The sequence below is a fragment of the Nannobrachium achirus genome, assembly GCF_963921795.1.
Source record: "Nannobrachium achirus genome assembly, chromosome: 4".
Classification (NCBI taxonomy): domain Eukaryota; kingdom Metazoa; phylum Chordata; class Actinopteri; order Myctophiformes; family Myctophidae; genus Nannobrachium; species Nannobrachium achirus.
In genome coordinates this window covers 42,306,869-42,451,047 of record NC_137813.1, presented here as the reverse complement: position 1 = coordinate 42,451,047, position 144,179 = coordinate 42,306,869, and the positions used below count along the sequence as shown (strand labels likewise).

Here is a 144,179-nt window from a genome sequence, read left to right as displayed (position 1 = left end):
ATCCAGTAGGAGACACAAAGGAGATTCTATTCATGCATTCACGTCTCCATGAGGTGAGTAATCGATAGAAAAGAAGTCACTTTAAATACTTACTGTGGCCTAACACATTCATGTATCTCCTGGTTGTAAATGCTTTGGAGCTATATGATATAATCAACTATGTACACCTCTGAATGTTTGCAGCAATCCCTTTAGTTACAATGGTGACATAATAAGTTCCTTATTCACATATCCTCTGTTGGCCAACATCACCTCTTTTATGTTATTGGAAACTTGCAATATCGGGCTATAAATGGAAGCACAGACATAATCTGTTAATTGCATTATAATCCCTTTAACAGCACAATTAAAGAGTTAAGATAAATGTTTAGTCGGCACCTACAAATAATGGCGTCATCAACTTTATTTCATTTTAAGTATGTTTTGAACATAAAGTATGCCTAAGAGATCTACAGTGCACACTAAACAACACAAGTGGGAGTGCCTGCACATGGAAAATTAGCAACATACTATTAGAGGAAAATCTTTCAATATGATGTTCTAACCTTTAGAGGTTAGGGAAAAAAAGGTAAGGTGCAGTGAATTGAAAAGGAGAAATAATGAATTTAGCCTGGGTGAGGAGTGAAGTGAATCTTCCCTTAGCCTAACAAGCAGCTCGCATCCTCAGGGCAATTAGTCACTGTCATCTGAGGGCAAATGTAGAACCCTTTGCATGCTTGTTAAGTAAAAACTTACATAGAGGTCAGTGACATGTAAGAGAAATGCAGTGTAACCACTGAGCTATAGAAAATATTCAGAGGGAAGAAAAACACCATTTAGTCCGTCTCTAAGGCTAAGCACTTGATTAAAAACGGAACTGAATATTTACCACTACTTATCAACCAAATTCAAAAACCAGCTCCACATGTACAGTAGATGTGTTTACAGTGTTATATAAAATACAGTATAACGGTAGTATTTCTAGTCCAAACGTTGAACCTTGTTATTAACTACTCTTATCAGTTATCAGTCTTGACATTTTATTTCCCTGGCCAAATCACTCCCCTCTCTGGACCCAGACACAATCATTGTCTGTGAGGACATACATATTACATGTAGCACTGTTCACTTTAAAATAGTTATTCTATTTTTTATTTTATTTTGGTCAATTACATTGAAAACACACACACTGCTTAATACATCTAACAGTGATTATAAGTGTACACCTATAGCATTGTGTCTTTGATAGTTTTCTGTAAGACACAGTTTTCTCTATACATGTTCGCCACGGTAATACTCCACAAATCCTCTGCATGTGTGGAACTGCGACGTAAAGTGAATTTCACAGCCCCTTCAGCGCACGATTGTTTAATTTCACCATTTCTATGCATTAAAAATGTACATTTCTTTCAGGGGTGGATTTTTCCAATACATAGATGGAGGGATATATAGGTCAGAGACCCCGGTGCCTTATCAGTAATTCGCCATTGCCTGGTTATTAAGGACAGCTTAGGTGGAGAGGGCTGGAGTACCAGGAGGGGTTAAGGTGAATTGATTGCCTGTGGACATGTTAAACATGACCCTGCCAGGCCTCCACTCCACTCCTAAAATGCGCCAACCTGTGCACCTCACTCCAAGTAATCAGCTGTAGGAGCTTTAATAAAATTCAGAAAATGCCCTGAGAACTTCCCCCCGGGGACTGTTTTCAACCAACTTGGAAATAATCGAAACCCCCAGCCAGAGACATTTTGCACTGTGTTACCGTTAGGTAGAATAGCAAAAAAAAAAAAGAAGGCTCATGCTCTGAACCCTTAAGGCTAAGGGTGTCCTGAGCAAAAAAATACAAATAAATAAAGTTATTTTTTGGGGGGGCATGTTATGGAAGCACATAGGTTGTTGCCGCTCAGTGTTAAACAGATCGTAAAGTAATCACCAAAGTGTGTGTTTGTTTGTCTGCTGACGGACTGGGGGGTTCAGAGACACACCAGCTTGCAGCGGAGGGGCTAGTGGCAGGGTAATTACGGGGTAACTTGGGCTCAATCTGTCCGCGGACGCCCTCCCTCTTGGAAGGGGGTGTTTCCCTTGATTAGCCCGACGCAGGGTGAAGCCCCCTCTGCTAGCGGCAGATTGAAGTTCATCACGGGGGTCTCAGCTGCCAGTGTGTTGCAATGAATTGCTCGCTGTAAGAAGGTGTTGACAGCAGCAGCTGGACATCAGAGTGATGAAAAGAAAGGGAAATTCATGGAGAAGCCAGACAGAACGGTCCACTGGGGGCGAGAGCGGGGGAATCGGTCATCTGCCGGCGGAGGGTTGAACTGCACCTATTGTGGCCCGAGGGTGTGTGCGCGTGTGTACCACTCATATCGTTGGTGTCGGGTGGAAACCTTGTATGTCCAAAACCGTTGGTTTTGTATTTATCATTTTAAAAATGATTTAAAATAGTGAAAATAGCTGATCTAAAAGCACACAACGCCTCGAGGCATTGTGTGCTTGTAGATCCGCTATTTTCACTAGTTTTGTGCGACAGTCTTGTATGATGAAGCAGGGCTTTTTACACATTTGAAACTTGGAGATAAGAGATTTCTGCCCAACAGTGACGATATTTTGTTTATGTGTGCCATTCATGGTATACAAAGGCACGAGTGGATGCGAAAAGCTTGATTTATACCTAAAATAACCTATATATAAGCTTACAACACCTCGGATCAGCAATGCGTTATTTGCTTGTAGATCTGCCATTTTCAGCATGCGACACCTCTGCACGACGGAGCACAAATTGGGCATAAGAGTTAATGACAGTGAATTGCACAAGGTTTCAGTCACAGTGATTCATTGGATCACTGAAGCATCCAGCAATAACCTCCCTCACACTGATGTCAAAGGACAATGCAAACCATTTGCTAAATTATGATAGGCCTGCAGCTTGTTGATACAATTTACAACCATAATATAACTAAAACAATATAACTGGGCTACATAAATGATTTTGCTTTATTTTGCCATCGGTGGTCCCATACTAGCCACTATAAACGCATGTGTGTTGGACAAGTGCAGATCTATAATAGCTCACCATTGGTGACTAATGTTGGCGAAAATGAGGAATTTGTGTGTGTATTTTGATGAAGAGAGACAGTGCCCTGAGGTGAGGACAGACTATATTGGTGTGATTCTACCGTTCACTATATTAATGAACTGCCTAAAGGTGCAAATTAGGTTTTAATGGGTGTTACTTTAGTAGCTGGTTCTCCCTTCACTCAACAATACTCCAGCTCTGCCTTAACACAAAAAAGAACCAATTAGTTCATGGTCACTTTCAGTAATGCCCCAAAAAATACAAACCATTAGTAGCTTAATTTCTGCAGATAGTAACTCATCTTTCATTTAGTGCGTGCGTATATATATATATATATATGGGCGGCATAGCTCAGGGGTAGAGAAACCGTTATTAGAGCACGAAGGGTTCCCGAAGGGTTCCCAGTTCGAATCCGGGCTCCCCCTGAGTTAATGTCGAAGGGTCCTTGGGCAAGACTCTGAACCCCACATTGCTCCCGGTGAGCAGGTTGGTGCCTTGCATGGTTTCCTCCACCACTGGTGTATGAATGTGTGCGTGAATGGGTGAATGTAATGCACATTCTCTGTAAAGCGCTTTGGATAAAAGCGCTATATAAATGCACCATTTACCATTTATTTTACCATTTTGACTTTGTGTGCAAACCACTACATTTATGCACGCTTGCTTGTTTTCTAGCTTACATCGTCACAGCTCCAACTTGATTTCTAACACGTTTGCCTATAGATTATACTTTTAAGAGCAATTTAAGAGAGGCCATAATGCACTTAATGCACCATACAGTGTAGCCCATAGGCTTAAGTGGGTGGGTTTGTGAGTGCACCTTTCCTGCTAACATGGACTCTTAACATACTTGACACCAGCATTGCTTAATTAGCTGCCATCACCAGAGCCCTGGAGAAAGAGGGACAGGCTAATGATTAATGATCAAAATGCCAGGAAAGAACCTTTTGACAAAACACGACATGTCACACTGTGTCCTCTACCGATGTGAACTAAAGCCTCGTTTATACACGCAGAAAATAACAGACTTTCAAGCTTGGAAATCTGTAATTTTTCAGCCAGCGACACCGTAGCTCGACAGAGTGTAAATCACGCTTAAGGCAGTCATTTACCCTCCTTGAAGTCATAGATTATTAATGCTCACAAACCATGATTACGCTGGGATTTGTTTACCAAGCTCGACTGTTTTAAGCACAAATTGAACCTATTGATACTGTGTGCATTTTTTAAATAATGTGCGGCTTATTCCTCCTTCTGAGGAAACATGAAACAAATATTAACAACTTATCATGTATTTGTATCTACATAATAGTTTATGGTACAAAGTCCACGGGGAGAGCTGAAGAGTCATGTTTCTGTCTGTATGTAATGGGCAGATTGTATTGCATTTTTCATGGTTTAACTCCTCCACTGAAGCTCTGAGCACAGGGGAAAATCAATTGCTTTATTGATCTCTAACTAATTAGAGGAAGATAAATGGTTCTACTAAACAAATACTGGCTCTATAATGAGCCTGTAGAGTATAAGATGTATTAATTGAGTTTTGGATAATATGAGGCAATCTAACTATTAGAGTTTACATGGTGTTTAGTGTGAACATTATTTGCTGTTGCAAATAAGGGTCAATTGAAGACCACTGAATCATAATGACACTTTGCCTGCTGTGGCAAAGCTGATTCTTGAGCAATACTGTATGTAGCTATACTGTACTAGGAACAGTATGTGTGCATAGCAATGGTACTTCTGAAATCATATAGGCTTAGAAATATCTTATTGTGTGACTCATGTTGTGAGGTCACCAATGATCAAAGGCTAATTAGTTTCAGCTGACACAGGGTATGGCCTTTGGGTCAAAGTTCATGACCGATGTTATAGGCATGATGGCGGAGCGATTCAGGGAAGAGCCCAGGGAGCAACATCCTCATTAACCAGAAATGGTTGCTCTCGCCTCAACTTAAGTTTAGCCCGTTTACTATTTTAATCACACATGTTACAGTTTAAAAGACAGTTTGCCACTTTTACCCCATTTCCCCCCAGTTTTTCCCACATCTGAAATAATAACAACAGATCTTGAAATTCTCCAAAGAGAGCTTTCTTTTACAGATCTCTGGACTATACAAAATAAATCGTACAGTAATTCCTGTAGATCCTTCTTACAAGTAGATATAGAAAAATAGAGCTTGCAAATATTGGCTGGTTTAGAACCTATAAGCAGACTAATAACCAGGGGCGCCCTCTACAGGCAGCTTGAAGAACCATTTTTACACCCATTGCCCTCTGAAAGGCAGAGATCTCTGTCTCAAGCTGACAACATGCTCTCTCTCAATGCATCATTTGTCATAACAGATGTTCAAAACTATTTTCCCTGGAAGCCTAAAATTGGAAGAAGTAAATTAATATCCCCTCCCTCTCATTTTTAAGTCGCTCAGACTCAGTTCATAGCCTGTACTAAGTGCCCTTGTTGACTCAATTGGATTAGCACTAATATGTAAACACAGGAGGTAGAGCAGTAATCCTCTAATGAGAGGGGGAAGTGAAGTAAATAAGTTGAAATGTCATGTTTTGTGTTTAACAGAGGCATCTGTCAAACACAACGCATTTCAATAATAAAATATACATTATATTTTGATCAAAAGAGGTTTCGAGGTAACCATTTTGACCATCGTACGACAAACGTAATTACTCGTTTGTAACTTAGTTGGATAATAGGAATATAGCCTCGGGGGGATAAGACAAAGACTTGTTAATTATTAAAAGCTTACATCAGCCAGGCACTAGAGAGTTGCAATTATTAATGTTGTTGTTCTTGTTTGTGCTTAAACACTTCTGCTGCTGTTAATATGCTCATTAACCAAAATGAGTGATTTTATTACACTTGATTTGGTTTGGGGTTTGTTAAACGTATCAGCGCTCTGTTGTCGTTGCCTACTGAGCGGATAAACACTTGGCAGATGTGGACAGGTTGGAGCTTTTAAGCTGCAGCCCATCTTGTAAAAATGTAAGCTTTGTCCCAATTCAACAGCCTACTGAAAATATGTGTGTAATGTAATATATATATATATACATATATATATATATAATATATATATATATATATATATACACACACACACACACACACACACACACACACACACACACACACACACACACATGTATATATATGAGAGAGAGAGAGAGAGAGAGAGAGAGAGAAAGAGAGAGAGAGACTTTCAGTGTCCTATAATCAGTAGGTATAGCTGAATTTTATTTTATTCATTTTTATGAATTTTTGGTCACAATGGATAAACTGCAAGGTAGACTGTAATATTGTGCACGTGTAAAATGTGAGACTTCTCTTTAAAATGTATTTTGTCTTCAATACATTATAGCATATTTTCTCGCTCCCTTCTTTATAACATTTTCCTTGGAGCCCTGTAACATAATATACTTGAATTATTAATGTAATTACGTTATGACTCAAGATATCTCAGCTGATTGAATTACTGTTATGCAAGCATGGGGGAAAAAAACAATTGCTTTGAAAATTCCTCTCTATGAGGACTGTTATTAGTAACAGAATTACGAGATTATGACAATTTAACTGAAAACCTTAGATGTATGCAAAAGTCCCCGATTACAGAGCTATATAATAGGCCTAATTGATTTAACAATTTAACAACTAAAGGCGTATATACTTTGTCAGCCGACCCTCCAACAAATATTGGAAATAGCCAATCTACACGCTCACAAAGCATAGATGTGACTTATGTGAGCTGCTATTTTAGCCATTTCTTTTTTTGAAAATGCTTGAAAAACATTTCGCCCACAATGGGGATCGGACGCCAGGGTTAATGTGGTTAACAGCAACCCATATATTGATTTGACGTTTGGCCTCGGTTTATTTCTTTGCCGGTAAAAGTCTTAAAAACAAGTGTCTTCCAGCAGCTTTGCCAGCAGTGACTTCAGGTGCTGTTGCTGCTGCTTGTAAAGACACTCTAATTGGACCTGTCTGTGGTTCTCAGAGGCCAGGAGGAGATTATCTAGAAGCTGGATGTCACATGCAGTAATAAGTCCAGGCATATCTCTAAGGATGACTGCATTCTTCAAGAGGTGTCACTAATCACAATAATAATTTGTGTTACTATAGGCTGAACGTTTTTAATCACCTCACGTACAGTATATCATTTTCAGTTTTTCTTTTGTTTGGTTCATTAGGATTAGGACGGTAAATTGGAATCATCTTTTATTTCGTAGTGTTAGGGTCCGCATTATGTGCTTTTCGCCTCGGTAAAGAGAAAATCCTAACATTAAGACGTTGTGTGATAAATAAGCAACAAAAAGGTAAAGCAAACAAGCTCCTATATTTGCTCGTACCATATGCAGTTTCAGAGGGTGTTCCTCTTTCTAATGGGTCCCGTGGGGACGAAGGGTTAATTGATGCAGATGTTGATAGCTTTTACACACGATGCAGGGAGCATCTCCCCAGTGGCTCCTATTAGAGGCAGTTTTAATGAAGTGTTAAACAGAAGGCTTTCCTACAGTGTGTTCTGTCCTCGGGAAGACTCCAGAAACAAAACACTTCCCTGGAAAACAAGGTCCCCTATTGATCGCCATGCCAAATAACTGAATCCTTTCCCCCCCCGATCAATACTTATTTCTTAACTCATGGACCCTAATAGAGGACCAAGTGAGAGGAAGTCAATCAGAGAGCCATTATTTTGCTTAGGGCACATGAAAGGGTGTCAAGTGGAGAAAACCACTGTAAAATCCATTATTGTAGTTTCAATATTGCAGTTGTAATTCCACTGACATATACTGTATATATTTAAACTGACACTCATCATGTCTAAATAGTACACAAGAGATTGTCTAATAATCATATTGGATATGATGCTGTAAAAGGTCTTGGGAAACAGAGAAACACCAGGGCCAAAACTGGTGGTATAAGTAAAATGACATGTGACAACCACATGTCATTTTACATGTGAGGCAGCGAGTGCAACGGAAATGATCAAAACTATTGCTATCCATTTCATATATAAAATAACTGAACAAATTGGCCTAAAGCATAGTGTGCCAAGATAGTCACATCTAATCTCATTAAAATAAAATGATTCATTTTTTTTCTCTTCTTCTCCCTCTCTCCATTTCTTCTTTTAATTACAAACACTAATTTGGCAAAAAGCAATTTTGTAGCATCAGTGGAAGTTGGCTAAAATGATGGCAATGTGATGGGGCTTCACACACACGCAGTGTTACCAGTCCACAGTCGCTAAATTCTGCTCATTAAAATGACAAACCCAAACACGGTTAGTCAGGCGTGATCTTCAGCTGTGTATGACATCTGGCCCGGGTGCACCTCCGCCCCCAACCCCCTAGAGTATCGCATCTCACACACACACATATGCGCGTGCACACACACACACACACACACACACACACACACACACACACACGCACACACGCACACACACACACGCATGCACGTCGCACGCACAAAGAGAGTAATCCCAATCTAATCTGAAAACAATCAGCATTCCTTTCATTTCCAATTTAGTCACCTGCCACAGCGGCCTATTAGTGTCCACCATGATACAGTACTAGAGCTTTATAAATGAGGAGTCAGTGTTCAGGAGTTTCCTCTGTTCAGCTCCTCACTCTATCCGTCAGCCTCTCCTCCATCCTGATTATCAGGAGACACTAATTTCAAAGAGACATCTTAATAGTGATGTCAACGTATTAATTAGAAGTGTTAATGAGCTAAAAGCAACCCAAATTAAATTAATGCAGCAATAGACACAGAGAGCGAAATTAGCTTCAATTTCTGTAAATGATTCTGAAGTGTGCACAACATATCAGCCTGTCTGAACATTCCCATCCCCCAAAGCTAATCAAGAGCTACATTGCAATTAGCTGCTTAATTAAAGCAACACTCTGCTCGGAAAATCCGGCACAATTAAGTAATGGCTGTTACAGCATGACGACAGACTGTATTTTTCTTCTGGAAAAAAAAGAAAGAGAAAACAACATATTCTCTCCCTAATGGCCTGCAGAGGACTGAGCCAGCCAAGATGTGCCAAGATGGAGAGGTTCTATCTTGCACTTCAATGGGGATCTTTGCTCCAGCTGGAAGCCCTGAGAATCGATGACAGCTCGGCAGATCAAACCGGCCGTGCCCAGGGTCTCTGTGACATCTGAGTTGGCAGTGGCTGGGGCGACTGTGGCCTAATCACCAGCTCTGTGTTAGCAGTTCACTGGTTTCCAGTTGGACGGAGGGGTCCCAGACTATTGATGCTTTGTACATATTTCAGCAGTGGACCTGTTACTGACCCTACGAATGTGGATACGTCATTACTGCAGTTACAGATGGTGGTGATGGAATCTACAGTATATCAACGCCAAGAAACACAGACACATTTCCATACAACACTAAAATGTACCTTTTTAGGCCTAATAGCGACAACTACACTATGTAACGAACTATGTCCTACCTGGGATTCAAACCGTTTTTTTTGAGCAGTGCTAACCACTCCAATAGGTGACTTTGTGTATGTCCATCTGTTTTTCCAAGTGTTTTCCCATGGTATCAAATACTGATGTCGTAAGTTTTCCAAGTATTTTCCCATGGTATAAAATACTTATATGCTGTGACATCTTGCAGGTCTATCATCATCATCATCATCATCAGCACTGCTCACTTCACACAGGTGTGATTTTAACACTGATTAATTAGCCACACACATAAGAGGGACACATTAACACATCGGGTGCCCCTGAATTGAGCCCCATTTATCTCGCTGCCCAGGCCCGCACCCCGCCACAGTTTTAGCCATAAAACAAACATCAGAGATAAAGGCCGTTAAAGATGGGGAAATGCATTGGAGTATATGGAGAGAAACGGCCGCGCGATGCTCTCAGCGTCGACTCGAAGCGACTAGCGGCTAATGGGCTACATCCATGCGTAGCCCCAACCTAACGGTGAGATTTAAAGTTAATACTGTAAATACAGTAAACACGTCAAAACGTCGTGGGCCTCCAGCGACATCAAAGAGATTGGCGTGTAGACACCTCGTGGGCATCCCATGAGTTAATATAAAAGCCTAGTGTAAACTTAAACAATCAGTGCCAAGCATTTTCAGCGTAAAAACTGAATTTGGTCAGAATCTATTGAGAGGATAGCCCCATTTTAGAGGGGGTCCTCTAAAACTTGTGGGAGGAGAAAAGAGGCCAAACATGGAGGAACATTATGCTTACATTTTCCCAGGTAATACCTAGTCTATCTACCATCTATAGCTGGTACTTCTGTAGCTCTACAGTTTGACCAAAGGGTGGTGCTAGAGGAAAGGTCACCAAAATCAGGGTTCATCCTCCAGGGAGCATGAAGATCCACATTAAAATTCCATCCTTAGAGCCCTGTTGCTAGTGGGGCTAAAGCCAGAATGTATGCTTTGTTGCACAACAGTGTATATAGTAAGACGCCTAAGGGCGAGAAGCGAGGTTGCGCCATGTCTTGGCCATCTGGCCAAAGGGATTTGGTTCCCCTGGCATCACAGGGATATCCATATATGGTCATAAAAGGGATTTGGTTCCCCTGGCATCACAGGGATCTCCATATCTCCATATATGGGAATAAAAGGGATTTGGTTACCCTGGCATCACAGGGATCTCCATATATGGCAATACAAGGGATTTGACATCAGGGTTCTCCATATATGGGCATAAAAGTGATTTGGTTCCCTTGGCATCACAGGGATCTCCATATATGGGCATAAAAGGGATTTGGTTCCCCTGGCATCACAGGGATCTCCATATACTGTATGGCAATAAAAGGGATTTGGTTCCCATGACATCACAGTGATGACAGAGCGTGAGAGTCAATCAACAAAAAAGACAAGCGCTACCCGTCCGGCCGGCCGCCTGGACAAACACGGACAAGATGTGACGGTTCTGATAGTAAACTGCGACCTACGGACGCAATTAAGCATAAGAATGTCAAATAAGCAACCTCTAAGTTACAGCATTCCCCCAATTTTCATCAAACCTGGGACAGAAGTAAATGAGGGCTGCGCAAACAAAACAAAAACTAAAGGGATCCATTATTTGACATACAAAAAAAGGCCCAGCCTTGTGCTGAGAGAAACCCCTGCTATTCAGTTATTTACTGCTTTTATAAGTGCCTGAGTGAGCAGTGAGCTGTGATTAACAACTCTCTTGCAGGTGGAGCCCAGGGAGCGTGGTGTAAACGCTATCCTTCAAGCAGGTGTAGGCCACAGCAGAGCATATGCCGTTAGCAGGGACGTGCTAGCCATTGGGAAAAGTGGGACAACTCCCAAACGGCCGGTTCATTCCCGGCCGGTCCAGGCCGGCCATTACGAAAAAATAGAAATAGAATGCCGGCCTTCGTTCCATTTTGGGGGCTGTGCGGCCAACAAAGTAAATCGTCACTGTCGGGCAGAAAACTCGTATCTCCAAGTTTCAAATGTATACATTTTTTCGCAAAGCAAAGCCCTGCTTCATCATACAAGGCCGTTGCACAAAAGTAGTGAAAACAGCCGATCTACAAGCACACAACGCCTCGCACCGTTTAAATCATTTTTAAAATGATAAGTTCAAAACAAACGGTTTTGGACATATAAGGTTTCCACCCGACAACGACGAAATATAACTAAAAAAATAATAATTAGGGCCTCTCCAACTCTTTCCCGGGCTGAATCAGGGGCCCAGCACGTCCCTGTGCCGTTAGGTTGGATGGGCTGATCTGCAGAGACTCCTCTGTGATCATTTCCCTGGGCCTGCTTCTGCTGGGAACCAGTGTCACTCACAAACACCATCTGCCAGAAACACATTCACCTGCTAGGAACATTTAGCCAGCTTAACAGAAGGTCTAGGAGTGGTGCCTTCCTCCTCAGAACCTCCTCACACCTGTCAGGGCCAATCAAAGCAAACAGCACTTTGCACCGTTTTCAAGACCACAAGTTTCCTCTTTAGGAATCGACCATGTAAACATACAAAAAAAAGAAAGGAAAAAAAGAGGGAGAGAGAAAAAAACCTAAAGGCAGTGGGCACAGGAGATGGCCCGGGCCCCGCACTGCTCCAGGATACTTTTCTCTTTGCTGAAGAGGAGAAAAGACACCTGAAGTGCTCGACGCTAAATTAGCTTTTCAAAGACAATAATTAGACTTCTCCCCCTGAAGGTAAATTACCTGCTAACCAATTGAACTGTGTTCTAATTATAGGATCTTGCCTCTGAGCTATCGCCAAGGATCCTTGTTCCTGCTCTTGAAGATGTAAAACACATTTAGGAAAGAAAAAAAAAGAAAAGAAAAAACTATACCGATGTGATAAAGACCTGGAGTAGATTGAGCTGAAACAAGCTTTGTGCTAACATCCTATGTAAAACAGAGCTCAAAACCTGACAGATCACTTAGCTCGTCTCCAATAATAACCTTTAGGATTCTAATAAGGTAATAAGCACTGTATATAAGGTGACAACCATCACTCCCCTTTTCTGTGTGGATTTTAATAGAGGTTCAGTCAGGTTGGTGATTGTATCTACTTATCGGTGCTTTGCAGATTCTCAGTTCATGTCATGACACCGCAAATTGATTTGTAGGAGACAAGAATAGTTATGCTCACCGTATAATAAAAGTGGACATTGTCCATTGCGGCTTCAGGCCTTGTTGGAGTTCAATTTCTCATAGTTAACTACGACACGAGCGCTGCGTTCCCCGCAAGGTGGCAGTGTGACTGTCGACCGCCACACAGCCACAGCCAGGGCCACTCATTTGAATTCATCACCGCCACTGATTGCCTGCCACTAATTAATATGTAAATTTTACATTGTTTGTTTGCTGCTATGTCAAACTTTGACGCAAGGAGCAGCTTCCAGGTTAACAGAGATTTAGTGTAGATTGTGGGCTGGAGACCTGCCAAAATATCCCAGCCTGTAATCTAATACTTTATTTAAATAGATTGACTCACACCGTACAGTATGTCTCCACAGCTTAGAACCTAGGAGACAGGCTAATGATATTTTATTAAGCCAGGGTAATTGAGGATCCCATCAAAATATGTAATTAAACACTTAAGCATAATTATGCAACACAGTAGGAACCCGAATGAATTAATTAAAAGAAACGTCAATACATCAATTTATTTGGATTCCTTTGTCCCTTTCTACTTGTAATAATTAACATTTTAATTGCCTTAATTTGTGATGAGTAAAAAGAAATTCACACTTTATTCGGCGCAGGCAATAAAGCCGGGAATTGGAGCTTATAATAATGTGTTCATAGTGAAATGAAATGATGATGAATATTTGCATGACCACATACAGTGACTGGGGATGATATGTGTAAAAAGTGTGTCTGCGTGCGTGTGTGTGCGTACAAAACCCTTGTGTTCATTTATCCATTTGTAACTAAGGAGAGTGTACAGATTTCACCAAAATGAGTCCATTTGGTGACGTTTGCACACTCTGAGTTAAAGGAACACTGAGGATTTCACAGTGTGTTTGCCTGCTTGGATGTGTGAGTGTGTTCATCATTATCAGCGGGCTGCCGGGTTTTGATGCATACCTGGAGAGCAACTTAATATCCTCGGGCTAGCGCGACATGGCAGGCCATGAGAAAGATACACACACAAGACAGAGGAATATCTCTGGCCCCGGTGGAGCCATTTACCTTTCTCCAAGTAGGTTCAAGATATTAATTAAGATAAATCTACCTCAATTCACACATTCTGCCATCTGCCTATTTATCAGAATTATGTTAATCATTTCTGTAGGGCTGGGAGAATTATTACCCATTCCTCTATGTAATTCATATTAACATTTAGAGCTAAATGATTTTATATTTGGTTCCATGCAGTCTCTTTGCGCCGTGACATCCTTTCAGCATACAGTAGTAAAATAAAGGACACCTTCATAACGCACGTATCGTCATTGTCGGGTGGAAACCTTGTATGTCCAAAACTGTTTGTTTTGTATTTATCATTTTTAAAATGATTTAAACTAGTGAAAACAGCCGATCTACAAGCACACAACGCCTCGCGGTGCGAGGCGTTGTGTGCTTGTAGATCAGCTGTTTTCACTACTTTTGTGCGATGGCCTTGTATGATGAAGCAGGGCTTTACTTTGCAAAAAAATATACAAATTTGAAACTTGGAGATACGAGGTTTCTGCCCGACAGTGACGATATGACACCTGTAAGAGCACCCCCCCCAACACACACACACACACACACACACACACACACACACACACACACACACACACACACACACACACACACACACACACACACACACACACACACACACACACACACACACACACACACACACACACACACACACTGCCCACCTTCAGCCATCAATATGGAAATGCACTATACATTTCTAATCATATGCAACCTCACAACAGCGCAGAGTGAATATGATGCGCCTTACACATTTCAATTGCTTTAAATAAAACAATAAAAAGCGTGGCTGCATGACATTCCGCCGCACTTAAATGTCAGCGGGAAGACAGACGCCATCCGATATGAAGTGGCCCTGACAACAAGCCATTCTATCTCGGCGGCTGTGATTTGAAAACGAGACGAGGCTGTGTAAGCTGGCAAATAGATGAGGTGGTTAATTAAACTCTGAGGAGATAATTAAGATGATACGGCTGCTTGCATCACTCTGGTCAGTCTGCTATTATTTGGGGCAGACCTGACAGGTGGCAGAGGCCCGCGTCGGGTGACAGCTCACTCAGTAGATTACACCGTACCAAGGTGATGAGCAGGTCTTTCATATCCCCATGATGCAACCCCACGTGCACACACACACACACACACACCCAGGGGTGTCACACCAAATTCTGGGCCCCGGGTACAAGGATTCACTGCGGGCTCCCCATGAATGTCTTCATAGGGGGAGGGGGTTTAACCCATTTAGACTGGGAATGCATTATTACGCATTATTTTGTGCTTTAACTATTGAAAAATAGCAGATATACAAGCTCACAGTGCCGCGCTGCGAGCTTGTAGATCTGCCATTTTTATTTTTTATCTTGAACATTTGTAGTTGAATATTTCAAATCCTTCTAAGGTTTTTTTGAAAAGCCTATGTTTCTATGTCAGTGGTGCTTAAGCTTTTTCATATGAAGGACCCCCAAAATAATGTATTTGGGACAGACCCCCCCATCTCAAAATATTTAGTTCCAGGGACGCCCCAGAAGAAAAATTTGAGTTACAAATGTTCAAAAAAATACATATATTCAAAGATTTGCACACATTTTTACGACTTTTCAAAAATAGCAGATCTACAAGCTCGCAGCGCGGCACCGAGTGCCACGCTGTGAGCTTGTAGATCTGCTATTTTTCAATAGTTAAAGCATAAAATAATTAAGGCCCCTCCACCTTGGGCCTTAGTAACTCAGTCCCACTTCCCCCCCCTTGTGACGCCCCTGCACACACATCCCTACTCCTAGAAAGCCATCGTGCATGCTCAAATGGGCTGAGCACACATCGCTGTGTGTACACAGAGTTGGTTGACTACACGCTTAGCTTTGAGCTTGACTTTGCCCAGCTGTGTACAGTAGATGTTGCTGGCTTGATCACATGCCTGGGGCCGCGGTAGGGGGCCAATGGGGGCCATGATAGGGGCCAAAGGTAGAGTGCCAGGGCTAAAGCGGGGCAGATCATACTCTAGCACGAGCCAAGGACTAATGAGGGTGAGGATGGGGCTAGGCGACGGCCATGTGATTAAATTTAGATCTGGAGGGAGATCTTGACCTGCGGTGGCCCACGTCTAAGTGACATTTACCCAAGAGAAATACACTGCAGCTGAGCCTTATTAACCTTTTATAGATCTAAGCGCTGTTGCCTGTCTTAATTGGCAATTGTATTATTAAATAGACTGAATTCAGACTGATTTGATCAAACGAGATCTACAACACAAAGGGCTATTTTGGGGGTTCCACCTACTGACAATGTGTGCATCCCATCTGTGTAGAGGTTGGATTCCCTACAGCAAATTCCCCTGGAAGGTTTTCAATCAACAGAGGGCCTGCCAACAAGCAGTGTCTGTACAATGGCAATAGTTAAATGATTGCTTCAACAAGAAACAAGGACAAAGATTTGAGAGAACTTGATCTGCATACAGTAGTAACTAAATAAGTATCTTTGCTTTGGTCAACATTTGCAAAGTAAATGGCATTGTACCATGCACTAACAGTAACTTTCACTTTTCACATTCTTTTTTATTCCATTTTATTAATGCATTCCTCAGACGTTGGAGGGTGGGAGGAATGCGTGAGCATGACATGTAATGCAGTTCCTCAGCAAAGAGTCAACCCAGGGACAATTTAATGTGATTGGTAATCTTACTGATGAAACCATCTGATGAAACTATTTAACCCATTCAAAACGGGTACACAGTATAGTGTATTATTATTTTATGCTTTAACTATTGAAAAATAGCAGCTCTACAAGCTCACTGCAGCGCTGCGAGCTTGTAGATCTGCTATTTTTGAAAAATTGTGAACATTGGAATTTTGACCCGATTTTGACACGATTTCATACTGTAAGTGTCTTTTGAATCCTTCTAAGGTTTTTTGAAAAACCTATGTTTCCATGTCAGTGGTTCTCAAACCTTTTCATGTGAAGGACCCCCAAAATTATATGTATTTGGCCATGGACCCCCATCTCAAAATATTTAGTTCTCTGTCTTAAAAAAGACATATATTCAAAGATTTTCATACATTTTCACGACTTTTCAAAAATAGCAGATCTACAAGCTTGCAGCGCGGCACTCGGTGCGCTTGTATATCTGCTATTTCTCCATAGTTAAAGCATAAAATAATGATACACAATATAGTGTACCCGTATGCCTTCAAGTACAACGCCACAGTCCTAATAGGCCTACAGTACATACCAACTTCAATTTCTTAACCTTGGGAAAAAAGCCGGATACGTTTTAAAAGACCCATTTGTACATAAGGAGTAGGTCATTTTCGCTTATTGACCATTTTAACCCTGGTGTCCCATTTTGGGAATGTCAGTAATGTATAGGCTATAATTATTTTCATTTATTTTATTTATTTATTTGAAAAGTTTAACCTAAAATAGCAGACAAGCTCACAAAGTGCCGCAATGTGACACGTTGTGAGCTTGTAGATATAAAATATAGAAGGCTTGGATATAATTAGTTGTAAACATATACCAGATTGTTCAAGTTGTGATTTAGTAATCTGTGCAGTAAATACTGAGATTTAACAATTATCTCTGTTATAATTAGACCAATTTCATAAAATATAAATGGTTTAACACAACTGGCCCAATTTGGTGTGGGCATATGAAATTACTAATTACTAACTGCCATATAAAATGGCATGAAATTAGGTTTTGAATAGTTTAGACATGCTTAATTCACTGCTTTCACTGTAACAACAGACTGACACTTGCAAATGTGAATATTGAGATAAACCATTACTTTTCACAGCCGTATAATGATGGTTAAACAGTAACTTGAAATGCAAAGTTACCTTTTCAAAATGTAGTTTATAGAAGTAGCCTACAATATAGTAGTAGTAGTAAGTAAAGCTTCAAACTATGGTTATGCTGCACATCACTTTCTCTCTCTCTCTCTCTGTCTTGGTCAATTTCATTTTTGGAGCAGACAATCTATATGCTGTACCACATGTCTTGAGGGTACGGTGACCCTCAGCCATATGAAGCATGAATACCATAGCAAGGTTGATAACATGTTTAACAACCATACAATACTATGCACATCTTTTGACTGTTCAATTCAGCAGCTTAAGTGGACTCTTTCCACTTGAAGCTGGGGTGCTTTGCCATTTCAAATCAATGCTTCCCAGCCTTTGTGAAGTGAGACGTATAGCCTATGCAGCAAAGCCTTTCTGATATTCAAATAGGTTATGTCACAGCATGTGATAAATGTCGACTAAGAGCAATAGACTACATTATTGTATGAAGTAGGTTTGTTGAGGAAGGCCCAGGGGATCACACAGTTTTTCCTCTTTTGCGCTCTCTCTCTCTCTCTCTCTCTCTCTCTCCCCCTCTCTCTATGATACTTTATCCTAACTTCAGTTCAGTGAGGCAGCAGTGTAACAGCAATTAAAGTTTGTTTACAAACCGAGTGTGTAAACTAAAGAAGATGAAATGTCTGTGAGTGAAAGGACGCCTAGAAATTATTTTCCTTGCCGCTCCACAACGTGCTTCACATGCAACTGTAGAGTTCACAAAAGCATGGCGCTGATGGAGATATTCATTACTATTCATTCGGCTGGCGACTGTCACAGGCTTCTTATAGTCCGTAAAGATGACCGACAAGCACCAGGAACATTAGTTCTGTGCCACAAGTCCCATACATCAACTGCCTTGTGGCGAGTAAAGGGAGGGGGATCAACGTACTCTAAATGAGTAGACATAATCCCACTGAATGTGAAGTTAAGCCATTTCATAATTAGCAGATTTTCTAATGTATGCCAGCCTTTAATGACCTTTGCAAATGGGAATGGTTGTTTGAATTTGCACCCCTTCACATCATTTTATCCCTGCCATATCTGCCTGATAGAATGGAGTGCGCCAGTATTTGATGATATGCAGGGGCTTAATGAACGAGTGCATGCGCTTCCGAATGGAAACCGATGGGCTCGAGCCAATGAGATTGGGAAAGCGTTTTCCACACCTTGCATACAGTGTCATCATGGCCATATAAGTGGCGTTCCTCTGACCCATTAACAATGCATTTCAAGCCCTTTCCGTCAATTAGACATACTCCTCCTTCCGATTTCTCTCATCAAATGACCATTACCCTACTATGCCATATAAATATACTGGGTCACTCGACAACATTGTTGTCATAGTAACATTATAGAAAATAGCATCGTAGAGAAATCGCTATCGCCTTTAACTGGCCTGTCACATAAAAAGGTTTTAGGCATTGCTGTCCAAAATCTGTACATTTTATGTCCGTTGTCTCCTGAAAATGGGAGGTCATGGAAAACATATCTGAACTTCAATAAGATGGCGGTGGATCTAGTGTCCAATCCGGTCTGCTTCAAATAATAGTTTCCGACAGGTCGAAGGCTTGGCCAAAAATGTGTCAGATTGGCCTGTTATAGTGGTACCAGGAGGCCGATTTTTGCAAAACACTTTTTTTATATTATTGCCTCAAGTCATCAACGCATTGCATTAAACTTTGCACGCACATTCCCACTAGGCCACGGAAGAAATACGATGGTCATGTGATCCGACGGATCTGTCAGATTTGTTATATTACATCCTGATTGGCTAAGATTGGCATCTTAAGTTTGCAGGAGTGGCTCCTTTTGAACAAAATGCCTCAAATCATGCAACCAGTGCCCGATTAAAGTGAAAGTTCACACATCCCTGATTTAGTGCCACCATGAGGCAGATGTTTGCAAAATAACTTCATCCCTATTACCCCCTACATCACGCAAATCGGTACACATTATCTCTACTATAGTCACATCATCAGCATTAATCCCTCAACCTCTACAGATTCCACTCACCTCTACAATGAATGATTGGTTGGCCCACAATACCCAACTGACCTGGCAGAGACCTGTGCTCTGAGGAGCACTTTTTTGTGTGTTGTATTTACTCAATCCAGGTGTACTACTTGACACCAAGGGGCGTCTGAATGGATAGGGATAACAACTCCAACCTTGGTACTTAAATAGCATTTTATTCATTAAAGACAATATTTTACCACCAGGAAAAGTCATATACCTGGATGTTATCTAGGCGTATAGAGGTTCTACAACAGTAGGTGTGGTTGACTAAAACCAAAAGTTACTGTGATTGTCAACATGGATGGTTTAATGTTCCAAAGTCAAGCTGCCTGAGGATTCCATCGTCAGATGCCTGGTAAGAAGCCACACGGCAGGCTCAACCAAAGCCACAGACTCTCATCGTGGCTTTAACGCTATCAACCTCTAATCTGTCTGGGATTTCATGTGTGTTAACATAGCTACAGCATCAACAACACCACATAAATGTCTCAATACATTAACTAGACAATAAACAACCAATTCACTTCCTGGGATTTGCATGAGAAATGTGAGCATTAGGGAACAGACACCATCTTCTGTACTTTGAGGAGAAGGATAACTTCAAAAAACATTATCCTTTGAGAGGAGCACAGCCTAACACAGAGACGAGCCTCTTGGTCTTGGCATATCCACGCTCACAATGCCATAGATTAGTAACTGCCTGACCACAGAGCTGAAATAAGCTAATTGCTTAATTAGCTGACCTAATTCGATAAGCTTCTTTTAGCATATTAACAAGAGCTATGTAACAAAATAGCCGTGATTCATAGAGACTGTGTTTATTTATGGAATTACAACACTGAGGATCAAACAAAAAACAACTACTAAGAAAAAAAATACATACGGTCAACTATGCCGTAGTCGTGCATCCTTTCCTTTTGGAAATTGTAACTGTTATTAATGACATTACTTTGTGCCCCCTCAAATTAGCATTAACTTTAATAACTTTATTTACTGTTTGACAGGCAGATTATCTACGTGCTTATGTGTCACAGACATTGCTTTTACATTTTTCTTCTGTTTGTGTTCCTTTTAAAACAATTACGCTGCTTCAGGGAATGATTTGACCGCAGACTCAATAATTCTGGACATTTGAGCAACAAGGGACAAACGAGTAGGGAAAGAAATGTTATTAGATTGGATGATGATTGAAATGGATTAATTTACATTTTCGGCATGCATACTTTACATACATGATCTTTGCTCAGCACAGGGAGTTGTGGGCAAAAGAGCACTATTTGTATGAGATGAACTCATCTATATGCTAATTCATTGGCATGTAGACCTGCTTCATTTCTTCCATTCAGGACTGTTTACCTATTAGCTCTTATAGATGCAAAGGGAATTGGAATATTAAAATCAAAAGCTGAGGAATACAGAGCATTAGCAGTACATCACCTGTTATTATATTTATATTAGGGCACCGTTCCTGCCCTTTTGTTTAAGCTGTAACACCCAAAGCCAAGTTCCAAGAAACGTTTTACAAATAAAATAAGCCACTTAAGTGAGACTTGTTGCCCTTGACAAAGGCATAATGGGTTTTCATAAGTCCAAAAAAAAAGTTGAGATTCCCCGCTGAATTTACAGATTTAAGTCAGAGGTTTGTGAAACTTAAGACAGAAAACAAGTTTGTCCTATTTGTGTGCCTTCATATATGTAAGCCTCTAAGCCTCTAAAGTACAATTATTCTATTGTGCCATTCCGTGACAAACTGTGACTGACAGTACTGCGAAGAGGAAGTGAGCAAAAGGTTGCCATGGAAGCATTAAAATGTCCTTATAAGGATATGTTTGACAGATCGCATTACAAGTGAAACCTAAATGCTAATGTAATTTCACATGAACCGGGCTTAAAGAGATGCAATCGACCATTTCTGATTCACGCGACTGTTGTGTTTAAGAGGATGGCAAACCCCCTTTCTTATTGTCTATGTAATTCACCAAAATTGCCACTCAGAGCGGGGACGTTTCATCTCCCCGCTTCCTCTGGTCTCTGCTACTCATCCCATTTTTACTTCCTCCAAAAGTGCCACCACTTCATTAACCTTGCCAGGAACCAGATAAGAGAGGCAGTGCATCAAAGCTGCCTGCCCACAGAGAGAACAGAGCCCAGTCTCCAACACACAGCAGCCATCAGAAACACTACTGGCAGATACACACACAGTCCACATCCCAGGCAACACTCAAGCCTCATTTATACTTTGTTGTGTGATAATGTCGCTCGCCAAAAAAAGAAGAAGAAAAAAAAAGAATCTGTATAAAGTATGGAGTTGGACTTCATGGAGGACGTTGTGTTCCAAAAACTGTCATTCACAAATGGATTTGTGTGTAGCACTAGCTACACCCACTATGTTTTGAACGCATTTCAGAGTCGTTTGAAAATATCTTTACAGAAGCTTACTTGTACCTGGGTAGCCTACAAGCTCCAAGCACTAATTCTTCGGACATTGCACAACTATGATGAATTGAATTATGTACAGAATGGTTTTGTTGTCTCGATTCTGTTGTACCGTCTGGTGGGGAGTTCAGGTACACAACTTTATCATCATCACAGTGCCCTCTGACTCCTTAATACCCAGAGAATGTAAATATGAAACATAAAGTCTCAAAGACAGCCTCAGCTTCGACGAGTAACAACTCCCTGACTTTCTCAAAGCGTGAAAAGTACTGTTCCTATTAAGAAATGTATTAACCGAGTCACGATATTGTTTTACTTGCACCACATACAAATCTCTCTGCTGCATTTAATCCCCCTACCCACAGTTTCACAGAAAGGAAGGATATAAATTATTTTCCTTTGGTGGAAACTGCAAATCCCTGTCTGGATTCTGGTAAAAGGCTTAAAATGTCACTAAATGCCAAGGCTGAGACTCCTGCTAACGCATAGGTCTTTAAGACAAGATGTTAAAGCATTGAAAGTTACCTGAAATTGATGAGGTTAATATTCTTATCACAAACTGAGGCGTCTGCATAAGTGGATATTGAAAATAGCCAGGTAACCTTTCATATTAGGGGCTATCACAGGGATTAACGGCATAAACATCAATTACACATTTAATTGTTTATTGTCAATGTACACACACTACACGCTATATTTACTCATTTAAATAGATTGGAATATGGAAGAGGGCTTATTAAAGTATTATGCATGTACATAAATAGCAGTTAAGAGCCGAAATATAATATTGCTGAGAATAAATCCTTAACATAAGTCAAACGGCTGGGGTTTGAATATAGTCCACTGTAAATGAGTACTTTATTATGAATATCCATTCCAATCCCTTCACTGGCATATGCCTTTCCAAGTTGTATTTGAAAAGGCTGCACTGAGAACCAAATGGACTCATTGTGAAATTGAGTGTGTACAAATGGAACCCTTTCGGGTCCATTTGTACACTCTGAGTTAAATGAACACTGAGGTTTTTACTGTGTCACTGGAATCTGAATCTGAAATGGATGACAAAGGGTCAACAAGCAAACGGTTTCCCTTTTTTTTGGAGATACCATCCTCTCTGCCCAATGTGAATCAGAGGTAAAATACAGTGCATTAAGTCAACCTCTAAGGCAGCACACAGCAAGGGTAGAGTGAGACATTCTGCTATCTATTAAGACTTGCGTTATGTATATATTGTGTGCTTAAGGAATTTTACTGATCCACAAAAACCAGCAGGAACGGATAAGAGCGAGTCCCTAAGACCATGTGGTAAGCAACTGCAGCTGAGAATCTCAAGTCAAGTTAAAAGTTGCTGTGCGGTTGAGGAGAAAGTCTGGCAGAATCCTGCATGCCCGCTGATAACATGGTTGGATTAGGGATGTTTAAGGGAAGTGAAAATTATTCATTTCAGATGGATGAAAGCTGCACTTGTCAAGTCTACCAGTCATGGACTTTCTACATTTCATTTCCACTAGCCAGCATGCATAATTTCTTCTCAATGCAAATTTCTACACACTGAAATGGTGAGCATATTTACCCCGCTCCCTTAACACACGTTCTGTGACACAGAAAATGGATCACTGCCATTGAACACACAGGGAACAAAACAATGCCATTTCTGTCTGCAGAGGTGTGAGAATCTAATTTCATACAGGAAGATAGTCACAACGCTTTGAAAACCATATTATAACTTTCAATTGCATGCATGCTCAAATCAAAGCTCGGAAGAGAGAGAAGTGACATGTTCTGTCTGTGGTCTACTCATTCCAAATGACATCATCTATAGAAATCATTTAAGCACATGCCCAATTAGCCTATCTGCCTGTCTCCATATCAGTCCAATATTAAAGACTGTAATTACTGGATTTAAGTCCTAAAAGTTCCTTCTTACCCTCAATGTTGGCCTAAGAGCCTAGTAACTGAGCGTGTATATATATATCGGTCTCTCTGTACAAATATTATGATCTCTCTGATGAGAATTAAGTCTCCAGCCTGGATGGGCAATAAATTAGAGGCCCGCTTCTCGTTTACTCATCAGAGCTAATGAGCCTGATAAAATTACCTCGAGGATCATAATTACAGGCTAGTGGCACAGACTCTGGCATCCTGAATAAGAAAAGACCTACCCACCCCCACACACGCGCAGTCGAGTTAACATATATTAATATAACACCTAACCTCAATGATCACTGTGTGTTCGAATACCTTTAATAGATTTGACAAAAACAATACAAATACTGACTCCCTCTTTATTTCTCTGCAGGTCATAACCATACCTTAAGTTGCCAGATAGTTTCAGAAAGGTGACTTTAGAGACCTAGGGTCAGGGCCAGCTATACCCACTCCCTTTTAAACATATCCATAATAACGTAACATATAGGATATCCACTGTTGGACATCGATTCCATTGTCAACTAAAAGGAATTCCGTGCTGTGATGAGACTGCTGAACGACATTACCGCTACCACCTTTCTGTCAGAGTGGCTCCAACAGATTTTTACCACCCTTTCATAAAGATTAAGCACTTCATGGGTAATGGCATATTTTAATGAACGATGGCAGCCTGGACACAAGAGCTCACCTCAGAGGATTCCATTTCATCACACATTCACAGGATGAATTGTTTTACTTATGAATATTAATGTCCCTCTAATTTGAGGCTGTTGTTAATGCTTGTCGCTAGGAGCTTGGCAAATCAGGTCCCATTCCTGTTAAAACCATGTATTAGACACCCCCCTGACACTAAGCCCTCGCCTTTGATTCTTAATTGCAGAAGTGCAAGCATTTGCAGTAGATGGGGTGCAAAGCTTTAATTAACTCTAATATCACACATATTCAGTCTTGACTGTCACCCACATCACGCATGGCATTCTGTACCAACATCCCCAGCTCTGCTCAGCTAGAAAGATTGTGTTCCAAGTTGGTGATCACAATTTCATGCATTTCAAAATGGGGGCTATGTAGTTCCTAAGTAGCTGTGAAAATTGACGTGAGCAAATTATCTTGATGCCTTGCTTAAAAACCCACATTAAAAGCATGCATTGATTTAAGTATGTGAATGACACTGTACAGCTTTGATGCCAAGAGGTCCCAGGCTTGTGTGCGCTTTTAAAAGTAGAAACTGATATTTGCCGCCACCAGCCCAAGAAACCTTGTATGTCCAAAACCACTACTTTCAGGAAATGGAAAACAGAACCTGTGTGTTCCAATGGATCAAGTATAGCTATTTAGTCACAGGCTCTTAATACTTTTCATTAAAATGAGCACAAACAGCCGAGCAACAATCTCTCATGCATTGTGATGAATTGAGATCTTGTAGATCGGATATTTGTGTCCGACACTCATACAATGGTATTAGGTAATTCGTTTTTTTTTTTTTAAAGAAAGAGATTTCAAGTCTTTGGCACCACAAGGCACAATGATACATTGCTGGTTGCAGCAACAGTTATTTGTGGTACTTGAAGAATAACTGGTGATCAGTTGTGCAATGACAAGATATCCAGCCCAGAGATATTTAAAATTCAACTTGGAAATTGTTAAGCAAATAAATCAACCTCATATATGGAGTAATCTTAAGAGGATTTATTAGATTTTAAAGTTTATTTAAAAGTTTATTTAAAAATTATATAAATAAATAATGTTGGGTACACAAAGTATAACATATTACCACTTCTAAAAATGCCACAAGCCATTACAGTGTTAACACATCGCTTACAAATGGTGGGAACAGGCTTTTTCACAGATGAGTGACTATGCACATCAACAATGTTTGAAATTTGAACATTATAATAGCCCAGGTATGGAGCAATTCTTTAGCAGATATTAGTAAAGAGTAATGTTTAATTAAACTGGGTTTGAAGATAAAGAGCTCAATAAAACCTATAGTTTATAAGCCTTCCCAGGCCATAAGCTACTGCTCTGCCTAATCCTCTTTCACATAACATTATTGCATCAGCAAAGCTGAACATTTTGCAGCATTTATAAAATTAGCAAAGAAATTAACTGTCTGTACTGTGGCAAATTGGATTTTGGAGTTCCATCCTTGCGTTAATGCATACCTAGGCTGCCACCTACAGTACAGTGTGAGAGAAGGAGAATTACAGTTAAAACAAGGGAGCTCAACCTGTGTGGCTCTACATATTAAAACCACTCAGTCTTTTCTCACAGCAACCTAAAATAAATATTAAAACATTAATTTAAAATAAAACACAGCAGAACCATTACAGAAGGTTCTGCTGTGAACCACAACATCCCATTTTTAAAATCAAAATGTTGAATGGAACCAGCGTTTGCTATACATTTCATCTCAGCAGTGGCCAAATACAGTTTGGACCAACATGCATTGTTTTGGTCCCAACAAATGAATGTACAGCTGTACTCCAGACCATCATTTGGATACTTCAGCATGATGATTAAATTAAACTGTCATTATAAATATTGTTCCGATATTCCATCACGTTATTACCTTATTTCATCCATTATCACCTTCTTCCCAAAGAAAAGTTTAAGTGAAAACAAAAAGTGAATAAAAAGCACCAGATAAAGCAATTAATGAATCATTATTTTCCATACATAATACATTTTCACTTCCAAAACAACACCATTAAGAATGTAAAGTGACTTCCCAAACATCACCACCAAGAATGTAAAGTGACTATAAAGTGAATATTAAACATCACCACCAAGAATGTAAAGTGACTATAAAGTGAATATTAAACATCACCACCAAGAATGTAAAGTGACTATAAAGTGAATATTAAACATCACCACCAAGAATGTAAAGTGACTATAAAGTGAATATTAAAGTGAACCAAATTCGTGCTAATCATCAAGTCGGAAATATTGTGAACATAGGCTTGTGAAAAAAATATACTATTCCCATCCTTCCTGATTTAACATCCATTGCCATATCCAACTGCTCTCATTCAAATATAAAAACACTAACATTATCAATGCACTCAAATCAAATCACACATGCTCACGCTTTTCACAGCCTGTAGGAGCCAACAAAGGCTCCATTGAAATGTCATCATTCCACCACTCGTTTACTTCTCCGCCTGAACAGTTTGGAGATTGAGGATGTCCTCTTAGTTTTGGATTTCTTTACCCCTGTTCGCCATAATGATTATGAAAAAGGAACAGTGTATTAGTGTAATATCTTGAGTGTTAGTCAAGCCAAGACTTTTACACACCCTTTAAAATGACTCCATTTATACACCAACACACACATGATTATATCAGAAAACCGCTCCTCATGGGTTTAATTCACACACAGGAGGGACCCTCGCAGACCAATACACTAATACCACTCAGGAATTCTGTGCCTATCTATTGGAATGTTTTTTTTTTTAAATCAAGCATATTCAGCAATACTCACCAAGATTCTTCATCATCTCATTTAACAGCTGATCCTCTTCCACTTCCCTGAAAATGTCAAAACCAGCCTTATTCAACTAAAATACATACTTAATTGGGCATGTCATTCCGTGCACGTCATTCTAGGCAATCTTTCCAAAATCATTTGTGCGCATGTGTGAAAATATCAGATCTACAAGCTCACAACGCTTAAGTGTTGTGAGCTTGTAGATCGGCTATTGTTACCATAAGTCGTACAGTCGACTTAAGTGCTTTACAGTAGAAGCCAAAATATTTGATACAGAGTTATTATTTTTTAATGAGTCCTGTAACATTAACCAGAAAAGGTCCCCCTTGTTACCTAAGCCTGTCCTCATCCAAGCCCTCCACGATGGCATTTCTACCGTTCACTATCTCCACCAGTCTCTCCATCAGCCTCTGCTGCCGTTGCTGCTCTTCAGTGGACTTCAAACCATCTGTAAAATGTGAATGCACATGTCAGTGTCGTAGACGTAAATACAGACATCACATCTGCACACTGACATCCGTGTCAGTGTCGGGACACAAATGCAGATATCAGTGCTGGAAGTAAATGCAGACGTCGGTGTTGGAGGCAAATGCAGAGATCTGTCCCGTCGCACAGATTGTGTCACGTGTCATAAATGGCAGATCTACACGCTCACAATGCATCGGGGATGAGACGCGCTGTGTGGGCTTGTAGGTCGGCTATTTTGGCACACAATGCCGCCATGTGACAAAGTATGTATGCATCAGGCTTTAGATGAATATGCAGAAGTGAGTGTTGTGTGTTGGTGAAACTAAGATTTTATGAACATTCAGGTGCACAAGCGCCCTCACACCTGGCTTCTCCAACAGCCTCCGAAGTTCCCCCTCCACACTTGGCTGTTGTTCCTCAAGGTCTTGAGTCTTCACTCTTAACATATCCAATAATACACACACAAAAAAGGAAAAAGTCAATGTTAACACATCGAGTGCCCGGATGTATGACGTGTGTGTGTTGCTGGTGCCCATGGCAACGCGTCATTCTACCTACCGGCGAGAGTACTGGCGAGAAAAGTAATCCGAGTAAATGTAATCGGAGTATGTCCTGTTTATTTCGCGAAAATCTTTTCTTTCAGTCAGGACCGTTTTTTATCATTTCTAAGCCACATTGTTTGTGTTATGGCAGGTAGAAGAGGCTGCCGTTTTGAAATGAAAGTGATTTAAAAGCTAGATTAGGAGAAAACCACGTTTTTGTGCAGCCGTTAGACAGGAAGTCAACGAGACACACAGCGCGTCCGGATGACGTAATTGCGCGCTGCATGTTGGGAAATGGAGTTTGTTTCATCACCGCGGCAGCCAAGTGCAGTAGCTACAGTACAGTATAGTTTACTGTAAAACGCGTCAAACGCGTCGTGGGCCTCCAGCGACATCAAAGAGATTGGCTTGTAGACACCACGTGGGCACCCGATGTGTTAAGAAAGAACAAACCTCAGAATATACAGTATATTGCACGACAAATCCAATTAATACACAAAAAAAGAAAAAAGTCAATGTTAAGAATGAGCAAACCTCAGAGAGAAACCTCAGAATATACAGTATATTGCACATTTCTTTCATGTCTCAAAACATTTTTTGGAGAATGAATGGGTCCCAAGTTAAACAGTATGATGTTAAACACACTAGTTCATTACAACAGAGTTAAATACAGAACATTGACATACGAGTATAATAGCATTAAAACCATTGATGCCAGGTAACGAATTGTTTCTATATTTATCCATTGTGTGACATATGAGTATAATAGCATTAAAACCATTGATGCCAGGTAACGAACCGTTTCTATATTTATCCATTGTGTGTATATTAGGGATTAAAATCAGATGTTTATTGTGAGCAATTAAAAAAAACAATTACCAGGAACTATGGGACAGTATGCAGAATATTATGACACACATTGAAAAATCTTACATTTGAGAACAGACGATCAAGATACTCACATGTATACAAGCTCAGATTCCCTCCTGATGTACATCTGTTTCTTTCTGATAAGGTTGAACCAGTCAACCATTAGTGGGTCCATCAAAATGTCTCCCTTCCCCTCTGAAAAGGTAATTCCCAGTTTTAAAAGCCATTAAATATATACCTTGAATACCCAACATGAAGAGTAGCTGCCTACAGGTAGCCTTCTTCACTGTTGAGGTATGACTCTCCGTTACCAATTCATAATGCATCTAATATAATCAAGTAAATGTACCTTCGATACCAGTCATATTCAATTGTAATCCAAAACGGAAAAGAAACCACATTCTTATGTAAGTAGTCAGTAAATAAGAACCTGGAGTTAAACTGATGTTCAAATAGGTTTAAACTTCATACAGTATTAGATCAGTAGGAGATTGTGACAAGAAGTTAAAAGCATGAGATTTGTTGCCCATATTATCCTCAGATGCATGGTTGAAAAGGGATTAAAAAGAGAAATGTTGAAATAAATAGATTGGCTACAAGTCAGACGTTGTCAACATTCAGACTACTCCACAAAACAAAGCACTTTACTACACGATTGCATTTTCAATTGATTGCTATAGCAATGACTGGATGGCTGTGCCATGCCAGAACTGCGGTGGAAGAATAAATACTACAATAGGGTGCCAATACACTTATGTGACCATCACCAGGTGACCAGTCCCAACAGCCAGGGTTACTGTGCTCTATGCACCTGCCAATGGAACAGGATCTTAACATTTTAATGTACCCCAGTGAGAATTCTGATGTTTGATATACCGATCTAAATTACTTCAGCATTGGAGTCGCTCTAATGAAACGGCAACCCCCCCCCCCCCCCCCCCCCCAGGTTTTGCAGAAGTATTGCAGATGGGGAGTAAGATTATTAATTCATCACTTTAAACTTAAGGTCATCATAAATGTCAGTTGGAAAACACTGCACCTCAACAGAAAAACAGTGCCTGCCTGGAAATGTGAATTTGACCAATCTCACAATTGAAGAATGATCTGTTGTAGTCTGCGTTACCTCAATTTTCAATAGGGATCATGCAAATCTTTACATTGTCTTCTTATTTACAGAAAGCCAGCTAGTAAGACAGCTAGTAAAACTCTTGTATCACAGATTAAGACAATTTCCACTTAACAGCAAGGTGCCTATTACTGATAAACAAGGTGTTGTGAGAGCTACAGATTATTATATCAATTATATATTTAATATGAATGCCAATTCTCTGTTATCTGAAATTCAGGGGCCATGTCTTAATATTGAACAAATTGTTTTTACTTGTCAAACACTCATGGTGTCAAACACTCGTGGTTTCTGCTCAGTCACTGATTTGATACACTAAAATCTGGGATACACAAAGTCACAGACTTATTTATACAAAATTAACCCCATCTTAATGCTATGGACAGATTCTGAGCAGTTGAGGCAGACAATCCGTTCCAATTACAGTACAATGTAAAGGGCAAGACCTTTATTCCCCATATGGAGTTCAAAGTGCTGAGATTTCTAAATGCATTACATTTTATCTGACCAATTCTGTCTGGGAATATTTTATATAAATGCACCCAAAGCAACCAATGATGTGCAAGCTTCAATGAGCGGTATATTCCCAATGAATTTAGACTAAGCCAAGTCAATTGTCCAGATTTGTCCTTTAATTTCTCTCATAGCACAACTAACATTGTCCAAACGTTTGTCAAGTGTCAAAAACATCCTTCACAATGCTATGGCTGCATTTAAATCTCGAGTAACACCCAATTGTATTCTTGCATTATGAATAGAGGTCACATGTTTGGGAGGTTTGAAATTAAATACAGTATACTGTACTTGCCAAATGGCGAGAGTCAAGCAAAAGAAGAGTCTCAGGTTAGGTGTAACTTTTGTCATAACACACAATATCGGTTCAAAGCGATCAGAGTGTTATACTCCCTGTGGTTTGTTTTTGCCCCAACTCATTTTATGAGAGATGCATTTGGAATGGCTTGTCACAGATCTCTCCAGCTGTAGTCGACTATGTGCATCCCCTATGGTCAACAGTCTAAGCACGAGAACGCGACTCTAAACGGGAACTATTCACACTGGAGTAGAAGGATATAGGGATGTTTGTAAAGTACAGATTTGTGAAGTGGTCATTCATGCTGCGTCAAAGGGCACAGATATGGAAAATTATCCATCAAGATCCTGTACTGCCTTGAGTTCAGAAAAGGGTGGAAGTGGGATGTTGTTTTTGTTATGATTTCCATTTTTTTAAGTGGGAACAGAGGAAGTGACAGGAAGTGCCGAGTTGGGGAAGCGATGACACAGAACAAATGGAAGTGCCGAGTTGGGGAAGTGATGACACAGAACAAGTGGAAAAGTACCTTGTTCAAAGCTGCGTAGCTTCTCTTCCAGCCCAACTCCCTCCCTCTCCAAGTTACTCAGGTTTGTCTCAATCTCATCCAACTCCCTCTCAATCTGATCCATTGGAATGTGATGAGACTTGGCCTGGCAGAAGCAAGAACCAAAAGTGTCACGATTCATGATTGAAAATTTTACACCGACAACATATCGCTGGGAATGTAATGAAATCATATTTTGCATTGCTGTTAATTAATCTTTTAAGAGACTTAAGGGAGAGAGCTTACAGAGGGTGACCTCATTTCAGGACTGGAGGCGTTGGTGGGTGACAAATACTTTCCCTTTTTAGAAGCTAAGAGGTAGATAAAATAGGATTAGATGGACCCTTTATGGCGGCTTTTCCCAAACTCATGGTCACAAATTACATCACTTCAGTAATTTTCTGTTGAAATATTCATTACATAAAGAAACAAAAAATAACACAATATGGACAAAAAGAATCAAGACAGGGGCCAAACCTGGGCAACCAGTCTCTGTGTCTCTGTCATTTGCTGGAACAGTCATGGAAGAGCCAATAGAGTGCATAGTGGACCAGGAGGATGGAATTGTGATGGTCGGGTAGTAGTTCCCATGATCTAAGCCTGAAATGATGACAGGAAGGTTAACAAATAGCTATAACACTAATACCACACACACACACCTCATCTAGTCATTTTCCTAATCTCAGCACACTGTTCATTGAGTGTTCATTTTACTCATTTGTTACAGAGTACAAATAGGTCAATTTGGTTACATTTGAACACTCTGGTTTGTTACATTACATACAAGAGTTAAATTATACTGAGGATTTCACTGTTTAATTTCTCAGTCGTATTAACATTTTGCTTTATTAATTATATTAAGTATATTGTATAGGGCGGCAGTGGCTCAGGAGGTAGAGCGTCCGCTTTCAGTTTGATACCGGGCTCCCCCAGAGTTAAGTGTCCAAGTGTCCTTGAGCAAGACCCCCAATTGCTACCGATGAGCAGGTTGGTGCCTTTGCTGCCTTGCATGGTTTCCTCCACCATCGGTGTATGACTGCGTGTGTGAATGTAATGCACAATCATAGTAAAGCGCCTTGGATAAAGGCGCTATATATGTACATGCATCATTTACTTAAGTATTACACTCATACACTGTGATGAACAATATGCACATGAAGAACTTACCCATATTTTCAGACACTGGATGGGGTTTTGGATGAGAGAGATCCTGGTGGTATGCATGAGCAACCGCAACAGAAGCTGGTGGAGATACAGTAGGTGGTGGAGTTGACGTTGTACTGACAGAAATGTCCGAAGGAGGCTTGGAGAGGAAATCGGGTTCATGTGGTTCAGCCACGGTCAGTCCATCGGCTTCTGGACTTCTGCCAAGAATGAGACTAAATGTGACACAATGTAAAGAATGGCCAAAAGTGATGTTTCGAGTGCTTTTAGATCACGCATATTTAAACATTTTAGGTAAATTAAGAGGCCTCACCTCATGTTTTGAAACGGTGAGAGGTGAAAACAATAGAGGAATTAGTATGTAGTGACAGAGCAGGGATAGATTCAGGCATGGCACTTCTTGGGATATGGTAAGGTGGGGGACAGAGAGAGGGGCTTCACTCTGAGCCAGTCAACAAGAACAGAGATGGGCGAAGCAGGATGAACCGGCATTCTGGAGAGTGAATGAGCTCAATGGTCAGGTCTCAAGGTCAAATGTCGAGTTATTTTTTTCCACCTGAGTGACATAGCCTTTTTCCCCCTATCCAGTGAGCTACATTGGATTAATGATTATTAAGCTTGTTGAGAGCAGACTCACCTCCGTCCTGGTTCCGTTTTAACTGGCTTGAGCATTGATTGCCAGTGATTAGGGCCCAGATCAACTGCAAAAGACAAATGCATTCAGACAAACAGAAAAAGGAGGAACTCAGGTTCAAAAAATAAATGGATGGATGTAATGCTTACTCATTACAACCTCATTTTGTTTCACACTATTTAGTGAATGCAGAGTAAAAGAAAATAAAGAAAAAAACACTTTGGGGAAATGGGTGAAAATGGGTGAATATGATAAATGGGACAGATCCATGTAGTGCAGGCGTTTCGGGCAGTATTTTGATGGAATCGTGCACTTTGTGAAAGAAGCATGAAATTTGGCACAGTTAGAACATGCCATATGGAACATTTTTGGCTATAGGGGCATCGCAGATTTGTCTTGGGAAACTTGTGGGAGCCAATCAAAGTTGGGCTCTCATAGACTTTACTATAGAGTAAAATAATACAAAAAATAAATATGCTTTAAGTAGCATGTGAGGGGTCAAACTAGGTTTTTTCGGGATTCTGAATCCAATGCAAACATTTATTTTGCAGGAAAACCATTCCTTGGGCTAAAAACGGACCCCATATAAGTGATAAAAGTATGGTTTAGTGATGAGTCATCACTTTTCAACAGTTTTGTGGTGGCCGTTTCTCAGAAAGGAATGTTTTTCGTGCAAAACAAATGCTTGCATTGGATTCAGAATCCCGAAAAACACCTAGTTTGACCCCTCACATGCTACTTAAAGCATATTTATTTTTTGTATTATTTTACTCTATAGTAAAGTCTATGAGAGCCCAACTTTGATTGGCTCCCACAAGTTTCCCAAGACAAATCTGCGATGCCCCTATAGCCAAAAATGTTCCATATGGCATGTTCTAACTGTGTGCCAAATTTCATGCTTCTTTCATAAAGTGCACGATTTTTGCCTGAAACGTTCCCACTAATGTTGATTACATGACTTTAGAGATACTGTGTACCGCTTTGCGTGATTTTAGGGCAAAATCTGTAGGAGCAAGGTCCAAAAATGTGTTTTGCAAGAATCAGCCTCATGGTGGCACTAGAAGAGGGCCATGTGAGAAATGAGGGGTGGAGGTTGTGGTTTGGCAGCCAAGGAGTGTGGGTGCAAAGTTTGGCATGGATAGGGGCAACGGTGGCGGAGATAAGTAATCAAGTAAATGTACTATGGGGCGGCATAGCTCAGGGGTAGAGAAACCGTTATTAGAGCACGAAGGGTTCCCAGTTCGAATCCGGGCTCCCCCTGAGTTAATGTCGAAGGGTCCTTGGGCAAGACTCTGAACCCCTAATTGCTCCCGGTGAGTAGGTTGGTGCCTTGCATGGTTTCCTCCGCCACCGGTGTGTGAATGTGTGCGTGAATGGGTGAATGTAATGCACAATCTCTGTAAAGCGCTTTGGATAAAAGCACTATATAAATGCACCATTTACCATTTACTTCATTATAGTCCACCACTGCTGCTTACCTTTGCTGCTCAAGTATCCAGGTGTTGGCTTTGTGGTGGTGGTGGTGTTGTTATTGATGGCATCCAGGCATTGGGATTCCTTCTTTGTATGGCTGATGGAGGGATGTCCTGCCCGTTTCTCCACTGGGCCTGTCTGACACTTATCCACTCTCAAACCGATATTGTCTGACAGTCTTGGCTCCTCTCCAAACCTGGAGACAGAAGGGTAGAGAGGGTAGCCTTCAGATTAAAAATCATAAGACGAAATCAAAGCCAGCCGGGAGGGTTGGGGGGGGGGATTACAAATGTGACCAAATTTACAAATGTGACCAAATTTGACATCCAGTCTCTCACCTTCTTTCTGCCGTTCTGATGACAAAGCGCCGGGAGTTGTTATTGTTGCAGTTTTCCTCCACTAGATTCTTGCCAATTGTTGCCCCTGTTTTGCCAATTGTTGCCCCCGTTTTGCAGTTTTGCTCATGACTCGGGGGGGCCTTCAGCCTCCCAAAACTAGTATCCGTGGTCCCCGAAGGCCACCCATTTTTGTCTGGGACCTCCGAGACCAGCTCAGCGGCCTGGAAGAACCTCTGTCGAGCCGTTTGCGTCTTCTGGGCTGCGGCTGTCCAGGACAGAGGGGCCGGGGCAGGATCAGCAGACTTCAGGACAACGTTCTTTGGAGGGATGGACAGCACCGAGGAGGGGCGCGGGGCGGGACGGGTTTGGCTGTCACCGTTTCGTCTGAGGACGGCACCGGTGGGTCCGTTTTCGATCGTGGCCCCAGAGGAGGACGGTTTGCAAGGAGCATTACAGATGAAAGTGTCTGGTGCCTTCCCGGCTTTGTAAGCTCCAGGGTGGAGCACACTGGAGCATTCACTGCATCTGGGTTAAGTTTTAACATGCAATGGTTAGCACGGTGAACAACTTGTAATTAAGACTCACAGGATGTATTGAAATTGAATTCTTACTTGAAGCAGCTCCTATGATAGAGCCTCCCTTCCACAAAATGCCTCTGCACCAGATGAACATGGCTCTTGCATGCAGCACATTTGCTATTGAGTGTCCCTGTTTTATTGGCGCTTTCAGCCAGGACTGTCTTCTGAGGAAGTCAAGAAGAAATTCAAACTCACTCATATGACCATGTTTGAAGATAATATATATTCTTCCATTTATGTACTTTAAAGCTATACTGTGTAAGTTGCTCAACTAGTGGTCAGTAGCTCTATAGCAAACCGCGGTCGCGTCCGCATCTTTCGGCCATTTTTCGCCGCGGACCGGGCCTCACACCCCCGCGTCTGCCTCCACCTCGCCGAGATCTATCTTTAGAGGGGTCCCTGGTTCCTGTGCGTTCAGGCATTCCGGAGAAACGGACTCCTTCACCCGAGTATAGAGACACACGGGCGCCTACAAATATGGCCGCCCTATTGTGATAGCGACCCCACTTCAAGATGCGCTGTGATTGGCCGGCAGTGTATAACCCTCGCTGTGATTGGCCGGTAGTGTATGATGACGTAATTTTTCCGCGAAAACCGGGCCCCGGTCAGGATCATAGAAAACATATAAAGAGAAGGCTTTAGAAGCTGAAAATAACGGAGTGGGTGTTCTAAAACTTTAGCGATTTAACAGTTAGGACAATTTTAAGATTTGTTTTATAAAAAAAGTTACATGGTATAACTTTAAGTATATAATCTATGGTTTGTAAACATAGTCTTAAACTTAACTGAAGATCGTAATTGTTATGTTGTCGAATACTGACCTTATCAGCAGCAGCTCGATTTGTTTTGGAATTGGTCGAGGTATCAGCAGTCAACTTGGAAGGTGAACAATTGGCTGTTTTAGACACAAAGGTTTTGGCAACCACAGGGAGATTCTTCTTTTCTGATGGCTCTTCCTTGGAGCCCTCTGCTGGCCTTTTTACACCTCCCACTGAAGAAAAAGAAAGGAAAACAAAAGACAATGTGTCAATTAAAGAACAATCGTGGTAGACACTTAAAAGAAGGAACTCTTGGAAAATCTTGCAAATGTATGAGAAAATAAATAATTCATGAAAAAATAAATAATTCAGAGCATTCCTACAGGGAGAGCGTCCTTTGAAGTAATTGTAGTACTGAGAAACATAGGTGAGAATGCTCAGTCTGTCTGGGATCCTTAAGGCCACCATGTCTTCTGCATCGAGTAAGGCAGGAATCCCCAGCTTCTCTTCAGCAATCCGGAACGCCTGGGGAGGTAGAAAAAAATAAATAAACACAAACACTCTGACCAGATGACACTATGTAAAGGCATCTTTCCACCGCGCAGATTCGGCCGCGATTCAGTGTCGGAAAGCGTCTGCTGCCGACAAGTTGCCAACGCAAGAGCCGTTTGCCGCCGATAGCGCTGTCGGAACCCGTCGATGAAGAACTGAACATGTTCAGTCGTTTGCCATCCTGGCCAACCGTTGTGGTGATGAGGGGGTAAATATTCCACTGTAGACCTCTAGTCTGCTACTCGTGCAGAAGCAAGCCTAAACGACTTTTAAATGCAAAGTTTGCCAACTAAGGCCAGCAGACTACAACAGACGAGTGCATGTCTCCATTCCGACATGTCTCCTTTCCGACATGTCTCCATTCCGACACTAACCATGACCTCTATGGAAGTGTTGCCACTCCAACAATAAGAAGTCACTGTCGGAGTGGAGACATGACGGAATGGAGAGCACCTCCCACAACAGACTAACAGTCTGAAGCCATTGGAAGTAGTCTGTTTGGTGGAGAGACAGCTTAAAGTGAAGTGAAGTGCCATGGTCCCCCCCCCCCACATGATTATCAGGTATTATGATTATACTAGGAGGAAGACTTTCCCAAAAAGTGTACAGAAAGAGTTAAAATTAGGTTTTTATGTGGCCACCAGTTCATTAAGTATGCCTGGTTGTCATGGTGGGTGGTAACCCAGCTGAAGTTAGCCACACCCACAGTGTTGGGTGAATGGTAAAAGGGGAGGGGATGATCATCCCCAGATAGAGTGATGTCACTCTGTGTTTTTGGATCTGCACTTTTGACCCACAAGGTGGCAGCCTCAAGGTAGAAATCCAAAATGCAAAGGGAATACATAATTGCTCATAACAACCACACTAGGGGGTCTAATGAAATACTGTCAACCTCCTAGACACCAGAAAAAGTACAAAACTATGGCACCACCTCTTTAAGGTAACTCTTAAGCGTGATGCAGACATGTTAGCATCTGGGTTGGGCAAAAACTAAATCTAAAAACCTGTTACTTGTTTCACTACACCAAGTCAGGCACTAAAAGGTTGCTCCCAGAATTATTTGAAAACTCTCAAGACAAAGGAGGTTTTCTATAAATAGAGAAGCAGCACTGAATTCATGTCGTGACCCGACACGTGGGGCTCTGGACAAGGGCTGTATAATGAATAGCACGTTTCCTGTTCAGTCTTGTGGATACAAAAACAGAAAAGTAAATGAACAGGAGGATGGAGGGAGCAGGATATCAGGTCATTGTTTAGGATCACATGGGACATGCTCATTAAAATCTAACAGCAGTGCCGAATACCATGTCTGCCAATGAATGTACAGTACAGCAACACAAGAAAACATGAAGACACAATGACTGGCTTTGTGAGGCAGTTTGTTGTACATTTTCCAAAAAAATAAATGCCAGTGGCAACCTGTGAGAAAAAGATTATAACAATGCAATCTGCCATTTATTTAAAAATAAATCAAATTTAAAAAAAATCTCAAACAGCTTATTATTTCAATACGAGTCGCCTAAGACCTCAGCTAGCCAAAAGTTGGACAAGCCTAATTAAACACACTATGACACACCATGTTCTCCTGAAGACAAAACTGTGTCACGTGAAATTACTCTTCTTGAATTAACCCTCCAGGAGTGTGTCATGACACCACACCAGTCTTAAAATGGACCAAGTATCGTGAGGATCAAGTGGCCTGTGACAGTAAGCCTCATTCAAAATGAATACCCTGCAGATCCTCTGTTTGAGCTCAGGTTCTCTGCTCACACTGTCGGGGGGACCCAGCCAGGTAGAGAGATCAGCTCTGTATGCTCAGTCAATGTAACTCTGTGAGAGTACAGATGGACCCTTACGGGTCAACTTGGTTCCATTTGTACTCCCTCGGAGCTACACAATGGATGAAGGAAGACTGAGGATTTTTACTGTGCAAGGGCCCTGTAATCCTCAGATGTAGGAAGCCAAGGGGGGCTCTGCATGGTTTAGGTCACCCTGGAGGGGTACAAAGAAACTAGGTCAAATGGCCAAAGGTAACAAGAAGAAAGACTGAATATTTCAAGTTTGAAATTAGTTCTAAACTTGACACTACCTGGGATAGAAATTACTGATTGTCATATTAATCCATTACAAACTGTATTAGTAGACTCTACAATGACCAACCTGTTAACTTGAAACTAAATATTTAACCTGATTACCATTACATTTAAAGAATTCTTAAAAACCTAGAATTGATGTTTGTCTGGTCTTTTAGATAAAGTTCTCCAGACACACAAAACAACTAAACAAAGGAAAAGTGTTGAACAAAATTGGGTGACATCTTACCAAGTCGTTGTTCTCAAACGTATCCTCTTTACTGAGAGCTTTAAAGTCTCTGGGAAAAGAAAGACATCAAATAGATGGCAAGTTAAATTAAAACATTAATTAGATAATTAAATTGTGTGTGTGTGTGTGTGTGTGTGTGTGTGTGTGTGTGTGTGTGTGTGATAGTCTACCACTGACAGCATTTTTACATAGGCTAATTAAGATCCAGAGGAAAATGCAAATCAATTATTAATTGACTGCAGGTGGTAGCCTACAGGTTACAGTCTGCCCATGAGCCCACATTTATTTTTGTTCGCGTTTTAAGTGGGTGAATCTTTGACATGAATTGTGAGTGGTGCGTGCGTGGTGAGGTGAGGGAACGGGGCTGGTGACGATGAAACGCAAGCTTACATGAGGTCCGGTCTGTATTTGTGGATAATGGCACAGAACGCTAATCCACTCCTGAATGAAGTTGTCATGTTGGTGACCGCCACATCTTCATAGCCTTCACACTGCGTCTTGCACCACAGCTCCAGCGCCTTGATGGCTGCCATATCCTCCCTTCTCCTCGCCGTTTAGGTTTAACTGCCTCCCAGACAACAGTTTACACAGCCTCACAGACACGGCGGACACGCTGCACACACGGTGAAAGCAGGACAAGGGGCACCGCTATCTATCACACACACACAGCTGCAGGAGGAAAAGACGCGTCGCCAGAAGAGAATAGAAATCCCGGTGCTCTCCTCTGTGTGTGTGTGTGTGTGTTTGACGACCACGAACTGAACTGAAGCCTTTCTAATGTAGCAGCTGCGTCCGGTTTCCTCTCTTTACCTGAGAAGAAACACAACGGCCATTGAATGATGCACCCACCACCACCGGCGTGAATAATAATGAACCACCAGCACACCGCCACAGGGAAGGTTCATTAGACTAATTAACACACAAGACACTTCACCTTTCACGACCGTGGTGGGCCGCGCAATATGCTGTTGATTAGAAAAAGAGCAGTAGCCTAATTTTAGCACGCGGGGCGTTTTCTAAAGTCTGTCTGATTAGATAGCCCTCCCAAGTTCCCCGTTTGACCTCAAGCCACAAAATATTATAGTAAACAACCCCATTGGAGCAGGGTCGGCTCTAGGATTCTGGTGGCCCCCCCGAAACCAGGGGTGAAAGTAGCTTGAAGTTTTAATTTTGCTGGAACTCCCAGAGATGAAAATCAGGGACCCCCCTCCCCTCCCCCTTCATTGGCGTTTTGATGGATGTGCATTGTTTATTTTCATAGAATTAATTATGGTCAATATAGGCTATATGGGAATTATGATCATATAACCTCTAAAAGTAAACTGGGTATTAAAATATGTTATTTTAAAAAGTGTAGGCCTGGCCTACTAACACAATATGGTTAGGCTATTAGCCTACTATTTTTGGGTAATCCATGCGGTATTGGCTGAGCCTTGTATGGGTCGAATATTAGGTTCTGGAATGGATTTATTTTTCAGAGTTGGGGGTGCCATGGGGCCCAATTTGATGTAATTCCATGGGGCCCAAGTCCCAAGAGATTCATGCAGTGCCCCTGGCCACTAGTAGGCCTATATAGGCTATACTGCAGTATGGATGTGTCCCACTCCCTTATAGGCCTATAACTATTTAAATCTTAAAGGTTTCTCATAATTTATGGACTCAAACTTTAAATTGACACACACACACACACACACACACACACACACACACACACACACACACACACACACACACACACACACACACACACAAGTGACCTTTTGGTTTGATTAAGTAGGCTTTGCTGCTTTCGCTGATCATCAAATTATGATTGATTGATTGATTGATTGATTGATTGATTGAAGGCTTTATTAGAAGTTTGCATAGGAAAATGTACAGATTCATGACGGTACAGTTCACTGGTACAAGGTCTACTAAAAGGAGATCCATGAAAAGCTTATTTCAACAGGAAACCATTTAAGTATCTCATATAACATAAATCATCAGAAATTTAAATTATGTAAATCCATGACATCTATTTATATACAACAATCGATCAATTTTGTTCACAGTGGGTTGCAGTGGATACTTTGAGAAAATAATATAGGCTTGGCCTCTAATGAGCACTGAATTGTAATTTGACAAAGCTGTTGTCCTTTTCTCATTTGTATCAGAATTTATGCTCAGGACAAAAGCCTCAACCGTCATTCAGTTTAATACAAATGTCTAGAATAATGCTTTAATTAAGCTTATTTGCTCCACCAAGAGTGAAGATGAAATTATTTGATAAAGATGTATGAAATTTGCCAGCCAGTATAATGAGGTCAGTGGACTTGGGGGAGAATCAATGGTGGGATCTTGGAGTTTTTCCTACAATGCTGGTCTTTGTGTAGGATGGGGCAGACCTCAGTATTTGGACTAAGTAGGGTCAAATAAAGGTTTTGACCCAGTTAGTTGTCCTATATAATTTTAGAATAATAACCATAACGGGAAACAAAACTGATTTTCAAAAGCATTTCACTAATCAAGTCTCGAAAGGCAGTCTCAATTCTGACCTACAGACCTACTAAACAATCTTCAAATGTCTGACATGGGAAATGTAATTAGTTTTATACAGTACAGTTGAACTTGAGTCTCCCTGAAATGTGAGAGCAACCCAAGCTGACCTCATTTACAGAAATGGGGCACATGGGATATTTAAATTGGCAAAATAGATATAAAGAAAAACCTCATTGTTGTAAAAGTTTCACAGGGGTGCATGCAACACGTGAAGCACATCAGGTACATGAAGTATCAATGATTCAGTAATGATTAATGAACAAGCTTCCCCCCCTGCATTGCCCTGTCTGAAGTGATGTTTTAAGAATGTGTATGTCCAGAGGGGGGCGCTGTCACACAACATCTACACATGTTTTGAAAGGCCACACTTGGGGTCCAACATTATACACAGTGGATAGCAGGCTACTTGCACTACAGACATTATACCACAGTATACACCAGAGGCACACACAAAATAATGAATATTTCTCCAATGGCATCAGTGAAATGTTGGGTGAAAGATATGATTTGACTTGTGCCATAGAAATTGGCATTATTTTCATGCATTATCTTAGCATGATTAAAGAGGTAGTTCAACCCCAACATGACTTCTTTTCTATTGATTACTCATGCCATGGAGACTTGAGTTCAATAATATCTTTTTGTATTTGTCGCATTCCTAAGACAAAAATGTGATTATAGTAAATTTACTCCCATTGATTGCGGATGGGGACCCAAATGCATTCGGGTCCCCATGCAGAATCAATGGGGGTAAATGTATTGTAATCAACTTTTTTATCCTAGGAATGCGACAAATAAAAAAACATTATTGAACTCAAGTCTCCATGGCATGAGTAATCAATAGGAAACAAGTCATGTTGGGGGTGAACTACTCCTTTAAAAGGCTTGTGCTTTTTATGAAAATATAGTTTCTCTTTTCCCCACACTTGATGTGGCAATAATGGATTCATACACTGTGAATCGGGTATAGTATAATGCATACATTGGTTTTGATTGACTCAGTTACTGTACTTACAAATACATATATTTACTTCAACAAATAAGCATTTACTACTTCCACCTCTGTTAGAACACCACTTACAGTGTTCTATGGACTCAAGTTCAGTTTGTATTGTTTCTGATTCATGTAATAAAATAAAAAAGTACATTCTCTTTAGTGTGCGATCATTGAATCAACTACCAAGTTAAAGTGTATCCAACTTTCATCTTCGCACAAATACACAGATGCAGGCCTGCTCACGTTATCCTGAATTTGTAAGAAATAACACATAAGATCATATTACACCTAGTTGTTTGTTTAAAGGGCTAAGGAGCTCAGCCAAACTACCCAAGATGATCCCAAAGCATGTTTACCAAAAAGTGCAAAGAGACATGGTACATCTTCTCTTCCCATACAGCCTTTAGAGTGAGACAGATCTTGGCTGGGGCAGGTATACTACAGCGGCAAGTTAAGAAATGATGTGTTACCATACTTTATGTTCATACAGAAAAATGTCCACCACTACAATGTACAGAGAAAAAATAGCCTATATATATATTATAAATCGCTCAAGGTAGGTATATTAGATTATTCCAAAACACTTGCTTTTAAGTTAGCTAACTGAACCCATGTCAAAAGCAATGGACCAAAAAAATATCATTCCAAAATGCAAGATAATCAACAAGCTATATTTGCCATGTTATCTTTATGGACTCACTGTTCCTGAGGTCATTTGTCAGCTATTTCCATGGTTTCCTTTGAGGACTTGTGGCTGCACGCAAACATCCTGCCTGTGTCTGTGACGGTAACAGGATAGCTCAGGGAACGGACGTGTCATCAATGAGATCATTGAGAAATTGTCATGAGTGTTTTCATTTTCAAATCTGCCTGAACTGAACAGTAGAGTTAATGGGACAACATATGCCAGCAGATAAACTTGGGAACACTAACCTAAGGCCCCAGAATGGACAATGCATTGCATTACACTAGACATCATAACTAGAAATTGTATTCAAATGAGATTACCATCCACATAATAATATAGGAGACAAGGTAGGCTATATGAATTTTACATGCATGTGTAACATAATGTTTTGCATTAAGTTCAAATGTACAGTTTTGTACAAGATACTATAATTTATTTTCCTTTTAACAGAATACGGCATAGAAAATGAATTCAAGGCCAATAAAAACTTGTGTTTCATACTGTATGGCAGAAATGCTCAAATAAAAACATTTAACCATGATAATGCATGAATCCCCCAAACAGTACTGATAAATATTCAGATCTATAATGATCATGCCTGGACAAGGGTTATTATTATTCACATTTTGTTCTTTCATTATTGTATTATTGTATACTTTTCTTTACAAACAGGAACAAGGAAAGCTATCAATCATTCTGCATGGCATCAGCTTCCTGTGTTTGTAACGGTGTGTCCCCTTCTGAGGAGACTAGCACAGTGTTCTGGATCTCAGCCTGGTGCTCCCGGGCCATGGCCCGCAGCTTTGCAATGCTACAGGAGCGGAGCTCCTCTGAGCTGGGCCTGGCTGACCCGTCCCCCCAGTCCCCTGGCCCCTGGTCAACAGCCTGCGCGCGCTGGCTCACCGTGGCAGCGCTCGCAGTGTTTGTCCATGGGTAGCCGGCTGCCTCCTGTCTCCTCTCTGAGTGTTCACTGTCAGAGCCCTCTGTCTGCCGTGAACTCTTCATGTTCACTTTCTCCACTTTTTGGTCCTGGTCCTTCCTGACGTATGGCCCTGCAAGCTGGCCCTGAAGCTTCAGCTGTCTCCGCATCTTTGCACGGCGGTTTTGAAACCACACCTGGATGAAAAAATATAAGAATATATTAAAATAATAATAATAACCAGTAAGACGCCATAAGGGCGAGAAGCGACCTCGCCTTAAAAGATGAGGTTGCGTTGAAACAACAGAGACTGACACAATATGTCCATATATGGGCATTCCCAGATATGGGCTTAATAATATTGATGACATCATGGATCTCCATATATGGGCATAAAAGGGACAAGGACGGAATTAATTTAGAAGTGTGACTCGCGTCACAACAACCACACTGGTTATCATGAGACTGACACAATATGCCCATATATGGGCATTCCCAGATATGGGCTTAATATTGATGACATCAGGGATCTCCATTTATGGGCATAAAAGGGACAAGGACAGAATTCATTTGCAAGTGTGGTTGATGTGACGCGAGTCACATTGCAAAAGAATTCTGTCTTGGCATACATTATATGGAGTGTGACATGAGGCGTGACTGACTGGCGCACATGAGCTGCAGGTTTTCATAGTAAATGCGACCTACTGTTACAAAAAAAAATACATTTTTTTTTTTAGTTTTTTTTTTTTCATACATAAAAAATAATAATATTCTATTCTCACTACTTTTGAAATAGGGCTTAAAGGAGTAGTTCACCCCCAAAATGACTTTTTGTCTATTGATTACTCATGCCATGGAGACTTGTGTTCAATAATATATATATATTTTTTTGTTTGTTTTAGTTGCACTCAAGACAATAATTTCATTACAATAAATGTACCCCCATTGATTCCAGATGGGGACCCAAATGCATTTGTGTACCCTTCCGGAATCAATGGGGGTAAATATACTATAATTACATTTTTGTCTTAGGAATGACCAAAAAATATCTTTGAACACAAGTATTTCTATTGAGTAATGAACCACTCCTTTAAGTGGTTACATTCTTAAAATACCAATTTATGGAAAAACAGCATGTGCTATATTTCATGGTTGTTGGGTGGAAACCTTGTATGTCCTATACCATTTTGCATTTATAATTTTAAAAATGATTTAAAATAGTGAAAATATCCAATCTACAAGCACACAATGCCTTGCAACGCTATTTTCACTACTTTTGTGCGACACTTTTGTATGATGTAGGAAAACAAAAAAAAAAAACATCCATAGATACATACAAATTTGAAACTTGGAGATACAAGGTTTCTACCTAACAGTGACGATGTGCTACATTTGTTTTATGGCACCTGTACAATAGTGCCATAAAGTGGTTGCAGAAAATACCTGAACCCTTGCTTCTATGAGGTCCAGTCTGAGGGCCAGGGCTTCTCTCATGAAGATGTCGGGGTAGTGGGTGGTCTCAAAGGCTTTCTCCAGCTCCTCCAGCTGCCAGCTGCTGTAGTTGGCCCGCGCGCGACGCTGCTTCACTGGCCTCTGTTCATCTGGAAAGCACAGCACAAGCGCCAATTACACAATTGCCAACGGGTGACAAGAAACTAATGGCTCTAGATTGGATAATTAGCATAACGTTCATTAGACCCACTTTAACACTGCTTGATAATTGATTGTTAGTTACGAGCTGTTAGCCAATCTTTTGTAAACATTTATACTGCAATCAAATGGCGTCACTGACTATCTGAATGTCGTCCACACAAGCACAAATTCGGTTGTGAGGTGTGTGACACACAATGAAGCACAGATTCTAGACTCAGTAACAAACTTAACCAAAATAGACATTTGTGCACTCATAGTTAAATGAACACTGAGGACCTTACAGTGAAAGCGGAGATTTGAAGCCAACTCACCTATGACCTCTGTGAGTTGCCCCATCCCTGCTGCCCGTGTTGCAAGAAGCAGGGCTTCCTTGCATGGCTCTGGTTGGAGGTAATTCCTCAAGGATTCATAGCTGATCAGGGGTCCCGGGATCAGGATTTGAGTAGGTGAGCCCAGTCTGGTTGGAAATGCAGGGAAGAAGTGAGCCATCGGCGAGTGGAACACTGCAGGTAAGAGGGTCGATACTAGTTGCCCAGGACCGAACATGTCCAAGTCCTGAGATGAGTCGATCCAGCCTTTGGTGTCAATCCGGTAAAAAAGGGCCAAGATTGTGTCCTACAGGGCTGCTGTTTGAATAGTAGATAGCATCACTCGAGCAAAATTGAAACAAACAAACAAACAAACAAAGGTAATTATGAAATAGTAATGAAACCACTATATTGTAGCCACAACACTAATCTCTCCAATTAGTTGTCTGACAAGAGTGGTTAGGGAGCTCGGGTGAGACACAAGGTGCTAGTTGGAAAGACAAGGTATGACTTGAGTAGTGGAGGTGGTCTCACCTTAGACTGTTAATGCTCCACTCCCATCTTCTCCCCTCCTTCCCCATGTCACCTGACTCCTAGTGGGTTCTGACAGACAGCAGTGTTGGGCTCAACAAAAGTGCAAATGACGTGTTATCTTTGATTGATTATGAATTCATAGGATCATGTCAACAGTGGTTGCAGTTATAATGTTCCCAACTAACTGTGCCTAAAATGCCATCTTCTTTTATTACATTGATATGATGTATTTACCCCAAGTCTTTCTCTGTTGGAACTTGGACAAGTTAAGACACTCAGAGCTTCTGAAGTTTCAATCAGTGACATGGATGTCAGATCATTGTTTGGAAATCCAGTTGGGAGGGGGAACAGACTATATGTGAATGTGAAGTCAGACACGTACTCACTATTTTCTTATGTTCAACAGTTGTCAAGGTTGAAAACAAATTACTCCAATGAAGACATAATGAAAACAGTCTTGTTGCAATGATGAAAACACAGAAGCACTGGTTCCAGAATAAACACTTTCTTCTTCATAACAAGACATATGGGAAAGCTTGCTTGCTTGAATATTTTTTTTCTGGCCCTTGCCAGTACACCAGTACATATATATATTACACACGCACGCACGCACACACACACGCACGCACACGCACACACACACATATACATACAGTGAGTATACATAAACACACAGGTATACCGTATACGTACGGTATATGCATGAAGAACCCAAAACAACATACAGTTTCTCCACAGGTCCTCTGCGGTTTACCTTAACACATTAAGAGCTCAGACAGAAAGATCATTAACACATTTCTGTTTTGTTTTCCTAAGGCAGCTGTGACTGTGTGTTGAAGGATCTCTGATGATGGGATGATAGTATGCACAGTCTATATGAGTATGAGACACAGGTGTGTCAATTAATCTGAAGATACATATCACCTAACGGCATGTCCTGTGGACAACATATCAGTTTAGACAGCAGCAAAAACATGCCGCTGTCAGTGTTGTCACCACAGTAAACTGGTGGGCCAAGCAGGCTTTGATCAGCCCAGAACCGGAGCAGAACACAGCTGGCCATAGGCATAGCTGTGAATTCAGAGTCAGACCTATGAGCTGGTGAATCAGTGTCTGGTCATTCCACAGCGGCACCTCTCTCACCTGTGGGCCTTTCATCTGCACCTGTTCAAACACTAAATTAATACCCATGTAGAGGTAATAAGGAGGTCAGGGTGCAACGCTGAAAATGTGTGAGAAGAGAAAGAGAGCAGGCACGTGCACACATACACATCAAACAGGGCTTGAGCCCCTGCCCTTTTATCCATCTGTAAAAAGTGCCCTCTCCAGACCATGAATGCAGTTAATACTATGGAGGGGAAAAAAAATCAAATGTCCTCTTTCCATGCCATACCTGAAGGCAGCATTCAAGAGAATTGCCTTTTCCATACATCCATCCATCCATCCATCTTCAACCGCTTATCTGGAATCGGGTCGCGGGGGTAACAATTCCAACTGAGACTTCCAGATTTCCTTATCCCAAGCAACTTCCTCCACTCCCTCAGGGAGTATACCAAGGCGTTCCCAAGCCAGTTTGGAGATATAATCCTTCCATCTGGTCTTTGGTCTGCCACGGGGTCTCCTCCCAGTGGGACGTGCATCAAGGACCTTCCAGGAAGGCGCTCGGGGGGCATCCGTATTAGATGCCCGAACCACCTAAGCTGACTCCTTTCCAGGTGTAGGAGCAGCGGTTCTACTGCAAGTCTCTCTCGGGTGACTGAACTTCTCAAACTATCTCTAAGGGAGATACCAGCCACCCGTCTGAGGAAACCCATTTCGGCCGCTTGCACAAGCGACCTTATACTTTCGGTCAGACCCACACTTCATGACCATAGGTGAGAGTAGGAACGAAGATTGCTTGGTAAACTCTCCGGAACTTGAATGCAATGTCTTATGTTGAAATATTGCCCTCTCTGTGTAGAACTCCATGCTGTACGCCACTGTCGCCACATCTCCAGTATTGACTTGATTATGCTTAGTTCAGTGTGGTATCAAGCACTGAAAATAGCAGACCTCCAAGCTCACAACGCGTCGCAGCGTGACACGTTGTGAGCTTGGAGGTCGGCCATTTACGATATTTTCACCAAAAGGCCATTTTACAAATGTCAGCCCCTGCCTCTCTAACATTCTCTGCACGTCCCTGAGAGAGAGGATATGAAGAGGTGAGGGGATGTGTGTGAGTGAGAGGGAGAGCGAGAGAAAGAGAGAATCTTAGGATTTGCAATTTCTGAGGTGAAAAGGAAAATAGATTATCAGTGTGTCATTTGAGCGGTGGCTAAATAAACACTGTGTGTGTCCCTGGCACACAGGTAGACAGACCCAGGGATTCCTGTCAAGACTGAAAGTAGATCTCCCACCTGCCTGTGTTTGTCTGAGCGTTGGTCCTTTAATGCCTATTGATCCAGATAATCAGGCAAGAAATTGGTGAAGAACCAATGGGGTGGTTGTGACATCAGTCTGCAAATGCTTGTTCAAATGAGCTGGTTGTGGATAATTGAGGGGGGCATTAAGGCAACAATGGTAATGGCTAACGCTAGCCTTCACTGCATGGCCTCACAGGCATTTCCAACTCCCCGGATCACAGGGCAACCTTCGAGATCCACCGCTTAAATGACAATCATGGTATCATTAGCAAGGGTCTAAAATGGAGGGAAGGATGCACATTCTCCATGGGTTTAGAAAACCCACCAAAGGAGTGCCTCTTACCCATTAGTGTGGCTTTAGCTGGAAATGGACTTGTTTGAGCTTGCATCCATTCATTAAGAGCTACAGGGGAAAGGGACACCTGGAAGCCCCTTTGGAATAGAATGTGACACAGACATGAATCTCAGATAATGTAATGATCCACATGTACACCTCCCCCATCCCAATTAATGCTAATATGCATCAACATTTCTAATTAAAAATATGCATCAACATTTATCGATGATTACATCCATACATCAGCATCATTTTTTTAATGTCATTAATTGCATACAGAATCTCCAAAAATGCTAACAATTTATTTTTGTAATATATTCTGTCATGACATCTTTGAAAGAATTACAATTTACGTAAATAAAAGAAAAATCCAATGTAGTTATTATTTATTTTAGTCACAAACTTCTGTAAATACTTTTCATTTGTTAAATATTTATCAAATCCACAGACAACTTTAACCACTTTCAACATGGTATGCCTATTTTTAACATACCGGTAGGCTAAAATATTTTGTATAAATAATATATATTTTATAAATAGCAGATCTACAAGCTCACAATGCGTCACATCGTTGTAGATTGGGTATGTTTGCTAAATTTGTCAGTGTCACGTGACAAAGTATTGATTGTTGTGTTCTACCAACTCAACTGGGAGGAGATTTCCTATTTGGACTATATGCACATAATATATATTGTTATTATCCTACCTGTTAATATCATGTTAGCTCTTTAATCATGCTTATTCCAAGGGCAGGGAGCAAAGCAAGATTTCTGTAGTATACCTGGTTTTTGGTACTATTTTCACAATCCCACAATAATTGCTTACACAATTTTTTTATTTTGTTACTCCTAGCTCTTTTTCTGTGCACATCCTGTGTGAACTGAATGTACCCTGCAGATAAAGGTCTGTCTGTCCATCTATCTATCTATATCTATCTAATAGGGGACATGTAGACAACATAGACACAACACAACACAACTCAAAATATGAAATATGGACATACAAGGTTTCTGCCCTAGAGTGACAAAATGTTCGTGTCCATGGTTGAAGTGCCTAAACTCTCTCCTCTTCTTCTCCAGATGTTTTCGAATAAAACTTGAGATGACAGAGGCGGCGAACAATGCACAGTATCATCCCCACCCATCCATTAGAATGGCACTTTAACTCATAAAACAAGAGTTCTGCCAAATGTCACGTCAAGATGGATGATTATCGTTAGTTCCGGTGTCATGGGAATATATCTATCTGGTGTAATTTGCAGCCTGGAACAGCAATGAGCAAAGATAAGATCAATATTTAATGAAAGTATAAGTGAGGCTTAAGGGCTGTCACTTGTGCCTCTGCCGTTAATGACATGTCACATTATCACACTTATCAGACTGGGTCAATCTTAACTGAAATTACTAGCCTGTTTTTTTTTTTTTTTTATTCATTACAAATGCTAAACAGTTGGTCTTTTCCTTCTCATGTGCAGAATGCCTAGAATCTATTTTCCAGGGTGCTTCCATTCCATTCATATTTTACTTTTGTAGACAAGCACAAACCCCAAACTAAAATCTATTAACAGCCCCACAAATGCGTCTAATTCAATCATCACAGTGGAAATGTCTTTGTATCTCAGAAAGATAAAGAATAGTGTATTTCATGGCTGAGGAAGCCCCTATGCACGGTGCCCCACTCTCTCTGGTAATAGTATCCCACAGTGAGCAGGCTGATTGTTTTAGTCCTGGATCACTGGCCATGGGATAAACCTGAGAGCCCAGCCTGCTTTTCATGTCAAGACCTTCAAGGGAAAGCGGCCACAATCCAAGAGCAATCACACTTCAGACATCAAAGTGCCAGCCAGGAGAGAGGCGAGAGCCAGTCCACATTTTTTTTCCACGCAAGCCAAGTGCAACTCATGCGTGGAGGAAGAGGAGATGATCTAAGCAAAGGGTGCCATTGAGAGGAAGACACAGAGCCGACAGATGTGCGCGGGCAGGTAGCAGCACATCGGGGCCCCTCCCATAGCTGAATGGTGGGTACGATTCAGAAAACAGAGGGGGGGTATTTTCTTAGCCACTTGACTTAAGAAAAATATAATTCCTCATACAGCAAACAGCAAAAATAGCCCATCTACAAGCTCACAATTTATCACATGGCTATGTCCATGTCAGCTTTTTGTTGGACAACTTTTCAAAATAGGGGAAATAATGGGGTTATTATACATTTTTAATGAAATTGTTATATTGAGATATTATTAAACATAACTATGACAAATATACGTAAAAAGTTCCAGAAGCAGAAGCATAGATCCCTGTGTGGAGGGGTTCTGGGTGTTGGATCCCTGTGTAGGGACCGGCTGGTGGACAACATGCACTGATGTCAGACACAAACAGAAAACCGTTGCCTAACAACACAGATTTGCACATGCCTAGAGGGTGCGGCCGGTCGGTCGGTCGGTCGGTGGATCGCAGACGTCTGCCACAGACTTGCACTCATGTGACGGTCAGTCGGTGGACAATTTATGCTCTGATATCAGACAATGAGTTATCACAATTGTATATGTATAAAAATATAAAAGAATGTTTGCATCACAGTTGCATTGTATGGATAATTAATAAATGTTCAAATGTAATAAATGTGGAAGGTTTTTTTTAACAGCTGCTTTGGAGGACCCCAAAACCTGCTGAGATGAATAAAACCAGCAGTTGTTAACTTGTCAGTGGTTCATCAGGCTACTCAGTGACAACCTGCTCCCCCCCCCTCCTCTCCTCCTCGTTAACTGTCACTCATCTCTGTTCCGCCTCACTGCCACCCAGCCAATAGGATGCTGGCGCCCTACCAAGAGCCTAGGCTGCTGCGACTTGTGTCGTAAGTTGATGGATAACTATAAACAGTGCTTTCAGCCAGCTACAGGACACCGTACAGGTGCAATTAACACATCAGCCAGAAGGTCAGCAGCATATCTGGGGAACAGTTGAAGTATGATGGCAAAGACCCATTAGATAGATATATAGTCAAGTGCTTGTTAGTCCTAAATGACAGTTCCCACTGACCCACCAGTGTGGACTTGTCTCACCCGCACAGCGAGGCGAAGCTAACCTTCACTGTGCAACAGGTTAATCTCTGCATTCTCACATGTAACAAAACACCAGCAACAGCCTTTTGTGATGTGTAATGGTCTACCCACACCACGTCTTCAAAGGACCCTGTGGTCTGAATGATTGACCAATTACTGACACGGTTAATTTACCATAAATGGGAGCGTCCATTTCCCCCCGCGTCGCAAGCATGCCTGCACATCATTCCGCCGAACCGCTTTGACTTCTCCAAGAGGTTTTCAGATGGAGTCTGCGGCGCTGGGCAAAACAACTCACGCTTTCATGGCAAAACGGTTTCCATCACAGCGCTGGCAACATGCCTTTAATTTGTTTGCTACACCCCAGTGAAAAGTGAGCACACTTATGACAGCCGCTTCCAGCTTTATCAGGACACAAAAAATATTGGAATGAAATGAAAGGACACAAGGTCTTGCTCCATTTATTTTCTCCCCATCCGTCTCGTTTGAGGTGCCGGAATATTAATATGAAAGGCAATAATTGGTTCTTGTGAAATTTCCATGCTTATCCTATACAATTTCTCCACTAAACTGCTTTTGAAATTAAACCGTGGTAAAACTTCTAGCTGGTGGAGGTAACAAAGATAACTGTTGAAAGATGCAACATAATTTATGTTATCAAGTGGGATGAAAATAAACTAAGATTTTTTTTTTCTTTTTTACCAAGAACCTTTTTATTCAGAAAACATTGCAGAGGTTTACATCCGGTATGGCAGTTGAATGTACTGTATAATGAAAAGCTTAAGGAACTTAGTTTAGCCATCGAAGGAATTCAATACACATACAATGAGCTCCAGTATGATGCCAGTAAAACAGTCTTAAACAGTTAATTTCACACGTACTGTATTGGATCAACACTTACAAGTGTTGTTCTGCCTTTTTTATGTACTCATAAGTCAAGATACAGTAAGCCAAGATGAAAAGTGTGCCACTGACCAAATACTTAAGGAAATCACTACGAATCACTGTCTATCAATCAAGATAAAATTACATTACAGGGTTAAGATAACCACAGGAAAAGAAAAGGGGTGATTATACTGACTCTAATCATTTCTGCAGTCGTGCTAATGGGGTTTTATGTTGTTGCTTCCATATGAAGGACCTTCATAGACTCAGCGATCATGGAACTGGTGTCAATTTGGCCATAGATCCCAACTAAGAAAGCCTTATGGAGCAAGATGTCTGCATGCTCTGCAAGGGGAGAAATGACACGTCGATATGTATGAATTGTTTTGAGCACTGTAAAAAACAACATAACACATTTACGCCCTATAGTCACAGACACATACATAGATTTAGTATTGATACCAAAGTGAAAGACTTTATTCTGCCTTGTGACATTATGAAATTAAAATAATCCATGGATGAGAAACCTGAGAGCATATACCATAGGCTCTGATGTTTCCACTAGCTGCCGGCTTAATTTTAGTATTAGTATTAACTTAGTAGTCAAAATTCCAGAGAATACTAGTGTAATCCATTTTTTAGTATAGTAACAATAACATGACTGCTGCTGAGGTTTACATTTTTTTTACCAGCTTAATTTTCTTGCCTCAAAGAGGGGATAAAAATAAACTAAATATACAACAAAGTTGTGAGTTATGAAGCAATAAGTAAAAGAAATACTGATGTACAAGCTCACAGCGCGTTGTGCTGCGACAGCAGTGAGCTTGCAAATCGGCTAATTTCGGTGCGCGACACGGTGCACAACCAAGTATACCAGGCATAAGTAGCAATAGAGTAGACTATTTTTCTTACCTTGACAGAGAAGTACATATTCTGGCAGATTCCTGAGGGCTGTCTGTACCACGTCGAAGTTACCACTACCCATGCAGTACATGAAGGTGGGCAGGAAGTCTGTCGCCAGGCTGTACCAGAAAAAGCATGTTACTCAAGTCAGATTTATACCAATACAAAAATACAATAGTTTTTGTTTTATTTTACTTTTCCAAACACCATTCAAAAACAGACTGACTTTCTGTGCTACAATGCCCTGCCCTGGATGAATGTTTGAGTCCAGTGAACTTACCAGGGGTTGTTCTGGATGCAGCGCAGGGCCAGGCTGAAGGCCATGTTCCGACACAGCTCCTCTGAGGAAGTCATCAGTCTCTGTAGATCATTCTAAATTGGGAAGAAAAAAAAGAAAACAAACATTTCTACCACTTTTTCTAGTCACATGTTCAAATACTGGATTCTGATTGGTTTAAAACAGTGGTAAATAGGCCAACAAACTTGAGTTGGCTCATGGACCCCGCCCACTAAAACAATTAATGATTGTAACTAAAGATCCTTGCAAGTTACAACTGTGTTTTCTTTCATTTATATGGAAAAGCAATTTACCATGAGAGGGAGTGGGTTGTTGGCTGATTTACCACTGTTTCGGGGTTGTTTGCCACTCGACTGCGGCTTGTGGCACAACCCTGAAACAGTGGTAAATCAGCCAACAACCCACTCCCTCTCATGGTAAATGGCTTACATATATTGTTTAGAGGATATTCAGTTGTAGGACCCTCCGGAATCAATGTAATTTGGTTCATTGGGGGCAATTAATGGTTGTGCAGTAGCTTGCAGGTGCTTGGTTCATCGGGGGCAATTAATGGTTGTGCAGTAGCTTGCAGGTGCTTCAGTTTGGGTTACGGTGTAGGTGTGGTTAACTCATAAAGATCTGGGGAATGGCACTTGCTTCAGAGTGAGCAATTGCATAGATTCCAATCATAATCAAGGGTGGGAACTATCCGTTTTAAGTGGTTATAGTGTTTTAAACATGGATTGATTTGAAAAGGTATCTGATGTTTAGCCATCACGGACTCATTCAAGTTCTGTAACATTTAACAAATGTAAACATCGGTTGCATCATCCATCGGTTTTTGCAATCTCATATTTGAATATTGGCCAATTCTGATTGCTTCCCGATCTACAATATCGTCGTTGTCGGGTGTATCTCCAAGTTTCAAATTTGTATGTTCTTTCGCAAAGTAAAGCCCTGCTTCATCAGACAAGGCCGTCGCACAAAAGTAGTGAAAATGATAAATGCAAAACGAACGGTTTTGGACATACAAGGTTTTCATCGGACAAAGACGGTATGTATGATATATCATAAATGAACATGGCCCAATATGTAAGCTCTACCCTTATTATGCAGCTATTAACACAATGGCTGCCAGTTCCTCCAGAGACGTCTTACCTGGTTACCATGGTCACCAGGTAGAATACAATGCAATAGGCGCCGGAAGTCACCGGATGTAGTATTCCGCGAGGCATCTTTTTTCCACCCCTCTAAACCAAATTCTTCAGTGAAAATAGCTGATCTACAAACTTACAACGCGTTGCGTCGTGAAGCGCTGTGAGCTTGTAGATTCGAAATTTTCTCTGAATGCTCTTGCCAGAATAGGGGTGCACGGATTCATGCATTTAATAGCTTTTCCTGTACTGGTGCCAACCAACGGCTGAACATCCACAGACTGTTGTTTATGACTCACTGTAAAGTACTGGATGATCTCTGGGCTCCTCCTGGACTTGTCATCTACCTCCGTCAACACCTCCAGTAAATCTGCAACAAACAGTAGAAACATCAACACGTGACCACAACGTTATTTCTGTGCCTGCTATTGCAATAAAGGTAATTGGTTCTTAAAGTGGGGTCTGGGGATCCCCAGCAAAATGTGTTAATTCAATAATTTTATCCATTTATATACCATTTATATAGCAGAGGTACAAGCTCATAGCGCATCACTTTGTGGCACGCTATGAGCTTGTACATCTTCTATTTTTGACATTTCTTTGACAAATATATTTACACAAATTGAGAATTTTGAATAATTTGGGTAATTTCTTAACATAAATCTTCTCTTCTGGGTGTCCATGGGAAAACATTTCCAAAAGGGTGTCCGTGGCCAAAATTAAATAAAAATATCGATTTGGGGGTCCTTGACATGAAAAGGTTTGAGAACCACTGCGTTACTTACCCTCGACTGCCTCTCCTCTGGACATCTTCTTCAGGTACATGGTCATGTCAGCCGCGGTCAGTGAAACGGATGCAGACATGTTGACCAGTGGCAGGGACCCCGTAGACGACTCATCTGGTGGAAGGAAAAAACAGAGAAGCCGCTGACATTATTATTTAGCAAAACCAATCTACATATTCTAACTTTTTGTGTTTTTTCTAAGTATCTAAGAATTAGATATCTTAGTGGTAGACAGCCCTCTTGTAAAGAAATGTTAAGCTTGCGGCTTATCAATCTACACATTTGCATAATCTGTCTGTCCGTCCGACGTCCGTCCGTGCTTGAGTGTATCTTGAGTATTGTTGCAGAGGATCCGAGGGAGTGATGTGTCGAGTGGGAAGTAGGTCGGATCAGTGGTTCATAGTACTGTTCCTGGATATTTGGGCATGACTGACACTGAACTCCATATGTGGACATAAAAGGAACCCAGACAGACTGATAGAGATCACCATATGCCCATATCCGCCCATCGGTCTGTCTGTGTATCTTGAGAACTGTCTCGGCCGATTGACTTCAAACACTGTGTGTGTATTATTTCAGAAAGCGACTGATGTCATATTGTTAGCGTCAGAGTACTACAGCGCCCAAATATGGACGTTTACGTCACAGTGACACCACGCCTACGTCAGGGAAACATCACAGGAAAATGATATAAAACCTGAACTCCCAAAACATTATTTACCATGTCTGTAGCTACACCCTGGTAGATGATTATTGACTGATTATAAATAAGATAAGTTTGTCACGGTTTTGGAATAGCTGGGACTATGACTGATGAATCTGAAGAAACGCCTGCGGCCAGCCCTGCTGCTGGCTTCGTGGGGATGCGTTTGCGCGCTGCTCAGATAGTCCTCAGTCTAATCGTTCTCATCTGCATTGCTTCCTCCTGGTCTGGATTCATTTCTGTGCCCACCCTAAAGATGATCCTTTCCATCCTCTTTTCTCTTCAGGTCTACCATGTTGTTGTGGTGTATCGTAGATACGGAAGCACCGTAAGCACGGCGTCTGTCTTATATACTTTCATCACCATCCTGCAGCTATGCCTTCTCTTCGCAGGCGCGTAAGGCCGGGAACGAGGCTACAGCTAAGGAGCATCAGGCAGCAGCAGTACAATTACATTAATGTATTGCCCACTTAAGACTCTCGTATCCAGAGTGACTACTTCCAAGTGTGAGATCAGACTAAGTAATATAAACCCTAGTGAACAAAACTACAGGGTCCCATGAGAACAGTGCAGATGAACTTGGAGACCAGGTAAAAACATTAAAGCTTAGCATAGCATCTGTTTAACATGCTATGTAAATACCGTCCTTAGCTTTTGTGGTTAGAAAAAAAATAAAAATAAAAATCATACCATTTGTGAATAAGAAGGGGATACAAGAGGAGAAAGAAAAGGGGAGTATAGGGTCTACAGTCCTGACTGGAAGAGGGGACAGTTGAACCCAAATCAAGATTATTGAATCCAGAATGTATTCCACCGTGTGGCAGCCATGGAGGGCAGAGTCCTGGACACGTGGAGCATTGACCAGGCTGTTATAAAGGGACAGACTTTCCAGCAATCGGAACACAAGACAAGAAAATCGTAACTCTTTCTCTGCCAAAGACGAGTAGTGGTCCAGGCACCTAGGCTGGTAATCCGGCCTGACAGCGTGCCGCGGGTTCCGGTCCCAATCCTGATGACCTTTGCTGCGTGTCACCCCCCTCATCTCGCTCCATTTTCTGTCAACATACTGTTGACAGAAAATGGGGCGAGATGAGGGGGTGACACGTAGCAAAGGTCATCAATAAATGCATAAAAAGACGTAAAAAATATATATTTACGAGTAAGACTCCCTAATTGGGAGATAAGCGACCGTCATGTCGCATGCACAAACTTTAGAAGACAGTTTTGGACGTATGAGGCAGGGATTGACACTAAGGCTTGCCCACCTGCCCCCGGCAGGTAAATACAACTTTCGGGCAGGTGAAGTTTGCTTTCAGGTTGCCCCACCGGGCAAGTGCTCATTTGAGAGGGGACACAACCGTTTATAAACACAACACCAGATATTTGTCTGAACACCTGAACGTGGCCTCTTCTGGTCTGTGGAATGTAACATAAGAGCAATGTTTACCTATAATGTGCTGTTTTTACTGTTGCTAGTTGCTACACTTAAAAATGTAAAATAACAAGTGTGAAACCATAGACATATTCAGTCAGCTCTACGTAGGTATTTGGTATTTGGATTTGGAAGTATTGAGGTACAGTATGAAATGTTTTATCGCACAGACCCAGAAAGTAAAGAAATACGTGTTAAATTGAGCGGTAATTAACTCATACCCTGCCAAACCCGAGGAACCCGAGAATTTCGCGATGTCCCTCCCTGCCACGCCCGAGGAACCCGAGAATTTCCGCCATTTTGAAAAAAAAAAAAAATTCAAAAAAATTTTTTTTTCAAAAAATGTTTTGGGACCCCAAAAACGTTAGTAGGCATGATAGCGATCGCGAAATTGCTTGTTTAACCCCCATACAACCCCCATACAACTCAGGTAGCAGACCTCCAAGTCACAACAGTGTAAAACATAATGGCTGCTATCTCATGAATGCCTGAACGGATTTCCATTCGGATTTTTTTGTTTGAAAGCTGTGAGCAATGTGGACACACGTGGTGCATTATCTAGGCATGGGTGTGCATGATCCGTGCACTATGAATTACATGGAAGTCTATGGAGACGAATGGCAGTTAAAGAGTACGAAGGTATTGTTAAATGGCAGCATATGAGTTAAAATCTTACCTATAATTTTATAATGGACTGTTTACTTTTCGGGCAAGTGGGCATGACCTTTGGGCAAGTAGAACATGACCTGTACTTGCCCGATGGGCAAGTGCCTCTGAGACCTTAGTGTCAACCCCTGTATGAGGTATCCATAGTCAGGGACCCAAAAGCCCAAAAGCTCAAGGAATAGGGTTGAACCTGTGATGTCATGCCGTACTTTTTATTTCTGTTTTTAAAGTGATGAGTCATCACATTTCACAGTTTTGTGAGGCCGAAATTTAGCCCAAGGAATGTTTTTCATGCAAAACAAATGCTTGCAATGGATTCAAAATCATGAAGAACCCCTAGTTTGACACCTCACATCCTACTTAACTCATTGAGTGCCACCCTAGTCACCACTAGAGGGCGCCCAGTGGCCATAGAAAATCCCATAGAGATATGCTGGTATATGCAGAAGCCCTGCAGCCATGACTTGCCTGAACACTTTCCTTTGTGCATGTACAGGAAGAGGATGAAGTTAGCTTGAAGTTAGCTATTGGCTACCAAGCATTTTAGAAGCCTTATTTTCGTCAACTTAGCCATGATTAAACCTTGCACACCTCATGCATGGGAAAAAAACAGAGAAGAATGAGCTCTAAAAAATCCAATGCAATCCTGGATTGCATTGGAGTGGATTTGTGCAGTTTGTTCACAGCTTTCAAACAAAAAAATCCGATTGGAAATCCGTTCAGGCATTCTTGAGATAATCGCCATTAAGTTTTACATGTTATGTAAACAAACATGGCTGCCCTGTATGTTAGATGGGGTTGTATGGGGGTGGAACATGCAAAATCGCGATTGAAATCATGTTCACTAGATTTGATGGGGTCCAAAAAAAAAAAAAAAAAAAAAAAAAAAAAAAAAATCAATTTTTTTTTTTTTTTTTTTTAAAGCCGAACTAGTTCGGGATCGGCACTCTGCGATACGCTAATAAAGCCGAACTAGTTCGGGATTGGCACTCAATGAGTTAAGCAGATTTTTTATTTTTTCTAATATTTCTCTTTTCCTGTATCCACGAGTTTCCAACGCCCCATAGTGCATTGCGCAGACGCTGTACCGAGCTTCTGGCGCCGCAGCCGAGTGTGATTTACAAGCTCACAACGGGCTGCATCTGCGACGCGACGTGAGCTTGTATGTCTGCTGTTAAACCGGAAGTGTGGTCCAAATAATCTCCAGTAAACTCCCGCGGAAACAGGTGGATAGTGAAGTCGATGGGACAGTGAATATACAAATGGCCATAACTTTTTTTCCCACAATGTTTCCGGCAGAGCAGGCCTCTCATTCTGTGGACCTTAATGACCAAACTAATAGATAAAACAGAAATAAAAAGTACGGCATGACATCGCAGGTCATCTCACATTCTGGGTGACTGGGTCCCTGGCTACCACCCGGCAGATGATATGTATCGCACATTGGATTTTCACGTGGCCTATATATAATAATACTTCATTTATCGACAGCGTTGCATGGCGAAAATAGCCGATTTACAAGCTCATGAAGGAGCATGGCGAAGGAAGCCATTATGAAGTGTGTTTACCATCTCTGTCATCACTGGCAACGTCTGAGGAGCGGCTCTTCACAGGCAGGGTGAGTCCAGCCAGGAGAGACTTTAGTTGGACCAGGTCTGGGTTCTCAGAACACAAACCCCTTTGGAAAAAAAGGAAATGTTCATATCATTGGAATCCCCACCGAAGACGTCAATATTTGCCAAAATCAATGCATGAAACGCGATTCATTTGGCGGTTAACTTAAAATCAGCAAAATAAAAAAGGTCCTAGGGCCACAATAAAAACGACAGCCCTATTTTGGACGTTAAGACAATGATTTTGTAACACAATGCATGAGTAGTCTAAAAATTAAGGAAACACACTAGAAAACAGCCACATTTCCATCTATAAGGCCAAAACCCATTGAACAAAAAGTTTCTTCTTTTGGAACAAGCAAAATAGCAAAATAATCTTGTATAAAACAAGACAAAAAAACGTTTCTTTGTGGTTTTGGAAAGTAACTGAAAAATGATTAAAAATGATTTTATCCACACTGAAAGTAGACCAAATATATTTGTATTAGTATGACCATGACGGGCCGCATAGACATGACCCTGGGCCGCAGGTTGAATAGCGCTGGTTTAATCTATCAAAAGAGTCGATCTACAAGCTCACGCAACACTGTCTTCGTGCAGTGTATAGTGAGCTTGTAGATCTGCTATTTTCTAAATCGTTGGATTTGTTTTGGCTATAAAGTGGTTCAAAAACGATTGCATGATGCATCATGGTCTGACCAACTTACTGCAAGATGTCAGAGTGCTTCTGAAGATAGGGAATGGCTGCAGCTGCATCGTTAGTGATGTACTTCTGCGTGAACTGCAGAAACTTGTTGATGAAGACCAATGGAGAGCGGCTTCTCTGAAAGTTCTACGAGGAAGCAGCGCATAAAAAAACAATGAATATTAATTGTCAAAGTACATTTTAGTAAGTCCGTAAAACAATTAATTGTCGAAGTACATTTTAATAAGTCCGTAAAACCATTAAGATATCTCTCCACTTAATCCTAAATCCTCTGGAGCTGAGTGTGTGTGTGGGCTTCCCACCTGAAGGACCTTCATGAATGACAGAAGGCTGTCCTGTAGTGCCCTCTGGTGGTCACTGTGGAAAACAAGCGGCTGCAGCAGCTCCAGGATGGCCAGTACATTTGTGAAGAAGGTCAGGTGGTTTTGCTGCCGGAACTCCTGGAAGTTGAGGTGAATGCGACCATGGAGGAGGCCTGCGATCATAGGCAGGTGTCTGGGAGTACGGGAAAAAAATAAAGTCAGTACTGTATATAGCCCCTTCCATGTAGCCAAGGTGTTGGAGAGTACGGATGGACACATATACTGTATAGGTCTTCCATTTAGCAAAGATTCAGATCCATCTGTCTGTCTGTCGAGTAAATAGTTATAAGATATCTTGGATCTCCATATTTCATCTTTTTATGTTTTATCATAAATGAATGCCCAACTTGTTTTACAATTTGTTGCTCAAAAGTCACCAGGTTGAAAATGGTTAAAGTCTGTTTGTAGATTTTATAAATATTTAACCAATAAAAAGTATTAACAAGAGATTGTGACTAAATAATAACACCACCATTGGAACACAGGTTCTCATTATCATTTCCTGAAAAGTAATGGTTCTCTCCTGACAGCGATGAGGGGATAAAATGTTTTCTACTACCACCTACTGTTTACCAGTGTTAGTAAGTAACTGAGTACATTTACTTAAGTACTGTACTTAAGTAAAATATTTTACTTGAGTATGTCCAATTTCCAATACTTTTACTTCTACTACACTATCTCAGATCCAAATATTGTACTTTTACTCCACTACATTCATTTAAAAACTTTAGTTACTTGTTACTTTGTATATTTTGATTATTATTACGAAACATACATTAACCACTTCAGCTCTATATATAAGTTTCGGCCTTTTGAAAATCTACATCGGCTTTTTTCAAAAGATTTGTATACATTTGAAAACTTGAAGTGGGACATTCTGCATAATGAATACTTTCGGTACTTTAAGTACATTTTGATACCAATACTTTTGCACTTTTACTCAAGTAAATTTTGTAACAGAGTACATTTCTACATTGCAGTATTGATACTTTTACTTTAGTAAAACATTTGAGTACTTTTCCCATCACAGCTGCTTACCTGAGCAAAAGGACAGGATGGGACACCGCCAGCTTCCGACAGGCAAGGTTGGCGTCTGACATGCGGTTCTCAGCTGTCTTTGACTCTCCGGTCTCAGCGAGCAACGTGACCAGACGATGAACTAAAACATCCAGCTGAATGACAGACCATACATACAATCATCCATTTAACAGCGTCATCAACCTAAGCCACTGATGGCTTAATAACCCATTTAGGCCTAGAATTATTGAATGCTTTAGCACCGAGTGCCGCGCTGCGAGCTTGTAGATCTGCTATTTTTTGAAAAAGTTGTGAAAATGTGTGCAAATCTTTGAATATATGTATTTTCAAAGCGAACGTTTGTAACTAAAATTTTGGTTCTGGGTGGTCCCTGGAACTAAATATTTTGAGATGGGAGCCCGTGGACAAATAAATATCATTTTGGGGGTCCTTCACATGAAAAGGTTTGAAAAAATGTATTTTCAAAGCGAACGTTTGTAACTAAAATTTTGCTTCTGGGTCGTCCCTGGAACTAAATATTTTGAGACAGTAGTCTCTCAAGAACAGTCTAACTGAGCTCCAGTTAAGTGAAAAGGACCCTTTCTTTGACGATGGCTGGCCAGATTGCTGACATTGCTGACAGACCTCAGGAGGATTCAAAATACACTTATAGAATCAGGTCAAAATTTAACTTTTCAAGATTTTTCAAAAATAGCAGATCTACAAGCTCGCAGCGCGGCGCTGTGAGCTTGTATATCTGCTATTTTTCAATAGTTGAAGTAAAATAATGATACAAAATAATGTGTACCCGTTCTGAATCAACCTAAGCCACTGATGGCTTAAAGGGTTAGAAATGAAAGAAAAATAGCAGCAATTCCATAAATTAGAAAACTTTTTTTAAAGGTGATACACCGTGAAATTTCACTTTTCCTATTTTAAAACCTTTTTTTGGGGTCCCACCAGCACCTTCTATCCTCACAAAGTCCCATTTCTGACCGTTGTGTCTTTCTCTGGTTTTGAGAAGGCGAAGGTTAAAAGTATCCCACGGGTTCTCAAAACAGGCTGTCCAGATTTGCTGCCGATTGTGACGTCATCTGCCGATTGTGACGTCATCACAAAAAAAAAAAAAAAATCAAAAATGTTTTTCAAAAGGATTTTGGGGGGGGTGGCGCAGTTCAGGCCAAAGGTGGTACTGCAGCTGAAATGCTCTGAGAGCCATTCAAAAATAAGAGAGGCACTCTATTCAGGAGTGGTAATTTAGCCTCAAACCTTTTGAAAAACGTTTTTGGGACATAAACAATATGACATAAATACTTTTTAAATGCATGGTGTATCACCTTTAAGAAGTAGTGAAAATAGACGATCTACAAGCCCGCAACGCGGCGTGAAGTGACGAGTTGTGAGCTTGTAGATCTGCATTTTTCACTAATTTGGATCCCGGGCAAACATCTAAAATCTCTTTTGGGTCTCTTGAGATAAAAAGTTTGGGAACCACTGACCTAAGCAATAGATCAGTTCATGTAAAATGTTCATTCTTTCTCAGATATTTGCAACATCTTATTAACAATGCACCAAGACCTGAATAATCATAAAAAAGGCCACAAACTATAATAAAACTGAACAGTTTCTTTTTGGAAATTAATTAGCTGTCCAAACTTTTCAGTGGTTGGCAGAACAAGTGTAAACTTGATCCAATCTGGCACAATTAAACATTCCTGGCTACAGCTGCCAAATGCAGGTCGACTTGCCAAAACTCTCAGGAATTATTTTAGGAATCGGTGATTTGGTTATTAGTTTGGCTGTGTGAAGTGAGTGCTAAACTATTGTAATGAGGTTGTCCTTTTTTTGTTTGTTTGTTTGATTATCTATCTGTGTATGGTTATTTTGTCTATTATATAACGATAAAGATAACATATTGCATGTGTGCAATCATTCTGTTCACAAGAGGGTCATGAAAATGTAGCTCAACTACATACACTTCTATATTGGCTACTGTTGTTGCCAAGCAATATGAACCAAAACACAGTTTTTCTGCTGAAATCGTTTGTCTCTAGGTAACATTCACTTCCCAAGGATTCTACTGAGAAGGAGGACTGTACAGCACCATTCTAGAAATCATTATGAAAGATATAATAAAAGTTAGTCTCAGTTTACGTAGCTGAGAGATCATCTCCATCTGATTTTTTTTTGTGTGTGTGTGAATTCCTGTCATGGATAATAAGGTTTCCTAAAGCTCCTATCATAGTAGGCACCACGGTGATAAGCTATCCACGCGGTGTAGTCTTTTTAAGTCATAAAACTACAACATTACGTCATTACTCGCGGCGAAGAGCTATCCACCGCAAACCCAGACACATCTCTCTGTTTTTACTTTCAGAAAGATCGGCCCATCACCCCGTTCACTGATTGGTCAATCTAGACCAGTCAGTCACAGTGATAGGACTTCACCGTGAATGACTATGATGGCCTCCACATGATGGCCTCCACATGTTTTCTCACTTTAGGTGGATAGCTTTACAACTAAAATAGGCTCTTCACCGCAGACTCTGATAAGGGCTTTAGACTGCTAACCATTGACAACCACGAGGGAGGACAGTCACTACATAAGCTCTGTGGTAAATTGCAAGGACCGCTCACCTTGCAGCTGCTGCCGTCTGCTGCCCCTCCACTGTTCAGGGTGGCGTCAGGTAGGGTCACATGCTGGATGACTTCAGGGAAGTGAAGGTAGATCTGAAGCAGCAGGATCTGGCACCGCTTGCTCATCACACTGAAGAGAACAAATACACATTTAGGCTTGATTTACACAGTCGATCTACATGATACAAGATGCACAGCCAGTATGGTATAAATGAGGCTTTACAAGGGGCAGGTGTAATCTAATAACATGTGCAGCGTGGAGCTTTTTCATGAACTGAATCTGTAGACCCATAGAAAGAGCCTTTGCACAGAATTATACTTTATTGCATACAAATGACTATGGTTTCTTAACCGGATAATCTTCTTGTGGGCTCAGATATTTTAACTGGTCACTTCATCTATTGCTACTGATTATCAATAGAGTTGTATATTGGTATGACCTGATGTCATCAAATAGGGACGCAAAAGTGAAAAGTGGGGGAATTGAGGGGTGCACAATGCCTCTTGTTTCTGGACAAAGGGAATGTGTGTTCTATATACTATACAGTAGAAATATTTGAATAATGAAATTCAGACGTCTTCTCTTCTAAGTTAAATCCTCTTGCTGGTGAAGGCTCAAGTTATCATATGATGTTGCTTTCTCCAAACTCATGTTTATTAGTACCATCTAGTGACCAGGATGCCCTTGTGCGAGCATATACAGTAGATTAACTTTACTAGTAATCCTGTACTTGGGAACAAACACCATCTAATCTATTGTCGCAATGAGCTTTTATTAAAGGAACGCTCAGCACGCAACCAAGTGTTTATATTCAACAGAAGGCCAAAGCCATCAACTTTTAACATGGTTTTATCCAACCATGTTTTCAGTAGGAGCCATTTTTACCAAACAGCTTAGCAGTACTTAAAATATTGTAATTCGGAAGCTAATTTTGCTTGACCTTGGCCAAAGTTTCCTCATTAAAATGGTTTAATAACCAGAGACATATTCATGAAAGAAGGTTCTGCCTCCACAAAGAGTTGCACCCTGATCTTTGACAGCTAAGTCAGAACAGGAATTCACAACACAGGCAAGTTTAGAGCTTCAGCCTTAATCCTCTTGGCTTCATTATAACACACTGAGCTTTTAAAGAGATCACAGTACAGACGACTTCTGCTGGTTTTAATTTCACACCAATAGACCTAATTATCGGGTTTCCCCTGGTCCACAGCATTGTGCCTGACAGAGGATGCCTGAAAAGTTCATCTGCTTTAAGAGGGGGAAATCTAGCGTGATTTAACCGATCAGCACATCCTAACAGAAAGAAACCCACATTCAGCATTCGGGGCTAATTAGTACGAGCAAGAAAACGTGTCCGACTGCATGACCTGTGAGCACTGTGGTGAACCATGTGGGGCAAGTATGTTGAGTATGGGTCTTAGACCAAGGGAGGAAGGGACAGAGGAGAGGAGGCAGGAATTACGATTAGAGGAGAAATGTGTTCTTATAACACAGCGGTCTTCAACAGGGGGTTCGGGACCCCTAGGGGGTCCTTAGAGTTACTACAGGGGATCCTCTAAATCGTTGTGTGATAGAACGTTTTTTTTTCCCTTTTTTATATTAACCACTCTCCATATTCTGAGAACTTTAGCCAAAAATAGCCGATCTACAAGCTCACAACGGCGTTGTGAGCTTGTAGATCAGCTATTTTCGCCAAAGAGGTTTGGTCTAGAGGGGGAGAAGAGAAGACTAATAGGTCAAGTTTATTATGTATTGACGGTTCAAGTGGTTAAATATCTGAAAATACAAATTGACATGCATCCAAAATACACTGATGATTGGGCTGTCAAACAATGAAACTACATGGAATCTATGAACAGGTTGTGGGGGTCCCTGCTTCATCTCTCTCTCACCTAAGGGGTCCTTGGCCTGAAAACGTTGAAGAACCCCGTTATAACAAATACTGAAGAATACCGAATACCAGTACACATCTTTACCTGTCCCCCCATTTCTTTGTGCAACTGATGAGGTATTCAGAGACGTTCTTGATGTTCTCCAGGTTTCCGCTGCAGCAGGACTGAAGGAGCGGCAGCCTGGACTGGATGAGGGAGCAGGACGCCTGGTCCAAGGTGCTCTTGCTGTCGTGGGGGGAATCGCGGCCGCTGAGCTCCGGCTCCGACAGGATCAGGTCCACGAGGCTGATGAGCTCCTCTGGGTTCAGCCGCAGGACAAACTTCTCTGTTTTCTTCCGGGTGAGACAGAGAGGAGGTGGGTTATGAATAGGGATGGCACAATAAGCGATATTATGAGTTTGTTTGTTGTGTGATTTGGAGGAAATTGAAAATGAGGTTCATTTCTTGTTTTATTGTCCATTGTATGATGAATTAAGACATAGATTATTTGGTAAAATGTCATCTATTTGTGTTAACTTTTTTTGGTTGGATGATTATGAAAGACTTGAATTATGTTTCAGTAAAGGTATTTTCTTTTTGGCAGATTATGTGTTTAAAGCTTGGGAAAAAAGACAAAGTGTTTTGTATGCTTGAAGGACAGTTTGAAGAACAGTCTTTTTGTTTCTTTGTATACCTGTATGGTACCAATGAAATGATTTATATGTATGTGTCCTGTAAGTCCATGTGGGCTGGGCACCTTTTTGGTGCACGACACGAAAATAAATAAATCTATCTATCTATCTATCGTATTGTGGAGACTTAATTTATCGTGAAATCATCCTCCGTCATGGACTGGGATCATTTCACCTTTTATTTGCCGAGCTGCATATCCAGTACCATTTAAACCTTTTTTCCCACTCTCTAACAAATATCTTTGCCAAAAAATAGGCGATCTACAAGCTCACAACGCGTCGCAACGAGCTTGTAGATCTGCGATTTTTTGGCAAATGTTCCGCCCCAGGATAATGGAGGTTGGGGATATTTTGATTACGCGATAATATCGTAAATCGTGATATCTTTGGTCACAATAATCGTGATGTGAAAGTCTCGTATCGTCCCATCCCTAGTTATGAACGACTCAAAACCTACTCAAAACATAACAAAACGGTGTTTAACTATTTGTCGTAAGACTTCATCTTACTTGAGGCGTCTTCTGGTCACGGCCCTGCCAGATACGTGGGATGTGGCTGCAGGCCCACAGGAAGTCCAGGGCAGATGAAGGGTCCAGTCTGATAAACATCAACAAAGCAAAGGTTTAACCCAGTGGTTCTCAACCTTTTCAGGACGCGACACCCAAAATAATCATATTTTAACTGGGGACCCCCTCTCACCCTGACAAGCACTAAGAGTTGAGGCTTTACATTTGTATAACATGGTTCTATTGTGAAAATGGCCAACGTTTAATTTGTCATTTTAGAGGTGTTAAAAAGTCCTTAAATTCTCAACACTTAACTCTATGTTGGATTGTTTACTTTTGAGTGAGAAAACAATGTTTTTGCACATTAAGTTAATCATCTGGGGACCCCCCAAAATAATTTGGGGACCCCCCTGGGGGTCCCGACCCACAGACTGAGAACCACTGGTTTAACCCATTAAGACCGGAGGCCGATTCTACAAATGTCTCCTAAATCCTCACAGTTTTCTGAAAAACATAATGTTTCTATGTCAGTGGTTCTCATACTTTTTTCATTTCAAGGACCCCCAAAATGCTATGTCAGACGGAGGATCGCCAACGATGTGTTTTACAGTGTACAGGGTTCCCACACATTTTTACCAATTAATTTCGAAAAGCTTTCCAAAACATTTCCAGAATATTTAACCCAATTTCCAGGAGTATATAACAATAATTCAGCTCAATAACAGGTCGCTTACTCCTATGTGCAATGCCCAAAGACAGGTAGTGTATGCCAGTGGTTCTCAACCTTTTCAGCCCGTGACCCCCGAAATAATCACCTGGCACCCCGACGAGCACTAAGAGTTGATGAATTTTGCATAACACGGTTCTATTGTGAAAATAGCAGATCTACATGCTCACAACGAGCGTTGTGAGGCGTTGTGTTGTGAGCATGTAGATCGGCTATTTTCACAATTTCTGCCTCTAATATTTGACAATTTGGCCCATGTTTAATTTGTCATTTCAGAGGTTTTAACAAAATCAATAACCAAAGACAATGCATAGCTATTTTTTCCAGGACCTTCCAGGACCCTTGATAAATTCCAAAACTTTTCCAGTACTGGAAAAATATTTTTCTAATGTCAAAATATTTCCAGGAATTTCATGACCGTGGGAACCCTGAGTGTAGGAGTGATGGTGTACCTCAGGTCTCTCCGCTTGCTGAGCAGAGCACTGATGCACTGCAACAGAGTGGTCCAGTTGGACTGATGGGTCAGCAGAGCCAGGAGGTACGGCCTGTACGCAGGTGTGCCTCTCCCCTGACATTAACAAGGGAACGAGGGGAGAAATTATGCTCACACATTAATACCTAGGCCAGTCACAATTATTACATAATCGTCTAATCGCAATTATTTGAGGTAATCGCAATTATTTCGCATAATCGTCAATCGTTTCCATGTTGAGAAATGTTCATATAGTTTCAAATACTTTCAAAAAGTAGTGAAAATAGCCGATCTACAAGCTCACAACGTTGTGAGCTTGTAGATCGGCTATTTCCACTATAAATGTATAAAGAATAAAGTTGTTATATATGCCAGTCATCCCTTTGTATATTTAGGTTATTTGTCATATCTGCCCTGTGCAACTTCAAAGCCAAATAGGAATGTAATTTTTATTCATATGCTCCAGAGTTCAGCGACAAAAACACACAATTAAATTGTTAATCGCAATTATTTGTGTGACAATTAATCGTCACGTAAAATGTCATAATCGTGACAGCCCTATTAATACCCACCTTGTTGTTGACGGCAAACAGCAGCTTCTGCTGCAGGTCTGGACAGACTGAGGTAACCTCTGGGTCCAGATGCTCCAGCCAATCAACCAACAGGCCTGAGCTCAGTCCTGTTTTTGTCACTTCGCAGCTGCTGAGGAAGGTGAGAATAGATTGAGCGGTTGGTTACCCACCAGAGGACAAACATGAACATCTATTGAATTCCAATAATCTGCAGGTTCCTCTAAAGAGAGCATGGATGGGTGTGTACAATACAGTGTCATGTGCACAGGTTTTAAAACATTTGGAAGTACCGGTATGTTAACCACAAGAACCCTAGCATCCCTAATCTGGGGAACACATTCTGCGAGAAGAGCCGATCTGATAGATCGATTTTATTGTGGTGATGTCACATAAAAAAGGAGAAGAATAGCACTTCCTGACATACAGTCAAAGTAAGCATCGCAGAGCGTGAAAACACAATAAAGCCCAAGGGCTATTTTCCATTGTGGTCCTCTACTCACAATGTGTGGTGACTGTGAGCTTGTAGATTGGCTGTTTTCTGTGAAAATATCAAGTGCAAAGCGAAAACAGGAGGGGGCCTGGAGTACATACAGCCCTCGGGGGACTGCGATCAACTAAGTATAGGGTTTAAGTGTTAAGTACCCAAGCTCTCGTGTTGAAAAGCATTCAAACACAATGCAAAGCAGCAGCACCAGAATATCACTTCAACAAAATGTGTTATATTTTATGTCCAGTAAGCAGAAGCAGGTCTTAGCAACCAGCTGCCTTGTTGACAACACTGATATGGCTTTAAAAAAGGTGCCTCTTTGTGAACATGCTGATGAACAGGACGAGTGCTATGTCATGTTATCCACACCTTCTGAGTGTGCACGGCTATTGGCAACATTTAAAAAACCCAATACATCAAAGCTTCTCCAAAACAAATCTCGTAAAAGCAGTCTATGCGTAGGGCTTTCACAATTATTACATAATCGCAATTATTTGAGGTAATCGCAATTATTTTGCATAATCGTGAAAATCGTTTCCATGTTGAAAAATGTTCATATATTTTCAAACACACAAAAACAGTGGAAACAGCCAATCTACAAGCTCACAACGTGCCACACAAAGTTTTCAAATATGTCAGTCATTTCTTTGTATATTTAGGTTACGTGTCATATCTGCAATGTGCAACTTCAAAGCCCACAAGCCAAACAGAAATGTAATTGTCAACGACAAACACACAATTAAATCGTTAATCGCAATTATTTGAGTGACAATTAATCGTCATGTAAAAATGTCATAATCGTGACAGCCCTATCTATGCGCGGCTATGGAGACAAGAAGTTTCATTTTTTGCTATCCATGTCACTGCGGCCATGTTTGTCAAATATAAAAATGAGTCTTGCACGAGTTCAGACGGAAATAGAATTGCGGGGCTCACTTGTTAGAATCCACTTCTTTTTTCACAGCTCGCTCCTCAGCCTCCTGGAGAAGCAGCGAAATCACCATGGCAACAGGGCCAGCTGTCCCGTTCTGTGTACCAATAGTCATTAGCAGGGACAGCAGCTCCTCCAAATAGGGTGACTTCACCTCCATCAGGCCCTGCAACACTGTGGGAAATAAACAACGTGCTTACTAACAGGTTTCTGGGCAGCCGTCATTACAGTTGTTAGTGTTACGTAAAGCAAACCAGGACCAGTGTCATATTACATTGCATTGTTATCAAGCTTCATGTGAACCTGTTGAACAAAATGGACATACAGTACACTACAAGGCAGGTGGTCTTTGTTTGTGGTTTTAACTACATTAATGTTAAGCCCTTTGCACACAGGCGCGTTTATCCACACGGATAAAAGAAAACAATGATTCTCTACGACCTCATGCACACCCGGATCCGAATTAGCCGTGCGACGAGTGGCTGCGGCTGTGCGTTTTTTTCTCGATCGAACCCAGTTCGATTTGTGCGTCTTGTCGCATGCGGTAAAAAACTCATCACTCCTTTTATGACTCCTATTGGGATCCGCAGCGCTGATTCCGCACAGCATTGCACACCAAATCCAATGCGTTTTATTCATGCAGCTGTGTACTCTGGGACACATGATTGAGCAGAAATACTTGATCTATAAGCGTCGCGGCGCTTTGAGCTTGTAGATCAGCTATTTTCAGGCCAAGAGATTTGATGTTGAGGGGGAAAAAAGTGGCACCCCGGTCAACTAAGTCTATAGGGTTTAAAGTGGTTATCAAGAATGCCTTCAAAAACCAGGGGGATTAAGGTGCACAACAGGGGAACATATAGTGATCCTGAAGGAGACGGTGAAGGACACAGGCAGGTCGGAGGCTATTGTGCAACACCAACCGCCAATTCAAAAGGACAGCAACAGCAGAGCTACAGTTATTGCCACAGACAGTTCAGAGTGTCATTTCACACTGGATTAAGGTTTGTTCACACGCGGCCCATAACGGCCGCAATAAAAGCTTTATACCTTTGCCAATGAGTTCGGCCTCTGCATTGCAGCGCTCTCCTGCCCTCAGCATGGCTATGATGGTTCTCACAGGTACCTCGGTGTCTCTGCGATAGGCCAGAGCCTCGGCCAGGTGGAGGAAACCTGTACGCACTGTGAGGCAGACATGCTCACTTGCTCAGTCACATTATGGCCACAAGTCAGCAAAAACAAAACCACATAAATCAAGGAAATAGGTTGGGGGCAAAAAATTAAGAAGTTCATATTACGCAAGCTTAAATGCCAAAGAATACCCTCAACTGACACAAAGAAGAGATTTAGGCATGTGGATAATAATAATGGATTGCATTTTTATAGCGCTTTTCTAAGCAAGTTGCGAACTCAAAGCGCTTACAATGTTCCATTCATTCATACATTGGGATAGAATTTTACCAGCACCTTGCAGCTGGTGTCTCTCATACGATAGCATAGCATTAGGCCACATTTTATGATTAGATGTCACAATGATAAAAACAAAAGCATTACCGGTAGTCAAACATTCTTCACCATCAACGTAATACATTCAAGCATATTCAAGGACATCTACTGTAGCACATGAAACTTGCTAACCTGTTCCCAGTGTCTTTATTCTGCTACTGGTTGCTCGAACACATTAATTCCCCCCCTGGAGATAAGTTTAAAGAGGTGGTGCCATGATTTTTCCTCCCTCTAAAATATGATTATCAGGTATTATGATTATACTAGGAGGAAGATTTTTTCCAAAAAAAGTAAACAGAAAGAGTTAAAATTGGGTTTTTATGTGGCCACACCCCCAGTTCATTAAGTATGCATGGATGTCATGGTGGGTGGTGACCCAGCTGAAGTTAGCCACACCCCACAGTGTTGGGTGAATGGTAATTAGGGGAGGAGTTGATTCTGTGATGTAAAAGTATCTGTGTTTTTTAACTGACACTTTTGACCACAAGGTGGCAGCCTCCAAGAGAAAACAAACAAATACCAAGAGAATACATAATTGCTCATAAAAACCACACCAGGGGGTCCAATGATGTACTTTCAACCTCCTAGACACATGAAAAACAGAAAAAGTACAAAACTATGGCACCACCTCTTTAAAGAGAAGGGCTACTCACCATCAGTAAGCCTGTGTTTGTGAGAATATTCCCCAGCAAAGGATTTGAGCAGAGTCTTCAGTGGTCCTGCCTCCACCGTGGGGTTCTCCAACCAGGTCACCATCTCCACAATCACCTTGAGGAACAGCTGGGAGAAAGCCATGTCCTGGGAGACCAGTCGCTGGGAAGGCACAGGACATTTGAGGATTAATACTCAAATAAGTTGACTTTTTGCAATCATGCATCCATCTGCGTAATCGTTGTGATATTGAAATTGACATTGCTGCCATGCTACCTGGTAGTAGGCCTGTCACAATTAATACATAAATCCCCTGCCGGCAAATCGCAATTATTCGAGATAATCGCAGAATCAAGAATTTTTTGAATAATCGTCATAATCATTTCCATGTTAAAAACGTCAATATATTTTCAAAAATGAAACAAAAAATAGTGGAAATAGCAGATCTACAAGGTCAAAACGTGTCGCAATGCAACACGTTTCGAGCTTGTAGATCGTCTATTTCCATTATCAATGTTTATTTTTAAGTATAAACTAATTAAATATGTGTTATTTGTCATGTCTGCGCTGTGAAACTTTTGTTTATGAAGGACAACACAATTAAATCTTTAACCCATTTAGGCCTACAAGCTCACAGCGCGGCACCGAGTGCCGCGCTGCGAGCTTGTAGATCTGCTATTTTTGAAAAAGTTGTGAAAATGTGGTAGACCTGGTAGAGGTGGAGCTGACGCATCAAGGGACAGGAGAGGGAGTGGCTGCGGTGCATGGCCAGGACCACGGGCCCCGCGTGGGCAGAGTTGAGCAGGGCGGCCACGGCCTGGAGGAGGCGGGCCGACAGCCCCCCCTGCTGGACGTGGCCCTGCTTGGCACGGAGGAGCTCCTTGGCCAGAGCCTGCTGCAGAGCCAGGGAGAGCTGGCTGGGAGGAGGGCCGTGCCAGCGAGGGTCTGCCTTGGTGGGGAAGATCTGTCGAGGCAAAGGCGAGGAGGGACTAGGGCTGTCACAATTATTACATAATCGTCTAATCGTGATTATTTGACATAATCGTGATTATTTTTCATAATCGTCATAATCGTTTCCATGTTGAAAAATGTTCATATATTTAAATAAAAGGTCAAAAATAGTGGAAATAGCAGATCTACAAGCTCACAACGTTGTGAGCTTGTAGATCGGCTATTTCCACTATCAATGTTCTTTTTTAAGTATAAAGTTGTCAAATATGTCAGTAATTATGTGTCATATCTACCATGTGCAACTTAAAAGCAGAAATGTAATTGTCAACAACAAAAACACAATTAAATCGTTAATCGCAATTATTTGAGTGACAAATAATCGGCATGTAAAATGTCATAATCGTGACAGCCCTATGTGTGCGTGTCTCTTTGGAATTCAGGTCATCCAGCATTGAAAATCAGCAGGTCTAGGGGATCCTCAGAGTTACTACAGGGGGTCCTCCAAATCTTTGTGCGATAGAATCTTTTTTTCTCCTTTTATATATTAACCACTTGAACCCTAGCGTCCATATTCTGAGAACTGTAGCCAAAAATAGCAGATCTACAAGCTCACAACGCCTGGGGCTGCGAGGTGTTGTGAGCTTGTAGATCGGCTATTTTCAGCAAAGAGGTTTGGTGTAGAGGGGAAAAAGAGCAGACTAAGTACAGAGTGAAAGGTATTGACGGTTCAAGTGATTGAATATCTGGAAACATAACCTAAAATACCAATGATGATTGTGCTGTCAAACGATGAAACTAAACTATATGCTATCTATGGGTTGTGGGGGGTCCCCGCTTCATCTCTCGCTCGACTAAGGGGTCCTTGGCCTAAAAGCGTTGAAGAGCCCTGAACTACTGGATACTACACAGTAAAATGTTGGTTTAATTTTCTAGGATTTGTAGTCCCGTGCGGGAGAGCAGCATCAAGTGTTAACCAAGCTGTTTGACGACTTCAGTCGTCCATGACAGTGAATGTGTTAAGAGTATAAAATGTAACCGGACGGACCCATGAATGGATAACTTAACACTGCATTTTACTGTGTGGATACATATCATGGTCTGCTAATAATAATAAATGGTACATATTGTCACAATAGAGGACGATGCAAATGGTGAGCCAACAAAAGCTGTAAATCTGTACCTGAAGCAGCATGCCAGTGAGGTCATCGTCAGGCCCTACCACAGGAAGCTGATTGGCTGCTCTCATCTTCACAGAACCATGGGGGGTTTCCACGGTAACCTTGGCCTTACTCACTTCAGTTGAATCTGTCAAGGGTGGTCAGGTGTAATGAAGGCATGATCAGGCATTGTTTCCAATTCCGTATGGTATGTCTGCGCATCCAAGCATTTACATTTACAGTAGAATACATACATTGTGAGATTATTACTCAAAATATGGCCAGTGGTGTCATATCTGGGTTTTAGTAAAGCAGTTGTTCTCAACCTGTGGGTCGGGACCCCCAGGGGGGTCCCCAGATGATTAACTTAATGTGCAAACTGTTTTCTCACTCAACAGTTTAACAAACCAACATATAGTTTAAGTTTATAGAGGGTATCTGCACATTTCTAAACTGAAAATGTAAGGCAAATGACAAATTAAACATTGTCCAAATTGTCAAAGATTAGAGGCGGAAATTGGCACAACGTGATGTAGATCTACAGGTAGATCTGCTATTTTCACAATAGAACAGTGTTCCAGTTATAATATCCAATCTACGAACCATGGGGGACCGGGCCTTCTGCTCGGCAGCACCACATCTGTGGAACAGCCATCCCATCACCAGACGTTGAACTCTTTTAAAACAGGCCTAAAACGTACTTATTTAGGAAGGCCTTCGCATGCTAATGATAAGCTATTTTTTTTTTGTTTTGTTTTGTTTGCTGATTTTTCTGCTTTTAAACTCTGCTAATGTTATTGATTATTGATTATGTGTCTGCTGTCAAACCCTGCTAAAGTTCTTGATTATTGAATATGTTTTTACTATATGATTATTTGGGGGGGTCGTGGCCTGATTGAGAGGTTGAGAACCACTGTAGTAGAGGACAGTAAAGCCACTGACCTCTGCGTGGAGGCAGGGAAGAGTTCAGTAGAGTGTGGAAAGTGTGCCCCCCGGTGGCGCCTCGCTCATGCTGCACCTCCACCAGGTGGGCCATGTAGTCTAAAGCGGAGGAGAAATAACATTGAGAGATGATTGCACATCTTGAAACCAAAACCAATGCACATACAACATCTTCAGCACTAGGTATGGGACCATATGAAAATGTCATATCAAGATTATTGTGACAAGAGAAATCGCGATTTACGATATTATCCTGGGGTGGAACATTTGCCAAGAAATAGCAGATCTACAAGCTCACAACGCGTCGCGCTTGACAGAGAGTGAAAAAAAGACTGTAACAAGTATGTATATTTTAAGTACCTTTTACCAATTATAGAGGGTTCAAGTGGTACCAGATATGCAGCTCGGCAAATAAAAGGTGAATTGATCCCAGTGCATGACGGAGGACGATATCACAATAATTTAAATCTCCACGATGCGATTATCGAGTGTTTTTTATCACGATAAACGATAATATCGCTTATCGTCCCATCCCTATTCTGCACATCCTTACGCTTGTCCATGATGTTCTGCTCCAAGGTCTGTGGGTCATGGGAGACGGCCTGGTCCAGGTACTGCAGTAGTTTACTCATGCTGGACACCGGGATGCCAAAGGACTGGACAAACAGCAGCAGCTGCTGAGGCTCCAAGTCTTGTAGAGCTAGAGACAGGTCATAAATGAAACATTCAGTGTTGTCTTTTTTGCAGTAACACCCCGAAGAAGGCGTTGGTGGTTTTTAATGTTCTAGCCCGTTGCCCAAATAAAGGCTTTTTATTTCTGAATCCAACGGAGTGCCTGGAACCTGGATTTTTGTGCCTCTGTGGCAAATTTTTCCTCTTCTTCTGCTCATCGGAGAATGGACAGAGAGGGCGATGAGCTTGTACTACCTGGTCAGCTGCCATATCTTCTGCAAGGGTTATATGGCAGCTGACCAATCATTGCTCTTAACCACTTATGCCCTAATTTAGCAAAAATAATAGCTCATCAACAAACTCACAATTTGTAACATTGCGACACGCTACTTTCAGATTTGCTATTTTAGAAACATTTATGTTTATTTTATCCTTTCATTTAAAAACATCTCCAGGCAGAATCAAACCAGGGACATTGTGAATATGCTGCCAACGCACTAAAACAACCAAATCACTGGTGCACCCCTTACCTGCATCAACCAAACGAGACACCTCGGAACGGATCATCCTCAGCTTCAGCCAATCGGGCAGTAGAAGGGCCTCTTCTGAGGTGTCGACCAGGAAGGCAGTCGGCAGAGGCTTCTTGTCAGGAAACCAAATGTCCAAAAGGCCGTAGAAGTCACTCTCTCCTGCAAACATACAGATAATAACAAAGTATAAAAGACCTAAAATCATGCATATACACTAAATTCTTCAGTGTTGATTTATCCAGTTGTAACTCAGTGCACAAATGTAACCGAATGGACATTAACGTGTCCGGGTGCATCTCTCCACTCCGACATGTCTCCTTTCCGACATGTCTCCATTCCGACACTAACCCTATCTCTACCCCTACCCTAAACCTTAGGCCCATGGGGAGTGTCGCCACTCCGACAATAAGAAGTCCATTTCGGAGTGGCGACATGTCGGAATGGAGAGAGCCTCCCAACGTGTCCATTTGTTTAGATTTGAGTGGCTTGAACACATGTGGCCAGCAGGTTCACCTTTAGGCGGCCCCAGGGTCAGCAGGATGACCATAGCGTGAACGACCAGGATGTGCATGGTAGCCGTCTCTCCTGTAGTCCAGCGTAAAAACACCTGGTCCTGTGACTCTGACTGGAAGAAAACATTCATCACAATTCGTCACATTCAGTAATGACTAGGGCTGTCATGATTATGATATTTTACATCACGATTAATTGTCATTCAAATAATTGCGATTAACGATTTAATTGTTACATTTCTGTTTGGCTTTTTTAGGCATTGAAGTTGCACATGGGAGAAATGACACATAACCTAAATATACAAAGAAATTACCGACATATTTGACAACTTTATACTTAAAAAAAGAACATTGATAGTGGAAATATCCGATCTACAAGCTCATAACGTGTCGCATATTTTTTACTTATATTTTTTCAACATGGAAACGATTATGACGATTATGTAAAATAATCACGATGTCAAATAATTGCGATTAGACGATTATTATATAATAATTGTGACAGCCCTAGTGATGACTTCACCAGCTCTCATATGCAGATAAAGGAGTATAGAAGAATGTAAAGCTCTACGAGGACTCACCCAGCTGTAGAGGTCCTCTCCGTCCTTGGTCTTCCTCATCCTCTTGATGTAGGTGGAAAAGATGGTGAGGAAGGCAGAGAGCACGGCGTCTGACTCTGGCCTATAGGAATGCTTGGAGAACAGGCTGTTCATGATGGTGGAGCGCTCCACAATTAGCCGGGCCACGTCCTGCAAGGTGCACAAACAACATCGAGGACAATTAAAGAGGGAGGGCGATCTCTTTTGGCGTCCCAGTCCCGGAGACGCGTCCCCACGTTGGACAGAGTGCCGTCAGGTAGCACCTGGAGACGGGGACACGATTCTCCCGTGGGGACGCGAGTTGCGTCCCTGTCCCCTCCCCACGGGACAGGAGGACGGAGCGCCGCCAGGTAGCACCTAAACCAAACCTTAACCCTAACCTCAGTAAAACTAACGCTTGTGAAATGCGAATCTGCCGACGCTCCATCCCCCGCGGGTGAAATGCTAACCTGCCGACGCTGGTGAAAGCTAACCTGGTGAAATGCTAACCTGCGTCCACTATGTGCGGGGACGGAGACGTGAATATAGATCGTCCTTGCTGCAATTAAAGCTTGGCCAATATGACCCTAGGCATACAACAAACTTGAGCCAGAATGTAGGCCAGATGTAGGCCACACTGACTTCACATGGCCAGGCTGTGACTCCAGTGATCTACATGTATGATGTTAAGTATTTAGGAAGTATGACACCGTATTTGGGTAAAGATTCAGCCCGATCCATCAGCATTCTCACTTCCACGTAATATTCAAGAAAAAAAAAGGAAATAAAATATGCAGTAGGTAAATGGAGGTACTTCCTCTGTCTACTGGCTGTGTGCACAAGACATTTGGTTTGACACATGCACGCACACACACACGTACGCAGCCATGCACTACACCATAAAAAGACAACGCAACATATTACGTTTTTCGGGTGTATGATTATTACCAGTGCCAGGTCATTATGGGATGCCTGCTCTTCCACTGGTGCATGCTGGGATAGGTAGATGAGATAGGCGCTGATGGTCTGTGGGTCCGTCTCCATGTGAATGGCCTTGGGAACAGACAGACAGCACATAAATACCTTAACTACCATCATACTTAACTACATTAATTATTCAGCCATTATTGTAGAGGTAGATGCTGACCTGCTGCAGGGCGGTGGAGGTCATGCCTCTGACGGTGTCAAACAGAGGCAGCTTTGGAAGATCCTGCAGCAGCCACTGGTACCCTGGTAGAAGCTCAGCATCCGCTGAGTCCTCCTCCATGGGCTGGTCCCGCTCCTCACCGTCTCGCAGACTGCCCTCCGTCAGCACCAAAGACAAGCCCTAGATAACAATGGTGAAACATGGTTGGAACAATTTTCCTTAACCCATTTAGGCCTAGAATTATTGACTGCTTTAACTATTGAAAAATAGCAGATATACTGCGAGCTTGTAGATCTGCTATTTTTGAAAAATGTGTGAAAATGTGTGCAAATCTTTGAATATATGTATTTTCAAAGCGAACGTTTGTAACTCAAATTTTGCTTCTGGGTGGTCCCTGGAACGATATATTTTGAGATGGGGGTCCGTGGCCAAATAAATATCATTTTGGGGGTCCTTCACATGATAAGGTTTGACATAGCAGTCTCTCAAGAACAGACTAACTGAGCTCCAGTTAAGTGAAAAGGACATTTTCTTTGACGATGGCTGGCCAGATTGCTGACATAGAAACATAGGTTTTTCAAAAAATCTTAGAAGGATTCAAAAGACACTTATAGCATCGGGTAAAAATTCTAATTTTCACGATTTTTCAAAAATAGCAGATCTACAAGCTCGCAGCGCGGCACTCGGTGCCGCGCTGTGAGCTTGTAGATCTGCTATTTTTCAATAGTTAAAGCATAAAATAAAAGCTGCAATCCGCAATGGTTGTGTGTGAATAACATTTTATTTTGAGCAATCTGTAAAGCATAAGTAACGTATAACACATCTGCAGTGTTTGGAGGTGGTCTTCCATTGAGAAATGTTTACCCTGTGTTCAGGGAGGAACGCGAGTGGTTGATAAGTAGCGTTGCCTTAAGATTAAAGCGCAATATCTCCCCTGCCCAAGTGGGAGATATACAGCATCTACTTGGCTCACCAGTATAAATGTAGGGTTTGAATCCCAAGGGCATACATCTTATGGATTGCAGCTTTAACTCAAGGGTTTTCCACACAGGAGCGTTGTGTTTTTTCCTTTTGCCAATGAGTTTTTACCGCATGCGAAAAGACGCAGGAATCAAACTGGTTTTGATTGGGGGAAAAAACGCACTGCCGCAGACACTTGTCGCATGGCAAATTCGGAGCCGGTGTGCATGAGGTCATAGTATACAGAATCATTGTATTCTTTAAAAAAATGTAATTGTCTGTTTTTTCCGTGCGAATAATCGCGCCTGTCTGCAAAGCTCTTTACACTGAGGATTTGACTGTGGGCACACAATCATCTTCTTCTCAGACGTTACCTTCATGGCTAGGATTCTGGATGCCACCTGAGAGGAACTTAGTCTCCGCAGGAAGTAGTCCAGCACTTCACACGTGGTCTGCTCATCGGCCTTAGGGCCCAACAACAGATCCTGGAGCCTTCCCAGAAGCTGCCGTTGCTTTTGTTGTCTCTAACACAGGAGAGAAATGAAAATGCTGGGTTGAGAATGGAATGGGAAGGCGATATGCTGAGCCACCACAAGAGTTACTTTGAGAGCCACAGCAGAGATTTAGATGAATCCCGAGAAGAAGAATAAAATGGTACCAGTGTACCAATAACCAAACTGCTCCCCCTCCATACACATACTGTATCAGAGCCATCTGCTGGGTGAATCAATAAAATCAATTTACCTTCAAACAGGGACCAGAAAAGAATCCCACCCATTTCTACATTGTATGGTTTGTCTTTGACAGACATATTTTGAACATTGAGCTGTGATGTCACAATCAGCATACTTGTCTTTTCTTGGCCCTCTGCTCTTTGCTCTCTGCTTCGTCGTCATCTTCAACTGGCAGGCTGTCGTCCGCTGCATCGTGGAGAAGGAATTCACACAGGCACTGGACAGGGAGCACGTCCAAGGACCCTTCACTGGACTGGACCAGGTCAGCCAGCCAGGGCATGGACTGAGAGGAAGCCTGCAGACCACAAACAACGCACAGCGATTGCAAAACCCACCCAGACAGCACAACGGATGAGGGCAGGGGTCTTCGACAGGGGTCCGGGACCCTTAGGGGGTCCTCAGAGTTACTAGAGGGGGTCCTTCAAATCTTTATGTGATAGAAACCTTTTTTCTCCTTTTTTATATTAACCACTTGAACCCTAACATCCATATTTTGAGCCAACTTTACATTAGCCAAAAATATTTTCGGCAAAGAGGTTTGGTGTAGAGGGGAAAAAAGTACAGGGTGAAAGGTCAGGTTTATTAAGTACTGACGATTCAAGTGGTTACATATCTGATAACACAAATTGACATGAATCCAAAACACACTGATGATTGTGCCGTCAAACGATGAAACTATATGGAATCTGGGGGTCCCTGCTTCATCTCTCTCTCTCTCTCAGCTAAGGGGTCCTTGGCCTGAAAACGTTGAAGACCCCTGGACGAGGGAGTAAAAAAAACATTGATTCCTTCCTGTCACGCTTACCTGTCGCTGGATGATGTTGAGCAGGAAGTCTGGGTTGCGGCTACGGCAGAGGAGGTGGCCCAGACGAAGGGACTGGTTGAGGCTTTTCACCTGCTCCTGGACCGCTGGTGGTGGTCGACGAGGAGGACCTCTGGAATGACAGAAATGTAACATGCTCCTAGTCCCACATATATTCACCTTATAAGAGCATATCGTCACTGTCGGCCAGAAACCTCGTATCTCCAAGTTTCAAATGTGTACTTTTTTAAAGCCCTACTTCATCATACAAGACTGTCGCACAAAAGTAGTGAAAACAGCAGATCTACAAGCACACAACGCCTCGCGCTGCGAGGCGTTGTGTGCTTGTAGATCGGCTGTTTTCACTCATTTAAATCATTTAAAACTAGCCCTTACCCGTTCAAAGATATGATGCAAGCTAGATGCAGAATAGATGTGCCTCATGCTAGATGCAGAATAGATAGTAGATACACCATAAAAATGCTAATATACAGCATACGATTTGTGAAAGTGACAAACGGGCTTCACAGTTATGTCAGGTGTGTTCATATGCTGATGGTGATGCGATTTCAGATCAATTGCTCCAGCCACCGAGGAGAAACGCTGTTTCATACAGACAGACACTCACTCAGACAGACATTCGCAAAATTATAGTATAGATGGGTGAGCATCAATGTAAGAAATACCCGTTCCATTTAACGGCTACAGAGATACTGTGTACCGATCTGCATGATTTTTGGACAACATCTGTAACAGGGCACCCCCCCCCCCCGTGTGTGTGTGTGTGTGTGTGTGTGTGTGTGTGTGTGTGTGTGTGGGTTTGTGTGTGATTGTGCATGGCCTGAACAACAGCGCCCCTCCCTTAACATGTGTGGTCACAAAAGGTACTGTAGGCTAAATAGATATAGATACACTATAAAAATGCTAAAATACAGCATACGATTTGTGAAAGTGACAAACGGGCTTCACAGTTATGTCAGGTGTGTTCATATGCTGATGGTGATGCGATTTCAGATCAATTGCTCCAGCCACCGAGGAGAAACGCTGTTTCATACAGACAGACACTCACTCAGACAGACATTCGCAAAATTATAGTATAGATATGATAAATACAAAACGACGGTTTTGGACATACAAGGTTTCCGCCCGACAACGACGATATGATCTAAGTGTGCAGGTGTCCTTGATCACGTTCTGCATTCTTCTGGAACACTCTAAAAATCCTCAATGTTAGTTTCACTCAGTGAGCGTACAAATGGAACCATGGATAATTGAATACTGAGGATTTTAAGGGCAGATTATTTCAAATGACGTGCGTAGGTGTCCTTGATCGTGTTCTGGTATGAAAACCAAGGCCAAACCGCGTCCACATTCCCACTCAGGGACTCTTGATTAATGTGAGGTCGCCTACATGGAACTGATTTAATCCTCTGAGTATTAATGCTGAGGTTAAAGCAGAGTTCTTTTTTTTCTGGCAGAAATATGAGTTAGCCAGTTGAATGTTGCTATGCAACCATATTTACAGCGCCATTTCAATGTTCTCCACAGCCAAGTAAGGATTCTAGATTTCTGTTTAACCACATATGAACAGTCCGTACTCAAATTTACAGCAGCAGCCATGACAAACAGACACAGTTTGGCTACTCATGCCTTCATCAACGCAGACGCTGATCACCATAAACACTGAGGAAGGCCTGAGTAGCCGCAACGTGTCCGTTTGTCAGCGAAACTTTACCTTGTGTGGACTGTTTCTATACACTGTTCACTGGGAGTCTGCACCCATCTATCCTTCTTTTAATAAACTGTGTCAGTAGAACACGCTCAGCTCAGGACTTCTGTCCCATAGTATTTTAACCCATTTAGAACGGGTACACATTTTGTGTATCATTATTTTATGCTTTAACTATTGAAAAATAGCAGATATACAAGCTCACAGCGCGGCACCGAGTGCCGCGCTGCGAGCTCGTAGATCTGCTATTTTTGAAAAGTCGTGAACATTAGAATTTTGACCCGATTCTATAAGTGTCTTTTGAATCCTTCTAATTCTAGGCCTAAATGGGTTAAACACATATGAACCCCATCCCTATTCTGAGGGGCGAAAAATACGGAGCAAACAGCACATCTACTGTGCTGTACAAGATCAAAATCCTTGACACCAAGATATTGGTGTAGAGGGAGAAAAAGCCCTAGGGGGCTCCTGTCAACAATATATAGGGTTCAAGAGAAATGGTGTTGTTAAATTGTGCATGTTAAGATAACTCTTTTCACTTGTAGTAGAACACTGTGTGAGTAGTGTCTTACTGTGGGTCCAGACTGGTGAGCTGACACAGCAGCAAGCTGTTGCTCTCTGTGATGGTCTGCTTGGTGGAGGCTGCTGCCAGGTGGCTCTCGAAGGCCAAGATCTCTTGCTTCTCCCTCTGGGAGACCTGCAGCTCCCGGTTAATCATCTCCGTCTTTGTGTCCTCATCCGCAACGGTGCACGGAGGGTACGAATAGTTACTGTAAGGAACGGAAACCAAGGTACAGTACTGTAGGTGGCTTAGCAACATGAACCCTGGCGTGCATTTTCTGGCCATGCCATAATAGGTGAAGTGGCAAACATTGAAAATAGCATATCTACATAATAATAAATAGCAGATCTACATAATAATAAATAGCATATCTACATAATAATAAATAGCATATCTACATAATAATAAATAGCATATCTACATAATAATAAATAGCATATCTACATAATAATAAATAGCAGATCTACAAGCTCCGTCGCAAGTTCACAACACATTGCAACACGTAGTGAACTGCTATTTTCGACAAAGAGATTTGGCATAGAGGGGGAAAATAAGGTGATCATGAATAGATTACAGGGGAACCCTGGTCAACAACGTATATATATTTTTCCTCCTTTATTTTCCCAGTGGAGGTTGGCTGAGCACCAATGCTCGCCCTGCTTCACAATCACATAGACACACACGCATTAAAACCTGGGAGCTGACCAGTACACAGTCTTATAATGTTGGCTGATTAGCAGCTCCACTGGAGTGGTTCAGTGCCTTGCTCAAGGTCACTTCAGCAGTTAAGGGTTAAGTCCTGACCATTAACTTCCCCACCCAGATATTTCCTGCCGGTCAAGGGTTTCGAACAGGGAACCTTTCGGGCACAAACGTGCTCCTCTAACCTTTAGGCCACCACTGCATTTTAATGGGTTAAGTATTAGAACTTAGTTATGGTATGGTATGCTGCTTGTCTCTCTTACTTACTTTGTCATAACCATTTCCATGAGCATTTTCAGTGTAGGGTAGCCATCCCAGGCAGCCAATCCTGTAGGAAAAGAATACGATCAGATATTTTGGTAAACGAGCTTGTCATTCATAATAAACTGGTTATGGGTTTAAAGATTCTGGATCAACAGACCACCTGACAGAGTGGCTTATACTGTTATATGTGGGGTTGCAGTTTAAAACATTATGAGGCTAACATATATTCAACTACTAGCAGAGAAAGTTGTCATACCTATCTTCTGTGGATTGAATGCAGCCACCACAAGCAGCAGCAGCCATGCCTTCCAGTAGAGGGTCGATATAGCCAGGTTTGGTGCTTGATATCTACAATAACAGTTATCATCAGTATCACATCAGTCAATTTTTCATAGGCACTAATGTTAATTAATGTTGTAAATGTAAAACCCCAAGAGAAACAGGAGGAGGTACCCTGCAGGCAGCTGAATGTTCTCAGGGTGGTGGTATGTGCACAGGTTCAGCACCGCGTCAATGAGTTGGATTCTCTCCACTCTCAAAACATTCAGATCTTCAAAACAAAAACAACAGGTAAAACAGTCGGACAGTTCACTAACAATGATTGATTGATATGATTTAATTTTGACACTCAGTGATGTCAGTGCATCCACTTTGAAAATGTAACTCAAAAGTACTTTGTTTAATATCAAAGTACTTATTGATCACAAAGTTTGGAAAAAAGCCATAATCCAAGAATAATCGAAATCTAAATGTCTAAATACAAGGGGCAGCTGACATAATAATACCAATAATGCTATTCTTTATTTATATACTGTAGCACCTTTTTAAACAAAGTTACAAAGTGCTTAACAGCTTAAAATTGTTACAGCAGCAAAAACAACACACAAAAAACAGTATTGGTGAGATGCATACATTTTTGCTGTTAGATTAAAAAGGCTTTTTAAAATAAAAATAGTTTTTTGATTTAGATTTAAAAATGGTTATGGAGCTAGCAAACCTGAGGTCCAATGGGAGGCTGTTCCAGAGTCTAGGGGCCCTGATGGTAGACATAGTCTATACATTATAAGGAGGCATGTGGGTTTTGATAGAAAATAGTTGAAATGTTCTAAGAAAAACACATTTTTGGAATCCCGAGCCATTTTTCACCTACCATCAGACTGGACTCCAGCAGCCCTCTTTACCAGGTGATCTGCCAGCTCCATGGCGTCGGCCGGACCCAGGGGCAGGTCACGTGACAGCCCGATGACCAGGATGCGCATCAGTGTGTCCTCAAGTAGAGGCACTTCAGAGCACAGGCGAAGGAAGAAACTGGGAGAGTGAAAACATGTAGGTTTTTTGTCAAAACCCCAGAAAAATCGGACGTTGAAGCTCTAATTTGTAAAGATAAAGTAAAATGCTCTCATCCCTCTGTGACTCTGAGAGTGTACAAATGTAAGCGTACACTATGAGTTAAATTAAAGCTCCAATCCATAACTGACTGTGTGAATAAAATGACATTTTAATCAAATTTATGTTTGAGTATGTTGCTACAATATACCTATAATTTGTACATCTGGTGGTCTCCCTACTCTTCTGTTGAGAAATCTAGAGCCTATGCTTGGATAAGACACCTAATGGTTGACAAAGAATACTGCATGAAGCTCAAAGTGTAATATCTCACTTGACCCAAGCAGGCTATCCGTTTAAATCAGCAGTAGAAAGTCTAGAAACGTCGGCAATCGTGCAGGTTCAAATCCGGGGTAGGACATACATTTAACAGACAGCAGCTTTTAAGATTCAGTGCAGCAAGACTTTTAATTTGTAAAATGTAAGAGGATGCTCACTTCCGGTCGCTCTCAGGGGGCCAGTTGTCCCACTTGTAATAGGTCTCAGGTTGCTCTGTGAAGAGCACTTTGTGAAGGCTGCGGACATGAGAAGGGACAGAGCAGACGCATCATGTTTTGTGTGCGACTTATCTCATTAAGCTCTTACATTTTAAGTTCAAGGAAACCGATACACTTTAAGTTCAAGGAAACCGATACCTACCAATGGATGTAGTCTTTTGAGGCGACCTTGCTGATGGTGGGAACCACGGTGTGGAGCCACCAAACGGCGTCTCTCTGGATGGCGGCGATCTGATTCTGAAAGGACCTCAGGATATCCAGGTCTGACACAACAACAAGAGGGAGGTCAAGGTAAACTCTCTCTCAAATACCAACCGAGGTGAAGCAACATGACAGACAATACGATTACCAAGCACTCACTCTTCTTCTCTCCTTTGTCCCACGCAATGCCAGCTTCTTTGACCTGAGCGGTGATGCCCAGCATCATGGACACGGTCAGTAAATCTGTCACCTGGATCACAAAACGCTCCTATAGGGAAGACAATGACAGAGTTCTCATTCACATGCTGGGCAGTAACTATCGATTATATTCTATGTGCTAACTCTTTTGATTAATTGCAACTTTGTTTAAAATATTGATTAATCTGTTTAACTACTTAGGATCCATCTTATACTTTGTTGTGCAAAAAATAGTCACTCTACAAGCTCACGTTACAATGCGACACATTGAGCTTGAAAATCTGCAATTTTCGCTACTGCATTTTTTTTTTTTTTTTTTTTAATAATTATATCTATATAATTGCTTTTTATAATCAATCTTTGATTAACTGTTCCACACTTATTCACATGGAGGTGCATATAAAGGTTGCAGTTGAAGAGGTGATTTTTCAACATGCATGTACTGACTTTGAACTCCATTTCCGTATAGGTGGTCTCCTTTCTCTCCTGCATCAAACCCAAGCAGAAAGGCTGGAAGTTGATCTCGTGCTTCGTCTGCTTGATGATCTCTCGTAGCAGAGCTCTGGAGGCACGCAGGTAGTCGTCTTTGTTGGTCAGTAGGTCCTGGAACACCATGGCCAAGAACTGACAGGACAACGCAAGAAAGGACGAGTAATTTCAGTTAGCACAGCAAAAAGAAGAGGGCAATCTGGAAGAAAAAAAGGCTTCACTATAACCACTATAACCTTCATCTGATATGGATAAATATCAGTTACAGTATGAAAAAAATGCATGATGTAATTGCCTGGTGGATGTTTATCACATGCTTGTTGCTGAGAAGTCAAACTAGAACTGTCATTTTCAGCTGGTCATTCTCAAGTACTTCAAAACTCGGACATAGTAATTGCTTTGTTGTGTTAATTTAGACAAAACTGTAAATCACTACGCAATATAATAAGAAACAAGACCATCATCAAAGTTCCATAATCCAATAATATGCCAATTACTTCATAGGTCATAGGTTGGCATTCATCCTCCAGTGAGCATGAATGTGGTCAGCAAGTGTCATGATGATATTTGGCCATTACATTTTGTGCAGTGGACAAGAGTGGTGCTAGAGGAAAGGCAGTGGGTTTCCTCAATATCAGTAGTGTTTAGCCTCTGTGGAGCAAAAAGATGTAGCCTACAGCGAATCCCATGGCAATCCAGAGCATACGGACAGACACATGGACGGATATCACCATCATTAGAGTGATGATAATTACAATGCCAGCCAACTAACCATACATGTAGATATATTGCCCTGCACTAACTGTATGAATTACATAATGACCAATTGCCCAAAATACTATTTGTGTACGATTATTGGTTACTAGTTTCAATTTCACCTTTGGAGCCTGCTCTGAACTGTGCTGCAGGACTGTGTGGAGAACCTGCATGTTGTTAGGATTCCTGGCATTGGACAGCTCATTGAAGATCACCAGCTTCACCATAGTGCCCAGGTTATCTCTGTGCGCATTCAGCAGCTCCCTGGAGGTGACGACCAAGAGGGAAACAGGTTCATATAACATCACAGGTGAGAAGATCTTGAAAATGACACACCCGACTACCAGGGGAACTCACTGACCTGACACAGAGCATGTAGTGATTGAGGAGGACTTTAGGTTTTAGCCGGATCTTTATCAGGTTGGAGATGACCTCCATGTCGTCTGCTCCGTGGGTGTTGCAGTTCATACAGAGGGACATGAGAAGGTCTTGAGCTGGTCGAGTCAGCTGCAGACGCAGAAACGGATCAGTTAACTGTCAACATTGATATATATATTTTTTTTATCACACAATTTTGTAACCCATTTTTTCACCCAGTGCCAATTGCCTATGTAATCCTGGGCTCTGCTCTCCCTCTGCCGCGCCTGGGGAGACAACAGACTGACCTCATGCTTCCTTCTATGCATGAGGAGTCCAAGTTGCTTCTTTTCACCTGACAGTGGAGATTTCCCTGGTTTGGACAGATTTCCCTGGTTTCCCTGGTTTGCGCGTGGAAGGAACACGTTATTTCAACCAGTTCCTTTCCCCTCCATCAGGCCCCCCGGCTGGCCAGGGGGAGGCATTATTGAGACCAGGATTACGTGCATGGTTTTGTGAGGGTATCAACCCTAGGAGACACAGGGAGAACATGCAAACTCGACACAGAAAGGCCCTATCGCCAACCCCACCTAGGGTGTGGGCGCTGATGACGCGGAGGGAGGAACACGCCGTCAGTGCCCACAGCGTCCCCCGGCGGGAATCAAACCCAGGACCTTCTAGCTGTGAGGCGAAGCGCTAACCACTGCGCCACCGTGCCCTTTTTTACTTTTGTTAAAGAAATACTAGATTCAAAACCTACCCCATAACATGGTATCGTAATAAACAGGCCAGTAAACTATATTTTACTTCCACAAAAAAAGTTCCTATTCAATAGAATGGAAGTTAAAATGTATGTAGCTTTACAGTCTGACATGTGTCACTTAAAGCTGGAAAAGATAAATGCAATTTGCGGACTCAAAATATGATGTGGAAAGGCTGTGGTTAAAAATCAAACTCCTCTGGAGTGTGTACAAATAGAATCAAATGGATCCTTTACGGATCCACTTGCACTTGATTCATCCGTATAATCTTGGTACAATGAACACTGGGAATTTTACTGTGTAGCAGGCGCAGGTTGTCCTTTTGTGGACGAGCGTTCACCTTTGGGTTCTGCAGCCACATTTCCAGCCTCTGCACGGCCATAAGTCGTGCCTCCTTGAAGCCACATGTGGCTGTGAGGAGACGGAGTAGGTTCCGGGACACGTTGTCCATAGGCTGCCTGCGGTTCAGCTGATCCTTCAGGACGTCAAGCACATAGTCCTCCACGCTCTCTGCCAGTTCCTCATACCTATACCACAGCAACATTACAAAAGAAACAGGAATAACAATTACAATTTTTATAAGGAGGTTTTCTGGATGTGAGGATATATCCGTTTGGTATAATTCAGAAATGTTGGGGAGTTGGGGAGCCTTTTTTTTAAGCCATCCAGTTTCATCTGATGGGGCTGTAAAATTGCCATACAGCCCTGTAGACACATTTGAACAATGCAATCATTGATACTCCAAGTGTTTAACCCATTTAGGCCTAACCTATAGTTTGGCCTAAATCAGAAATTAGCCTACAAAAACAAATATGTTGCTACATACTGTACATGTACTGTAAGCCCCTCCCATACACTAAAATGTGTACCCGGCCTGAATGGGTTAAGCTGCCTTAGAAAGAATAGACAGAATAGTCTAAAGAGAAAACTTGATTGATATTTCTATCAAAATATTAGAGAATCACATAAATGATCATTGATGCTACACTATAGCATACAGTAGTAGCCATTTAATATTTAAAACCCCAGCTTTTGTAATGCATTCAGTCAAAAGAAAGATTCCACGGGGGAATGTACTGCTTTGTTTAAGCCTATTAAACAAGGCCCTGTACTGGCATACGGCAGTTAATGTGACATTTACGTTACAGGCTGAAATGGGCCGGAACAGATGGCCCCGACGACAAAACAGGTGATGGCAACAGCTTGAACTTTCTGCTTCACAAAACGATCGGCAGGGAAATCATAGCTGGGCTAAATGCCCCATCTCTCTTTAGAGTAGAAATCCATCCATTTCAACTGCGTGTCCATTCAGCCTGTTCAAGCATGTGTATGGCTCCTCATTTTACCTTGGCATGACCTGTCCATCATCCTCCGGGCTAAGTTTCTCCTCTGCTATCAGCAACTCAGTCTGGCTGTCATCCTCGTCCGGTGTTGAGGGGTGAGGGCTGCTCCCTGGAATAGGGATAAAAGAACGGTAGGAATAAAAATATAAATAAGCATACTAATTAGCATGCATTTTCCCCATCACAATCTTTTTCACTAATGCGTGCACCATACCGGCGCTGAGATCTCCACCAGATCGACCGGTGTCAGCCTGGAGCAGCATACTTTTAGGGGGCATCTTGGTACCAAAAGCAGTCTGGATGTTGTCAACAAAGTTCTTACAATGGGAGCTGTCCACCCAGATTCTTTCACCGAGTGAGTCCTCGATGTACACCTGAAAACATAAAAAAACATAACCAATAAAACAATGTCAGATTTCCAATACCGTTAAGCACTGAGCAGGGTATTTATATATATATTAAAGGTTCTCACTTTGACAAAGATTTCTGGCCAGTTTTCGTCCTCCTCATACGCAGACATCAACAGATTGCAAGCCAGCACAGAGACCAGGCTGTTCCCCTTTGCTTTAAAGTTGATAGAAGCATCCCGACGCAGAAGACTGCATAAAGCCTAAGTTGCGATAGAAACAAAAATAAGGCAGATGGGGCTTCAGTTAACCAACCTTCTGTGACCCTTGTAAACATTTCATTACACAGTGTGTTTCTTTGGCAGAGTCAATAATAGCCCTGAATCAAATGGTATTTAGGTAGTTTGGGTCTTGGAGATTTCCCAGGAAATGCCGTTCCACCAAATACTGCTTTTTAAAATCCAATTCTGGGTGGATGATTTTATATAACTTATACATATTATCCATGTTGTTTTGAGATGTGCAGTTGCCCGATTTCCATATAAATCTTACTTTAATGAAATTCATATGCAAAGATAGATAAGACGATGCAAATAGGTAATTTACCAAGTGATGGAATGTAATAATTGAATGGCCTAAATAAAACAAAAAATAACCTTACTTCAACTTTGACAATATTTTACACTGACATTTACTTTTATTGAAATTGGGTCACTGCACACAACATAGTATATTTAATATTTAATTACAAGAAATAAATCTGAATTGGATTTCAAAAATGAAATGAATTGTGATTTCCTGACAAATCTGCTAGTGGAAGAACACTAGCTCGCTACAAAACCCAAATAATAAATGTGTAATCCGTTTCAAACAGCACTGAGAGGCTAATCATCTACCTGTAATCTTCAAAATCTTTTCATTCACTTACCTCTATAATGCCTTCAGTGGCAAAAACATTGGGCTTGATTTTGGCCAGAAACATGAGACTGAGGTATAGTGTGATGTCAGGTTTGGCCCGATTCATTTTGAGCTGTTTAACCGCTCCACATAGCAGTCCCTCAATACGATCATCATTTCCTTCATTCTCTGCTGCGTCAATTTCATCTAGCAGTACTCCTGGCGGAACTATAACAAAAATGAAATATATAGGGGAGAAAAAAACTAAGTGATATGTAATCTGTGTCAGTGTCATGTTGTTCACATAGTTTCATGTATTCATTAATAAATGTTATTACTGAAGAAATATGTATTATAAGCATAATTGTGCATGATTAAACTTTTGGATTCGATTTACCTCTCTTCTTTCAACAACTCAAAGGAACAGATCTGAACTGAGGTAAGCAATCTAAAGCCCCTTTTCGACTGCAGCTTTAGCACCACACTACACAACACTACCACACCACACTACATAAAAATATCTACATTTTCCATTACACAAAATTACCCCTATCAGTAAGAAACAAATTTAGCCTTTTAACTGTGATTATGATACACTATACATTATTATATTGAATTACAACTATGATAATTATAATACACTATAATAGATTATAACACAACCTGGTGATCTAAATAAAAAGTCATTGAGTGATCAATCATTATAAAATGTTTGGCCCTGTTTGGCCTAGCTCAGACCTACTTTAAATTGGATACTTTGTAGTACCACTTTCACACCACTCTAAACAGGTCGTGGTAGTGGAAAACCTGGCACAAGTGGGCGGTGTGGGGTGTTGTGGTGTTGCGCCATGTCAGTGGAAAAGGGGCTTAAGCATACTTCATTGCTATTATTATAATATATATCATTATTACCAAGTACTAAAGGACTATCTTTCCTTTGGAAAGAGCCTGCTATCTACAGTACCTTCAATAGGAACCACTGATGGCTCCTTGATGGAGGGCGATATCGCCCTCTTGTCCACAGCAGCAACCTCAGCGAGTCGGCCCAGGGCACTCACTGGAGGTGTGGAGGATAGCTTGGGGCGCTTGGCTAGGCTGGATATCCCCGAAGAAGATGGGAGATTGGAAGATGCCTCTCTTTTACGGTCAGCTGGTAAGCCTGCCGGTGCTGGCTTCAGTAGAACAGCAGGTGCTTTGGACTCTCCCCCACTTTTTGACCCCAGGGCTATGAAATCCCCCGGAGGAGGATGCCCTGAAACAAGAACACAACATTATAAATGGCATAATTACACTGATTGCAGCTGTTACTAAGGTAACTAACTGAGTCCAGGTCCATGCAAGTAAACAACATACTCAATGTGTCCTCTTATGCACCAGGGAAGGTAATACTGTAAATAGTTTGTTACATTTGAAACTATACAGCATCTATATTATGAAAATAGAGCAGAAGAGAGCACAAAGAAGGAAGTTCCATTCAATGCAATGTAGGTGTAAGCGTTGCATTGTAATTTTCAATTAGAATACCTCCTTTTTTTGCTCAGCTCTACCATGAACTTTAATATTGTACCATGTCATGTGTATGTGTGCTTTTGAGCGGTGCAAACCGCTCTTATGTTTCACTTTTAGCGTGTTTAGCTAAAACATTTTAGCACGAAAACAACATCATCGACTGGCTAGTTAATTAACTAATAGATTTGTCTTAGCCAATCAAATCCCCTTCTGAAAGCCGATTCCTTCTTGATCACAGAGAATCTGAAACAGGCAACAGACTAGATATTACTGTTCACAGCCTTTGATTGGTCCGTGCTATGTTGATGTAGTGGACAGTACATTTTGTCTGAACATCAAACCAATCAAAAATCAAAAGCTGTTCTGACCAGAATTAGCACTGGATTTTACCTGAACTTCAAACTGGTACCAGCTGAATATCACTTTTAACCTGTAACCACACTTGCACAGATTGTGGTTATTGCCACAGGTTTCAGGTGGCACACAGCTCACACAAGCTTAAAATACAAAAGTCCAATGGAAACAAACATAATCACCTAATGATGTTGGTCCTGCTAGATTGTTTTAATGGCTTTTGATTGGTCACAGACTGATGAAAGTAATTAGCATGGAGAATTTGCACAAATTAGTATTTCAATTGGGGGGCATCAGTTCATTATGGCAAAGTCGTCCTCCAATTCTGAGCTGGGTAGTATCATTGATTTAATTAAATTAACACAAATCAGTATTAGCATGTTTCACTTTGTGCAGTACAGCTAACTGAGCTTGCTCTGCTAAACCCTTCTCTCCTGCTTTATAACCTGCAAGAAGCTCCCTTTGGGAGGCAAAAGGTGGGTCTCTCCTTCTTAAGTCCTGAAGTGACAGGTGTATAAAACTGTCTGTTTGTCATTGTCTGTATGTCTGTCTGTCTGTCTGTCTGTCTGTTTTCCCTCTGTCCTTAAAGAGTGCCCTCTGGTCGCTATTTTCGGTCTGTCTCCTGAGTTGGGCAGATTCAGAAGATGCCAGGCAGATTTAGTTGCATTCTCCTCTCTCATAGCTAGACGTCGCATTTTGCTACATTGGAAATGGGAATAAATCTAATAAAGAAAGGCAAAAAAATAGTTAAGATCGATACAACCATCAGACTGGCTAACATTTTCACAGCAGAGATCAAGCCGTTTGGACCTCAAAGACGAGAATGAGGTGTTTTGTCCTCATTTCACCACAACTGACTTGAGGTGTAAAGTCTCCACATCTGATCCGCTGTCTGTCTTCTGTCCTCCCACAGCGGAGGACCCCAATGATGAAGACAAAAAGCGGTCAACAGCCGTTTTAGGCATGCTGTACATGCCGATGGCTCCGATCACCATGGCAGCGCCACACAAAAACTGAAGGTCTATCTGGAAACCGAAAAGGTATACCGACATCACCACGGAAACCAAAATGGAGAAGGACGTGGCGAACCCTTTGAGGATGTTGTCAGCGTACCTCACCACCACGGCCACCAGGAGGCCCCCGAACCCCTGATTGAGAACGGACATCCACACCATCGGAGTGTAACCGAAGAAGAAACCGCGAGCGGAGACCTGCGCTCCGTCTTTCCACCAAAGTCCCAGTAAGCCGAGGGCCGTGCCAAAGAGTCCCATCTGGACATTCCGGACCCAAAGGGAGGCAGAGGTTCCTTTGAGGATCTTCTCAAAGTACACGCCCGCAAATCCTGATGACAGACAGCTGAGTAACACGGCGGCCAATCCCACAAGTTGGTTCTGGCCGGACGAATCAAAGGCCAGTTCCTTCTGGCCTTCCTGGCTTACCTGTACAACGGCCACTCCGGCAAACAAGAGCAGCAGAGAAACCCACTGGACTCTGGACAGAGATCTCTTCAACATCATCACGCTGAATAACGCTGTGGTCAGGATCTTGAGCTGGTATGTTACCTGGAAGCTAGCAGCTGGCAGGTTGGATATGGCGACATACTGCAGGTTGTTTTGTAGCGTATAGATGAGGGAAGGGACCGCCATCTTCAGTGTGTCTTTGTAATGGACAAACACGCTGTCATACAGGAAGAGCACTGTTTGCTTTAGATTACATCTTTTCTGCAGAAGGATGATGAGCAGACAGGCCAGAACTTTGAGGATCTCTGACATGACCACGGCCGAGGTCGAGAGGAAACGGTCGCCGGGCTGCATGCAGACGTATCGCATGCCGAGGATGAGCGATGCATTCTGCACCACCAGCATCACCAGGCTGATGTATTTCAACGTCCTGCTGTTGGTCGCCATGTGGGCAACAGTGGATGGAAAATGTCTAATTTGAGTGGTTCACATTCACAAGGTGGTTCAATGTAACTTGAAAGCAGAGAAAAGGGTACATGGGGAAAAGGTCCCTGTACACTGGGGTAGCCAAGTAATCTTTACTGAGAAGTTGAGTCCTGGACAATCGACACCACTTGGGGAATGCTAGCTGAGTGTCAGGTCTCTGAGACTACAATGCCTTTATTGCTGTTAAACGCTTGTGTCATGATGAGGTATATCCATATTTGGAGTCCCACCACGTGCAGCCATGCCCTACAGTCCCCAGATGTCATACCCAAATATTGGACCCAAATATGGGGTACAACTAGTTTTTGAGTGGTACTAACCGCTCCTACATCTGGCTTTGTGTGTACAGTATGTCCGCCCCGCAAAGCTGGACATTGGCCAAGCTTCACGGGACATTTAATGAAAATGTAAAAGGTACCGCTCACTTCACACTGGGTGTGATTTTTATTGACTTGGTGTTGTTGACGTCTATGTGAATGAACCAAGACATTGAGACATTCTATCAACTCAATAATAAACTGAACACTGAAGATGAGGTGTAGTTTAATGCCCTTTTCCCCACATATTAGTATCATTGTTTCCATATCAAGCAGGACCACGGTATTTACATACCTGATGGTTTTGCAGCGCTGGGGCGTCTGAGTGTTGTGGGCTTTGGTCGATTCATTATGAATCAGCCAGTGTGTGTGCCTCCAAGCAGGTTAAGTGTCCATCAACAGTCGGCTCTGTGACAAGAAAATGAAGAAATATGATTTAATGTTAGCTGAACCACACACTACACACAAGTAGCGAGCATGCTAAATCTAGCTTCTTCTTCTTTCGTGTATCATCGTCTTTGATGATTGGTTGACGACATTTAATTTCACAGATTCCTTGTTACTTAGGGGAGGCCATGGGGCTGGCTGTCGTCTTCTCCCCCATGTTGACGTCGCTGCTAGATCTAGTTTACTATGAGAGACGTCACAGCTTGTCCGTGTGTAGACGGGTACACGTTTTTACGGTCTATGGGTTTGCCGCTCTGACATCATGCTCTGATATCATGTCACTGTGATGTCAGGGGAACCACTCTACCAGAATGGGTTTGCCTGACATCACGCTCTGGCTTCGCTGGGATGTCAAACTAACAGAATCCCTTTCATGCCCATATATGGAGTTCCCTGATGTCATCAATATTAACGATGCCCTGTTTCAAGGGATCCCTGTGATACCAGGGGAACAAATCCCTTTTATGCCCATATATGGAGATCCCTGATGTCCACATCACTGTGTGTCACCCTGAGGTGTCTTACTAGTATATTAGTGGTGGAAAAAGTAACTAACCCTAACCCATTTACCAAGTATCAATCTACAAATGCTATTTTCAAATGGCCGAAATGTATAATGTTGAAGTGAAGTGGTTACATATGTTTTTTTTAATAATAATCACAATCTACAAAGTAACTAGTAAATAAAGGCATCCGAGATGTAGTTTAGTAGAAGTAAAAAGTATTTACTCAAGTAAAGTACAAAAACCTCAAAATTGGACTTAACTTACTTTACACCACTGGTGATAAATCTAGTGTATGTATTAGACACTCAAATGTCATTCGCAGCAACGTTATGACATGACATGACTGCTCAAACCTATAGCAGTCTGTTGGTGGCTACAATGTTCAAGCCCAAATCATAAACAATGACTTCATATTATTTACAAACAATAATGCCATGAATGATGCTAATGCTAGCCATAGCTATAGAGCTAGCCTTACATTAGATGAGTCAAAATAATAAGCCTTAATAGCATACCTTGGGCGTAGAAACGCTGTGTTTTTCTTTCTTTCTTTCGGGTTCATTCAATGAGTGGTGTTTGTTTATGTTTACTCCTGTATACTATAAGTTAACACTATGAAATATGAACTGAACACAGGGAAGTGAACGCTCCATGAGCATTGCCCTCTTCTTCTGAAAGGAATAGGTCGCACACACCGACATGAACGCGCTCGTTTACTGCCATCTACCGTCCGCAAATGAGAATGTGTCCACAGTGTTTCTCAAACTTTTCCATTTCTTTTCCATTTTACATTTCAAGGTCTCCCCATAACTCTCTGACAGTGTACAAATGGAACCAAATGAGCCCGTCAGGTTTCATTTGTTAATTGCATTCACTTTCTTGCTGTGAACAACAGTTTTAGAAACAACCCTGTCAGTGTCAAGCATTGCAGTCAATCTGTCAAGAATCATTTCTCTCTTAAAGTGAAAGTCAAGGATATCGGATTATTATGAGTTGCATCCAGAGATTCCAGACACCAGGGGCCCTTGATCCAGGTCTTATGCCTTATAACTTCTTTACCTTTTTTTCACTATTTTGAAAAACATTTTAAATACTTCAAATGCTGATCTACATCTGCACGTTGTGAACTTGCAGATCAGCTATTTGAAATATTTAAAAAACAAAAACAAAATAGTAAAAAAAAAGGCAAAGAAGTTAAGGCATAAGGCATAAGACCTGGATAATAATAGGGCCCCAGGAGTGACAGTTGAACTTGAGCCATGGGCCCTGTTTCATGTTTCTCTGTTTGAACACTGGGTGGCAGTAGAACACATGCTATTGTATAAACTCCTCCCAGACAGATTTTCAATGTTTAAAGGAGGAGGAATACACCTTAAGGGATTCCTCTAATTCTTTCTTTTTCTCTCTCTCTTTTTCTTCTCTCTTTTCTCCCCCATGGGAGCACCATTAACCACCAAGACAAGCATCTCCTTTTTCACTCTAACCTTGTAGAATACTTTATAATTATACGCGTATTGTAATTGTATCATATTACTGTTCTTCCTAGAAATGTGGGAGAGTGTAATGCTAACCTTATTTCATTTCCCAAAGGTCATATCTGTGAAGAAACTGACCCATATCCCTTTACTCCTCACCATCCTCGGATCACTTTGTTGGCTCTCGATAAATATAGAAATGATTTCTAAAGTACTTCTTATTGTTTACAAGGCTACAAATGGTTTCACAACTGAATACATTTCTGACCTGAAGACATTATTTGATCTGCTCACTGCCAATAAACCAATCAGACTTCTCAGATCACCATGTTTGCTCTAATACCTGGAACAAAATGTAAATCTGGCTGTCATTGGGGACCTACTCTCTGAAACAAACTACCTGATGACCTGAGATCTGCCACAATGCTGTCCTCTTGAGGTCTTCTTATATTCCCAAGCTTTGGTTAGAGACAGTGTGTGTGTGTGTGTGTGTGTGTGTGTGTGTGTGTGTGTGTGTGCGCGTGCGTGCGTGCGTGCGTGCGTGCGTGCGTGCGTGCGTGCGTGCATGCGTGTGTGTGTGTGTGTGTGTGTGTGTGTGTGTGCTTGCCGTCTGTGCGTGCGTGTGTGTGCGTGCGTGCGTGCGAGTCATGCAATGCTCTATGCCTAGGGGGTTTGGGCCAGAGTTCTTTTGTTTAATATTAAACATAGCCTATGGAGATTACTTTGTATGAAATGTGCAATACAAATGAAATGAACTTGACTTATTCAGAGAGATGATGGTTGTGTACCGAACAATAGTGTATTGTTGCTGTTCCTCTGGGGACCAGGGAGTGAAGCTCCATTATAAAACACAAGTTGTCTTCAGAGGGCTTATATACACAGAAAATACTGATACAAATTTTGTATCAGTATTTTCTGTGTTTCAATTATGTGATTGACTGAAAGGTAAAAGTCACAGGTAAAGAATTTTGTAGAAAATCACACTCGTGTATAATGCTCAGGTGACCTCATGACCTCAAATCTCTCTATCTCTCTCTCACACACACATGCATGCATGCACGCACACACACGCACGCACACACGCACGTACGCACGCACACACGCAGACACACACACACACACACACACACACACACACACACACACACACACACACACACACACACACACACACACACACACACACACACACACACACTAACCAAAGCTTGGGAATATAAGAAGACCTCAACCAAATGGACCATCCTCCCCCTGTTATCAAGCTTTGTGGCCATTTAAAAAGGGAATGAAGAATGAATAACTTAACCTTAACTATTGGAATCAATGTTGGAATGATTTTGAATGTGAAGCAAATTACTTAAGGACTAAAACCCTATAGTTGACAGGAGTCCCACAGGGGTCTGTAGAAGGCCCCCTCCTTATTTGCCCTTATCTCTTCAACCAAGAATAGCCAATTTACAAGCTCACCAAGCATTGCAACATATGTTTGTTTGCACATTGAATACTTTTGCCAAACATTCGCCACCATAATATGTGATTGATTGATTGTATACTTTATTAGCAGTTTGCAGGGGAAAAAAGCACTCAATTCATCAAAGATGAATGATGTTACCGTTTGTGTGGTTAAAGAGCTGTTTATTGGCTTTAAATAACTATACTGTAGTAGACAGATAGCTACAGCTGGTACTGCTACAACTACTAGAGTAACTTCACCATGTCTTCGTGCAACGTAAAGTGCCAACTTATTACGTAAAGTGTTTTCAAATTAAAGGCATTTCAGTGAAGTCAGTGGAATGTTTAGTCAGTGTTCTACTTTTAAATCCTGTGTCATATGGCAAGTCATACACAAATCTGTGAAAACAATTAGGTTTACAGAAGTCGTAATACTTATTAAAACTATCTGTTCCTTTACTCTTTTCTCTCGAGTATCTGTACTTAACTTCAGAGTGTTATATTTGCACCTATTCCACTGCTATATTAAATAATATATATATACTTTTTACTCCAATGCATTTCCCCATGCCCCCTCCAAACACTGCCAATGAAAAAATTAGTTTCCTTTGAAAAGAAAATAGTGAGCAAGCTCTTATTGCTGCCAGCATGTTCAGCCCAGTCAACACGTCATTACCAAGAAAGATGGCAGCAGCAGATGCAGCTCTTCCCACCAGCAACAATGACGATTTACAGCCAGCTGTTCATCACCAATGTAAAAATGTTACTTCAAAGTGTACAAATGTAAATCAATCAATCAATAACACTGGCTTTCAACGTTTTTCACATCACGGTCCAATATTTATTCTGCATTTGAGCCATGGACCACCATTTGATGAGATTTTGTCCAAAATGAATCCCATGCTGTATTGATGTGATGCCATAGAATTGAAAACAGGTCAATCAAAAATAACAATTCTTCTACATTCTCTAACTGTGTAGACTTCCTGTAAATTAAGTAATGCAGATGTTTAACAATAATTACTAACTATTGAGTGCGTAAAATGAAACCTTATGGGTCCCTTTGGTTTCATTTTACACTCTCAAGGAGTTAAAGATTTAAGGGTCCATTTGGTTACTAACTCTCCATCATCTAGCTAGGGACCACCTGGAACCCCCTCAAGGACCACTGGTTGAGAACCACTGATGAATAATAAATGACCCATCATGATTTTACTGAGTAGCCTATGGAATCGAAGGGCAGATTATTATCAGCTGAAATGTCTTTGTATGCTTTGTATTTCAGCTTTCAAACTTTCACCCTCAAATTTTACTTCCATGTGTAAGACGGTATACAGAACAAACAATGGTATTGACAAAACTATCCATAAGTAAGGAGGAAAGTTCATCAAACAATCTGCCTATTAGATTGTGAGATAACTTGTGCACAAAGGTGACATTTGGTGCTGAGGATGGCACATGTTAGTTAGGGTTCTTCCTCTCAGGGACAATAATGCATTCAGCAATCTGTTTAGATTTTGAAGTAAAGAAAGTCATTTTTGCAAGAGTAAAGTTTGGCCTAAGGTTGGCTGTAGTGTACAGTAAAGGCCACTGGGTCACTAAGAAAGCTGCCCCCTAGATTTTACATTTCGGAATTGTTGCCAAGTGACCCTAGAATGGCAATTCACCCATTAGATTTTGGTATAATAGTGGCACTAAAGGACAGGCCACTCTAGGTCACCAAAATCCGTAGGGTTCATCTGGGGACCAGTGAGCTGCATAGCAAATTACAGGGCGATATAGCCAGAGGTTGTCTAGATATGCTGTTTGAAACACCACTAACGGGGCTAAAAAGTGAAAGAAGTTAACTGTCAAGTCACCCAGAACAGGGAGAAGTGATTACTCATCTGATGAAGTTTATTTGCCTCCTACTCAAAACATACTCAAATGCACATGAAAGAATTCAGCACGACATCACAAGTCTATAATTAATTCCATATGTCTCCCTCAGAGGAAGATTCATCTGGTGAGTCACTAGTGGTAATCCACATTCACAAATGGTCACTGTCGGACAGAAACCTTGTATGTCCATATTTGATCTTTGTTCCTTAAATGAATGCCTTATTTTACACTTTGTCGTAAGACTTGTCGCACGGATTGAGATGGGACATGTTGTGACCTTGTAGATCTGCTATTTTTGAAACTTGAAAGGTACTAACACGAGCTTTACAAAATACAAAGTGTTCCCCCATTTCCTGAAAAGTAAAGTTTTTTGACATACAAGGTTTCCATTCCCACAGCGTCAAAATGTAAAAACACTGTACCGTCCAGGCCTGGCAAAAAGTCCCTGTAAACGGAATGAATTCCCAGGGATTACTCATCTCCATTTTGAGGAAATCTTTCTACATTGTGCAAGAGCCTGGACTTAAATAATATTCACCCTCTTTCTTTCACATTGCCAATTTACAGTATTTCACACATTTTTCTTTAAATCTAATCGTACCTGAACTAAAAATGTATCTGATGATGATGTCACTGATAGGCATGTTACTGACCTGTCAAACAGCCCTCCTCTGAGACACAGTGAGTATAGACACAAATGGTAATATCTTATAATGAACATTACCATTATTGAGGACCAGTTATATTTCTCTGTAAAGCCCCTTGGATAAAGGCGCTATATACGTACGTAAATGCACCATTTACCATTTATAAAGATTGAAAATGGCTGATGTCCTTCATTTATGTCTTGAGATCAATCACCAATTTATCTGCAAAAACCATTAATAAAAAGAAAATAGTTTGAGACTTTACTCCAATTAGCCCTAAGGGTAGCCTACAAAAGATAGCAAATCATTGGACTGCTCGATGTATTTATTTTCTTTTGTTTAATTTATCTTCCTATTCTTTTCCCTTTCCTTAAAATTGCAAATGATGGGAGCTTGTACGAAGAAGGATTTCACCCACCCACTTTACACCTGTGATGTGACAACAAAGTATGCCGTTCCAGTGAACATTTTCAGTTTCCAAAGCCCTGTTCTGCCTAAAGCATACAGCTAGTTCAGCAATTAGAAGCACAAAGCAAAAATAAACATCCGACGTTCATTTCTCACTATGTACAGACCAGAAAGATAAGATCAAACTTGTATTTTTCCATTTACATGAAATTTGATCTTGCATCACATGCTGCTTCAACAATCATCAACAACATACAAAAACATCAGACATGAAATAACATGTGTACACATCCTATGATCACAGTCACTGACTGTGTGTGCGTGGGTGGTTGCATAGTCCATGTGACAGTGTATGTGTGTGGGTGGGAGGGGGTATTATGATCACAGTCTGTGCGTTGGGGGAAGGGGGCACAGTCCAAGTGTGTGTGTGTGTTTGTGTGTGTGTGTGTGTGTGTGTGTGTGTGTGTGTGTGTGTGTGTGTGTGTGTGTGTGTGTGTGTGGTGGGTGGGCGTCTGAACAACCGCTCTGTTAGTTGAGCAGAGTGAGGAACAAAATAGTACAGAATAATGTCAATATTATGCTATGTGACATAATCTCAACGCTCAAGTGCATTGACATTGGTTTTAATTTTAAGAGAAACTGTTTGGGGGATGCTTGATGCTGCTATCCTTACATGCTGCTGACCTAATAGCACATTTTTCAATTCCCCAAGAATAGCTTGACATTGCAGGCAGCACACCTAAAATAACAGAAATCCTGTGACTCCTAGTCTACTATGGCACATACTTTCCTTTGGAATGGAATGCTACTGCTGTTCTGTTCTCAAGTCTGACCTTAACATTAGTCTACTTATGAGAGAGGGCAGGGAGGGGGGTTGCCACAGTTTGTTTGATTCAATAAACTTTACTTGTCTGTCTTCAACAACACAATGCAAAAGGGTAGGCAGAGATGTATCATTTTGAAACTTAATCTTCCAAAGTTCCAATGCAGTGGTTCCCAAACTCTTCAGGTCGAGACGCAAAAGAGAGATGGACGTTTGCCCAGGACCCAAATGAGAGAAAACAGCTATTGTCACGGCTTCTTAAATGTTAGTTTTCAAATTTATGGAATTTCTTTGATTTTTCTTTGATTTCATGAAATGTAATACTGGGGGGAAAAATGTTTTTAATTCATTCAACAAAAAAAGTTTTGGGGGGGGGATGTAAGTCTAGCCAAGCTTAAGAAATTATGAACTGAATATGTGTAGAGAGATATTAAAGTTTCGTAAACTAAGCAAAAAACATTCACCAGCTGCATCTATCTTCTATTTATGGCCTCCCTCCCAGTCCAAGCCCCCCTCTCTGATTCACGTCAGCAGAAAGCTATTTTCATGAATGGAGGGGGCGGTCACGAGGAATCGGTGACGTGAGTGGTTGCGGAAGCAGAGCGTGGAATGTTGATACATTGTTGTTGTTTTGTAGTTAATTTAGTACGGGGATACATTGCTGGTCGCATGCGGGACGCTTTCGGCGCTTCTGTCAAGTAGGCGAAAACTTCAAGACTTCTTCAGAGGATTCCTACTTCACAAGTTTTACGCAATCCATCCCCGTCACAGATATCCGCGATCAAAAGGTGAGGTTGTTTTTTGGGATGTGTTTTGACATTCCTTTCTGAATTGCTCGAGTTCTCATGGTGACACATTAACGCGTGTAGGTGGTCTTACAGGCGACCCATGCTGCATACATCCAAATTAATGTAAGCTACTTATAAAAACATAATTTATTGGTAGAATATCTATACATTGTGGAATATTGTAGTCCCGTTACCGTGGACACGTGTTGGAGTATCGATGACAAAAATGAGATGTAAATCTGATCCTGTCTGTCGGGCGCGCGGAAAATTAAAACTGTTTATTGAATAATGAATATTATTTATACAATAATTAAATGTGTAGGACTATTTGATTTGCCCAAATATGATGATTTAATCAATTACGCTTGTTTGGCAAATTAATCAATGTAGAATAATATTTGGATATTATTTTACAACACTCCACAGTTTAGCTTTTTGGGAGAAAAAGCGTGTAAGGTAGGCATATTAACTTTATATACTGAATGTAAATAGAATGACATAGCCACGTGTGTTCCTTAATTATCCAGAAGCTCGTTTATTGTGCGCACATATAGGTGTCTATGGCAAAATAATGCTACTTTTTGACATAGGAAACTACACGTGGTCTGCATTTTAGAATTGTGGGACAAAGGGCACGTCGTGAAGTGCGACCACCAGCCAGGAGCGCACTGGGACAGGGCCGAGTAGGCTTCTCCTTCACGGTGTGCGAATGTTCCTACCATAGGAGACGCGTGTGCATGAATTAGAAAGCGCGGCCTGTGATTGGCTGGAGCGGAGTTCTGGAGCGCTCGGCTGTGGTCACTTGGACTGCGCGGGCGGGTGTGAATGCGTTTATCGTGGACAGGGCGTTTATCGTGGGCTTGCCCAGGCCTTACGGCCTGGGCATAAATATAACGATTGCATTCACCACGGCTTCGTAACTCGCGCGGCGCTCCGCCGGCCGCGCGGCCCTGGCCCGCTCTTCGCGGCCACTCGCGCCTGCGGCGCTCGGGGGCGAAGAGCAGGACCAAGGTCCGCTGGCCTTCGCGCCGCTTGCAATGTCGTGGACAATAAAACGAGCGCTCCTTCAAACGGCGTCTCCTACGGTAGGATTAATAGCTCACGGCGTCGCTCTGGCGTCGCTTGCCGAAGAGCTGATGATCTACAACTAGGGCTGGGACTGTATGGATTTATTATCGCGATAACACAAATTACGACGGTATGGCGGTGTTGCGGTCCCCCTCCAAAAAGTTGTTTTGATTAAAAAAATAATAATATTAAAATGTATTACAAAATATGAAACAATATTTAGAAAAATGTCGCTAATGAACTCGACACCACGTATGCGTTAGGCTATTGCACCCAGCTGTACAGTAATGGTTTTCAATTAATTTCAAGGTCCATTATTTATTTTAGCTGGGGACCACCTGGAACCCCTTCAAGGGCCACTGGTGGTCCCCCGGACCACTGGTTGAAAACAACAAGCTATGAAAATAAACCATTATAAATGTAGGCCTACAAGCGCACCTCCTTCATAAAACTTTAAAAAGAGCCTTTGTCTTCTGAGTGGGAGTGAAGACAGTATAGAGAGGACAGAGAAGGGCGTGTAGGCCTATATTGTAGGTCATCACAGGATGAAGAAACTATGTGTAGCCATGCCATAAATAATTTACTCAGCAAACATTATTACACTATTATTACTCAGCAGCATGATTGGATCAAGAAAAAAAGTTGTTGCTGTTTCCCCCCTCAATTGTTGTGCTGATTTGACACTTTCTCTCTGTTACACAACTTTAAATTTGGCACTTTGAAAAATCTATTCCTAAGAAAAGCCTTCACAGTAACAGACACATTTTCACATTTTTGTAATCAGTTATATTTTGGTGAGGTTGTAAAACACATTATACATTGGAGTTTCCCGCTTTGATGGTATGAGATTGTTTGACTGACAATTGTTTATGCCTTGAAATGTACACAGTATTACATGCTGCATTTAGAAAGGCTGGCAGATGGTGTGCAATCCTCATGGGGTTAACATGTGGTTCAATCAATGTGATGATGTCTTCTTCAAATGGATAAGTAGACTGACTCATAACTCGGTTGTCAGACAGTGACAAGGCATATAATGAGAACTTCCATTGAATATGTATGGTATAATTTTCCTAGTAATTTGTCACTTGAGTTGTGTTTGAAGTTTGTTGTGAAGGATGCAGCAACCAGCAGCCTACTTTAGTGATGTTTGTTTGGGACATATAACCATTGTATTTACCATTGTATTGCTCAAAATTCTTTATTCATTTCACCATAACAAAAGGAGGCTACTCTGTTGCATTTTTCCTTAACGGCGTTTGCCTTATCGGCGTTTGCCTTAGAGGGATTTCGCTGTTTGTTTTGTGGGAGAGGGCTGTGAAAGTGAAATAGCTGGGATTAGTTATAGAGTGACTCCCAGGGAATGCATGTTTATTAGAATACGTTTTATCATTATTTTCTGGTTTATCTTTAAAAAAATGTTGTCTTGATAAATGATATTAAGTGGTAGAAACTACAGGATATACAGATGTGTGTACTAGACCGGGTTATATCCAGTCAAACTGTTCCACTGACATTGCCTGTAATGTCCTGTCTGGGGCACGGCACACATTCATGGTCATCACATCACCACATATCGACCAAACACCGTACCTCTCACTCTGCCACCCACAATGATGCACTTCCCGTCCATCCATCCCTGCTTTTGTCTGAGAGTTCCTGGATTTAAAACCCAGCGTTCTAACCACTTTACACCGGGGGCTGTGGATGGACTAAATGGAAGTGCTTAATGTTTTTGTTTTGTGGAGATTATGCTATTAAGATGTACTGTATGCTATAAATAATATAATTTACCGCTTTGCAAAGCTCTAATGTGAGATTTAAGTAGTATAGTATGTGTGTGTGTGTCTTTGTGGGTGCTTTGCTGTCACAACCTGTCTGTCCTTGTGGCAATATAGTCATTCAGTTTGGAAGGAAAATAAACATCAAATTAGTTTTAAGACGTGAAGCCCTGCTCTCTTTTCAGTGGAAAATGTGAGCGGTAATCTATTTTCTTTCCCAAGAGTATTCCCTTTCCACTTGTAGCTGCTGATCACCTGATTAGCAAAAACGGGACAGGTATTTCCTTGTTTTTTTGCATATTTGTCATTCCTCAGAATCCCTGCATCGCTAGTTGGGGGGATAGCTTTGCTGAGGTATTAAGCTTGATCTCCTCCTCCCTTTCCGCTGAAACGTTCTGGTACCAATGCCAACCATTTCTAAGGTTCTCTGTACTTTTCCTTCCTCCCTCTGAAACAACGGGATTTTCCAGGAAACGTCAGTTTGGGAGGGTGTGATTCCCTGCCGCTCGCCGTCGTTTTTACCAGTAAACAGCATGACTCACCCCTCAGCTATGTTCTCCATTTCCTTTACATAATATCCCACCAAATGTGCTGCGCTGGAGAAAGAGCAGAATGCAGCAACACCCCAGTCTGTAGAATAATCTCTCTCCACCTCCCTGAGAAAACAGAGAAAGAGAAGACATTGTAAGCAGAAGGCAGAGCTTGCTTTCTCAGAGGAACTTAGCAGCTGTTTGAGGCAAGCAACAAGTCCACACTCAGCGGAACCAAATCCCAAACTGAGAAATGAAGGCAATGAAGGCAAAACAAACTTACTTGATGCAAACAATACCTGTCATGATTAAAAAACAGACTTTAGTTTGAATAAAATTGAATGTGTTGGATAAAAAACAACAGATAAGAAAACTGGAGATCCGCCGTTATTAATACAAGACAAAAGCCAACATGTTTTGACCAAGTTGTCTCCATCAGGGCTAAATGAATGACATTTTAGTTTTTCATTGATTTGTCTTGGTTCATTACATTTGACAGTTTGTCCTAGAATATTTTTTTCTTAAGTATTATAATATTTTCCGGTTAGTACATTCACGGAGCAGGTGCAACAGGAAAAAAACACTGATGGAACACACAGATGGAACACTGGCTTGATAAAATCTCATAGACCTGTAAAGTCATGTCTGTATATGATTCTAGTAGAAGCAATCATATAGCAATTATCTTAATCTCAGTAACATTTTCACATTTTTGTTATTGCCCATTATGTTTGAGTTATTCTACCATTTGACGTGAGATCTTGTCCATGACTACTGTATAAGAAAGTGAAGTAAAAATCAGGGGCACCTGCAAGGAGGTTTGTGTATCCCTGCATTTCCCTGCATTTACTACTGTACACACACCGACTATATTTTTGGCAAGCGGAACATATGAGACACGTTTGAATTCCAGACATTTTAAGAATTAATGTAGGTTCTACTAGTGGGATTGGTTAAACTCCACCCCCACATTTGGGTGCATTGCAGGACATATTCTGACTGCATTTTACCCTCCCAAATGAAGATCTGTGTGTGTTTATACACATGTTTCTTTGGGAATGTGGTTCCGTCAACCATTCTTTATCCATTGTCTAAGGCTCTTCTTTGAAGTGTTTTCAGAGAATCCTTCCATGATGTTACAGGAAGAAATGTATAAAAAGGGATCCGGAGAAACTATTACAATTAAGTTAATTATAGAATATGCATCACTTTAATGTATTAATACGAAAAATAAATACATTTAGCCTTGTAACATTATGTTCTAGTCCTCTCTGAAGAAACTTGAGCATGTTGATCTGGAAGGTTCTTTCTAGTGGTATTTGCAAAACATAAACACATGTATAAAGAATTCCAACGTGGCCTCTTAGCTAAAGATCGAGGCCTCTTGTATGGAGAGAGGGAGGCCCCACACCACTTTTCCAAAATCCTTGCAAGGAGGAATATACCCAGGGACCCCCTCTGACGCAACTCTGGCTAAAAGCAGGCTGTTTGGGTCGGCTTTGCTGTCGAGGAATCTTTGTTTGTTGTGCCTGTGTTTCCGCTGGCTTTCCAAGTTCTGCAATATCACTTGCCTCTTCCATCACAACAACATTGTAATTGTGAGAATACATGATTTTGAATGCAGTTTTAAATGGATCATAAAGTCACTAGTACACACTGAGTCTCCAAACAGGAATGCATGCGGTAACGGTTCTTGGTTGGATTCATCAGTTCATTTGGGGGATGTGTTTATTTTCTCTGTCAAGACTATCTGGGGCTCTGTTCCTTTATTATATGCTCAAGGCTAAAACACCATGCACACAGAAGGTGACTGGTCCTCCAGTGATGTTAGGATAGGGATAGACCTTTTGTTAATCCCATGGGAAATTCAGTCATCATAGCAGAACATTGCATGCATGTTGACAGAAGGATAATGGATGACCCAAGTGTATAGTATTACATATAATTAATCCAGCACATTAAACACTTTGTATTGCTTATATTCTAAGTTCATATTTTAAAAAGACGAAGAGTAGCAGATGTCAAGTTTTCATGCCCGTCTACGATTGCTTTCAGTCAGGATCTGCACGTCATCAGTAATCACAAACAAGCAGCACAAAATATTTGCCCTCTTACTGAGATATCACTTATCGCATGCTCACTTAAATTGTTTAGCTGGCAGAAATTTGTGTCAGCACAAGCGAGCTAAATATATCTGCTCGAGTTAAATAAGGGCATACGGCCGCTCGCTCAGGAAAGCCCAGTGTAAGAGGATCCAACAGACGAGACGGCACTAAATCGATGGGAGTACATTGTCTCACAGCGAAAATACATCAGTGACTAGAAAGGAAACTATTCCTCTGTGACACTCTATCTCCAGGAATGTTCCACATGCGTATCTGCTGCCCTGTAAAGTTCAGCATAACTTTAAATGTTATACTGATGTGATGGCCAGTTTTACTGCTTGCTGTCTGTGATGACGAGACACAGTGGTGAAGGAGAATGTCCTACACGGGTCTCTGCATGGTAACTGTTAAAAAGACCACAGCCTTTTGCAAACGTGGTGTTGTATATACTGTAAATATTGTGCCAATTGACCAACATAAGTTGGCCAGTGCGTATTTGGACCATCTATAGGTTTATGTTGGTATTATGAATTAGACTTGTTTACCCCTTTTTGCTGAACATGTGATTCACACTCCCACACCCATTTGCAGGGGGTTTCCATGGCAGCGGTCTAGTATGGAACAGTGCACTCGCAGTAAGCCTGGTCTTCAGGTCCTGAAATGGAGCCTTGGGGGGATGTGTGCCTCTCACAGGATCATAGCACAGTGATCTCTCTTTTTTTGGCCATGGCAGTAATCTCAGAAGCATGTGGCTCGTGGTGCTGAATACAGAGGGGCCATTCTAGAAAGCGCTCTGGCAAATGGCTCAGGAAGACTGTCTAGGCACAGAGATCACAAAAAGATGTATGGAGAGATGGGGTCTGTTTCTAATCTTGCTTGGTCTAGTGAACTACATTGTTGAGAAGTAAATAAGGGCACAGCACTGCTGCTATCTCATGGTACGGTGCTGCCCTCTGCTGGATAACTCGGTCACACACACATAACTATTGACAGATAGAGCAGGGGTCTTCAACAGGGGGTCCGGGACCCCTAGGGGTCCTCAGAGTTACTACAAGGGGTCCTTCAAATCTTTGTGTAATAGAAACCTTTTTTCTCCTTTTTTATATTAACCACTTGAACCCTAACTTCCATATTTTGAGAACTTTAGCCAAAGATTTTAGCAGATTTTAGCAGCTCACAACGCCTCGCAGTGCGACGCGTTGTGAGCTTGTAGATCGGCTATTTTTGTCGATAAGGAGTTAGGTGTAAAGGGGAAAAAGAGCAGACTAAATACAGAGTGAAAGGTCAAGTTTATTAAGTATTGACGGTTCAATATCTGATAACACAAATGTACATGAATCCAAAATACACTGACAATTGTGCTGTCAAACAATTAAACTATATAGAGGTTGTGGGGGTCCCTGCTTCATCTCTCTCTCGACTAAGGGGTCCTTGGCCTGAAAACGTTGAAGACCCCTGTTATAGAATCATATATATTCAAATGTATTAGATATCTTTCACTAATTCTATTTTCTCTTTCCACAGCGTGACTTCTGTGAGACTCAGCCAAATTGTTCGCATTCAGGGTATGACGACTCATTTTAAAACGAGCAACGCTTTGAAGGCAAGTCTGAATAGCAATGTTTCACGTTCTGTTTGGCCGTGTTTTACTACTATATGTTTGCTTCAATAATGAACAGAGACAGAGTCATTCCTCATGGCTGCTTCATTACTTATTAAGTATAAACCACCCTTCACTCACTCCTTCACCTCTGATTTGCCTGCAGGTTAAGAAGGAGGGAGAAAATGCCCCAGTGCTCAGCGACGACGAGCTGGTGGCCATGTCGGTGCGGGAGCTCAACCAGCACCTGCGCGGCCTGACCAAGGACGAGGTGGTGCGTCTGAAGCAGCGGCGACGGACCCTGAAGAACCGGGGCTACGCCGCCAGCTGCCGCATCAAGCGGGTCACCCAGAAGGAGGAGCTGGAGAGACAGAAGCTGGACCTGCAGCTGGAGGTGGACAAGCTGGCCCGCGAGAACGCCAGCATGCGGCTGGAGCTCGACGCCCTGCGGGCCAAGTACGAGGCCCTGCAGTGCTTTGCCCGGACTGTGACGCGCGGGCCCCTCTCCCCGGGCAAGGTGGCCACCACCAGTGTCATCACCATCGTCAAGTCCGCCAACTACAAGTCCAACGCCACGACCCCGTTCTCGGCTGCCTCCTAGTGTTGACAGGACTGGGCCCTCCGTCACCTGCCTGGTCCTGACCCCCAGGCTGACCCCCACTCAATCCTGTACTGAGAGGAAGCTCAGTATTTAGACATAGGGATGGGGTGGGGGCAGTGGGCTCCACGTGATATGATGCTGCATTCACTACTCTCTCACTCTCTCTCCCTCTTTTCTCTTAAATAATCAACATTGTCTGTGCACTGTGCGACCCCACCCCCACCCACCCACCACCCCCCCACCGGCACCGGCAGGGCTTTTGGGCCTCACTGACCTTAGGTCCTTGACTGTTAGCAGAGATTTGCTGTTACTCCAGGGTGAATTGTGTATGACATGTCTTGCTATGGTGGCACTGGTGTGAGACAGCTCTGATATTTATGGTATTATTGCATATACACGCACACCATCAGAGATGATAAAGAATGTGTATTACTATGATGGCAAAGCTATATAGCAAAAAAACGAAGACGTTTTTTTTTTATCTCAGTGTAAGTTGAGTCATGCTTTGCCTTAAAACAACCTGTGAGTGATCTCTGTAATATAGATTATGATGCTCACACACAGTTTATTTAACATATTAAGGAATTATTTTCTTTCTCAGCCAGTATGCTATGGAAACTGACCAATGTTGAACACCAGGGCACCACATGCATCCAACCATGCCAAATAGTTTGCTTAGCAATGAGAAAGTCATGCTGCAAAAAAAGGGGACTCACTATACTTGGTGAACTAATGACGTGTGACGTGCTCACAAGCAAGTTCTTCCCATGTAAGCATGGTTCAGATTTGAGAAGAAGCCTAACTGATTCATTATAAACCTGCTGTCCTTTTATTTCTCCAAGAAGCTCTTTTGCCTGTATTTTGGACAATAATTGGTTCAATCATTATTTTCTTTCAACAATGCAAATGAAAGGGGCTGCTGGATACAATTTCTTTGAAAAAGCATATTTTATGTTTTTTCAATGAAAGCTTAAGGTCCTCAGACATACATTCTGCTTCAGTTATTCAAAAGCCAATATGATGGCAAGTGTTAAGTTGGATGAACTGAAAGGACACACTAAAAAACGAAAATCTCAACAATAGTTATTTTATTCCAGAGACTGAGTTTATCAGGAGCTTTTATTGCGGTTGAAAAATTGTTTGGCTTCGGAAGATTTGACAATTTACCGTGGTTCCGTCATTAAATAGCACTTACCCTAAAACTGCTAAGAAACAGTATAAAAGCTACACACATTCAGAAACAATCTAAACTCACAGGGTGTCTGTAGCCTGTGGTAGTGGAACAAACAGAGCAGAGTGTTTAATTTCTGAAGTTATATAGGAACTTGACTTTATGAGGACCATTGTGTGTGTGGTCTTAGCACTTATTGTATAGTCAAGCCACGTTCTAACTAATGCCAGGGGGCATATTTATATTATACAGAGAAGCACTTATGATCTTTTTGCCTATTTCCTTCATAATATGCAATGCCATTTTTTGTGGTAGGTAATCCATATTGGATAAACTGATAACGGGATCTGCTCTGACAAATGAAATGCAATGCAACGCATTTCTTGTAAAGACTAAAGCCCTTTTCGCTTGTAAATCAGTGCTTTTCAGTGAGGCATTAATCAGATTTGATACGTTTTCTTTTTACCTGTGAGAGAAGGAAACATACAGCTCTCAATTGCCTCCTTTGTCACTTTACATTGAGAACTCCGTCCACATAAAAATCATTCCTACTGCTACGTCATGAGAAAACGCTGCTGCCGGTGTTGGTACTGTATCTGAAACTGTAGTTACATACCTTTTATGACACAGACTCTTATGCAAGAGAACTCCTGACACCCGTCTCTAGACACCATGGCGCCATGTTGTGAAACATGTCGCAGTTGTGATTGTAACATGATTGAAAATGAAACGATGAAATTAACTTGAAATTAAGTCATACTTACCTAGGATCCATTCCTAATGTGGAGTGAAGCCAATAGAGATTGTTCACGTCAGGATTTTCTCTTTGCGAAGAGGACATGACTGTTCTTCCTCTGTTCCATAGCTGCAAAGAAAACTATGGGGGACTTTGCTGCTGTATCACCTGCTGAGATTGTAAGCAGGGCCATTGCTGTGCTCTTATTCTCATTTTGTATTTTCACTTGGTTTATATGTTGATACATACATGTTTTCTCTTGATATTTAGTTTTTATATACTATATATATTATATATACATACATATTTTTCTATATTTATGTCTTGTAATATCCTGGGAGTGGTGTGTGATCCAGTAATCATTCTTTTGAGTCAAATTAGTTTGTTGAACTTTATTCGAAAAATTGTTTTATTCATGTATGACTGAACACTTCTTGTGACCTAATCCTGTTTTTGCATTGAACACCCTGTGAGAGTGAATAGACCTTCCCGCCACCTAACACTCATTTAATCTGCAATTTGGACAGTCATTAATTAGGTGTGTATACAATATGCACAACGCAACTGGATTATCTCTGCACAACCTGACTCAAGTCAGGAAAACCTATCCGGATTAACATTTAATGTTGTCCTTCACAACTTGCAATTCTATTGAACACTATTCTCCTTTAGAAGCACAAACACCCAACATCTATAAAATGTTATGAGGTGAAAGGTAGCAGATAAAATATCTATGCAAAGGAAAGGACCGTAACTACAAAGATATGCATTTTTTGACTTAATTATACGTATGACAAATACTTTGTACAAATGAAGACGTAATGTGAACAGGTTTTTTAAATGACCAATATTCTATGGCAGAAATTATTCAGAGGTAAACTACAGGCTATGTACCCGTCTGAGCTGAAATGTCAGCAGTAATGGGTGCCTTAGTATGTGTTTGTGTTAATGGGATCATTTCATTTAGAATATAAGTAATACGGTATCATATAAACCTAGTTATACAGATGATATAGGTGTTGGTTGATTCAAGTATGGAAAGACTTGACGTCATGCTTTTCTAAAGATAACCTTTAGAAAGGCTTGATTTAGTGCACAGAATTTGAAATGATGACGGTAAAGATTTTGTGACAACCACAAAACTTTACCTGAAAGTAATTCCAGAGCTGCTAGACTGTCCACCCTGACCTTTATTCTATCAATGGACTGTATTCAACCAGAGTATAGATGGAGGCAGCGGAAAACACAATCTATTTTTACATGTCGTTTACACAAGTTCACTTTTTCAGCACATTAGGTGACACTAGTGCCATGTGCCTATTCTGTCAGATGTTTCAAAGCATTACAGTGACCTCTTGTGGTAAAGTTCCAAACCTAAATGCTGTAACTTGAGGCATTGTCATATTTTACCACTCAATACTGTTGCGTAAATTAGGCAATTGGATACAAGGTGAATGAATGCCTTGCCTTTGTCGTTCACCTTTTGAAAGAAAACATTTAATGTCTTCAATTGATACACTAATATACACAATATATTTTCTGTACTGTCATAGAGACAAACCTCACTCCAGGTGAATTAAGTATTGTTTCCATCTTCTGAAAGGTGGCAATGACGCCAAACAGTCTCAGACATTAGTATCAGTTAACAAAAGTCATGGGATGATTTGCAAAGCCAGGTGTAGCTGGCATTTTCAAGTGTCTTATTTTTTAAATGACATGTAAACAAGTTAGGAGTCATCTACTTTTTTTTAAAGGGAGCCCTGTCCGTCCAGTTGAACAAAAGTGCTTGTTGTCTATGTATAAGACATTGCACTGGGACTGTTAGGATACCATTGACTTGTTCAGATTTCCAGACAAATGACAATGCAATTTTATAGAAATTGGGTTGGTAATATATATATGTGAGTATTCTTTCCTTGTATGTATCCTGTATGCAGCCTTAAAAGTTTTATTTTATCTCCTAGTTTGTATTGGTGTAAGTAAGCTCTCATACACAAGCTTTCTCAGTCCTAAAAGCTATTTTCATTTAAACAAATCCCTCCTACAATACCCAAGTCTTCTACATCCATTGGATTTAGATTTCACTACAAGCTCCATAATACAGACATCAAAGTCTGTTGTAATTCATATTCAGTCTGTTGTCTTCATAATTTAACAGTTTGGTTATGGGTGAAAGAACTATGGCAAAATTAAATTGTATGTTGCTTTAATCGTATTGGTTTGTATCTTTTAAGTTATACAAAGGACTTTAAAGATAAACGGGATCTGGTCTCATGGCTGTGTGTATTGAGGTATAATGAAGAGCTCACAGCCAACGGTGACCATAAATGATATTAAGGCAGCATAAACTGAGTATACAGTATGTAACATACCTTCCTGACTTGTCATTACTCTGCTCGTATATATAAATATATTTATTACATTGATTTTTCTCTAATTTTATTTTCAACATCTAAATTATTTTATTTACATGCATTTATTTACATATTTTCTCAAACTACACTCATGTACAAATAAAATCTGTATTGGTTTGTTATGATTGACAATGAGGTAAATTATTCCTATACATATAGGTCTGCTGTGTCTGTTTTTGTACTTTTAAATAAAGCTTTTACTCAATAAATGACAGTCATTGTTAAGCTCTTTTGAATACAAATCTTCAGAATGAAAAATATAGATACATATTTTTATTTTTCATGGGTGGAAAATATAAATAAGAAAAAAATATACTACTAGTAAAAAATACAATATTTTGAATTATGACTTTATTCCCAACTAATTCTGTCTGCTTTGCTTTCCCAGAAAGGCAGCTATCATTGGCACAAAAGGGTATCAAAAGACTTTTCTCTATCTCATTGTAATATATGCAAGTAGACTGTACGCTAAAAATATTAAGATGCATCTCTCCCTTGGTGACATAAACGCATAGAATTTATTTTATGGTTGGGAAAACAAGGAGAAGAACACTATAGTATACTAAAACACAGTTTTAGTGTTATAGTAAACAAGTGTTTGCCTTCCCCCTCTGTTAAGCTAGACCAATTAATATATTGAATATTATGTGCAATAGGATAAGAGAACACAATATCAGAGCTTTGTCGTCGTCCCCCCCTCCCCAACATTTTAACAAGAAAATAATTTATGTACATTTCTAATCAGATGGGCATGGAACTGAAACATCAATAAAAGTATGAATATCACAAATAAACAAGGCTCTGTCAGAGGTTTTCACAAAACAGAAGCTGCAGAAGAATTGATTTTTAACCAAAGCCATATTTTCAAACATTCTGAAATATTTGTGTAGCCTATCTATAAGTTCACAGCGTGTTACGTGTAGCATCGTGGAGCGTTGTGAACTTGTAGAACGGCTATTTTGCCCAGCATACCCAGAATTGGGACACCAGGGTTAAAGTGGTTAATGGTTACTAAACCACTGTCTAGTTGCAGAGAACTTTTACTGTCTTTGTGCATGCTGAGAAAATTAATGAGGATAAAGCAACCTTGCAGTTTACAGGAGACAGGCTTATCATCCAATTTGTAGATGCTATGTTGAGAAGCGAAGAATTTCAAAGCAACCGATGCCTGCAGTTTGAAGTGGCTGCTCCACAGCCAGTGAGGAGCAGACACTTTGAAAGACTCCCTCTATTTGCTGAAACCCTACAGAGGAACTGCTCCGCAAATACTTCAAACAAGCAAATGCACAAGTCGCCTCCCCCCCCCCTCCCCCCGCAAGTGTCAGTCCTCAACATCAGTGGCTTCCTGGGTGTGCACTCCTGGAGTCCCGTATTAATCAACTTCCCTCTTTGAAACTGACAACAGAGTTGGCCAGCCAGACAAGCACATAACCAATATGCCTGAAACACACTCTGAAGAGACCCAAGTGGGGGAGAACACAGCTCCGGATTTGTCTGATAGCGTCGAGAAGAGAGGCCATTTTCCTGTGATTACCGCTGATGAGGTGACATCATGTCAGCTCATCTAAAATCCACTTGCCCAACGATGACCCCCACCCCCAACCAAAAAGACAAAAATCCATTTCAGTCATCTCTTGATGTTTGCATTATTCATTAAAACCAGACAGAAGGAAGAAATTGATCTCAAAGGCTGAGCGCGATGAAACTTAAGCGCACGGATGGACGCTGTTCACGTGGCCAATGCGAAAGAATGGTTTCATCAGGGCGGGCCAGCCAGCAACGGTCACTCCCTGCTACACCTCCATGTCGCTGGGTGACAGAACTAGAACTCATCATCTGACGTGATCAGCATGATTTTGTCAGACTTACGGGAGCCCTTGTTGTTTCCTAGGACCGCCTTGCCATTGCCATTCTGGCTGGGCTGTATCACCTCCTGTGTGGACTGCTGGGTGTACTGTTGGTAGGCCGGAGAGAAGTTGTGGATGGCATCCTGGACCATATCGCCATGGTTTATCGTTTCTTTCAGACCACTGGAGATGCTCTGCATGGGGGCATTCGTACTGGCTGCCAAACAAGAAGAAGAGCAGGAACTATGGTCAGACAAATCTGTGCCATGTGCCTTGGGTTTTGTTTGTGACACACATTATTGTTATTGCAAAATATATGATAAGTTATTATTTATTTTGTATTTACTATATCAGTACTTTGTATGAACTTAAAAAAATATACATTTTAAGCACTTTATACCTGGTGTCCTGCAGCCCTGAAATACACCCCGACCCTGATATAAAATCTCACACTATGGATACCGTTAGAGATATAGAGATTTTTAAGTACGGCATGAAAAGAACTGAAACCCACCACACCTGGGCAGGTTATGTGAACGAGACCAGACAGGGGAAGGGAGTAAAATTAGGGCTGTCACGATATGACATTTTACATGACGATTAATTGTCACTCAAATAATTGCGATTAACGATTTAATTGTGTTTTTGTCGTTGATAATTACATTTCTATTTGGCTTTTAGGCTTTGAAGTTGCACATGGCAGATACGACAAATAACCTAAATATACAAAGAAATTATGGACATATTTGACAACTTTCTACTTAAAAAATAACATTGATAGTGGAAATAGCCGATCTACAAGCTCACAACGCGTCGCATCAGAGCTTGTAGATCTGCTATTTCCACAATGTTTTACTTTAAAAAATATATATATTAATCATTTTCAACATTCACGATTATGACGATTATGAAAAATAATCGCGATTATGTAAATTAATCGCGATTAGACGATTATGTAATAATTGTGACAGCCCTAAGTAAAATGCACTCTTTCTTCAGTCTACGTTTATGGGTGAAATGCCCTTCAGCAAGGCACCGACTCCCTAACTGCTTTGCTGCAACAACTGCACTATATATCGTTGCTGACATGTAGAAACCTCTTATCTCCATATGTTAACTTTGTGTTATTATATTCATTTCCTACTTGATCATACCAGAGCGTCACACAAAGTATCAAAAGTAGCAGATCCACAAGCTCGAAATGCGGTGTGAAATGCCTGAAAAGTAATAGTTTTGGACCAGGTTTCCACCTGACTGAGCATAGGATGTAGGCAGACACTCTTTCTCCCTGTGAAATCTAGTTAAGCTATACTGTAGCTGTCAGCTTATAGATTTATATAACACTTGCATAGATGTGTAATCGATACATGAAGACTTCTCCATTATGGGCTTTTCCTCCACAATCGTATAAAAAAATTGAACCTTCCAGCCATTATAAAATAGATACTAAAACCTCAAAATATATTGTCGCTGTCAGGTGAAAACCTTGTATGTCCAAAAACGTTTCTTTTTTTATTATCTGTAAAACATTTTAAAGTAGTGAAAATAGCCGATTTACAAGCACACGACGCCTCACATCGCGAGGCGTTGTGTGCTTGTAGATCAGCTATTTTCACCATAATTATGCAAAACTTTTGTGTGATGCAGTATGGCATCAATTTTAAAAATGTGAAATTTGGAGATACAAGGTTTCTGTCTGACAACAGCAATATGTTGTGCTAGAAAATCCTGGCCGGTGTGCTCCTATGCATATCTTTGTAAACCACTGTAAACACTAACAGGGGAGGAGTAGAGTAAAAAAATATATACAAAATATAATTGATTGTAGTGTGACGCTCCAGAGGCTCCAGCTCCTTGTTATATCTTTGGTAGAATATTAGACATGCTGGCAGTGCCTGCTACGTTGTTACACCGTACTGTGTGAAAAAGACACAGTTCTTTGCTCAGCCAGCTGTATTCCCCCGTGCCAGGGTTTCCAAATGAGGACCAGCAGAAATAGCCTTCCGTTCCTCTTGTGGACAGTGGCAGTGATATCACACCGCACAATCTTGTGAATGTTAATTAACCTAAAAAGAGTGTACAAATGGAATTTGGTTCCATTTTGTACAATGGCAATGGCCACAGATTTTGAGGAGCCTTGAGGAGTGTCAGACTGTGTGTGTGTGTGTGTGTGTGTGTGTGTGTGTGTGTGTGTGTGTGTGTGTGTGTGTGTGTGTGTGTGTGTGTGTGTGTGCGCGTGCGTATGCTAGCATATATTGATTAAGAAATGGAATTATTCATCTAGTTAGATTGGTTAAGAAATGGAATTATTCATCTAGTTAGATTATATAAAAGTCGCATAACTGATAGCAGTGAGACAGCAAACAAATATTGCATGTTTTTTTTTTTCCTCATTTATTGCCATGGACCAGCAAAACAGAGAATCTGTGACGCCTTGTCAAATGATTCTTTGATTCTCTAGATAAAAACAAAAAACACTTCGGCTCAAGTTGATATTGAAGTGTTTATCAGCTCTTACTGCTAAATTAATTCTCTCTCTCTCACCCTGCACATTGTGCAGTTGAAGGCTACAATAGCGTTCCTTCCTATAGCAGGGAAATGTGAGCCAAAATGATTGATAACACTGCAGAGGGCTTTTCCCTTGGTTTCCATTTGTCTTGGAAGGGTGAACAGTATTGACGTCAAAGGGCTACCTCTAGCTCCCTGCTAGCCTCTGCACTGAGGCTGTGAATTCCTCTTCGTCTTCCCTGCTTTGCTGTGCTAGCAAGTGATTCCTCTGAGCTCAGCGAGGACTGTCACGATCATAGAGTTTTTGTTCATTTTAGTTGACAATCAGTCACATACATAGTTACAATTAATGATTTTTGGCATTGAACATTGGAACACGATGAAAATTACATTTCTGTCCGCGTTTAGGCTTTTAAGGGGAAATATGACAAATAAATAAACTAAAGAGATACTGTGTTACGGTGAAATAATTGATAATTGTGATCAGGCAATTAGGTAATAATTGTGACATGCCTACTCTGAACCATGAGTAACAAACAACCTATACCAGGGGTGGGCAACTTTGATGATGACTATATTTTCACATTAACTCCAGAGGGCCACAATGCATATACAGTCAAAAATAGCAGAAATAGCAGATCTACAAGCTCAAAACGCGTCGCACTCTGCTATTTTTTGCTATTTTATAATTGGAATCGGGATTTCTTTTTTGCTAATTTTCAATTGGAACCCTGAAAAGTACGACTTAATTTAATTTCAAATGCATTTATATGTTCTTCCTATATTAACTTTGTGAACTTAAATACAAATATATTGAACATAAAAAGGACTAGTACAAGTCATTAAGCTAAAGCTACTAATATAGACTGAAGTAATCAAAGCGAGTCATGTTTGCATGGTTGGAAATGGAATTGTAACAGCTGGAATCAATAATATATCAGTATTCTGCTATTAACTTGCGGCTTGCGGGCCACATTAAGTGAAGGTGGGGGTGGCCCCCGGGCCGCCAGTTGCCCATGTATGACCTATACCCTTGGGACAATGTCAACCTCTGCTGACCTCTCACTTGACTGACACATTGTTTACCATAGAACGCTATTAACAGAAAGCATTAGAAAAAAACGAAATAAAAGGTTGTGGCTCCCATTTGGATCTCGGACTTCATCCTTACCTAAGCAAAGATTTCAGCTATCTCTTGGGCAAGATTTCAACCCTATCTGACCACCCATGATGTCCATTATAAAATTAAAGTTAAATATTTCAAAAAATGTGAAAATAATTAAATGTGGGGAGTTCGAAAACTATATATACCTGAGTATACCTGACGAAGGCCGTAGAGGCTGAAACGTATTTTACCGCTTTGTTAATACATTATTTTGGAAGCATTAAGACGGTGTGCAGACCTTTTTTTTTTTAAGCGCCACTAATCTAGTCAAGCAGCCAGCAATGGTCTAGCCGAGTGGTTTGCGAGATTAGCCCTGGACGGATAGACATGGTGTAAAAATTGCATACACATCATGTTGCGTGTCATGTTTGAGGGATAACATGGCAAAAATTACTGTTGCTTAAATTATGTGAAAATGCTCACAGAGCAAACGGCAGTGGCCCAGGAGGTGCTCTAGAGCGGCGGTCTGGGAATCAGAAGGTCCCCTGTTTGATCCCTGGCTCTGCCTGGCTTAGTGTCTAAGTGTCTCCTAACTAGGGATTTACAATATTATCGCGATAAACAAAATCCATTATCCTGGGGCAGAACCTTTGCCAAAAGACATCTGATAGAGTGAAAAAAAAAAGACTGTATCAAGTACATAATATATTAACTAACCTTTTACCAATTATAGAGGATTTAAGTGGTACCGGATACGCAGCTCGGCAAATAAAAGGTTAATTTATCCCAGTGCATGACGGAGGACGATATCACCATAAATTATACCTCCACGATACGATTATCGTGAGTGTTTTTTATCGCGATAAACGATAATATCGCGTATCGTCCCATCCCTACTCCTAACTGCTCCTGATGAGCACAGAGCAGGGTGGTTGGTGTCTTGCATGGTTTTCTCTGCCATTGGTGTGTGAATGTAATTCATATTGTGAAGCGCCTTCAACAAAGGGTTCGCATTTATTTATTCGCTTTGAAGTGAATGCCAGCCCAGACTCTGTGATGGATAGTGGCAATTAACCGTGTTAACATATTTTCAGGGTGGGGAATGGGAGAGGGGAGGCGTTGCATGTAATGATCCTCTGAACACTGTATGTGGTTACCTGGTAGATCGTTTTTCTTCTCCTGGTACACGGTGCAGTTGAAGGCGTATCGTAGGGCGATGGCAGCGAAGAACATCTCGATACAGATGATGAAACTCTGCCACCCAGCCGCCACTGTGCCAGCACCGACCTCTTGCCCGTTGATGACCAGCGCTTTATCGATGACCCCGCAGCGTTCCAAGATGGCCAACACCATTCCTACACAAAAGATCAATATCCCTCTGTAAGTGCTTGAATAGTGGCATAGTACACAGTAAAATCCTTAGCAAAGATTGCTAAATAGCTTCTTCCCCCAGACAATCAGGCATATGAGCAATCAGGCCAGGGAGAAGAAAATTAAGAAGCTTGGGAAACATTAACGCCAAATGGGCTCTTACTGGGATACGTTTGTAGACTCTCAAGAGATATATTCCCACTGAGGATTTTACTTTTACTGCGTAGTGCTTGTTGATATCTTTGAAATGTCAATTTCCTCATTAGACATAATGGCTGTTGGTACAAACATTTAGGCCTAGAATTATTGAATGCTTTAACCAGTGAAAAATAGCAGATATACAAGCTCACAGCGCGGCACTGAGTGCTGCGCTGCGAACTTGTAGATCTGCTATTTTTGAAAAAGTCGTGAAAACGTGTGCAAATCTTTGAATATACTGTATGTATTTTCAAAGCGAACGTTTGTAACTCAAATTTTGCTTCTGGGTGGTCCCTGGAACTAAATATTTTGAGATGGGGGTCAGTGGCCAAATACATCATTTTGGGGGTCCTTCACATGAAAAGGTTAGAGAACCACTGACAGAGTCTCTCAAGAACAGGCTAACTGAGCTCCATTTAAGTAAAAAGGACCTTTTCTTTGACGATGGCTAGCCAGATTGCTGACATAGAAACATAGGTTTTTCAAAAAATCTTAGAAGGATTCAAAAGACACTTATAGAATCGGGTCAAAATTCAAATTTTCACGATTTTTCTAAAATAGCAGATCTACAAGCTCGCAGCGCGGCACTCGGTGCCGCGCTGTGAGCTTGTATATCTGCTATTTTTCAATAGTTAAAGCATAAAATAATGATACACAATAATGTGTACCCGTTCTAAATGGGCTAAGCTGAGGGATGGATGGACTTGCCTTGCCAGAAAGACAGGAAGATGACAGATTTGATGGTGAGGAATTTGAGCACAGGTTCATACGGTCTGAGGAGGTCGCTGGTGGCGAAGAAGAAGAGGAACAGGGCGTAGAGGGCCAGACTGACTGAAAAGTTGTAGATGATGGTAATGTACAGGTAGCCTCCATTTACACTGTAAAAAACAACAAGAGACACAGTCAGTCAAAGGCCCATTTTTCCACTCTCATGAGTTAAACTGACACTAGGGATTTTCCCTGGAAAGGTGAGGACATCCACATTAGTATATACAGTAGAAATCAGAGTGTTGGGGCGCCCGCTGGCTTATTGGTCCAGGCGCATACTACAGTACATAGGCTCCGTGTAGCCTGCAGTGGGTCGCTGGTTCGATTCACGAGCCTGACCAGATGTCGCTGCGTGTCACTCCCCATCTCTCTCCTCGTTTCCTGTCAGTCTACTATCCTATCAATAAAGGCAAAAACCCAAAAACATATATATATATATTTTCTTGGGCTTTTGCCTTTATTGGCCAAGGGAGGTCCAGTAGACTGACAGGAAATGGGGAGAGAGATGGGGAGTGACATGCGGTAAATGTCGTCCGGATCGGGAATCGAAATGGCGACGCCGCGGCAACCATGCCTATTTGGCGGTGCCTATGTGGTATGCGCCTTGACCAGTAGGCCACCAGACGCCCTGCCCAAAAACATATCTTAAAAGAAAGAATCTGAGTTAATTTAACTGAAAATGTTTACACGTAATGAACCCAGCAAGACAGGAGAAAATGCAGACCATTAGCTTTAATCGATGGCACCTGCAGTTAAAGAATGAATAGCTAAAGAACTAAAGGACTTCTTGTACATTTCAGGATACAGCCCATAAACTCCAACAGATTCTTCGATAACTTAACAGATCCACTTTCCAGCCTTTCTGCATTTGGGTCTATTTTCCCAAGGATGCAGCTATAACTATGGGCTCAGTAAATGAGAAGCCAATTAACCCAGCCTTAAATCACTGTGCCCCTTCATGGAGATTAAAGAGCGACATTAATAACAGTTTCTCTCCACCAACTGTCCTGTTCACCTCTGTGGGACAATAAGCAGAGGGAAACAACAGTTAAACAAGTTATTGATGTCTTTGTTTATACTCGTGTAATGTGGGAGCACATAATGTTCTTCAGGCTGGCTGAATAACTCTATCATGGACTAATTAAGAATCAAGTGAAGTCACAGCTTTATTAGAGAAGCGCCATAAAATGCAATTGCAAGTCTTAAAAAGTTGCTCCTAAAAGTTAGTAAATTATCAATGTTTTACCGGCCATTTCCAGACTTGAGAGTTTTTGACTACATGCTAATTGCATTTTTCCTCTCTCTCTTTTGACAGGGGAAATGGCCTGAAACAAGTCTGTAATTATTTAATTAAGAGCCCATCTCTCATAGATGAAATTACATCAATAACAGTAGTAATCAGTTCAACCTACTCTTGCCAAAGGCGTTGGATGCTATTGGCAGACAAAAAAAAAAGCGTTTACATGAGTCACAAACTTGCCTCCATCCAAGTACTTTTGAAATGTGTGGGTATGAAAAGACAGACAAATGAAACACTAAAAGGAAATGTGAGGGAAGGTGATGCATACTAAATAGTCTCTCGGGACAAACTGTTGACTCACAATATTTTCAAAAGCTTCCACCAAACAGCAACAGAAGTGCTGAAAACGCTAAGAAACTGCAGCATCCCCCTACGTCAGTTTCGTCGTTGCAGTCACATTAAATGTGTCCTATTGATATCACATTAGTCGAAGCATATAAAGCTTGCTGCTTAGCGAAATATATTTTCATTAATGGAATTGACGAACAGATGACAGCTTCCGTTTCGCAGCTTTTAGTAGGCGTAGTTACAGATTCCTTGTCGCATTCAGAGATGGTGGAATAGTTGTCTGGCTTGAGAGACTAGTACTCACTTAAAATCTCCATCATGATATTTGCCAAAGGCCTGCAGCACGATGGTGAGGACAGCCATGAGGGGTTTGACAACACAGAACTGCAGGGTCGCCTGGAGAAAACAATGACAAGCATGATTGAATGAGCACAATAATTAGCAACATCCTGAACCATAATTTGACAGTGTACAAAACGGACCCGTGTGGGAAAATCTGATGACGTTTTAGCTCATATTTAGGCAGAACTATAGAACATTATCCACAACTTTCCAACACCTCATCGTGCATTGCGCAGAAGTTGCACGGAGCCTCCGGCGCCGCAGCCGAGTGAGATCTACAAGCTCACAACGGTTGCATCTGCGACGCGACGTGAGCTTGTATGTCTGCTGTTAACCGGAGGTGTGGTGCAAAAAGTTCTCCAGTAAATTCCCGCGGAAAGAGATGGATAGAGGCCAGGGTTCACAAACTTTCAAGCAGGACCCCTGAATATTCAACTATAAATAGTAAATATTACCAACATATCGTAGTTGGTGATGGAAACTCCAGAAACGCGTAGAGCTGTGCGCTCTGCATTCACACAGTATACACAACATCTGAGTGAGCCTGACTTTCTGGGGCAAGAATTGGTTGCCTTGTTAGTGGTGTGGATGGCATCTCTGCTCCATTGCCAGCTTGCTTAACACAGACGTATGACACATCAGGGCAATGTGCACACCCATACCTTCATCACAAATCCTTTCAAATAATGGTGTCATCACTCATTGTAAAATGGAGAGGCGGTTTAAAATGCAACGGGGTAGCTCATGGTGGAGAGATGGAAGTTGAAGTAGGCATAAACAAGGACTCTGCAGATTCTTATTCAATTATTTACGCCACAATGCTCTGCATCCGCCCCACCAAACCCTCTTCCTCCCTGCCAGCCATCATCCCAAATGTTTTTCTACAGAGTAAGGCAATTATAACTAAAAGAATAAGAATGTTGGCGATAATGGGGCATACAACTTTCTGTGACTGTATGGTCTTGTTTATTTGTTTATTTGTTAGGATGCACATTAGCTGTGCACTAAAGCTCAGCTAATGTTTCTGGGTTTGTGGTTCTGTACCACTTGACACAACACATTAAAGGAGGAACTGTGAACGGTCTGCATTGGGTGATGTAATAGCCGTAAGATTCTTAGAACTCTGGATAACCAGTGCTACAACCCTGCAGTAGAGCATCTTGTCGTCAAAATATCAAATGTCCATTTACTGAACTGGTAATTCATCATTTGTTCAGAAAGCATTAGTTGCACGGGTCATCATGGACAGCTTGCAGGGTGCCATCTAATTTATAGTACTACCTTAAAAGTTATTACCCAATTTTAATTGGAAGGTTTATAGACTTTTTGTGTCAGGAGTAGATAAATTAGAATACATTTGTTTCACTTTTTATTAAGACTAATAGGTATGATCATAACTCCCATTTTATTAATCTTAACTTGACTTCCAGCTGCCTTTAGAACCAATTTAAGATGTTAATCAAAGCAGTGCCAAAGCTTAAATCCCTATACAGTATATTACATTTTGAAAACGGCTACTTCTCTTCATTTGTCAGATGTCAGCATGCAGACAGACGGTCAGACGCCGGACGGACAGATATTTGCTAAATTAATAGTTAGATGATATAATCACTAGACTGGTGTTTGGAAACCGTTGGTCCAATCAAATTGTCCCCAGGCCATGTGGGACATACATAACAACTTTGAGGCCATTCGGTCAGACATCGCCCAAGTTATGCCCAGGACAGGCAAATTCATGGCAGTCCTGTGAGCAATAGATTTCACTCTAACTGTAATGCAAAACCCATAAATCTATAGGATAATTTATTGATCAACAGGAAATATCATTAAAAAGCATTGATTTTGAATACATTTGGATTAATATACAGCAGTGCAGCCCCCTTCAAAATGACGATTTTTGGTCACACAAGCCAAACTGCAAAAATAGAATGAAAAAGCTAAAGAACTGTCTTTTTTCAAAGAATGCAAATGAGGATATTATATTTAAAAAAAAATCAAAGAGCCAGACAATTCTGGAAAAACATGGCTTTTAACAGCCACAATCTCCACTCCTGCTATCGCGTTTAATGTTCTTACAGAAAGTGATTGTGACACACCCTAGGGGGGGAATTGGCACCCCAGTTTCAAAATATGCTGTTCTGGGAGTTGTCTTTTTAATTCTGAACACGAACACCAGATCCAGAGATCATGATTTGTTGCAATAATGCCACAAGAGGAAACGGCAAAGGTTTAGCTTTTAAAAACACACCACGTAGGAGCTCTTGTCAAAAAAGTGTTTATCATTTTCCGTTTAAAAGAAAAATGGTACATTTCATCTTCCATTCTGTTTTGGAGACATGCCTCTCAGATCCAATTTCCATCATAGAGCTGGAGCTGCGTCTCTAGACACTGTGAGGAGGGCTCTGAGCTGACAGTTCATATCACCTCCCAGTGTTGATTACTAAACAGGATTCACCTGGTTTAAATTACGTGTCTGTTGTTTTTTTTAAGCAGCAAATGTTATCCTCCAAAATGTAGACAGCCAAGTGCCATGGCATTGGTCCGACGTCTCATTGTTTCGACGTCCCATTAGTCCGACGCTGGTGAATGCTAACCTGGTGAATGCTAACTGCCGACGCTGGTGAATGCTAATCTGGTGAATGCTAACCTGCTGATGCTGGTGAATGCTAACCTGTCGACGCTGGTGAAAGCTAACCTGCCGTCGCTGGTGAATGCTAACCTGGCGGATGCTAACCTGCCGACACTGGTGAATGCTAACCTACCGACGCTGGTGAATGCTAACCTGGCTAACACTGTGACATGTATTTTTAATCACTGTGTGATTATGTCAATGTATTCAGAATGTGTAATTCATTCAACTGTGCAGAGGAGTGCCCCTTGTGAGATGGAATCATATGGAACAGAAGGAAAGTGAAGCTCACCTGTTTGCAGAATCTTAAAAATCCAATGGAATAGCTCATTCCAACCAAGCAGCAGGTGCCATATAGACAACTCGACCTGTGAACAAAATACAAAAATGGCATTTGATGGGCAAGAGAACAAATCTCATTCATAAATGATTTGTTGGCTATGCAAAATGTAATTACAGGTATTATTATTTATTTATTTATTCTCTACAAGCTATTGTGCGTTGTGATCTACAAGCTCACAACGGAATATTGTGAGCTTGTAGATCTATTTTATTGTTGGTCATTATGTAGCAACTAGCAAGCATGAATATGTGTAATATACAGTAACAAAAATACTCTTAATACAACCAAATACATTAACCACCTAAATGAATTCTTATCTATCAATTACTCACACAGTGAAGCCTTGAATACATGGATAATTGTTGTTTTTGTCGCATTCCTTTACACTGAATGAGAAGAAAATCCTCCAACACAGTTCACAGAGAACAATCTTGTGTCCAGCTGTATGTATCCTCATTACTTCAAAAACAGCATTTTCGCAGAATGATTATATTATTAATAATTCTAAAGCGTGTCATGCACAAGCTGATATTACATGCCCGCAGGGTTCAACAGGAGGAGCTCAGTTCACATGTCCGTGTGCCCCCAGGCAAGTGCATCACAGTTTATCCCGGAAGTTAATTAAAATGTAAATATTTCATATTAAATTAATGTTTTGGAAGAACTGAGCATACAGTACAGCTGGATACAAGACAGGTTATTTTCGAGTCACAAACAGATTATTTGAAATATCGTTTTTTTACCATTGTTAATCTTGGCCGCCTATTAACTTCAATTCATCAAATATTTTCTTAACTTTTGGATTCTTCAATGACCGCAAAGGAATGCAACAAATGAAAAACAATATGTATTCAAAGTACTGTAATTGATCAAATTAAGTTAAGTAGTCCTTAAAGTTTTATAGATCATTCAAAACAGGTTCATGGCACCTTTATACCTGGGAAATCAAAGTGTACCATTTTAGGGATTATTTCAAATGATTATTATATACAATATTTCAATTTGAAACTTTCCGAGATAAAAACTAATTAATACAATCGTTCATGACTTGGTTTGCTTGACAGAAAGAGAGAGTACACATGGAAAATAAACACGATCTACCAACCAGTACAGCACTTTAAAACTTTTCTAAATGTAAAATCTATTCCTTATGACACCAAATATATTGCATTGTCTCCTCTGGCCAAGGTCTGAGTCATGCCACGGTCTGTCTGGCTCATAGCCATAGTCTCCACTGCATTTAGAATCAGACCACATTTTTCCAGTTAGCTGGGTTTGACAAACCGTCCAGGTGTGGCCAAATCCAGAATATTAATGTTGATTGATGTTAAATTTAATGTTGTGCCGTTTTCGCAATCGTTTACTTTTCTACCCTCTCCCCAATTTAGTCAATGCCAATATCTATGTGCACTGCTGTGACCGCAGTACACGTAGGTATTGGCAGTGCGGTCCCTGTCAGCCCTGGGGAGGGTGTAGACAAGCACGTGTCTCCTGCAAATCACCAGCTGCTGAGTTTCCCCCGAGAGAGCATAACATACCCAAAGTTTCATGGCATCTCCCTCAGATCCCCTCCCTGCTGAACAGGCGCCTGTACCCAGGGATGTCGCACCAAATTCTGGGCCCTGGGTACAAGGATTCACTCACATTTTGTGCTTTAACGATTGAAAAAATAGCAGATATACAGCTTGTAGATCTGCTATTTTTGAAAAATTGTGAAAATGTGTGCAAGTCTTTGAATATTTCAAAGGTTTTTTGAAAAACCCATGTTTCTATGTCAGTGGTGCTCAAACCTTTTCATGTGAAGGACTCCCAAAATGATATGTATTTGGCCACAGACCCCCATCTCAAAATATTTCGTTTCACAGACGCAAAATCTGAGTTACAAATGTTCGCTTAGAAATTACGTATATTCAAAGATTTGGACATATTTTCACAACTTTAAAAAAATTGCAGATCTACAAGCTCGCAGCACAGCACTCGTGCCATTCTGTGAGCATGTACAGTATATCTGCTATTTTTCAATAGCTAAAGTATAAAATAATTCCAGGCCCCTCCACCTTGGACCCTAGTAACTCCCACTTTTCCCCCCTTGTGACGCCCCTGGCGCCTGTACCAACCAGTAGGAGTTGCTAGTGCTGCAACAAGGACACAATCCCCTGCTGCCTTCCCACACGCAAACACACTGCCAATGTTTGTCGGAGCGCCCAGCCAAGACAGAGCTGCCGTTGCCGCGGAACAAACCCGGGCCTCTGTGTGTGATGGTGGCAGAGTGTTTTTACCACTATGCCACCTGGACACCGTTCAGCTTTTATAGTGGTGTAACACTAATATAACTGAAGACCCAGGAGGGGCTGAAACGTCGTTTCAAATAAAACATTTCTACGGAGCACTAAAACGAGATTTGCTAGCCTTTCTTTTTTCATATTAAACTCATATACTCCACAAATTAAGCAATGGAAGAACAAGACAGGTGAAACAGTCAACTGCTTGTTTTGCCGTTTGCTCTGTCTTGTGCTGACATTATATACAGATTTAATTAACACTACTTGTTCTCAAGTCCTGCTGTTCTTGGGGTAGTACTCAGTGGAAACATAAACCACACCATACCATGGTTAGTCCAAGAGAGACATAAAAGAGACAAAGACATTATGTAGTAGTGAAACCTAAAATAAGTTGTGTTGTTTGAAGAACAGTAGAGGCCAGGGTATGCACCTTGTTATTGCTTTATACTCTCTTTTTTTCCCCTTTACACTAAATCTCTTTGCCGGAAATCTCTACAATCTCAAACGCGTCGCAGCACAATGTGCTGTGAGCTTGTAGATATGCCATTTTCATTGAATGTCATGTTGCACCATGCCCGGAATAGGGATGCTAGGGTTCACGTGGTTAAAATGCTGTACAGTTCTTCAAGAACAACCGTTGCACAGAGGACGGGAATGAGGGCACTCACTGAATGGGCTTTCCTCGGATCTCTGACATGATTGCACTTTCTCCACCCAGATACTCAAAGGACAAGGTCAGGAAGTTGTAAATGACAAAGGCTGTGATGGAGAGAGAGAAGAAGTGCTTGTTTACATCATATACAGCAGCAAGTATGCTATTCAGTCAGGACATGATGTAACTGTAAACAATTACCTTGCCATTTATGTAATTAGCATGTGATATAATCTTCGAGGTAGAAAAAAAAACATATTTCACAATAATGATAAAAAAAAGTTAATTAGACCTATATTTTTGAATAATCACAGTTTCAGTTTCTAACATTAAGGGGCTTTCTGAGCTTCTCGGTGCTGGAAATCCCCTCCTAATCCTTTGTAGCTATTTAAGGAGGGCTTAAGTCAGGCTAATGCTAGTGGTGTCCACTGGAGAGCGAGTCCATCACGTTTTACATGTAGCCGCTGGTGGGAAGAATCCACATTTCCCTGCTTCCCCGATTCCCACTGTAAAGTGCGGTATCAGCCAACCACAAAATTGACCCACACGCTGGAAATTAATCTACTCAATTATGTAATTACGAAACTCTTTAAAGTTTTGCTGTTCTCTCCGATTACACGTAATTCATTTTGCATAATGGCTGGCCTCTGCCATCGGTGAAGTGCTTTATTCTGACAGATTCGGTACACAATTAAAGTCATTATGTAAAGGCAATTTAGAGAGCAATCTACGGATTTTTTGTAATCGCTGCATGAAAATGTGATGTTTCTTTATAGTAAAGAAAGAAACACTTATTTTAAAAGGAAAATTAATGATCCCATCTCAAATGGATAGGATGTAACAAGATAAGACCTCCACCAAGTTGCCTGTGGGCAAAACACCACAGACAATGTCTCCCACATGGAAACAATGACTGGCTGCTAAGAAAAACGAGTTTGGTCAGTTGCACTCAGCCTCCATCCTGACACCCATCTTACAGGTGGGGGTAGTATTGGTGTGCATGTCCTATGAACTTGCCACACCTGTAAAGCCCAGACTGTCCAGACAAGGAGCAGCTGTGGGGAGAGGAGATGAGGAGGGGGGATGGGGAGCAGGGTGGGGCAATCAACTGAAAATGTATCTAAACCGATATATTAAAATCCAATGACCGACTTAATCTTGTTCATGTACTGTAGGTTAATCGAATAATCGATCATTTAAAAAAGGTTTATATACAGTATGTATATCAAGGAATCGACACAAATGATATATTATTTTATCTACTAAATCAATTAGTTTGACTAACCACTTAAAGGAGTAGTTCACCCCCAAAGTGACTTTTCTTCTATTGATTACTCACGCCATGGAGACTTGAGTTCAATAATGTTTTTATTTTATTTTAATTTGTTTGCATTCCTAAGACAAACATGTGATTATAGTAAATTTACTCCCATTGATTCCGGATGGGGACCCGAATGAATTTGGGTCCCCATCCGGAATCAATGGGGGTACATTTATTGCAATCAAATTTTTGTCTTAGGACTGCAACAAAAACAAAAACATTTTTTTTAACTCAAGTCTCCATGGCGTGAGTATTAGAAGAAAAGTCATTTTGGGGGTGAACTACTCCTTTAACCCTGTATTATACAAAAATATTGAAAACAGATGATCTACAAGCTTGCTGCTATTTTCACTATTTTCATTTTTTTAACAATTGCTCATTAATCCTAATCGAGGCAATGTTTTTAATAATCCTGATATTGAAGTCATATGGCCCAGCCCTAATGGGGGAGTGACTCACCTTCATAGCAGTCTCTCACAGAGTCAAAGTAGACAAAGTACTGGTCGTTGCTGATGAAGAGGAGGCTCAGCCACGAATCAAAGGAATATACTGGCACAATAAATAGGATCCGGATGATGTAACGCTGCTCATTGGGCACCGTGTAGGACCTAAGATGTGTATAGATCTGCAATGAAAGATACGCAAACATGCAAGCATTATGATGATGAACATCAGTATGCAGTCATTGCAGTGATACAATGCCCACCCCAGTTTCATCTCTAAAAAGAGAAATAAATATTCACTATTCCAGTCAAACAGTTACAGGTTAGTTTCAAATATCAAGTTCATGAATTACCATACAAAGGCATTGTTTTGTTTTTGAAAAGTAAAGACGGTAATTAAAAAAGTACTGTCATACCAACTAAACTAAAATAAAATCAAACCAAGTTTGAACTTTGAAGTGAGCGGTGGTGCGTGTGTGTGTAGCAGTTCATTTCAGCGTCGCGTGTGTGTGCGTGTATGCGTGTGCATGCGTGTTGCGTGCGTGCGTGCGTGAGTGTGATGCGATGCAACAACGCCACTTGGTCACCAGTGGTATTGCAGCTCATGCTCAGGCTACACGCATGGTAACAAACCTACCTACACACACAATCACGCTTAGGAGTGGTGTGACCACCACTCAAAGGTCACTTGCCTGAGGAAATACAATCAATATTTTTCCTTTTTCTTTTTATATTTTCTTGTAAACTTTTCTCTGATAGATAATATAATAACATATTATTACTAGACAATGTAATTATTAATTTGGTTTGTTTGTTCTTGGAGTCTCAATAACATTCCTGCATGTTGCCATGTCTTTACAAACAAGCACCATCAGTTTAATGATGTGCTAAGCGCTTTGTTTCCTTCTGATCTCCTGACTAGTGACTAATGTATTCACAAGTAGGGCTGGAATTATTGATTATTTTTTGTCTATCAATTACTTTTTGGATTGATTAAATAACTGAGAAGCTCACACACACACACACACACACACACACACACACACACACACACACACACACACACACACACACACACACACAATATCTGATATCTCACAACACATTGCAATGCAACGTATTGTAAGATTGGATTAATCTGGATTAAGAGCATCTGCTATGCCTTAATTGTAAAGTGACTGTGTTTCTGTTATTTATTATTCTAATTCATTAGTTTAACTGTTGCACCCCTACTTACATGTTTTGCTTTCATATATTGCAGTTATGATACATTAGTTACATAGCTTTGTCTTAATTTGTTTTGCAGGGCACACCTTGATGCTTGCAATAAGTTAAGAATACTTGTAGTTGTTTTTCTTTTTCAATATAGCTATTACTGGCATTTTTGTTGCTAACATTATTGCACATGACAAAAATGTAAAACACATACTGTACATACTATATGTAAAAGCAATATTCATGAATGTGGCCATAACTTATTCAAGAAGGAGCTAGTTGTTTTATTAAATTACTCCGGCAGATTGTTTTGAACTAGAAGCTTGTATCACCTTAAGATTTCAACTTGCGATTACAAAGTTGGGTGAGTCTGCAATAAGGCTCTTGAGGAGGTGGCCAGCTCAAAGGAGATAAAAGTCTGTTTATAACCTAGACAAGTCTTAAGCCTAAATAAAATACATAATTAATCTACATGTGGGCATTATAGACGTTATTGACACAATCATTTCTCCGGATTCTAGTTCGAAGACCATACTTTTGAAAACAACTGAACAAAGGAGTAGACTTTACTGACTTAAACAGAGGTAGCAAGAAAGAAAACATGTCTTCAAAATATTATTTGAAGCAGACAAAGCCGTTATGATCACAGGATTTTATAGACAAAATAAAAATCCCATGCTATCATTAGTTAGACACCAGAGGGAGATACTGTATTCTTTCAAATGATGTAGCCATGATGTGGAAGGAGAAACAGGTTGTGCTTTTAAAATAAGAGAAAGGGAAGGAGGAAACAATGATTGAAAGTCCAGGGTAATTCATGCAGCTAAATAGTTTACCTAACTAAACCCAGTACCAAGAAAGAATATTGCTATTTGCCTCATATGAGGTTCATAGAAGGATTTTAAACCAACATACTGTGCATGACTGAACACACTAAACTAGACAATAATCATCATTGATGGTGAGGTAGACAGGTGTTGTGTAGGTGGAGGAAGTATGCAGAAACTAGCAGAAATATAGTTCCCTATTAGGAAATGGCGAGAAAAAAAAATCAATGCAGTATAGATCATAAATGGCCAACTTCAGTGTTCACACTTCACAGTCGTCTACTTTGTTGGGGGATACGATGACGCTCATTGCTATGGATATCATTACCAACAGATATGGAACAAACACATCCACAAACAAACTAATCACAGAGGCCTCACTAATAGTCTTTTTTACTTGGTCTGTGTCTCATAGGGGGACTGTGGACACTTCAGAAAACCACCTACCCATGACATCATCGTTAGGCAGATTTTCTTTTCTACTTTTTATTATTATTTTTTATGAACACAAGAACTATCGCTTCCATATAGCATGCCAACTTCCCACTTCCCAGGAATAGAAAGCCTGTCGTTTCTATTAGCTTGGATTCCCCATCGATGACGTCACAGGCAGGTTTCTTAACTGCCCCCCTCCTCTGAGACACAGAGTGAGTAGACAGAAATGGTGCCATATTATAATGAGCATTAGTGAGGACCAATTATAAGATAAGTTGAAAATGTGTGTTTAACTCTGTTAATCTTAAAACATGTCAAGGATCCCCAAATTGATACTTATGAGCCCCATAAGATTTTGTGCTAGGGACCATCATAAGAAAGGCTTTTGTTGTGCCGGGCGTCCCATGACCTCTTATATTTTATTATTGTTTTCTTTTATTGTATTTTATTGTATTTTTATTTATGTATCTTATTTTTGATCTACTTTTATATCTGTCTTGCTTATTGTCTTATTGTTTATATTGTTGAAAAATGTAAAATTATTGAGAAATAAAGAGTTTAAAAAAAAAGAAAGGCTTTTGTTAAATTAGATGTATACGTAGTACAGAATGATGTAGTGGGGAAAGTGAAACCTCATTTTAGCTGGTGACTTAATAATTACATCATTATGGCATAATCTCAATTCAGATTTATGCATCTTTAAAGGCTTTGTGCATTCAGATTAGGCGAGTAGGGTAAAGATCTCTCAAGAACCCTTGTATGAAATGTTGAAAATTACAAAGATTTCTGAAATCTGAAAGGGTTAGATTATGTAAGTAGTTCAAATCAAATGGCCTGATTGTTTTATATAGGCTAACTATTTGCCTGACAACAATAGCTTCTCAAAAGGCACAGTGAACGGAATAGGATATCTACAATGACAGCTGTGACAGGAAGTACGATACTTGTATCATATTACCTGACCTGTCCTTGAGAACACTGCAACAGAACCAACAACAAAGCAGGGAAAACATGTAGGGCAGGCGACTGTTGAGAAACTGGGGTGAAATATTTTGAAGATGTGTTGATTTGTTCGTTTAAGAAAAAAAGAAAGGTTGAGCAAAAACACTATATGCACAGTCTACCCAAAGTGTTTCAAAACACGTCAATATATTAAGGTAGACTTCAAGGGCGTAAGTAAACAAATAATATCATAACTCAAGTCATATCTGAAGTACAAAATAACCACAAAATCATATTCTGTTCACATCGTGCAGTCTGACTCAACATCAAAGTCAAAAGGTTTCCAGAGACCATTCAAGGAATTTCGTCTTAAAACTAGAAGTACTGTTCCTACCAAACAGTGTGGGCTCGCTCATAAAGAAATAATTAATAATAATAATTAAAATAAAAACTCGTAATCAAATAAATTGTTGTTTTTCCATGTTTGCCAACGTGACTAGATTCTGCAGCGTGCTAACTGTCATTTGAAGCTCAACCAATACTCCAGCTAACACCACTCCCAGATGTTTTTCCGCCAATTGCACCTCATTGGCTAAGGGCCCTGCCTTTGTACTGTCTGCGGCAGAACTTGGTAAATGAATAATGAAGATACCATAGTGTTCTTGCCTTTCAGGTGAGCCCACAATGAATCAAATCAATTAACCAATCACTAGTTAAATAAATGGTAATAAAATAATAAAAATCATCCAATGAAGGGATGACCCAGTCAATGTATCATTTTACCACTTAACTATGGTCTTGCATAATCTGTTATGCCGTGCTGTGCGGTAGAATTTCAGCAATTGTACATTTAACAGTGACATGCTGGATTATTAGTGAACATGTTACAACACTTTCCTCCATGAATGTTGCATTAACTTTGCAGCTGACATCTTCCATCGTGGTGAGCTATTCATTTAATGTTTAATGTTAACTATTCTGTACGTCTATAAGACATCGTGTTACGAGTTTGAAGAGATAAAAGGAAATTATTTCTGTTCCTCATTATTTCACAGTTCACAAGTGAGATGTACAGTAGTAGCAAGCTGGATATCAGGTTTTGTGACTGAATTGAAATCATGGCTAATTGGAAAGTGATGGAAGGCATAGTCATAGTGCAATGTCTTTAGCATAATGAACTCAGACACAATTCTTGAGTTAAACTATTGTCAGAAAGGGAAAAACACTGCTCGGTTTTTTGTGTATGTGTAGAGTGGTTTGAACCAAATTGTAAATATATTGTAATTGCTTGTAATATAATTGTAATAACTTTCTAAGAAGTTACTTTGAACCAACTTACTATAACCAACTGGGCAAGAGTCGAGCTATAATCTAATTTAGCTCTAAACCTCAGAAAACCCAACTAATCCAATAAGACAAACCAGGGTTGCACCTGTGGATTGTTATACCAGTAATTAAACCCTAACAACGCTGAAGAATAATCATCATCAGTTCTAACTCACACATGAATATCCATAAAAGGCAGCACAAATTCAAATTTAAAGTTCATCTACTAACACACATGACCAATTCAGAGGCGGAGCGGATTACGTGTTGTGATTAGTCACCTTCAAGTTTACTGTATTAGAAGCTGGTGGCATGATTAAATGCCCATTAGAGGCTGCACATTAAAGCCTGACCACAGTGAGCCTGGGGGTGTGATGTATTTGGCCCTGTTGAGAGGTGAAGTGAAGCAGGCTGTAGAGTGATGTCTTCCATTTTGCAAGAATGGCTAGAAAAAGCTATGGTACTCCCAGCTCCACAATGCTGCTGACCTCACAGTAATATAAAGATGCACCCTGGATAACGGCCTCAGGCACAGACTCATTTCAGCTTGGCAAACCAGCCCATCAGTCCACTCACTGAGGTGATTAAAGTGTGAGCTTAAATCAGCCCCATTGTGACAATAAAGCAAAATAAATAAATAAAGCAGTCGTGGTGATTGCATAATATTGACGCTAAGTAGTGTATCCGAGTGAGAAAGACCATTACGCTGATACAAAATAGACTGTGTTGATCCTCTTTATAACTGCTGATGTAAAGTGCAGACACCAATAAGCCCACCAGATGGATGAGACAAACAAACGGACAAGGCAAGTATCGTCAACTTACATCAAAGGGGATGCAAGGGCATTGAGTCTGTGTTTAGTATTCACATTGTGAGAACAAGAGACAACAGCCAAGGGTTTAGAGCAAAGTCAGATTGCACTTGACTAGCATTATAAAACTAGAGCTTAGCGTCCCTGTGTATCTTAACTGATCTACCTGGTGTTATTATTCCTCCACCTGACCTGACTACGGTATTTAACTGCACAATTAATATGTGTAAATGGAAAGTGTTTGGACAAGCACAGCTCTATGGTCAGACGCTTCATGATTACGGAAAGTCTATCTTGTCAGGATGGTGTGTCACAATCACAAATCCATGAACAATGGTGGCTTTAAAGTTCCCCTATTTGATTAAACTAGGAACCCTTAAAATAATAATAATAATGTGCAATAGAGTTGGAGGGACAGTGAAAAGTAAACGAGAGAGAGACTGTGTTCGTGTACCACAGACACGTGACTTGATTCCCACTGCTGACCAGTATGCACATTAGCAAGCATGCCCGAAAGCAGGACTTTAGTTCTTTATGGTGCTGTAAATGAGATCTCAATATCAATTGATTTCCCTGTTGATAACTTACTGCGCCTTACTGCCTTGTCTGAAATGTACTTATATAATAAAGATAAGCTATCGCGTGGCCCCGACAGAGCAGTAACCACCACACCCACTGAAAGAGGTAACACTCATTTATAAAGAACCCTCTAGTTGCTTTTTGTTTTTAATACATGATACTGTAGTGTCAAGACACATGCCCTGGTGAGCTATATATGCTAAGTATTCTACAGACTGTCCAATGCATTGTATCAACATATTTCAATCACCTGAATCAGCTCATTCCGTTTCAATGTGATTGTCACTGATAAGAGAAAAGCCAGCAAGGAAAGTGTCCCGTAATACCATGGTTTAAGGGGGAAACCAAGGCATCTGTCACCACAGAACACACTATTATCTTTACTATGAATAAGAGTGGGTATAGAATAGGCTGCACTATACTGGATTCATTAGCTCTACGAAACAAAACATAACATAACAACAACATTGAAACCTATAGTGATTGGCCACCACTATTCATGTGTATTATGTCACTGTCCTCTGGCAGGGGTGGAGACAACAAAGATCCACACAATCTCTTATTACCCTTGATTCCACTGAAATATACCTTGAGGCTGCTTCTCTTATAGCAGAGATTTTGTTTCCTTGATGTGTAGAGATATTAATAACAAAGGTATAAGTTATGAGCATTGCAAGATTCCCCAAACTCACCTGATAGCAAGTAATAAGCAACGCTGCCCAGACAAAAATCCCTGATATGGCTTGGGCAGCCACTGTATTTAAAAACATCTGGTCTTGTATGAGTGACCCATTACTGGTTTGGATAATTGTCACATTGGTTTTGGAGAGGTCAGTCGCGCCTGCAAGAATCGGTGCAGGCAAGTGAGGTATAGAATCATTCTTGGTTGTTGAGTTCATCATGTATTCCAAAGAGAAATTCATCTGAAACAACAGGAAAACAAACACACCATGTGTAATAAGGGCATATCATCATTACAGGAAAGGACATTCCCTTGTAGAGTGGCTGACAGTTGCTTCACTCCTATCTAATCATATACAGTATGAGTATGGGCCTATCATACTATGTCAAACCAGAGCACAACAACAATGAGCTAATAATATCAGACACATTCTAATGTCATTATGTGCCTTACCATGATTACAGGAACTACTGTTTCCATAGCTTAAGGCGACAGGAGAACACCAGATTAAAGTAAACATTTGCTGTTATTAGAGTAAAAGGAGGGGAAATAATTAGCCAGGGGCCATATAGTGTCAGATTAGCCCTGAAACATGACGGTCCTATGAGGGCTAGTGTCAGATCAGCATGGTCCAGCTGTCTTTGTGTAGCCAACTGTAACTCATTAATGTAACACAGGCAAAAGCAGCTCACCTCGTCCTTGATCTCGTGAAGACGTGACCAGCTTGATCCAAATAGCTTACTTCCACGATGAGGTAAAATGTACTACCATTTGCCCTCGCAGACACGAGTAATGTATTCAGAATAACACTTTGCCTATTCAAATACCCTGGTCGTCGGCATTTACTGCCCACAGAAGTGCCCCCGTCAACTATAGTGCGTCAGTGGGACAGTACAGCACAGCCAGGGCTACTTCCTTGTTTGAAACAGGTAAACTGATAAGGTCGAAGTCCACACACCGGGGCGGCTGCTACTGTAAGAACGGATCGATAAATATAATACTGTTGTACTTTCTAGATGTCCCTTGTAACGCCAAGCGACCGACACGCTAGACTGAAAGCCTTAATATCATCGTTGAGCGACACCGACAACTCACACTGCGGACAGCAGATAAACAGGTTCAGAACAGGTGAATGAGTCGTCACGTGATCAGTCAACATCAACATCACGTTGCCTGCAGTGAGTGACAGAGCAGAGACTCCTTGCAGTGTCACTGTCTGCATAATGTCCCTTTGTCATAGCTCATCACAGGCCCGGATGGCCACACTATTGAATGATTTTCTAAAAATAAATTCTCTCTCTCTCTCTATAACAGGGGTTTTCA

At 41.2% G+C, this 144,179-nt stretch overlaps 6 protein-coding genes across 7 annotated transcripts; 1 reads left to right on the top strand and 5 right to left on the bottom strand.

Annotated features, from left to right (window-relative positions):
* Positions 1–26,126: 26,126 nt before the first annotated feature.
* Positions 26,127–40,227, bottom strand: micall2a (mical-like 2a). The gene is made up of 17 exons (XM_080723305.1): positions 40,009–40,227; positions 39,619–39,667; positions 37,128–37,269; positions 36,808–36,977; positions 36,020–36,150; positions 35,409–35,933; positions 35,076–35,266; positions 33,601–33,664; positions 32,967–33,163; positions 32,277–32,399; positions 32,046–32,110; positions 31,782–31,905; positions 29,411–29,513; positions 28,271–28,344; positions 27,772–27,886; positions 27,433–27,479; positions 26,127–27,164 (listed from the first exon to the last, which is right to left on the bottom strand). Exons 1-17 carry the CDS (start codon positions 40,149–40,151, stop codon positions 27,085–27,087), a joined length of 2,343 nt encoding a protein of 780 aa, XP_080579431.1. The 5' UTR covers positions 40,152–40,227; the 3' UTR covers positions 26,127–27,084.
* Positions 40,228–44,528: 4,301 nt separating this feature from the next.
* LOC308282915 (uncharacterized protein) lies at positions 44,529–46,959 on the bottom strand (the record flags this gene model as incomplete). Its single annotated transcript, XM_080723304.1, has 3 exons — positions 44,529–44,957; positions 46,204–46,361; positions 46,725–46,959. The coding sequence occupies 3 exons, from the start codon at positions 46,957–46,959 to the stop codon at positions 44,529–44,531; spliced, it is 822 nt and encodes a 273-aa protein (XP_080579430.1).
* A 6,847-nt stretch (positions 46,960–53,806) lies between these two features.
* On the bottom strand, positions 53,807–99,797 carry ints1 (integrator complex subunit 1). Of its 2 annotated transcripts, none has more exons than XM_080724160.1 (49): positions 99,677–99,797; positions 98,504–98,616; positions 95,047–95,334; positions 94,114–94,310; positions 93,311–93,448; positions 93,053–93,212; positions 92,842–92,947; positions 91,836–92,022; positions 90,739–90,884; positions 90,500–90,641; positions 89,580–89,756; positions 89,094–89,202; positions 88,876–88,996; positions 88,674–88,751; positions 88,001–88,158; positions 87,848–87,886; positions 87,304–87,400; positions 87,107–87,198; positions 86,854–86,914; positions 85,895–86,092; positions 83,597–83,726; positions 82,907–83,086; positions 82,432–82,581; positions 81,098–81,277; positions 80,899–81,003; positions 79,954–80,121; positions 79,374–79,485; positions 78,861–79,019; positions 78,212–78,358; positions 77,659–77,757; positions 76,740–76,864; positions 75,318–75,572; positions 74,611–74,770; positions 73,502–73,633; positions 72,460–72,628; positions 71,037–71,166; positions 70,445–70,560; positions 69,269–69,356; positions 68,173–68,420; positions 66,196–66,325; positions 63,580–63,713; positions 62,482–62,674; positions 62,181–62,305; positions 61,429–61,538; positions 57,060–57,173; positions 56,574–56,644; positions 55,124–55,215; positions 54,853–54,962; positions 53,807–54,285 (listed from the first exon to the last, which is right to left on the bottom strand). In XM_080724160.1, exons 2-49 carry the CDS (start codon positions 98,556–98,558, stop codon positions 54,170–54,172), a joined length of 6,597 nt encoding a protein of 2,198 aa, XP_080580286.1. In that variant the 5' UTR covers positions 98,559–98,616; positions 99,677–99,797; the 3' UTR covers positions 53,807–54,169. The 2 variants fall into 2 exon arrangements, with proteins under 2 accessions (XP_080580286.1, XP_080580287.1); XM_080724161.1 differs by having other exon boundaries at positions 71,037–71,163.
* On the bottom strand, positions 96,785–97,852 carry LOC308284109 (UDP-galactose translocator-like; the record flags this gene model as incomplete). The annotated part of the gene is made up of 1 exon (XM_080724646.1): positions 96,785–97,852. One exon carries the CDS (start codon positions 97,850–97,852, stop codon positions 96,785–96,787), a length of 1,068 nt encoding a protein of 355 aa, XP_080580772.1.
* A 6,698-nt stretch (positions 99,798–106,495) lies between the features above and the next one.
* Positions 106,496–118,791, top strand: mafk (v-maf avian musculoaponeurotic fibrosarcoma oncogene homolog K). The gene is made up of 3 exons (XM_080723910.1): positions 106,496–106,635; positions 113,644–113,722; positions 113,886–118,791. Exons 2-3 carry the CDS (start codon positions 113,687–113,689, stop codon positions 114,318–114,320), a joined length of 471 nt encoding a protein of 156 aa, XP_080580036.1. The 5' UTR covers positions 106,496–106,635; positions 113,644–113,686; the 3' UTR covers positions 114,321–118,791.
* A 1,228-nt stretch (positions 118,792–120,019) lies between these two features.
* On the bottom strand, positions 120,020–143,715 carry tmem184a (transmembrane protein 184a). Its single transcript, XM_080724662.1, has 9 exons — positions 143,549–143,715; positions 142,867–143,097; positions 136,055–136,220; positions 134,291–134,381; positions 131,290–131,365; positions 128,331–128,422; positions 126,379–126,548; positions 125,259–125,456; positions 120,020–120,705 (listed from the first exon to the last, which is right to left on the bottom strand). Exons 2-9 carry the CDS (start codon positions 143,095–143,097, stop codon positions 120,464–120,466), a joined length of 1,266 nt encoding a protein of 421 aa, XP_080580788.1. The 5' UTR covers positions 143,549–143,715; the 3' UTR covers positions 120,020–120,463.
* Between the last annotated feature and the right edge of the window lie 464 nt (positions 143,716–144,179).

What these genes read in the sequence shown, in the direction of transcription:
- micall2a (XM_080723305.1), bottom strand. Translation starts at nt 40,151, where the DNA reads ATGGCAGCCATCAAGGCGCTGGAGCTGTGGTGCAAGACGCAGTGTGAA. An exon ending in TATCATAGGAGCTGCTTCAA is followed by an intron (nt 35,934 to 36,019) that starts GTAAGAATTCAA and finishes AACTTAACCCAG; the next exon opens with ATGCAGTGAATGCTCCAGTG. An exon ending in TCCAGTGTCTGAAAATATGG is followed by an intron (nt 32,400 to 32,966) that starts GTAAGTTCTTCA and finishes TCATCATTTCAG; the next exon opens with GCTTAGATCATGGGAACTAC.
- ints1 (XM_080724160.1), bottom strand. Translation starts at nt 98,558, where the DNA reads ATGAATCGACCAAAGCCCACAACACTCAGACGCCCCAGCGCTGCAAAA. An exon ending in TGGTGGAGATCTCAGCGCCG is followed by an intron (nt 92,948 to 93,052) that starts GTATGGTGCACG and finishes TCCCTATTCCAG; the next exon opens with GGAGCAGCCCTCACCCCTCA. An exon ending in TCAAAAGACTACATCCATTG is followed by an intron (nt 88,752 to 88,875) that starts GTAGGTATCGGT and finishes TCATGTCCGCAG; the next exon opens with CCTTCACAAAGTGCTCTTCA.
- mafk (XM_080723910.1), top strand. Translation starts at nt 113,687, where the DNA reads ATGACGACTCATTTTAAAACGAGCAACGCTTTGAAG. An exon ending in AAACGAGCAACGCTTTGAAG is followed by an intron (nt 113,723 to 113,885) that starts GCAAGTCTGAAT and finishes ATTTGCCTGCAG; the next exon opens with GTTAAGAAGGAGGGAGAAAA.
- tmem184a (XM_080724662.1), bottom strand. Translation starts at nt 143,097, where the DNA reads ATGAATTTCTCTTTGGAATACATGATGAACTCAACAACCAAGAATGAT. An exon ending in TGTGAGAGACTGCTATGAAG is followed by an intron (nt 134,382 to 136,054) that starts GTGAGTCACTCC and finishes TCTCCATCACAG; the next exon opens with CCTTTGTCATTTACAACTTC. An exon ending in ATCCGAGGAAAGCCCATTCA is followed by an intron (nt 131,366 to 134,290) that starts GTGAGTGCCCTC and finishes TTTTGTTCACAG; the next exon opens with GTCGAGTTGTCTATATGGCA.